Consider the following 144,179-nt stretch of genomic DNA (forward strand, 5'->3'; position numbering starts at 1 on the left):
GTTTTGCAACCTTTCTTCTCTGCCGTCCATGTCCAGGGAGATTAGCTACAGTGTCATGAGCTGTAAACTTCTTGATTATGTTGCTCACCATGGGCAAAGGAACATTAAGGTCTCTGGAGAAGGGTTTGTAACCTTGAGATTGTTGATATTTTTCAACAATTTTGGTTGTCAAGTCCACAGAAAGCTCTCTTCTTCTCTTTCTGTTCTCCATGCTTAGTGTAGCACTCATAGACGCACAATGCAAATATTGAGTCAACTTCTCCCTTTTCATCTGGTTTTAGGTGTGATTTTCATATTGCCCACACCTGTTACTTGTCACAGTTGAGTTTGAAAGAGCATCTCATGCTTGAAACAAAGTTGTTACCCACAATATTGGAAGTTGCCAACAGTTTTGTCCAGTCCATTTTTGGAGTTTTGTTTGAAATGATGTCCAATTTGCCTTTTGTTTTCTAGTTTTGTTTTTTTGTTGTCATAACACACACAAAAGAAGTTAACATGTGTGTATGACAAAAGATGTATAATTACAATAATTTTTTAGGAGAAATACTTCTCTTTTTTATGGGACAATTTCAAGGGTGCCAACACTTTTGGAAATGACAGTATCTTTTGAAAGCTTATCAGGTATTGCTCAGTATGCTATTGCTGTGTCCACATGTTGTATTGTCATCTTTCTAGCCATGATTTTGTAGAATTTTTAGAATTAATGGAAACAATGGTGTTTAGTGAATAATAGCAAAGTACAGTATAATAATATGTGTATAATAATAGACTACAAGAAGCTTTGAAAGCAATGTCATGAATTACTACTATACTAAAACAAATTGCACACTTTCATACCATACCTAATTTGTGACCTCCTCAAAACGCATTACATGAGGGTTGGTTTAGTATGTCTCACCAATATAGTGATTCCACTTATGGGATAGTTCCAGCAGGAGCCGGACTGTCTTCATATATATATATATATATATATATATATATATATACATAATATACATATGTATATATATATATATATATATATATATATATATATATATATATATATATATATATATATATATATAAAAACACACACACGTATATGTATGTATATATATATATATATATATATATATATATATATATATAATATTGGTGCTATATGCTCTTTGTCTGCAGTTACCACTTTTCTTGATTTATCAAGCAACCATATTCATACCTCAACAGCCACCTATTGACACCTGTATTTCTAAATGAGAGAATAAATCTGATATTATTTTCTAAGGATAAAAGTCAAGCAATTATCCCAGTACTGTACAAATTCAATATAAACTATTTACTTTAAAAGCCACATTGCAGCATGCTTTTGTTCATCTTATTCCACCGAGCATAAAAATATATTCATATGTACACATATTAGGAGAAAAATGAATATAGCTTGACTATAGTTCCCATTTTACATTCCTTTTTACTGATGTATAGTTTCAGCCAAGATAAAAACTAAGCAAATCCACTTTGAATTCTATTATATGTGGTCTATGGCAGCAGGAGAAACAAATCTTACCTGCTCTCATCACTAGTTCACCTTTTTAATTAGCTGGCTTGGTTCAACGTCATCATGGCGGGTTGACACATATGGTGTTGCCCTAGGTCGGCTAATCAAAAGAAAATCCAGGGATGATGGCAGGTAAGAGAGGTGGTTCTTCTGCTCTTGTGAAATGGCTGTAGACTACTGATATCACCCATGGAATGGAAGGTGAAAATCATTTCGTACTAACTATAATCAGGAGATAATAAAAAAAAAGGTAATTGCAATCTCAGATAAGTAACAACACATTACAGATTACACAATTTAATTATTTATTTAACAATATCGAGGCCAAAATGCAGAAGCAGTGTGTGAAAAATTAAGTAAACCCTTATTGCTTACATAGTTATTAAGAGAATAAGTCGCAGCCAGGTGCAGCTAATGAAATACCCTTTATTCTATAGCAAGTGTGAAGACCTCTTTAAAAGCAGAATTATGGCAGTTTGCTGTTATAAATCATTAACACAAGGTCAAGAAATAAAGGGCAATGATCAGAGAAAATGATAAAACCCAAAAGCAATAGCTCAGACTCTAAAGGCCTCAGCATGTTAAATGTTCAAATTCATGACAGTATATTTAGAAAAACACTAAACAGTTATGACTTGTTTAGAATATACTTTGCACTGACAAGGGACAAGCACCCCAAAACACTGTGTCTGCAAATTGGGATTCTGATCTGGCATATATATCCTAACTCATATGCAAAGGATTGTTAAAAATCCACATTTCACTTTTAGGATCGCTACTTCCAATAGGTGGCGCTGCGCTAGAGTTTGTCTCCATTCCTGGAGAGACAATTTGAATATTTCCCAGAGGGGCGTGGCAGCTATAAGTCCCCTTACTGGCAGCCAGACTGGCTTGCAAAGTCTCCTTAAGGGCTGCTTCTCACTTGCGAGTTTCTCGCAGTAGAGCAATGCGAGAAAATCTCGCATTGGAATCGGACACATGTTAGTGAATGATTCAGCTCTCATCTGCGATTTTTTTCTCAGTCCGAATCGGACTGAGAAAAAAATCGCAGCATGCTGCTTTTTTGCGAGTTTCTACTGCGAGTTTCTCCAATGCAAGTCTATGGGAGCGTGTAAAAAATCGGAGGTCACGGGACGGCACTCACACCATCCTAGTGACATCCGATTTTCTAAATACATTTCTCGCATGTTTCCTAAAACACTGGAAACGAGCAATGTCTCCCAATGTCTGTCAATCACTATTCTCTGTCAGTCGGTCTCTCCCTCTCGGTCTCTATTCTCTCTCTGTTGGTCCGTCACTATCTCTGTCCCTCTCTCACAGTCTGTCGGTCATTTTCCTCTCCTCTCTCATACTCACCGTTCCCCGATCCTCGGCGCGGCGCTGCACGGCTTTCTCACTGCTGCGGCGGCTTTTACTATTTTGAAAAAGCCGGCCGCTCATTAAACAATCTCGTATTCCCTGCTTTCCCCGCCCACAGGCGCCTATGATTGGTTGCAGTGAGACACGCCCCCACGCTGAGTGACAGGTGTCTCACTGCACCCAATCACAGCAGCCGGTGGGCGGGTCTATACTGTGCAGTGAAATAAATAATTAAATAATTAAAAAAAATGGCGTGCGGCCCTCCCCAATTTTAATACCAGCCAGATAAAGCCATACGGCTGAAGGCTGGTATTCTCAGGATGGGGAGCTCCACGTTATGGGGAGCCCCCCAGCCTAACAATATCAGCCAGCAGCCGCCCAGAATTGCCGCATACATTATATGCGACAGTTCTGGGACTGTACCCGGCTCTTCCCGATTTGCCCTGGTGCGTTGGCAAATCGGGGTAATAAGGAGTTAATGGCAGCCCATAGCTACCACTAAATCCTAGATTAATCATGTCAGGTGTCTATGAGACACCCTCCATGATTAATGTGTAAATTACAGTAAATAAACACACACACATGAAAAAATCCTTTATTAGAAATAAAAAACACAAACACATTCCCTCATCACCAATTTAATAAGCCCCGACAAAGCCCTCCATATCCGGCGTAATCCACGGACCTCCAGCGTCGCTTCCAGCATGAAGGTGACAGGAGCTGCAGAAGACACCGCCGCTCCAGTCACCTCCAAGCAGCAACTGAGGTGAGTAGCGCGATCGGTTGAGCTGTCACTGAGGTTACCCGCTGTCACTGTTGGAGGATCCAGCGGTGGCCGCGATTAACCTCAGTGACAGCTCAGCTAATCGCGCGGCTGTCTTCAGTTGCTGCTTGGAGGTGACCGGAGCGGCGGTGTCTGCTGCAGCTCCTGTCACCTTCATGCTGGAAGCGACGCTGGAGGTCCGGGGATTACGCCGGACATGAAGGGCTTTTTGGGGCTTATTAAATTGGTAATGAGGGAATGTGTTTGTGTTTTTTATTTCTAATAAAGGATTTTTTCATGTGTGTGTGTTTATTTACTGTAATTTACAGATTAATCATGGAGGGTGTCTCATAGACGCCTGACATGATTAATCTAGGATTTAGTGGCAGCTATGGGCTGCCATTAACTCCTTATTACCCCGATTTGCCAATGCACCAGGGCAAATCGGGAAGAGCCGGGTACAGTCCCAGAACTGTCGCATATAATGTATGCGGCAATTCTGGGCGGCTGCTGGCTGATATTGTTAGGCTGGGGGGCTCCCCATAACGTGGAGCTCCCCATCCTGAGAATACCAGCCTTCAGCCGTATGGCTTTATCTGGCTGGTATTAAAATTGGGGAGGGCCGCACGCCATTTTTTTTAATTATTTAATTATTTATTTCACTGCACAGTATAGACCCGCCCACCGGCTGCTGTGATTGGGTGCAGTGAGACACCTGTCACTCAGCGTGGGGGCGTGTCTCACTGCAACCAATCATAGGCGCCTGTGGGCAGGGAAAGCAGGGAATACGAGATTGTTTAATGAGCGGCCGGCTTTTTCAAAATAGTAAAAGCCGCCGGAGCAGTGTGAATGCCGTGCAGCGCGGCGCCGGGGATCGGTGAGTATGAGAGAGGGCTGCTAACTTCAGTCACTCGGGGGATTAGTGGTCAGCGGTGAGCCCTTCACTGGTGACCGCTAATCAGGACGCGGCACAGACAGAGCCGCAGCATGACAATGAAGTCGGGGGAAGTTAATACGAGTTAATTCTGATTGTGCGGCTCTGTCTGTGTCTGCTGTCAGCGGCCATGTAGCAGCGCTGAATGGCAGATGACATAGTAAAAAATACGCATTACACACACATTACACACGCATTATACACGCATTACACATGCTAGTAAAATCATTAATTTATTCAGAAATAGCATTGCACTTGCGTTGCACTTGCACCTAACGTGAACTAAAATCAGCCGAGTTTTTTTCAGCCCAGTCGGACCGATTTTACTCGCATAGATGTGTTTCCACCCTAAGGAGAATAGTGTTCCCTCGTGGTCCCCACAAAGCTTCTCATGAGCCAGATCAGGCACCCCATACTTTGCACTGACGAGGGGCAAGCACCCCGAAACACCATGTCTGCAAATTGGGATTCTGATCTGGCATATATATCCTAACTCATATGCAAAGGATTGTTAAAAATCCACATTTGACTTTTAGGATCGCTACATCCAATAGGTGGCGCTGCGCTAGAGTTTGTCTCCATTCCTGGAAAGATAATTTGACTTGTTAAAAAGTATTTCCAAAAGAAAGCCTCCTCTTTCCAAAAAAGTAATGGGAGCATGGCTAAAGATTTTTGGAACAATGTTATCTGGACATACAAGACTAAAGAGGAGATGTGTGGCCATAATGCCCTGCATCACATTTGGAAGCACAGTATAACAGCATAAAAACGATATACTACTTATCAAATGCGGCGGTGGATGGGTGATGATTCACGCTTGTTTTGCAGCCACATAATTTGGGAACCTCACAGTCATTTTGTCGACCATGAACTAATCAGTGTAGTAAATTAGCGAAGATTCGAATTTGAGGTCTCCTATCCAAAAATCTAAATAACTAAAAAAGAAAAGAGTTTAGGTGTTACAATTGCACAGAACTAACCCAAATTGAAATGCTGTGGCAGGAGCCTAGGAGAGGTGAGCATAGATAAATGCCCACAAAACTAAATGAACATACCTGACATTGTACATAAGAGTGAGCGAAAATTCCTCCAGAACTATGTCAGAGACTGATATAGTCTTACAGAAAACAATTTCTTCAAGTTATTGCACTTAAAGGTGATTCTACAAACGATTTATAGGGCGTACTTACATTTTTCACACACTGCTTCCGTATTTTGGCCTAATTGTTAAATAATTAAGGACACTGTATAATTTGTAAGGTTGTATTTACCTAATTTTAAGACCTTCTAAAGATTGGTTGATTTTTTTATTTCGTCCTGATATGTACAACCACAGAATTCAAAGAGGGTGTACTATCAATGTATCAGTAAACCATATTGCATGTGTGCCATTAAAAAGGATCAATCAGCAGTCTGCGTTTCCTTCCATTAAACAATCTTGAACACATTTGCTTAAAGGCCTGAGTTTTCTTACACTTTTTTTACCCGTAAAAAATGCAGAAATAAATTAGCAAATGGACACTACTCTTCTTCTGGACAACAGGTTGTGTCTGACACTGACCTTGGCAGCACTAAATACAGTATCAGAACTAAGTATATTGGTAAGGGCTCGCTTACACTGGCATATAACATGGATGAGGGCTGTGACTGATGTTTTATTGGATATCACTCACTCCAATGTTATACTATGGGGCAGGGCCGATCAGCGCTTTTTTAACATACCGGTTAAACATGAGAAAAAAAGAGTAGCATGCTGCAATATGCAGTACAAATCGGGTGGCACACACCTATTCAAGACTATGGGTGTGTGGAAATCATTAAACTGCACATGGATGACGTCCGAGTGCAGTCCGATTTCTGCGGACTCACAGAATGGAGAATATGGAGGGATGTTGTTTTCCATCTTCTCCTCGCCTGCGCTACGATTCTCTCATGAATCGGATCACACTATGCTGAGACTCTGATCAGTGTTTGAGTGAAGTGTCCTTAACAAAATCGATCACAGAGAGAATCCATGCTTGTCGGACCTCGGCCTTAATGAACAATCTGCAAATGCATAGTATGGACAATAATACAACAGAAATATGTGTGAAAATCATCATGTGAAATACATTGATTAGTATTTACCAGATCTTTAAAATGTCTTGATTATGAAAATATCAAGAATATTGATTGTTAATTCAAAGGGAACCCGTCAGGTAATTTATGTGTTCTAACCTAGTAGCAGGGTGATGTGCGGCCTAGTATCCCCTTCCTACCCATCCCTGTGTTGTAATAATGTGTAATATGAATGTATAAAAATATGTTTCATTACTTATGTGTACCCTATGTAAATGAGCAGGGGCTCTAGCCCCATGGCCGTCGCTAAGCCCTGTGGGCGTGATACCATGGATTTACTTGAACGACGTCAAAGTCAGCTCCTGGAGATCCCACTCATGCGCACTTCAATTCCCGCAGCCTTGTTATCCGTGTGCTTGCTTCTCGTTTTCAGACTCGCCCTGCGCATGCTCAGAAGCCTCCTGCGGTTCCGGTCACACGTTGTGCGCGTCTCAAGAGGAGAAGCAAGCACCGGCTGACAAACAAGGCTGCGGGAATGGTAAGTGTGCATATGTGGGATGTCAAGAGAGCGACAGGGTGTTGCTCATGCAAATCCATGGTATCACGCCCACAGGGGCGTGATACCACCGAAAACATGCAAACGCCCACAGGACGATGCGACGACCATGGGGCTAGAGCCCCTGCTCATTTACATAGGGTACATGTAAATAGTAAAATATATTTTTATACATGCACATTACACACTATTACAACACAGGGATGGGTAGGAAGGGGTTACTAGGCCACACATCACCCTGTTACTAGGTTAGAACACATAAATTACCTGACAGGTTCCCTTTAAGAATGCCAAGCATGTATACTTTTTGCTGCACAATCCATTTAACATTCAAGTGGACCAAACGCGCCACAAGGGGGAGCAACACGCTCACATATGAATACAAATCCCAACCATGGAGATTCTGAAAGCTTATTGCACCCGCGGTGCTGCATGCAGTAATCATTCTGTATATCAAGATAATGGTGATCAGAAATATAATTTATCCTATTCTTTGTTATGTTGTAGTATATAATAATCCGAGCAAACCCCTGATCTTTTCATGTAGTTTATATATATTAATTTATTTTGTGTATACCGTTTAAAGACTAGAAAGCGCCTGTCACAGGGCCTGCTGCGCGTGCTTATAGTGTGGTATATTAATGCCCCCATAGCATTTCTGTGCCAGAAGCAAACACAGTACAAAGATAGAACAAAGAGTGGCAGGGCACGGCGGCACAACAGGGCCTAAGGCATCACTCTTCATTTCTCTCACCTAGAAGCAAAACTAATTCATAGCTGAAAATTCATCTATCAGCGCACGCAAGAGTTTCTTAATTTGGTTGTTAATGACAAAAGGACATTGCACACCTTATAAATATGCATGGAGAAGGAGCTTTGGTTTATAATTTATTCAGTCCTATATACTGCGTCTCCTGTATTTGCAATAGACTTCTATGTGAAATATCTGATTAATTCTGATAATAACAATGTCAGAATAATTAGAAAAAAAGTTAGCTTTACTATATTTAGATACTATGTCTAATGCCAATTAACACCATCAGCATTTGTGATATCAGCCACGCAGGCCTCAGTTTAGCATACTAATTAATGGATGGGATTTGTCAGTGCTGGTGACTTGTCTTCCATGAGTTTAAGCTGCTGTATTTGGATTAGAACCAGGTTCTTTGCCGTAAAGTTGTCTCTTCTGTTCCTCTTGTAGGGACTGTAACATATTGAGTCTGAATTGCAGCCTCTGGGTCCATTCTTCTCGTAATCTGAAATAAAGCAAGACATACACAATTCACATCTCACCATGGTACTTTGCTGGGATTTTAAAGGGAACCTGTCACCTAGAATATGCGTTCTGACCTATCAGCAAACGCATGTGTGCCCTAATTACACCTCCCTACCCATCCCTGTGTTATAAAATTGTATAATATGAAAGTAATAAAAAATGTTTTATTACCTTCATATTTCCTATGTAAATAGCAGGGAATATGGTCACAGGGGCGGCGCCTTGCCCTGCATACTTTCTGTGGTATTACGCCCCTGTTGGCGTGATACCATGGAGCCACATGAGCGACGTCACCGTCCCTCATTCTATCCTGTGCGTGTTTATACTTATCATTGCGGCAGGCTTCTCTTCTGGGTTTTCCTTGTCAGTTTCGGACGCGCACTGCGCATGCACAGTGCGCGTCTGAAGCCAGCGCGTGAACACACGGAAACGAAGCCTGCCACAATGCACGCAGGATAGAATGAGCGATGGGGACATTGCTCATGTGGCTCCATGGTATCACACCCACAGGGGCGTAATACCACGGAAAGTATGCAGGGCCAGGCGCCGCCCCTGTGACCATATTCCCTGCTATTTACATAGGAAATATGAAGGTAATAAAACATTTTTTATTACTTTCATATTATACAATTTTATAACACAGGGATGGGTAGGGAGGTGTAATAGGGCACACATGCGTCTGCTGATAGGTCAGAATGCATATTTTAAGTGACAGGTTCCGTTTAACAAACATTACCTTCTGAGCTCAGCATTCTTTTAAAAAACAAATTTGTTCAAATCCATGTTAAGGAAAGATGGACCGCTAACGCACTGAGGCAGCTGCCAGTTAAAGGGAATCTGTCTGCAAATTTTTCCTATGTAATCTGAGACCAGCATGCTGTAAGTGCTAAGCACCTGATTCCAGTGATCTGTCATTTATTTGACTGCTTGGTATAGTTTTGATAATATAGTCTTTTCTCAGCTGTAGATGTAGCAGTGGTCAGAATGCTGAACCCTGTATAACCGTGCCCTCACCACTAATTGGCAAGTTCCTGTGTACACTGTACATTAGCAGGAAGCTGCCAATCAGTGGTGGGGCGGGGTTACACAAATTAGCCTGACTGGTTTACACAAGAGACCTAGTTCTCTTGTGATAATCTCCTGATAAAACAAGCCTATTGAGACTACATAGCCTATTAAGTGACACATTCCTGGAATCAGGGACTCTGCACATTCATCATGTTGCAGCAAAGGTAAAAGAGGGAGAGAGAGAAACCGAGTTTAATGATGCTGCTTTCTTGTAAGTGTTTACCCAATTCCAGATCAGGATTAAATGCTACACTGCTCAGTGTTGGTGTATAATATCCTCTATGCTGATGATTCTTCTGAGATAGTGCTACATACGAGTTTAGCAGGAACCTGTGATGTCTTATACTGTATGTGGGAGACATCATAGAAGCTTTTATTGACTAACTAGTAGAAAAAGCATGTAGCGGACAGAAATAATGTAACACAGACAGACACATACAGACAGACACATACAGACACACACACACACACACACACACACAAACACAGACATACAAACTCACAGACACACATACAGACACACATACACCACACAGACACACATATACACAGACACACACACAGATATACATACACAGACATACACAGACACACAGACACAAACACACACTCAAACACACACACACAAACACATAGACAGACATACTTACATACACATACACAGACACACACACACACATACTCACACACACACACACACACACATGCACAGACACAAATGCAGACACAGACATATACAGACACAAAGACCTACACAAACACACACACACAGACACACATACAAAGACACACACACACACACACTAATATACAGACACAGACATACACGCACAGATGCAAACACACAGACACACAGAACCGTGCACACAGAACCGTGCACACAGAACCGTGCACACAGAGATACAGACACACACACACACACACACACACACACACACCAGTTTAAAATTATAAATATGACAGAAAATACTATAACAAGATTAAATTACAGTAGGTTGGATTAGGAATTTTTCAAAAATTGACAAAACTTTAGATGAAACTCACTAATAAAAGTATTTTTTCTCTATTTGGTGCTTTACAATGATTCAGCATTTAGTGAAAATCCATCAGCAAACCCAGAATACACAGTTCTAGAGCCAGGCCAGAATATTACCAAAGCAGGAATTTATGTTGTCTGAAGCATCTGCCTGGTCACACGTCACTATTCTGTCCACTCACATTAGATTACTAACCCCCAAAAGATATAAAAGAAGCATTTTTTCCAGAATCTGCTAATCCTGCCTAAATAGGTGTTCTGTAGTGTAAGTGAAATAAAATACTTACTGATCTCCATCTTACCCAATTTCCAGCACCGCTCTAATCCTCTTCTAACATGTGATTGAAATTCTGTCTCGCCAGCTCACACTGTGGTCTATGTGTGACCCAAAAGTCATTTTTACAATATGAGAATATAGAGCGTCAGAAAGAGGCTCTGTGGCGCCCCAGGACCTGGTCGCCACAACAGCATTGCCCTCCCAAAGGGTTAATGCTGAGCCTGGAGGTAATTGGGAGATCTATTGGCCAGTAAGTGTAACACCAACCGCAGTTCTCCCTCCGGCCAGCAGGGGGAGCTCTGAACCTGGAACTTCAGGGAGCATTCCTTAAGTCTGGCTGGAAGGAGGAAGTGGTAGTTAGTCTGGAGACAGGAGTGAAAGAGTGCAGACGCAGAGTAGTGCTGCCTTGTGAAACTGGGGCCTAGAGCTTGGATAGCTTGGCCCAGGGAAGCAAGGGGAGCAGAGAGGCACAGCAGAGACTCGGACATTGGAGTCTGTAGTTGCCAGGGCATAAAATCCATCCCTGGTAGCTGAATCCGGAGGGCAGGAGAGCTGCAAGCCCCCTGTCCCAGAAGTAATCTGAAGGTACAGCTGCATTCCAAGGGCCTGGTGTGGGCTCCAGCAGAGAAGCACCAGAGAGGGCCTGCGCAGTCTACCACACAGAAAAGGGGACGAACAACAAGTCCCAGCAGCAAGAGGGCAATTGCAAACCCAAAGTGCAGTGTCCTAAAACAGCAGAGAAAGATTAAGGAGTAGGCCTCATACTCAACTGGCCAAAGATCACCCCAGGCACTTCCAGGCCGGCCGGACCATCTTTACCATCTGTGACGGTCTCCCTGGACTAAGTTTCTGCCGAGTAAAAGAGGAGAAGGTAAAGAGACTACTGTTTGTGCCTGTTTCTTTCATTGCTTGTCGGCCCTGCACCGTGTTAGTCACACAGCACCATAGACTTCCACAAGCACCAACTGTGCCCCGGGCATTGCTCCACCTGTGGGGAGCAGTACTACCATAGCTGCTATATCATCATCCCGGAGGCCTCACACAGCAGCGGCGGCTTAATAGCCGCATACCACAGGTGGCGTCACGAACACAACCATTAACAAGCAAGCCACATATTCTACTGACACCCACCAGGGCCACGGAGCCGGGCCCAGCCACCACTGACTACCACCGGACTAGTCCGGCCCGGCACCGGGTGTCCCATAGCCCTGGGGTGGGCGAGTCAACTTTGGCGTCACGAACAGGATTTCGTGCCCGGTCACACCGGGTACTGTGCGCCTGAAGACTGTGTACTGGTTGTAAATTGCCGCCGCCATTAGCCGCGCCGAGCGCAGGAAGAAGGGGGGCGTGCCTGACAAAGAGCGCGAAGGGAGCGCGCCATCAGAGCAGAGCGCTGTTAACCCCGCGCGACCCAGAGGAAAATTTGAAAAGTGAACGGAGCCTGGTAAGGTTCACTAAGGGGGAGGAAGATGTCCGACTCCGAGGGAGAGCAGGTGGCTGCCATCGCCCAAGGCGCCGCAGCACCGACCGAAGTAGTCCCAGTCGCCGTCGCCCCAGCCCCCACTGTAGCGCTGGTAATGCCGATCACCATGCCGTACATACCGGGAGCAGAATGGCTGCCGCAGTACTCCGGGGAGTCCCATACCTTGAGTGACTTCAGAGAAAGCCTGCACAGCTTGTTCCGGGTGTATCCTCTGACTGAGAGCCAGAAGGTGGGCATAGTAATGGGACAGCTAGCCGGCGCAGCCCAGCGTGAAGCGAAGTCCTGGCCTGATACAGATAAAGGGACAGCAGCCCAGATACTGGCCAAGCTAAAGAGTACTTTTGACACCCGCACCGCAGCAGAGATAAAGATGAGATTCTTTGGGTGCAAGCAGCGGGCCACAGACAGCATAAGGGACTATGCCTTAAACTTGCAGGAGGCCCTGAAAGCAGTTAAACAGGTGGATCCAGAGAGTGTACGTGAAGAAGACAAACTCCTAACTGAGCAGTTCATAGAGGGGCTCCTGTCAGATGCCCACAGGACCCAGCTGCGTATCCTGGTCCTGCAGAACCCTGCTCTGGACTTTGCCAAGTTTAAGGACCAGGCCATCAGGGTACTGAGAGAATCTACACCGAATGACCCAGTACCCCTCCGGCCTCTTGCTATCACGTACCCCGGGGTGGTGCCTGCAACATGAGCCACTGCAGGGGCTGAGGCGCAGTCCCTGGATAAGGATCCCACTGCAGAGCTCAGACAGCAGTTCCAGGAGCTGACCAAGACTGTGGCTGCCCTTGCCAAGACCGTGCAGTCTCTACAAATGACCCCCTCGCCTGCAAAAATCGAGTTGGCCTCCAGCCCAGATGACGTCCCATGGATGCGACAGAGGAGGGTTCCGCCGACCCGAGGCAGAGACACAGACCGGTATGATTCAACAGGACAACCGATCTGCCGCCACTGCAACCAGGCGGGCCACATTGCACGACGCTGTCCTTTAAACGGGCTGAGCCTGGGGCCAGGAGCCAACCCCCAGGTGTAAGGAAGCCCGGCTCAAACCCCAGCCGCAGCAAGTACGTGGGAGGACGACCGGTCCTTCCCATTGTGCTGGATGGGATCCCTTTGAATGCCCTCCTGGATACGGGGTCCCAGGTAACAACCATCCCCCACAAACTGTACAAAAGATATTGGGCTGATTCAGACATTGACCATGGTCCAGATGATGATTTAACAATTGTGGCCAGTAATGGTCAGCCCTTACCTCAAATTGGGTACAAAGAAGTAACCATTAAAGTGGGGCGGGTGGAATTGCCATGTCAGGGGATGATAATTGTAGATATTGATCGCAAAGAATCTGACCCACTGCTAACCCTTGGTACAAATGTGATAGAAAATTGTATTGCCGAAGTGATAATTTTGTTGCAACAGGCGTCTGAAACTGCCAGCTCCGGGCAGCAGCGTGTCCTACAGAGGGAGATCAGAGCCCTGATGAGGAGGCAGCAGGTAGAGCTAGCCAGAGGAGAAATTGGCAGTGTGAGGGTAAGTGACCCCCTCCCCATTGTAATACCCCCAAGAAGTGAAATGTTGATATGGTGTCGGGCAGCAATAGGCCTCAAGGGTCAGGATTACCATGCCTTGGTAGAACCGGTGTATTCAGACAGTAGGCCTGGAGTCCTGATAGCCAGAGGGGTAGCGGACGTCCGGAAGGGGAGAGTGCCCGTCCGTGTCTTGAATTGTGGGGAGAAGGAGGCCAAATTGCCCCGGTACGCCACTGTAGCAAAACTGTACACTGTCAGCAACAATACCATTAAAGCAGTGGAACCCTTGATCCCGTCCGACCAGGCGGAAGACAATGGCTCCAAGGGGCAGCCGGAAGACTGGTGCCAAAAATTACATGTAGGCACCGACTCCACCCCCTCGCACCAAAAGCATGGGGTTTACCGGGTGGTACAGGAGTACGAGCGGGTCTTCAGAAAACACCCCCTAGATTTTGGGCAGGTGAAAGGGGTTAAACATCAAATCCCCACGGGTGATCATCATCCCATTAAAGAGAGATACCGCCCTGTACCCCCCGCACAGTATCAGTGTGCCAAGGAAATGTTACGGGAAATGAAGGAGGCTGGGGTTATCAGAGATAGTTGTAGCCCCTGGGCAGCTCCACTAGTGCTCGTAAAGAAAAAAGATGGTACGATGAGAATGTGTGTAGATTACAGGCAAATTAACCGCATTACACATAAAGATGCTTATCCACTGCCCAGAATAGAGGAGTCACTAACAGCCTTAAAGTCAGCTAACTATTTCTCCACCTTGGATCTCACCAGTGGGTATTGGCAGGTTCCCGTGGCAGAGGCGGACAAGGAGAAGACTGCATTCACGACACCAATGGGCCTCTGTGAGTTCAATTGTATGCCATTCGGGCTCTGTAACGCCCCAGGGACATTCCAAAGGTTGATGGAGTGCTGCTTGGGCCACCACAACTTTGAAACCGTGCTGTTGTACCTGGATGACGTCATAGTCTACTCCAAGACTTATGAGGACCACCTGAAGCACTTAGCAGAAGTGTTTGAGTCCTTGTCGAAATATGGCCTGAAGATCAAGCCGTCCAAATGTCACCTCTTGAAGCCAAAGGTACAGTACCTGGGTCATGTGGTCAGCGCAGAAGGTGTGGCACCTGATCCGGAGAAAGTCACTGTAATCAAGGACTGGCCAAGACCCACCACAGTGAAGGAGGTGCGGCAGTTCCTTGGACTGGTGGGCTACTACCGAAGGTTCATTGATGGTTTCACCAAGATAGCAGCGCCCCTTCAAGATCTCCTGGTGGGCCAGCCAAAGCAGGCTAAGAAGCAGAGCCCTCCATTTGAATGGAGCAGCCAACTGGAAACATCCTTTGTCCGGCTGAAAGGGGCTCTCACGGGAGAAGAAATTCTGGCCTACCCTGACTACAGCCAACAGTTTGTACTGTATACAGACGCCAGCAACGTGGGCCTGGGAGCAGTTCTGTCCCAGGTACAGGGAGGCAGAGAGAGGGTGATAGCGTACGCCAGTAGGAAGCTTCGGCCCACAGAAAGGAATCCAGAAAACTACAGTTCCTTCAAGCTGGAGTTCCTCGCTATTGTTTGGGCAGTGACTGAACGCTTCAAGCACTATCTGGCATCGGCCAAGTTCACCATCTTCACGGACAACAATCCGTTGACACACCTGGCAACAGCCAAGTTAGGTGCGATGGAACAGCGATGGATGGCCCGGCTGTCTAACTTTGACTTTACCATCAAGTATCGGGCTGGCAAGAAGAATAACAATGCTGATGCGCTGTCCAGAATGCCTCACTTACCCGAGTCTGGAGAAGACATGGATGAACTCGAAGAGATAGAGTTACCGGCTTTCCATCACCAAGGTGTCTCCCAGTGTGAGCATGCGGTGGGAGTGAAGCGCTCAAGCCAGCACGAGGTCTCGGTCAACCCATTACTCCACCATAATTGGGAAGAAACACAGAACGGTGACCCGGCCGTGCGATTGGTCAAAGAGAAGCTAGCGCAAGCTGAGACCCATCTTGGCCCAGACGCTCCAGAGGAAGCCCAGCAGCTGTGGAAGGAGAGGGGACGACTGTTCACCTACCAAGGCAAGCTCTGCAAGAGATATGTCAACTGGCGAACAAATGAACTTGTCTGGCAGATAGTGGTTCCGCAGAGGGATGCTCCAATGGTCCTAGCAGCGTATCATGATAACGCAGGACACTTCGGGTGGAAGAAGTTGGAGGCCCTACTCCGTGATCGGTTCTATTGGGTGCACATGAGAAAGATGATCGAGAAGTGGTGCCGAGACTGTGGCCCGTGTAACCTGAGGCGGAAGGATGATGCCAGCCAAAGGTCTCCCCTACAGCCAATTGTCACGAAGCAGCCCCTGGAGTTGGTGGCCCTGGACCACGTGAAGTTAACACCAAGCCGGTCAGGCTATGTGTACGCCCTCACCATTGTGGACCATTACTCTCGTTTCCTGGTAGTAGTGCCTGTGAAGGACCAGACAGCCAGGACAGCAGCTAGAGCGTTCCAGGCATCCTTTTGTCGACCTCACGGCTATCCGGAAAGGGTACTGACTGATCAGGGTCCTGCATTCGAGGCTGAAGTGTTCCAAGAGTTCTGTAACATGTACGGTTGTAAGAAAATCCGAACCACACCGTACCACCCCCAAACCAATGGACTGTGCGAGAAAATGAACCATGTGGTTATTGATATGCTGAAGACCCTACCGCTGGAGGAAAGGAACCAATGGCCAGAAAAGTTGCCCGATCTGGTAGACCTGTACAACCATATCCCAGTGAATTCGACCAACTGCAGCCCCGCTTACCTGATGCGAGCCAGACCTGGCAAGTTGCCTGTAGACTTTGAGATGGGGACTGTGTCGCCCGAGGCGGTTCAAGAAATAGAAGATTGGGATACAGAACGGCAGCAGCGGTACCGTAAGGTCCAGGAGTGCGTAGAGAGGAGCCTGTCTCAAGCAAGAACGAGACAAGAGCAGCATTACAATCAAACCGCCCCAGCAACTCCCTTAGCACCTGGAGAACAAGTCCTCAAGAAGAAACGGAGGACGCATAAATTGGATGATCAGTGGGAAAACGAGCCCTACGTTGGGGGTTTGAACGCGGCGGGTCCCCCATGGAGCAGTGTAATGGACACCCGGCAGGGAGCCACACTGGACTCTTATAGTAATGTTTAAGTTTGTAACGTTAAAGTATTTGCGCCTCCCATAATGGGATGAAATGTTCTAACTTGTCATGTTTGTTTCTACAGTCCGGGAGTACTGAATTTAACTAAGGGGGAGTGTGGCGCCCCAGGACCTGGTCGCCACAACAGCATTGCCCTCCCAAAGGGTTAATGCTGAGCCTGGAGGTAATTGGGAGATCTATTGGCCAGTAAGTGTAACACCAACCGCAGTTCTCCCTCCGGCCAGCAGGGGGAGCTCTGAACCTGGAACTTCAGGGAGCATTCCTTAAGTCTGGCTGGAAGGAGGAAGTGGTAGTTAGTCTGGAGACAGGAGTGAAAGAGTGCAGACGCAGAGTAGTGCTGCCTTGTGAAACTGGGGCCTAGAGCTTGGATAGCTTGGCCCAGGGAAGCAAGGGGAGCAGAGAGGCACAGCAGAGACTCGGACATCGGAGTCTGTAGTTGCCAGGGCATAAAATCCATCCCTGGTAGCTGAATCCGGAGGGCAGGAGAGCTGCAAGCCCCCTGTCCCAGAAGTAATCTGAAGGTACAGCTGCATTCCAAGGGCCTGGTGTGGGCTCCAGCAGAGAAGCACCAGAGAGGGCCTGCGCAGTCTACCACACAGAAAAGGGGACGAACAACAAGTCCCAGCAGCAAGAGGGCAATTGCAAACCCAAAGTGCAGTGTCCTAAAACAGCAGAGAAAGATTAAGGAGTAGGCCTCATACTCAACTGGCCAAAGATCACCCCAGGCACTTCCAGGCCGGCCGGACCATCTTTACCATCTGTGACGGTCTCCCTGGACTAAGTTTCTGCCGAGTAAAAGAGGAGAAGGTAAAGAGACTACTGTTTGTGCCTGTTTCTTTCATTGCTTGTCGGCCCTGCACCGTGTTAGTCACACAGCACCATAGACTTCCACAAGCACCAACTGTGCCCCGGGCATTGCTCCACCTGTGGGGAGCAGTACTACCATAGCTGCTATATCATCATCCCGGAGGCCTCACACAGCAGCGGCGGCTTAATAGCCGCATACCACAGGTGGCGTCACGAACACAACCATTAACAAGCAAGCCACATATTCTACTGACACCCACCAGGGCCACGGAGCCGGGCTCAGCCACCACTGACTACCACCGGACTAGTCCGGCCCGGCACCGGGTGTCCCATAGCCCTGGGGTGGGCGAGTCAGCTCCATAGACTTAAACTGTAAAAGCAGCATCAGTTTGAGCTGGCAAGGCAGAATTTTAAATCACATGTGTTATAAGAGGATCAGAGCATTGCTGGAAATCGGGGGATATGGCGTTCAGTTAGTATTTTATTTCAAATATTTGAAAAAAACTAACCCGCACATCCAGCAAGTGTGTATAGGTGCCAGCCGAAAAAAACATAGAAAATATATACAGCTGCACACTATAAAAAGCCAACAATGTATAAAGGGAACTTTGGTACTGCATTACTGCTATAAGAATATATGAAAAAAATAGATATTTGATTTATGTATTGGCCAATGCATGTAAGCCTTGAAACCAACGGCAAGGTAATCTCTGTAATCCAGGAACCAAACCTAAATGCCACTATCTAGGTTAAAAACATCCGTGTTTGGGCAAATGTCACTATTTGGACTACAAGCCTCCATGTATGGGCAGCTAGACTCTTGATATAAAGGTTATGCACACAGCCAGGTTATAGGGCGGAGTGCTCTTTCTGACTGAGCACTCCGCCCTAAGACCTGGCTGTGTTCATAACCTTTATAGCAGGAGTCTAGCTGTCCATACATGGAGGTTTGTAGTCCAAATAGTGGCATTTTCCCAGACACGGATGTTTTTAACCTAAATAGTGGCATTTAGGTTAGGTTCTGTCACGCTTCCCGGTCCCCTTGTCCCGTTCTCCGGTCCCCGTGGCCCGCTTCCCGCTCCCCGGCGGCGTCCCCTGCTCACCACTCCGGTCCCGGTCTCCTCGTCCCCGCCTGCAGCCTCCACGCGTCCAGCTCCCCGCTCCCGGCGCTCCTCTGCGAGGTGGGACTCCCAGCCGGGCGCTCCTGCCTCCTCCTCACCGCTTCCTGGACTGGCTTCTGGCACACGGGCCTCGCGCATGCGCATTAGGGCGCGCGCGCGGTCATTGACCCTTTCTTAAAGGGCTAGCACCCAGAAACAGGATATTGCATAGAAAGGTACAGGGTATATAAGGTTTCTCATTCCTGGTGGGCGGGGCCTGTTCTACGTGTTTAGTAAGCTAGTGTTCAGGTCCCCTATTGCTTTGCCTTGTACCTTGCCTGCATTAACCCTGTCCTGTCTCGTAGAGCCTGTCCTGCCACGCCAGCCGCTCCGAACCACGCTCATCCCTATACCCTGACGGTGACTTCGGCGGATGTTCCACCATCTCTACAGCTCCGCCAGTCTCCAGTCCCTGGCTCCGTTTGGTGACCCGTCCCATCGCTCAGCAAGTCCCGGATCCCGCCGGACCTTACCACCTGGCCCCGGACTCTGAGCCTCGTCACCCGGACCACCGTCCAGAACTCCATCCACCTTTCCTGCTCCCATACGGACTGTCCGACTACCAATAGTGCTTCGGCTGCCGTGCACCCAGACCCTCTGGCGGGGTGACCTGCCTGGCTGCCTCCTCAAGGGAAACCGGTGTACGGTCCAGAGATTCCACCACCCGGACGTTACAGGTTCCCAGATTACAGAGATTACCTTGCCGTTGGTTCTGGTCCTACATGCATTGGCCAATACATAAGCTAAATATCTCTTTTTTCATATATTCTTATAGCAGTAATGCAGTACCAAAGTTCCCTTTATACATTGTTGGCTTTTTACAGTGTGCATTTTCTAGTATTTTATTTCACTTACACTCACACCTATTTAGACAGGTTCATGAAATAAAACCTTTTTGCAAGTGCTTCTTCAACTGCAACTTTAACAACTGCTGTCTTCTTTCTATATTCATTTGCAGCAGTGATCAGTACTTTTCAGGTGAACTATGACAGCATGACATTGAATTACAGTGAACACTCTCTTATCAAACGGCGCTCGGAGAGAATGGATGAAATGACCACGTCTCGTTGATTGAAGAGCAATTCTTGTCACCAAGCTTTGCATTTAAATAAATTAGGTAACCGGATACTATGTGTGAGAATTGGCTGCAGCTTGAAGTGTAGCATAACACTAATACATATTACCTATTACAAGACTTGCTGTCAGCAGAATCATCCGTATGTGAAGCTCGCAGAAGGCTCGCACAAATGGATATCATGTATCATCAGCTAACTATGTTTCCCTTGTTTGCTAATGACGATGAGATGTGAAAACACAAGTGGCAAAATTGGGACCAAGGGATCACAACCATAGGTCAGGCGGTCACACTGGTACAGACGTAGCATATATATATTCTGTACACGAGACATTTACACTTACATACTGTATACATGCTCTATAAATAATTTTTTTTCATTTTTCTTAATTAACCACAAGCCGTCTACCATCATGTATGGCCTCCACTGCCGCTATAAATAATATCACACATGTAGACTAAATAAAACTGTACTGACAGATGGTGTTCTTTCACACACGGTAGACTTGTTCTGATAGAAATGTGCTATATTTAGGGGAGTGTTTGATAAAAAGATGGAAAAATGCAATGTAATGCGGGAGGGAGAATGCCTCACGTGAAAGAACACTGACAGTGAGACTAATACATGGAAGGTAGAGGGATGAATGGGGAAATAGTAAAGGCTCCTTCACCGGGGATAAAGTCATCCTACAAATGTTTGTCTCTTAGTTCATATTTAAGACCGAAGTTTTAATCCTTATGATTATGCACTTAGCTTGATGACAGATAATATTAATTTTATGATGCGTGAACATTAACGTGAAATTAATTTTAAGAATTAAGATGGCAAGGCCCTAGAGCTTTCTAGCAAAAGGCAAGCTGCTTACTAGGCAATTTTGGTTTAGATTAGATGGCAATAAACTGATGGATCCCCAGGCCGAACCTATATCTTTCTGCCACGTCTCTTTTACCTTTAGAAAGCCTCCTATTTAGGACATTGACAGAATGTAAGAGCATGGTGTCCTATGCCTCATCACATTACCAGCATAAAGGTCAAGAATTATTTTATGAGGAGCAACGAGAACCCAGGACAACCACATATAGATTCTGACACCTGCCTTTTTGGAACTTAATGGGAACCTGTCATGTAAAAATACGCTATTTACCTGTAGATGTGGGTTAATATAGTGAGCGGCGGCACTGACTGCCTTCCGGCTCATCAGTGTGGAGCCGGTGTCAATCAATGCCGGTGTGGGATTACAGTTGCTCACTACAAATTGGGTGGTGATTGAACCTGCTCTGGCTGCATATCTATGACTGAAAGCTAGAGGCTGCTGGGAGGAATAAAGCTCGCTTCCTCCAGGTAGCCAAAGTTTCAGTACAGTGGCCGAACAGCACAAGAACGCTATTAGATTGCAGATTAACCCTACATCTGCAGATTAATAGTGTTTTTTACATTCTAGGTTCCCTTTAAAAGGGTTCTTAGTTTTGGATAATCCATTCTTGATAAAATGGTATCTTGCAGTCGAGACACTGAGATTGGCCATAATTCTGTTAATAACTGTTACATTTCCTTACTGCTCCACTTCAGGAAAAAATATTCATTAAATAGATTTGCTAACTTGAGGAACTCATTTAATGTGGGGAAGACGTACGGAAAAATGCAATACCGGGTTTTTCCAAAAATAAGACACTTTTTTTTTCCCCCAAAAAAGTGCTAGGGCTTATTTTTGGGTAGGTCTTATTCTTGGGGAAACAAAGTATTGTGTAGGTTTATCCCCTAAAAAAGCAGATCCCCCTTCTCAGGAGAATCATACTTACCAGACCCCGGACATCTGCGTGGTTCTCAGGTCTTCCTACGATCTTCGATGGGCGCTCCCAGCAAGTATGCTCCACAGCGCTCCACCCCTCCTTCTGGCCGACACTCATGTACATCAGATTGCACACACACTCATACTCATACACATACACACATTGGGTCACACACACAATCACACTTCAGATCACACACACTCACTCAGCCACCACATCCGGCGATACCAATTGCTTAATGCTGAAAATTCCTGCTAGGACTTATTTTTAGGGGAGGGCTTATTTTTGTTAAAACATGGTAGTTTCTGCTGTTTAGCTTTGAAAACATTTGGATCTCTTTTTCTGTTGGGTTTATATGAGGGTACATAGGTGCCCAGCAAAGGAAACATATAATGGCCCGCTAAATGCGTGTGTGCTTTTCAGACAGCATTGCCATATTCCAAGTTCATATGTTTGTAGACTGACACACAAATAATCAGAGAGGCATAAGAGGTTTAGATAAAGTAATATTAAATTGCAGATGACAGATATCTCTAGTCATTTTCCATAACCACTTTTCAATATCAAATGCACTAAACTAAAGATAGCCAACAGTAGATTTTATTGAAGAGGCCATCTGGTTTAGGAAACTAATTTCAAAGGGTCTCTACACCGCAATTGTGCCGCCCCCGTGCCTGGAGCTGGCGCTCCTCGAATCCGGGCCTTCAGGGGTGGTGGCTCGAGGGTCTCTGGACCCGGGGGTCTCGCAGACACGCCGAATAAATGGGGGGACGTAGATGTACGGGCTAGGCCGTAGTAAGTTCATGACACCACCTACGGTGTGTGGTGAGGTGGGACACCACCGCTGCTGTTATGGGGCACTCGGGGGAGATGTTGTGCAGCAAGTTGTTAACCCCTCCGTGGGCAGGGATGGTGGCCCCGAGGTCCGGTGGCTCGCTGCAGGGGATGGCGACCGCAGGGGGTGCTGGTGTACTCACTGTTAGTAAAACACACAAGTCTCTGATAAACCAAGGTGATGGTGGCCAGTGCCGTGGCCAGTTGAGTTCGGGTCCCCCATTCGGCTGGTGGTCTCTAGCCTTTTACTGCACTGCTTTGTGTAAGGTGGACTTTCCTAGTGTGAAACTCAGGAGTCCGCTCCTGGCTGGTTGTTGCCTAAAGAGCCATGCCCGCAGACGCTGGCCCTTGGGATCTATGGGCCCTGGCAGTGACCTCTTATCCCTAATCGGTGGGCTGTTGTCTTCTATGAGGGACTTTGGGTGGGACAGGACCTCTAGTCCTGGCCTCAATCGGTGAATTAACCAGTCCGCTTGGTTCCGGTTTCTGGCTTTAGGGTCCGAGTACCCCCCTTTGTGCTACGGTTCCCGGGTTGGTTCCCCGTATCGGTACCGGCGGGCTACAACCCTGTCCCAGTCCACCTCAGTTCTGCAGAGCCGTCTTCCCATCTCCTGCTGACGGAGACCACCGTCCGCCTCCTAGCCAGTGGCACCAGGGCTCCTACCCTGGTACCGTTCAACTTGAACTTCCTTGCTGGAGCTACACTTAGCTCCAGCCCACACTCCTCTCTAAACTGAACTCCAAACTATTTCTGCTGTTTTTCCCACCCCGAGCTGTCTAGACCCCTGGGTGGGCGTGTCCCAACTGCCTGGTCACGCGCACTGTTGTATCTGTCTTTCCCTAAGGGGGCTGACTAGGGTTTCTGGTTGGCTGTGTTTTTCCTAGTGAGGGAACGGTGTAATGCGGGGGCCTAACTGTGACTACCTGGTTTTGCCAAGGCATCACACAATACACACAATTGGCCAATTAGAGGTCGGCAATTGAAGTCAATGTTGGCATATGATGTTGGCGTCGCATGCCAGTGACATCAAGCTTTAACATAGCAGGTATGCTGATGTCAGCTGCTGGCCCCTGTGCTGGCTACAGAGGAGGATGCCAGAAATTGTGAGAAGGCTTAGTAGAATGCTTTTTTTTTTTAAAATATGTCAAAGAACAGTGGCAGAAGGGGGACATTTATACCAGGAATGAACCCAGGATGGGAGACATATATACGAGGATGGAACACAATTTTGGAAAGGTGTCAACAAATTTGCCCAGACCATTTTTGGAGTTTTATGTGAAATTATGTTCAATTTGCCTTTTTTTCTATGTGTAACAAAACATGTGCAATTGCAATAATTTTCTGGGATAAATACTTCATTTTATGGAACAATTTCAAGGGTGTCAACACTGAGGTTTATCTTGTGCTCTATTTGAGTCAAAGCTCCCCTGATGAGTCCACCAACGGCACGCGTAGGAAGATCCAGGATCACGTCTACTGCGGATCATTATTGAGGGGTATTGTGTATCTGTCTAACATGGCTCCCCCTTGCAGATCCTGCATCCTTCATCTTTGAACCACCTCACCAGGTCTTAGCTCTATTACCGGTGAGATTGTTCCTATTTATGATTGACGCCTCTTTCTGTGTTGTTTGGTCTGGCAACTCTTTTTAGTGATATTGATTGTCATATATCTCAACATTATTTATGAGTTTGCCTGAATTTGAGTATACAGAGGTTAAAATTATACACAGTAGTGAAGCTAGCTAGTGATGAGCGAGCATGCTTGTAACTACTCGGTACTCGCACGAGTATCGCTGTACTCGGGCTGCTCGGCGGGGACCGAGTAATCTCGCGATACTCGTGCTGTACTCGTGGTCTTCATTTCTGCATGTTGGCGCTCTTTTGAGAGCCAGCCCTCATGCAGGGATTGGCTGGCAGACCACTGCAATGCCACAGCCCTGTTAGTTGTGGAATTGCAGTGATTAGCCGGCCTGCACAGCGTGACCAAGCCTTTATACCGGCCGGCGCGCTGTGCTCTGCTCACAGCTATCCAGACAGTCAGTGCAGGGAGAGTGTCGCTGATTCAGGGAAAGCTTTGCGGCCCTTTATAGCTTTTTCAGTTGCAGGGCTGCAAACAGTGTGACCAAAAGTCCTTCTCAGGACTATTCTAGTTGTATACAGGCAGGCAGGGTATAGCCAGCTCGGAGTACAGTAGCAGAGTCCTTCTCAGGACTATTGTTGCTATATACAGGCAGGGTATAGCCAGGTCGGAATACAGGCTAGTGACCAGAAGAGTCCTTGTCAGGACTATTGTAGCAGTATACAGGCAGGCAGGCAGGCAGGCAGGGTATATAGCCATTCCTAGTGGTGACCGTATACCAGCCTTCATCATATCTGGGGCTGGTGTACACAGTCTAAGGCCTCTGCCACACTCACGTGTAAAAAACGTACGTTTGGTGTAGTCCGTTTTTTGTGTCCGTGTTCCGTATTTGCAGTCCGTTTTTCCCCTCCGTGTGGTGTCCGTATGCATATCGTGTGTCATACGTGTGTACGTGTGTGCGTTTTCCTGTGCGTGAAATACGTCAGTGTGTGTTCCGTGTGCAGTCCGTTTTTTGTGCGTGTTTCACATGTTTCACACATTGAGATAATGGTGATTACTTGGAATTAAATGACACATAGGTGTATGTGATTAGGACATAAATATAAGTTAACTATAAACTGTTTCCTGCTTGTATTATGCCTTGGAGCACCTATGTGTTGAGACAAAATTGTCGCAATGCCATTATCCACGGAGGCCTTAGTGTTTTTATGTTGGATTATATCTCGTCGTTTTGGCGTTCGACGCCACATGTTGCAATATGATAATGTAAGAAGAACCAGATTGTGGGTGCATCCACTAATGATGATGCGGCCTATGCATGGTCATTTCCATACTTTATTTTTTGAGTTACGGAATTTCCCAGATAAGTTTTTTTCATACTGCCGGTTGTCAGTTGAGAGTTTTGATTACTTACTAAATATTTTACGACCTCATTTGCAACATCAGGACACTTGGATGCGGCTTTCCATTTCCCCAGAGGAGAGATTTATGGTGACTCTGAGGTATTATATTTGTTATTTTTGTAATTTGTGTAAATGTGTTATTTTTCACATTGAAATGTGTAATTGATCTTTATTGATCTAATCTCATTTTTGATTCAATGTTTCTGTTTTCTTATGATTGTTTTAATTTAAAAAAACATAGTGTTAATTGTAAATCATTGTTTGTCTTGTTTTCATAGATTCTTGGCGACTGGTCAATCTTTTAGTGCTTTACATTTTGATTTTTTGTTGGGTCGATCAACCATTGCCGTTATAGTACGTCACACATGCGACATGATATGGCAACATTTAAAAGAAGAAATGATGCCTCAGCCAAACAGAGAAGATTGGTTGAAAATCTCTAAGGGCTTCAAGGACTCTGTTGACTTTCCTAACTGCATAGGAGCTTTGGATGGCAAGCATTTCAGAGTTAAAAAGCCACCAAACTCTGGGTCACGTTATTTCAATTTTCATAAGTTTTTTTCCGTTGTTATTTTGGCATTGGTTGACACAGAATACCGTTTTATTTATGCAGACATTGGGGCCTATGGTAGTGCCTCAGATGCCCGTATTTTCCGTTCATCAAGATTAGCCCAACGCCTGCAAGAAAATTCATTATTGATCCCCCCTCCAGTTGCCCTACCTGGTACATCTGGACCGTTGGCACCATATGTGATGGTAGCAGATGCAGGATTTGCATTATCCAAACATGTTATGCGACCATATCCAAGGAGATCCATTGATGACAGGAAACAGTACTTTAATAATCGGCTAACTAAAGCAAGACGTTATGTGGAGTGTGCATTTGGTATTTTAGCTAACAAATGGCGCATTTATCAGACAACGATTCAGTTGCAGCCAACCTTTGTCACATCTGTACTCAAGGCTACCATAGTGCTTCACAATTACTGTCGGATACATGAAGGAGGAACTTATGTGGATGATGAATTTCAGATAAACCATGTTGTTAATCCCACAGGTGAACCTATGTCTCATAATTCCGTGACATCTGGTTTACAAATTAGAAATTTATTTACTGATTACTTTAATTGTTTTGATGATACTAATAATAGTGATGATTGTTAAGATTGTGATGGTTTTTTGTTGATAAAAATATAAATTTTTTTTATTATAGGAACTTGGTTAAATTTTCTCAACATCTAAGAGCTTAAATCGAACTAGTATTAAAGGGCAAATGCGTTAATCATAAACTGACATTTCTGTTAGCAACATGGTTTTCTGAATGTTGTATGTATGTGTATGTACATTTCTGTGTTACTATCACGTTTTAGGAAACTTATTTTAAACTTACAACATTAATAATGTTAATCGTCTATTGAAAAAATGCAATATTATTAATAAATATCAATAATAAACATGTTTCTTTTCTTCAAAAACAGAATCTTTTATTAAGAATAAGCATATTAATCCATAAAGTAAGGATGTTATTTTTTCACATCCACATTAAAAATGTACATATTGTTCATCTTGTGTTAAATTTTTCTAAATGTAAATTTTGATGGTATTCTTCATAACATACAAAATATACTTTACATACAAGAGTAATAGTAAAGAAAATGTGTGCATTGCTTACAATGTTGAAAAATGTCGGGCAATTAAGTTGCTATCATGTTGGACATTGACATAGACCAAAAAATTGTAAACTGTGTTTTCAGAATATTAGAACTAATCTAACCATCAAATTGGTTGGGTAAAAATGTGTTCATAAAATTACAAAAATAAAGGCCATAAAACATATATGTGATCCGTCACTAAGTATAATCACACATGTTTTTTAAATCTTTTCAACTCAGAGTTTGCACATTTTTGGAAATCCCTCTTTTTTAACATTTTGACACATTCATCAGATTTGTTGTTTGATTGTTAAGATTAACAAAAATGTGCATCACAAGTCAACAAGATCTTCTAGTGAAGTAACCTGAGTGTTGCTGAGTATGTTGTTTTGTGTGGCCTCAGAAATGGTATTTTCAGGAATGGAAGCAGTTGTTTGCTGAACAACATTCCTATTACTAGCTACAGTAGTGTGTGGAACAGTCTGTTGCATGCTGGTTTGTCCCAACACATTGCCTGTGGTTGAGTACACCTGTGGATCTACATGGGTAATTGGGTATTGTGTGTGTGTATGTTGTTGACCTTGAGGATAGTTGACTGATGTTTGTAAGTGTGGTGTAGGTAACATAGTTGAGATTGGATAATGAGGCATCATGAATGATTGTGGGTATGTTGAACCTGGAAACAAATTAGGTAAACCACCAATATTTGTGGGTTGAGTAAAGTAACTAGTAGTTTGAGTTGGTTGTAAATTCATATAGTTCATGGGTTGCTGTGAGGTAGCACTTTGTACAGTGCTTAAGGCACCAGTATTGGTTGCAACATACCCTTGTCTAATTGGTGTTGGGAATAACGTACTTGAAGCAATTGAAGGTTGTCCAGATTGTTGTAATAGTGGATTATTGACTATTACAGTTGCCATTGTTGTTTGTGTTGAAATTGTATTTTGATTGTCTGTTGTGTTTGGGACTGTATGTTGTTGCATAATGGTACGCCAATTTTCTATGGCCTCATACACTCTCACTGGTTCCTGTTCTGCCTGACTAGCTGACAGTAGGGTAAGCCTAGCAGCTCTTACACGTTCCTGCCTATCTGAAGGAATTTTGGTTAAGCTAGTAGATAAAGACCGACAAAAACGCTCGGCATCTGTTTCTGGAATTAAAGTGTTCATTATGTGAATAATGCGTGTGTCAATTATTTCCGGTAAGGATCTCATTTCCTCAGGTCTGCGGATTCTTCTTGCACGTAGAGGTTGTGGTGCAAAACGTGGAAGTACATTTGTTTGTGTTGATTGTGTAGCTGGTGTGGTTGTTTGTTGCGTTGATGAGCCTTGGGTGTTGGTTTGTGCACTCTCTGTCCCACCCTCATGTGATTCATTTGCTGCATCTTGTTGAGTCTCAGGAATTTCAATGTCTTCTCTGGCAGGTTCTTGTTCTGATGCTGAGGTGGCTGTAGCAGAGGGACCTGCTGTTGGTTCATCATCTGATTCGTCAAGATTATCCTCCGTTCTATAAGAAATGAAAAAACATATTACAATCTTAACATTTATCTTTGTCCAATTATCTTCAGGGGGTTTTTTTTTTTTAAAAAAAAAACAAAAACTTACTGTGTAACTTCTAAGATGGGTGCTAGGAAGCTTATTTGTTCATAATAAATATATCTGCGTTTGCGGCCTTGGCTGGATGAGGATGGTATAGGGTTGTACTCCCTTCGGTACTGATCACGGGCTGAACGCCAACGCCTTTTTACCAAGTCAACTGTGGAAAATAAAATAATATGTCACTTGCAACATTCTCCATAAATCTGCACACATTAATTTAAATAATGTTTGCGAAATGTAATATACAATTTAACACAATTATGTTGGTCAAATACTTTGGATTAAATATAATTTATTTAGATATTCTTCATTCAAAAACATGTTTAGACATTCACACATAACCAAATAATATTTCTGAATAATTATATTTTAAGTAATTGTCATCTATATTTAAATTATAATTTGGTGTTTTTGCAATGACATTTGGCTATCAATTACTAGAAATATTATTTGATACATGTAGGTAATGATATTGACATGTCATTTTAAACAATTTTATTTAAAAAAAAAAAAAATACAAGATTTTCAATTGTGATACTAAATTTAGACTAATACAACAGGGAATTTAAAAACACATGACAGTTTAATCAGTTAATTAAGTAAATTCATGAAGAATTCCAAGTCAGATTACAAATTTAAGTATACTTTGATTTTTGACACTTATGAAAGTTTGGTGATACTATGAAAAAATTGTACAGGAACTCAATATATTGAGTAGTACATATACCAATTCTTCTCATAGGATTTTACACTAAAAGACAACATAACTATGCCAAAACAATCACAGTTTGAAAGTATGAAAAAATCCAAATATAGATATTAAATAAATAACTATAAAAAAATACAACAACTTACCATATTTAGCACGCTTTGCAGGAGAACATCTAGACCATGCATTATTGGGGTACACTTCCTCAGCTACTTGATTCCAATGGCGCTCAACTGTCAGTCGGTCATGGTAACCATCTACACGTGTATCCCATAATGGTGGGTGAGTCTCGACAGCTGTTATAAGTTTCTCCGTGTCCACCCGTGGTGCCATTATTATATTTCGAAGACGAAAGTTTGCTCAAAATAGATCTTGCAATACACAGAACTACAACTTCTTGCTTGCTCACTCCTTCTGCAAATGCACAGTTAGTTTTGTGCAAAAAAATATGTTAGCTACGCCACCTGAAAGTATTTCAGAGTGTAACAAACTTTCTAATTAAAACACGGACACGGACCACACGGATAGCATACGGAGGCCATCCGTATCACGTACGTGTAAACACGGACCCATAGGATTTAATGGATCCGTGAGGACGTGATGCCGGTGGAAAACGGACATGTCAGCGCTTTTTCGACACGCTCAAACGTACGCACGGAACGGACACACGCTCCGTGCGCAAACACTGACGTGAGGCTTTTTAGATTAAAAATAGTATGTCAACATCAGCACGTGTCTCCGGTACGTGCAAAAAATGCCAAAAACGTACCGGAGGCACGGATGTGTGGCGCAGGCCTAAAACAGTCCAGATAGTGTCAGACTTCTCAGTAATTGTCGCTCCTAAAAACCAGTTAGGTTCTTATTGCGTCCGTGCTTGCATTTAAAAACAGCATGTGTGTGGCAGTCGGTGGCAGGGTACAGGTGCGCGTTTTGCACAAACTATTATATAACGCACAAGTCTAGTGTATAATACACGTCAGTCAGCAGTGTCTGATAGTGTCAGACTTCTCAGTAATTGTCGCTCCTAAAAACCAGTTAGGTTCTTATTGCGTCCGTGCTTGCATTTAAAAACAGCACGTGTGTGGCAGTCGGTGGCAGCGTACAGGTGCGCGTTTTGCACAAACTATTATATAACGCACAAGTCTAGTGTATAATACATGTCAGTCAGCAGTGTCTGATAGTGTCAGACTTCTCAGTAATTGTCGCTCCTAAAAACCAGTTAGGTTCTTATTGCGTCCGTGCTTGCATTTAAAAACAGCACGTGTGTGTCTGTCGGTGGCAGCGTACAGGTGCGCGTTTTGCACAAACTATTATATAACGCACATGTCTAGTGTATAATACACGTCAGTCAGCAGTGTCTGATAGTGTCAGACTTCTCAGTAATTGTCGCTCCTAAAAACCAGTTAGGTTCTTATTGCGTCCGTGCTTGCATTTAAAAACAGCACGTGTGTGTCTGTCGGTGGCAGCGTACAGGTGCGCGTTTTGCACAAACTATTATATAACGCACAAGTCTAGTGTATAATACACGTCAGTCAGCAGTGTCTGATAGTGTCAGACTTCTCAGTAATTGTCGCTCCTAAAAACCAGTTAGGTTCTTATTGCGTCCGTGCTTGCATTTAAAAACAGCACGTGTGTGGCAGTCGGTGGCAGCGTACAGGTGCGCGTTTTGCACAAACTATTATATAACGCACAAGTCTAGTGTATAATGCACGTCAGTCAGCAGTGGCTGATAGTGTCAGACTTCTCAGTAATTGTCGCTCCTAAAAACCAGTTAGGTTCTTATTGCGTCCGTGCTTGCATTTAAAAACAGCACGTGTGTGTCTGTCGGTGGCAGCGTACAGGTGCGCGTTTTGCACAAACTATTATATAACGCACAAGTCTAGTGTATAATACACGTCAGTCAGCAGTGTCTGATAGTGTCAGACTTCTCAGTAATTGTCGCTCCTAAAAACCAGTTAGGTTCTTATTGCGTCCGTGCTTGCATTTAAAAACAGCACGTGTGTGTCTGTCGGTGGCAGCGTACAGGTGCGCGTTTTGCACAAACTATTATATAACGCACAAGTCTAGTGTATAATACACGTCAGTCAGCAGTGTCTGATAGTGTCAGACTTCTCAGTAATTGTCGCTCCTAAAAACCAGTTAGGTTCTTATTGCGTCCGTGCTTGCATTTAAAAACAGCACGTGTGTGTCTGTCGGTGGCAGCGTACAGGTGCGCGTTTTGCACAAACTATTATATAACGCACAAGTCTAGTGTATAATACACGTCAGTCAGCAGTGTCTGATAGTGTCAGACTTCTCAGTAATTGTCGCTCCTAAAAACCAGTTAGGTTCTTATTGCGTCCGTGCTTGCATTTAAGAACAGCACGTGTGTGTCTGTCGGTGGCAGCGTACAGGTGCGTGTTTTGCACAAACTATTATATAACGCACAAGTCTAGTGTATAATACACGTCAGTCAGCAGTGTCTGATAGTGTCAGACTTCTCAGTAATTGTCGCTCCTAAAAACCAGTTAGGTTCTTATTGCGTCCGTGCTTGCATTTAAAAACAGCATGTGTGTGGCAGTCGGTGGCAGCGTCAGGCTCCATATTGTCCCTGGATAGAGACGTGCATGATGGCCTGTAAACATGAAGTGCCCATTGTAAGGAAGTGGGTCTATTGTAGTATAGCCCTTAGGCAGGGCAGCCAAAAATTTGGAGGCTCCACATTGTCCCTGGATAGAGATGTGCATGAGGGCCTCAAAACATTGTTCCCATTGCAAAGGAGCGGGTCTCCTGTCGTTGTAATGCCCATTCAGAAAGAATGGGCGAAAAAATTTACCACTGGGGGTATACCTGAAACAACGGCTTAACTATTGTAACGGTCACCATGATGGCGTATGAGGAGAAGGAGGAGCAGTCCAGCGATTAGCCAAAGTCCAGAAGTGTGTTACCATGGGTGAGTGGAGGTACATGGCAAATTCCCGTTACAAACTTTAAATTCCGCTGTAATTTGCTGTTGGTGTGTGTGGTGAAGTCTGGCCAAATCCAACCCTTGTTCATCTTGATCAGAGTCAGCCTGTCAGCATTTACAGTTGACAGGCGGGTGCGTTTATCTGTAATGATTCCACCTGCGGCACTAAAAACACGCTCTGACAAAACGCTAGCGGCAGGGCAGGCCAGGACTTCCAAGGCGTAGAGAGCCAATTCATGCCACATGTCCAGCTTGGATACACATTAATTGTAAGGCACAGAGGAATGTCGGAGTACAGTTGTTTGATCTGCAAGGTACTCCTTGAGCATCTGGCCAAACTTAGGATTTCTTGTGGCACTACCCCTCACCTCAGGGGCTGTGGTATGTGAGGGGCTGAGAAAACTGTCCCACATCTTAAAGACTGTTCCCCTACCTCTGGCGGATTGGACTTGTGCCCCTCTCGGCTGTACGCCTTGGTTGTCCACTGATTCCTGACCTATGCCGCTAGCGTTTTGTGAGGGGAATGCTTTGCCTACTTCCGTGACTATGGCCTTCTGGAACTGCTGCATTTTGCCTGACCTCTCCGCCTCGGGAATAAGAGACATAAAGTTCTCCTTTTAGCGTGGGTCTAACAGTGTTACCAACCAGTAATGATTGTCGGCCAAGATGTTCTTAACGCGAGGGTCACGAGACAGGCAGCTTACCATAAAGTCAGCCATGTGTGCCAGACTCTTAACAGCCATCACTTCAGTATCCTGACCAACACGATGACTGAACATGCTGTCCTCCTCCTCCTCCTCATCATCTACCCTGTCCTCTGGCCAGCCACGCTGAACCGAGGATATGACTGCATGTCATATCCTCAATTTGGCCAGAGAGTTGCTTCATGTCTTCATCCTCCTCCTCGTCATAGTCCTCCACTGCACGTTGTGATGAGACGAGGCTGGGCTGTGTGTTATCATCACCCACACCCACTACTGTTTCTTGCTCAAACTCATCGCGCTCCGCCTGCAATGCATCATGGTTGTTTTTTGAGCAGAGACCATTTTAGAAGGCAGAGAAGCGGTATGGTGACGCTAATAATGTCGTCATCGCCGCTCACCATCTTGGTGGAGTCCTCAAAGTTTTGGCGGATGGTGCATAGGTCGGACATCCATCTCCACTCCTCAGGTGTTATGTGTGGAGTTTGACCCATTTCCCGACGGCTTAGGTGATGCAGGTACTCAACAACTGCCCTCTTCTGCTCACATATCCTGACCAACTTGTGCAGAGTTGAATTCCAACGCGTGGGGACATCACACACCAGTCTGTGTGCCGGAAGATGCAAACGGCGTCTTAAGCCGGCAAGGCCGGCTGAAGCAGTAGGTGACTTTCGAAAATGTGCAGACAGGCGGCGAACTTTTACCAGCAGATCAGACAGCTCTGAGTATGACTTTAGAAACCGCTGAACCACGAGGTTGAGCACATGGGCCACGCATGGAACATGTGTCAGCTGGCCTCGCCTCAAAGCCGCCACCAGGTTCCGGCCATTGTCACACACGACCTTTCCTGGCTTTAGGTTCAGAGTTGTGAGCCAGTGATCTGCCTGCTGTTTCAGAGCTGTCCACACCTCTTCTGCATTGTGGGGTTTGTCACCTATGCAGATTAGCTTCAGCACTGCCTGTTGCCGCTTCGCCGAGGCAGTACTGCAGTGCTTCTGTGTCGCCCTGGACAAGCCAGGGGCCACAGAGCACAACACTTAAACACCCCACACTCCCTGCAGGCATATCATAGTCAAAACACAAAATCCTTGTTGCCTTCCCCAGGGGCTGTTGTCCACACCAGGGTGTGGAGCCAGGCGGTTGGTCTCCACCCACCGAGGAGGAGGGAAAACACAGGCAGTGAGAGTTAAGCTAAGGAAGTGGAAGGAGGAAAGTAGTAGAGAGGAGAAAAGTGACAGCAAAGAGCCTGAAGTTGGTCCGGGTGTGTGGCCCGGACAGGACAGCAAGGTTGGCAGGATGTGGTGACCGTCTGCAGTGGAGGCCGATTGGAGTCTGCCGTAAGGACCGTGGACGGGTGGTGACCCGGCCGTACCGGACCGGTATACAAAGAGAAGCCAGCACCATTGGCAGAGGACTTTCGGATCCCGGCAAGGCTTGGTGTCGCCGTGAATTTGCCAAATCCGTTAGTGAAGGGAACCTCAGGGTTTCCAAACAGCCAAGTCCAGATAGAAGGCAACCGTACAACCGTGAAGGGGAGACACCGCCACCGCCAAGGGCAACCGTCTCCCAGTGCCAGCGCCTGTGGGCAAAAGGGGCTCCTCCGGCCCATATCCAGGTCAGGGAGCGGGTTACCGTTGGGAAACCATCACTACCAACACTTAACTTAGGTGCAGGGAGAGACAGTCATCACTAACCTGCAGGGAGGAACAACCGCAGCCGTCCGAGTGACCCGTCCATCCAGCCACTTGTTTTACCGTGAACTGTGTCATCATCATTGGGCTGAGTGAGTACCTCCGTGCCGTGCGTCACAGCGCTGCCCCTGCGACCCTGCACCTCATCAGGCCCCGCAACCCGCCTGTCATCCATCTGTACCCCATCACCAGGCCCCGGGACAACCAACCCCCCTACCCACGGAGGGGAGAAATAACAACAAAGCTGCTCCCTGTCACAGGCTCCCGGGATCCCCGTCCAGAGCAGCGGTGGTGTCCACACAATCACCACAACCGTGGGTGGCGTCACGGACAATATCCCCAAAACCCAAACCACCCCTTTTCACTCACGGGCGAGTAGCGCCGCTCGAGTCCCCGGGATCCGGCCATCGCTCGAGCCAACGAGCAGCAGCAGCCGTAGAGCAGCGTCAGCCGGACCCGAGCAGTGGGAGAGCGCACCGTCCCCTCCTCCGCCCGCGACACTTCCAGCTTGGGACTGGAAGAGTGTGTGTGAAACCCTGACTGAGGTAGGGCCTGCAAAACTTGGTGTGTGAAGGACGTGTTCCGTCCCTCACTCAGACTGGGTCCCAGCTTGCACAATATTAACCCAGTGTGACGTCAACGAGATGTAGCGGCCTTGCCCACATGCACTTGTCCACGTGTCTGTGGTTAGGTGGACTTTGGCTGAAACAGCGTTGTTCAGGGCACGTGTGATGTTTTGTGACACGTGGTTATGCAATGCGGGGACGGCACACCGGGAGAAATAGTGGCGGCTGTGGACCGAGTAACATGGGACAGCTGCCACCATCAGGTCGCGGAATGCTTCTGTCTCAACCAGCCTAAAAGGCAACATTTCCAGCGCAAGCAGTCGCGAAATGTTAGCATTTAGAACTGTGGCATATGGGGTGTTGGCAGTGTATTTGCGCCTGCGTTCAAAGGTTTGCTGAATGGATAACTGAACGCTGCGCTGGGACAAGGACGTGCTTGATGATGGTGTTCTTTCTGCGTAGGCAACTGCAGGTGCAGGAGTGGAGGAGGCTTGTTCGCAGGCAGCATGGACAGGGGATTGGCTCGCATGCACAACCAGCGAAGACGTAGCAGTGACATCAGCAAGCACTGCTCCTCAACTCTGTTGTACTTCCCACAAAGTCGGGTGCTTGGCTGACATGTGCCTGATCATGCTGGTGGTGATCAGGCTGCTAGTTTTGGTACCCCTGCTGATGCTGGCATGGCAGGTGTTGCAAATGGCCTTTTTAGAATCATCTGGAGCCAACTTAAAAAACTGCCAGTGTCAGAGTTCCGGGTTTTCCAGTTTTCTTTTGAAAGAGCTTGCCCTTAGTTAACATGGAGTTTTCTGTTCTGTTGCCCTACTTCCTGTCCATCTGTTTAAAGGCCGCCCCTAAAGCTTAGTCCAGTGCCTGAGTATACTGCTTCCTGTGTGCTCCTGCCCTGCTGCTTTTGGTTCCTGATTGTTATTCGGATCCTCTTGGAAAACAACCGACACCGACTCTGGATTTCATCTGGTATCATCTAGCTGTGCCCGGACTCCGTTTGCCGTCTTTGGTCGGCACTTCTGCCCGGTTCCTTCCGTTTAATACCACTCTGGACTCACATCACGTACGGACATTTTTGGACTTACCTATTGCCCTTTTGTGTCCCGGCTGCTGCGCATTTAGGGCTTCTGGGGTGATTGCCAGACAGTCCCTGTATAGGGGTTCGCTCTTGGTGGTCTCCCTGGGGGAGTCCGGTGCGCGGTCCCGGGAATTCCCTTTCGCTCCGTCCCTGGAAGGTATTTCCTGTATTTATGTATTTATGTTCTACTGTGTTTTTGTTCCGTTTATGTACATATTTGCTGGTTGCATATTATAAACGTCTTGCACCAAGAACTCGTCTCTGGTTGTCATTGCCCTAACGCAATCGAAATCCTCAATACATACAATAGTATTACAGCCAGACTCGGGAAGACCTAACATTTGTACAGGCACCTTGTGTCGTGTTGTTCCGGGGAACAGTTGCCTGACGTCTGCCTGGAGCCACCACTCTGCTTCTTACTGCCTGTTGGGATGCTACGCCTCCCTCCCCCTGTGCACTGCTGTCCTCGCTCTGCATATCCTCCTGCCAGGTTGGGTCAGTTACTGGATCATCCACCACGTCGTCTTCCTCTTCCGCACCCTGCTCCTCCTCCTGACTTCCTGACAATTGTGTCTCATCATCGTCCACCCCTTGTTGAGACACGTTGCCAACTTCGTGAGAACGTGGCTGCTCAAATATTTGGGCATCTGTACATACAATCTCGTCATGGCCCACTTCAACAGGAGCTGGCGAGAGGCCAGAATTTGTGAATGGAAACGTGAACGAACAGCTCTTCCAAGTGTCCAAGTGTGGGATCAATAATGTCCGTGGACGTGTACTCGGCCTGGTGGTAGGAAGGAGGATCAGGTTCTGAAATGTGCGGTGCAGTATCACGGCTACTGACACTTGACCGTGTGGAAGACAGAGTGTTTGTGGTGGTGCCAATCTGACCGGAAGCATTATCCGCTATCCAACTAACAACCTGTTGACACTGGTCTTGGTTCAAGAGCGGTGTACTGCTGCGGTCCCCAAGAATTTGGGACAGGACGTGCGAGCGACTAGATGTGGCCCTTTGTTGTGGCGAAATTAGAGCTTGCACACAACCTCGGTCTCTGCCTGCACCACCATCACGTCCACTTCCTTGTTCGTTGACAACGCCCTTGCGCATTTTGCAATGCTGTGCTGATGTGTATTCACTAGACTTGTGCGTTATATCCAAGTTTTTGCAAAACTCACACAAATGCAGCGGAAAGCTGCCACCAACAGGCACACACGTGCGGTTTTTAAATGCAAGCACGGAGGCACTAAGAACCTAACAGGTCTCTATCCAGGGACAACGTGGAGCCTCCCAATTTTTGGCTGCCCTGCCTAAGGGCTATACTACAATAGACCCACTTCCTTCCAATGGGCACTTCAGGTTTACAGGCCCTCATGCACGTCTCTATCCAGGGACAACGTGGAGCCTCCCAATTTTTGGCTGCCCTGCCTAAGGGCTATACTACAATAGACCCACTTCCTTCCAATGGGCACTTCAGGTTTACAGGCCATCATGCACGTCTCTATCCAGGGACAATGTGGAGCCTCCCAATTTTTGGCTGCCCTGCCTAAGGGCTATACTACAATAGACCCACTTCCTTACAATGGGCACTTCAGGTTTACAGGCCCTCATGCACGTCTGTATGCAGGGGCATTGGTGAACCTCACAATTTTGGACTGCCCTGGCAAAGGAAAATACTACAAAGACTCACTTCCTCAAAATGGGCACATTAGACTCAAGAGGCCTTCATGTACGTCTCTTCTCAGGGACATCGGAGTGCCACACAATGTTTTCACGTAAAATCTTTCATGTATTAATCTCAAAAAGTAACATACACCAGCTCTATCTCACTATTGGGTATGTGCCCTTAACATTTCTGCCATGAAAAATCATTTTGGGGTCATTTTGGAAGGTTTTCTGGTGAGTCCGTAAAAATGGCGTGAAACGCGGACAAAATTGTTCACAGCTGTGACTTTTGAGTGATAAATGCTTCAAGGGGTCTTCCCCATGCTGTTGCCATGTCATTTGAGCACTCTTCTGAGACTTTTGTGACATTTTTAGGGTTTCTACATGCTGCCGGGGGGTCATTTCACAAAAATACTCGGGTCTCCCATAGGATAACATTGGGCTCGTTGCTCGGGCCGAGTACACGAGTATCTTGGGAGGCTCGGCCCGAGCTTCGAGCACCCGAGCTTTTTAGTACTCGCTCATCACTAAAGCTAGCATTTTTTTGAAATATGATCAGTCTATTGAGAATATTGTGGTTCATATTTCAATGCTATACTCCTGTTTTTTTTACCCCAATACAGAGGTCAAAACCGTACACAGTAGTGGAGCTAGCATTTGTTTGATTACCTGCTTATTGAGAATATTGTGGTTCATATTGAATACAGTTCCCCTGTGTCACTTTACTCCACCTCTTTATGGACATCACTAAAGGAACCATGTTTTAGGTTCATCCATATATACTCTTAGGGGGGTTCTTTCTATGTAGAATTTGGTTGCCTAATTGTGTCTTTTGTGTCCTCTAATACACTTTATTGTGGGGTTGTCCTTTTAAGTAAATTATTAAAGGTTATGTTTTATTTTTACCCAGATAATTACAATCCCTTTATAGGATTAAAAATGCTATGAGGGTCCAGACATCTGATCAACATGCAGGCCTAGGTCCAAATCTTGCAATGGGCTAATTGGACTCTAGATACACCACTTGTCCCAGCAATAGAACACCATGTGATCACCTCTTTAAGAACACTTCAAACTAAAAGGATTTGTAAAATGTGGACAACTCCTTTATCTGTAACTTGAGAGATTCTCTTGAATTAAATAAAAAATTAGAGGAACAATAAGGAGAATTTTGTATTTAAAAGGATATGTCACCAGATAGGAGACTTTTTTTTTATTGGTAATTTTTCTGGTCTTTGCCAATGGGCAAATTGGGAAATAATGCAGAGCACCCGAAATACACACCCCGAGAATCCTATGTGCCACTTCTCTTTGGTAAAAACAAGAAAAATTAGCTCTAAATAAAAAGGTTGCTATCGCTCAAACTGTATAGATTTTTTTACAACAACAACAACAAAAAAAACAATACACAGGGGAACAGCAGGAATAAGATAAGGAAAAAAGTGGCCATTGTAAAAGGGGTTTTCTGGCTTCTAAAGACCAATCTCACCAGGGGCAGTTTGTTTTTATGAACAAAGAAACTTTTCTTACCCTCCACAAGTCCAGCGTTAAGTCTCCACCTGCTCCTGGTATCTGTTATTGTCTGCAGTGCTAGCTAGAGATGAGCCACCACCCTAGTGTTCGAGTTCTGTTCGTTGAACAGTGGGTGTGTTTGTCAAACATTCAAACACTTTTGAACACCTTTGAACACCATTGAAAACAATGGCAGTATGTCATTGTCTGACAGAGGAAGTTCCTCCCTTGTCATGATAGTTACCCGATACACATCCTGTAGCGGCGAACTACGTGTATCGGGTAACCATCGCGACGAGGGAAGAACTTTTCCCTTCTTTCAGAGGCTACTCAAAGGCAGTGCGCTGGCCAATCAGAGGCAAGCGGTTCCTGCCTTTGATGTCAGCGCGCTGGCAGCGGAAGGTCCGGGGCATTGGTCGCATGGTTACCCGATACACATCCTGTACCGACAAACTGTAAGTCCCAGGAGGCCGGCAATGGAACGGAAGGTAAGGTGAGCATAATATGTGTGTGTGCGTGTATGTTTGTGTATGTTTGTGTGTGTTTGTGTGTGTTTGTGTGTATTTGTACGTGTTTGTGTGTGTTTGTGCATGTGTGGAATGGCACAATAGGGGACCAGGATGGGACATTTAACAAGTTGTGGAACGAATTGTCTGCATTACAATGATTTCCTATGGGAAATCTTGCTTTGCTGAACCAGTAACTTGGTTAACAAGCACACTCCCAGAACGGATTGTTCTCATTAACCAAGGTTCCACTGTATTAACATTGAATGACAGTACTACTGTGAAAAGCCAGTTATACTTTTGGTGATTGAACCGTTATCGAACATAACCTCGAACTGTCGAACTTGAAGCTAATTGTTCGCGTTCGTCGAATGACTCGAACATCGCCTAAAACAGGTTGAATTTGAGATTGGCGAACAGTTCGATTCGATCCCCGCTCATCTCTAGTGCTAACATGATGTCATCAGCGCTGTAGCTAATTTAATGAGCATAGTGGCTTGTGCTGTCTACTGAACTCATCGATTCGTTTCAGGGCTGTCAATGTAACACCAACACTACAGAATTACCAGACAACTTGAGCAGCAGCTGAGACACAGTGCTTAGGGGCAGCGGTTTTCTGAAAATGGCAAGCCCCTTTAAATGGATTGGCATGTGTAAGATGTTATTTCTTGCAGAAGCAGACATATGAGAAATATAAGAACACTATCCCTTGCTAACTTAATGGGATAACTTTCTAACTCATTGATTAATATACAAATATGAAACAATTTTGAAAGTAAAACTGTTCCCAAGCAGAGCAGTCACTTTTACTTCCATTTGTCTTAAATGTATCATAATAATTTTGATTTGTCAGATGGAGCAGGTTTAATTGCCATCATCAATATGTATATAGGAAAAAATGTCTTTCAGCTTTGAAGACGGGGCGGAAAGTTCACTCATCAATCAAGGAAATCAATTTTCTTTATCAATGAGAAGTTATTTCATTTCATAAATCTTGTCGTATGGGCAATTTCTGTTTGGCTGATGTGGTTGGAGCACATACCTTCAGGGGGTATGCATCTGAACATTTGTTAACTGCTACATAAGCTCATTTTCAATATCTTGCAAAGCAATCGTGTTTTGTGACTAGCCAGCAATAAACTGGAGTATAATTTTTAATGATGCTTAATAGAATATAAAACATCTTTATTTCAATAAGAACGTTTTGCTCAAACATAAATTTTCATTTAAAACTCATCACGGTAGTTCACATGGTAAAACCACATAATACACAACCCAAGTTAAATAAGCTCTTTCTCAAAAGCACCAAAAGAGGTTTAAAGGGGTTGTCCACTATTTGAAGAACACCTCCTCAATCCCAATGTTTTCCTACAGTAAAATAACACTAATGGGTGCTTTACACGCTGCGACATCACTAGCGATAACCAGCGATGTCGTGCGCGATAGCACCCGCTCCCGTCGCTCGTGAGACAATTGGTGATCGCTGCCGCAGCGTCACACGCACATACCTTGTCAGCGACATTGCTATGACCGCCGAACAATCCCTCCAAGAGGGAGCAGCGTTCAGCGTCATAGCGACGTCACTGCGGCATCACTAAGCCAATAGCAGAGGAGGGGCAGAGATGAGTGGCCGAACATGCCTCCCACCCCTTCCTTCCTCATTGCCGGTGGGCGCAGGTAAAAAGATGTTCGTCGTTCCTGCGGTGTTACACATAGCGATCTGTGATGCCACAGGAACGATGAACAACATCGTACCTGCAGCAGCAACGATATTAAGGAAATGAACGACGTGTCAACGAGCAACGATCTTTCACGTTTTTGCGATCCTTGATCATTGCTCATTGGTGTCACACGCTGCGATGTCGCTAACGGCGCCGGATGTGCGTCACTAATGACGTGACCCCGACGATATATCGGTAGCGATGTCGCAGCGTGTAAAGCACCCTTTATACTCACCTCTGGTGCTAATGCTGTTCCACTGGTGTCAGCACTGGCTCTCCCGAGGATTGTGTGACATTGGTACGTCACATGATCCCTCAAGTCAATAAGTTCTGGTTTCACCTTCCCTACTATGGACATAATTGACATGCGGAGGAAGTGAAAGCAGCGGGTCTCACACATTTCTGATTTGTCTGAAGGAGCAGACAGTGAAGCCAGCACTATTTGGTCACAGGGATCGTGTGATATAACAATGTCACATGATCCCCAGGAGAGCCAGTGCTGACACCAATGGAACAGCATTGGCACCAGAGGTGAGTATGTGTTATTATTTTACTGTGACGAAACATATTGACGGAGAAGGGGTTGTCTGAAACATCCCCTTAAACAATGTAGCGTGAGTCTTGGGTGACACTTCTTTTCCGGCAGTACTTTGAGTTTAAAGCGTTACTGTAATTAGGTGGATTTTTAGAAGAAGCTGTTGTGTATGTATATGAAGAATAATAATAATTCTGACAATTACATGTCTTTCAACCTGAATTTTGACAATTTTTTCCCTGCATATGCACAATCTCTAATTTCCAGTTGTCTCTGAGCCAGAGGGTAGAGAGACAACTATTACTAAGTCTCCCATATACTGTAGAATGAGACATGAGACATTACAGCTCCGCTTTGTCTATGTAGCACATGGTCAAAAACAGCTGCTCAGAGAAAATTACATAACAGTCTCTTAGTTGCATAACTGAACCATCACATTCGTGAAATAAACACTTAGGCTATGTTCATACATTGCTTATTTGCTGCTTTTATTCTGCAGGCATAATCTGCTCTCTTGGCAGTAAAAAACTGTTTACAAAAAGCAGGTTTTGCTGATTTTTTGCTGAGCATTTTTGGTGTAATTTTAGTGTAGATTTTATGTGTCATTTGTCTACAGCATATGTTTAATAAACTAGTCTCATTCATCAAAAAAAGGAGCAGAAATACAGTATTTTTATACTTTCTTATGGTGAAAAAATGCTGCAAAAATGCTACAAAAACAGTAAAAATTAACATATTGCAGTTTTCAAAAAAGCTGCAGTTTTCCAACCCAGTTAGGAAAAAAAGCAATTGTTCATTAAATTTCCAATATTTCACATCTTTTGCTTGGATTGTAAAATGCAGCTTTTATTTTGGATAAAAAACACATAATGAAAATGTAATAAAAAGGTGTGAAAATTGCCTTAGTAGGGAAATAGACACTTGCAAGGAAGCAGTAGCGCAAGTCTCTGCTTCTCTCTCGCTCTACTGCCCTCCTCTTTTCTCTCTCTATGGTCACCTGTCCTGCAGTGAGTTGGCTGTCCTTCTTGATTTGAACAAATTGAGTTTTAGCTGTAATTTAACTAAATGATGAGTTCAGGAGACAAGAGAAGGTAAATTGGCTCACAAGATGGGGGAAAAACAAATTTATTTGATAAAAAGTATTACAAAATTTACCGTATTTTTCGGATTATAAGATGCACTTTTCCTCCCAAAAAGTTGGGAGGCAAATTAGGGGTGTGTCTTAAAAATCTGAATATTGCTTACTGGGAAGTGGAGAATTGTCAAGGAAAGTAGAGAATCAACGGCACATACCATCCGATTTCCAGAAAAATATATTCTTTTATTGGTTCCAAAGGTGCATATAAAAGGCAAGAGGGGAGCTGGGTGCGGATCTCCTTAGGACCAGCCAGGTGCCGGATGGTGCGTGCAAGCGGCTGCCTCTCTGTCCTGGTGTCCGGCTGCCTCTCTGTGCCTGCCGGTTACCGGCTGCCTATCTATGAAGGTGGGTGGCCGGCCTGCTGGGTGCTACTCTGTGTGGGTGGCTGGCTGTGTATACTGCGGTGGCTGTGCTGGCAGCGGAAGCTGCCATGGTTGTGCATCAGGTGTCCCAGATGGTCTGTCCACAGTCCGGACTTCAAATGATGGCGCGTGGAGTCAGCGTGTGCGCAGATAGCGCTCTTGTATGAGAGCTCCATCTGCGCACGTGCCGCTCCGGGCGCCATTTCTTTGAAGCCTGGACTGCCGACAGAGCATCTGGGACACTCGCCGCACCGGCCTGCTCCACCACACAACCACTGCAGCTTCTGCTGCAAGCACTGACCCGCATCCACCGCCGCCAGCACTGATCCGCTGCCGCCACTGCTAGCACTGACCCACTAATGCCAGAACAGACCCACCGCCACTGCCAGCACAGACTCACTGCTGCTGCTGCCAGCACTGACCCGCCACCGCCAGAACAGACCCACCGCCACTGCCAGCACAGACCTGCCAACACTGCCAGCACAGACCCGCCACTGCTGCAAGCATAGCCTTTGCCTCCTGTGACCCTGCTCCACCACTGCTGCCACCCCCATTTGGTAAGACTACACTGGAGTAAAAGACGGATTCCATTTTTTTTTTACATTTTTTTATCTCTAAATTTGGGGTGCATCTTATGATCTGGTCCATCTTATAAAATGAAAAATACAATATATTTCATACTTATGAACCTTCCAGTGCCTACATCAGCAAATTTCATCTGTAGCCATAAACTACTTGCACACAACCCTTTCTTAAATGTAAGAGTCCCCTGAGTAAAATAAGAAAAAGCTTATATCAATGTCATGTAAGTGTTTAGAGGTCCGGTACCTATTTCACTGGAACAACAGTGGTGTGGGGGGTGAATATAAGCTTTACTTAGTTTAGTTCTCTAATCAGGATTTAAGAAGGGGTTGTCCAACTGGTGGACAACCCCTTTAAATTGAGCTTCTCAGAGTTCATTCCCTCACCTCTTCAAGTTTTTCATGTCTTCCTGAGTGAAGAAGCCTCTCATAATAGCTGTTTTTAATGGGAGCTTTTAAGCATATTCAGCAGGTATAGACAATTTGCTAACTCTTCCAGGAGTCTGGGAGTTCCTCATTTATTTGGATAACCCATTATGTGCTCTAGGAAAGTATGCAAAAAAGCCATATTTGCTTATACTATTGATTTATACAAAGTTTGATGAAACAACAGTGACCATTTATTTTTAGGCATCTACAATTGGTTGCTAGGGAAATAGCCTAGCAACCACAGTGTTACAATAGGTTGTCAGACATAGTATACCTAGTAGCTAATCTACATCAGATTACTTAGGTTTTTAGCTCAAGTAGAGAAATACTTTATAGAAATAAATGGGCTCCTGAGAAGTGTCTAAGTTCTCAGGGGTTAGCTCCTCAAACATCAGCCTTACATTTTTGCCACCAAGAGGGTGGGTGACTTGTCCCCTTGGCAATCAGATATAAACAATGCTCTCTTAGCAAGAGAATGAAAGCAGATAGAAAAAGCAAGTCAATTACAAACTTGCTTATTTTGTTACTAACTAGTGATACCAATTGAGCAAAATGAAATTAACGCTTATTTTTATTGATTTTATTGGAATAATCATAGGTTTATAATTGTAATTGATTATTCACTTACTTGGAAAGTGCACTCTTATGTCTTCTTGCATCCTCAATTTGATGATCCATTGTTTGTTTTTCAATTTTCTTTTCCCAAAAGTTTTTTAATCCATCAGCATCATGGGCCAAAATCTGTCTGCGACTTAAAATAGTTTTCCCCTCCATTTTCTACAAAGAAAAACCAAAGAATCATTTACTATTCCAGAACCCAATATCACATATCAAATAATTTTTTGGTATGGGTCACACATGGCAGACGTGGCAGAATTGTATTTGATTGTTACAGTAAATACACCTAAAGTTATATAGGGTTTATAATAATCTATGTACATATAGTATTAGGCAGAAATATATAAAGGAAAGGTACCAGCACGGCAATATGAAAAAGTCTAAAGGACTCGATCAAACAGTCACCAGCTGTCAGCAGATATGGAGGGTGAGTCAACATATGCATGCATGGGTTAATAAATCCACCCATGGATGGGTTATTAAAAGATTAATTTCACTGAATGTGCTGCCTCACTCTCTATAACTGTATTTGGTGGAATGATTTTAAGCAAACCTCAAATCAGACAAGTCGATGGTGAAATGATTCATATTTTATATATTTTTGTGACTATGAAAAATGGGATCCAGCAGCAGATAAACATTGTCTTCAAAGGGCTCAGACTCGTTTTAATCATTAGAACAAGCAATTTTTGTTGACTGATTTCGTGCAGTGTCCCAATACTGCCGTAGCTGGTCCCATCTTGACACACCGGAAATGCTACTCAGCAAATCACAAGCTGTTTAAGTGGTTGTAAACCATTTTGACAACCCCTTCATAAAGCACCACTCAAGTGTTGGTATGTTTTTCAGCGCTGGAGTGACGCTTTAAATCTAAGCCCTCTGCGCCCAGTCATATACTCACCTTCCGTTGACTTCACTTTTACTGATGCCGCTCCAGTTCCACTACTTCATTTTGTGAGAGTAACTTCTGACTGGCCAAAATTCAGAAGTTACGTCGTAAGATCTCAATGCATCTCTACGAGAACCAGAATGAGACTCTCATAGAGATGTGTTAAAGCGTGACCTCAAGTGTGCTCCATTAACACAGGAGCGTACTGACAATTCACAAATCACCGGAGCCCAATGGAGTGTCAGTGAATGATAAGCCCCTTCTGACAGCTTCATCTTCTATGAGACTGGGTTCACGGGACTTTTATTTAAAGCACCATTCCAGCAGTGCAGTTAAAAAAAATGCTTAAGTGATGCTTTAAATGCTATAGTGTGAAATAACAAAATGTTGTACTCAAATTCCAAACTGGGGTAATTCCAGTGATGTTGGCGATAAGTATGACTATAATGTTTGTTTTTTAATGGGGGACTACAGCATTAATAGCTTTTTCTATCAGTTGAAATGGAACCTGAAAATGGAGACCTGTATAAAACACGTGAGCATTTGATTGAGATCTGGGATTGGTATAATAGTATCTACCTGCTATTTTTTATAACAGATGAAATTATTTTTTATCCACTGCACATCCCTTTTAAACTCATGCAAAAAAAGGAAGGACCTGTGGCTCTGTGTTGTGCATTACCAAAGTTGCTTTCATTTCTTTTCTGTCCCATTGATCCTCTAATATTTTGAGCTCTTGCTACTGTCATGCATCTGGATTTGAACCCTTGAGCCTGTGCTTTGTGGTCGGCTTCACTGTCCACCAGACCACAGTAGATTCACCTTTTAGTTTATCCATGCTGTGGTTTTGTTAGGGAAACAGGTTTATTCATATACTCGTTTGTCTACCCAATCACTTTTCGGGTGTGGCTTCAAATAACTTCCTCCTGCTGGTATTTCCTGCAGATGATATTCTCATTTTTAAAGTCCAGCCATATTGTTGTTAGTTTCTGTGCCAGTCCGCGTGATACCAGCTCGGATATTTCTCTCTGCTGTTTTTGTTCTCCATCCTGCATCTATCTTGTTTGTTGTCAGTAAGTAGGTGGCATATTCTTTACTAATATGCAGCTTCTCTGACATTTTTTTTATTTTGTTGTTTGTCTTACTCTGGGATCACGTTAGCAAACCTTTCCTTCAGTAAGTAATTTGCACTCTGTTCTGCTCTCTGATTCCTTATGAGAAATGTGAAGTGCTTGATGGCCAATCAGGCAGCATAGGCCCGAGTTGCCATTGTTTAGCCTGCGAGGAGGACTTTTCAAACTCCAGCAGGAACCACTAAGGACTGCTTGTTTGGGATATCCAGTACAGGAACTGGCAGGGTCCTTTGCAGTTTTTAGTGTGTCACCTTTACCCTTTTGTGAGATGTGCGAACATAACAGCTACAAACAGGTATCAATTTCCGCCCTGTAGCCTTTAACAGGTATAAACAGCAGCTCAGATTGCAGTCATTGTGGTGAACTGAGTCTTTTTATTATAGCTGGGTGCTGAGAATAAAACGAGGGGATATTTACAGAGTAGTTTGCTGTTACAAAATTTCAGGTATGTTCGCGAAGAGCACATAAAACAGTAACAAGGTACCGCGTGTGTAAAGTTTCACAGAAGGCCCATTTAAAACTTTTACTAGCTGATAAAGCTAAATTTACAAGCCAGAAATAGTAAAATAAAATGCAGCATTTTTTTTTAAAACTAGTCTAGGGAAGATGTATTTCAAGGGTGTCACATTAAGGTCAGGGTGTCTTGTAACTGTCAAACAAGGCTTGTAAAATTACAGCATTTTCTATTGCTAATGTTTGAAAAGTGCATGTTTACTTTCCTGGACTGACCTTTAAAAAATGCAGAAGGGTCTAATTAAAAAGAGTCGTTGTAGCTGTACATAACTTAATTGGACTAACTGGATGATTAATCTATTTTATGTGATGAAGCTCATGGTGACCTGCAGGAAAATGTCATTGTTAATAATTGTGATAGTTTACACTTAATTATTAGCTGTTGTAATTCTATACAGATTATGAGTAGACATAAACTATTGCCAATCCAATGGAAATAATGAAATCCCGCTCCACTTAACCTCCTCCCTGCAATTCATTGTGGAAAATAAACACGGAAATCAATTGTTTTGGGGATAACAATGGATTTGTAAAGTATGCCTCACACAGAAAATATTTACTAATGTTCCAGTCAAAAATGTTGTGCATTATATGTGATGACACATATGTTATTAATAATAATAATAATAATACAACCTATATCCCTTCCATGTATGTTTTCCGCAATGGGAAGCCAATGGATTGGTCAAATAAGATACAATCTGTCCAATTTCTATCTCCTAAAGATGGATTTGGTGAACAATTAAGTATTTGTGGCTACTTATAATTGTATAAAATATAGTGTATAACAGAAATCGTTCTGCTATTTTGTTTCTGAATGTACAGCCATGACCAAAAGTGTTGGCACCCTTGAAATTGTCCCAGAAAATTATTGCAATTACACATGTTTTTATTATACATATGTATTGGAAAAACACAAAAACAACTTGCAAAAAAAGGCAAATTGGACATATTTTCAAACATAACTCCACAATTGGCCCAAAAAAATTGTTGTCATCTTTCCAAAATTGTGGGTTAGAAACTTTGATTCAAGCATGTGACGCTCATTCAAACTCACCTGTAGCAATTAACAGGTTAGGGAAGTATGAAAATCACACCTGAGACCAGATAAAAAGTGGAGAAGCTGACACAAGCTTTCCATTGTGTCTGTGTGTGCCACACTAAGAACAGAAAGAGGAGAAGAGAAGTCTTTCTCTGGAGATCTTGATGTTCTTTTGTCTATGGTGCGCAAAATGATCAAGACATTTACAACCCATGCCACTGTAGCAAATCTCCCTGGTCGTGGATGGCAGAGAAGATTTGATGAAAAATCGCAACACAAGGTATTCTGGATGGTGGATACACAGCCCCAATCAAGTTCCAAATAAATTCAAGCTGTTCTGTAGGCTCAGGGTGCATCAGTGTCAGTGCAAACTATCCATCAACATTTGAATGACATGATTGCTATGGCAGGAGGCCCAAGAGGACCCCACTGCTGACACAGAGACATAAAAAAGCTAAACTGCAGTTTGCCAAAATGTATGTAAGTAAGCCAAAATCCTTCTGGAAAAGGGTCTTATGGACTGATGAGACAAAGATAGAGCTTTTTGGTAAAGCACATCATGCTACTGTTTACCGAAAACAGAGTGAGGCTAACAAAAACCCCCACAGTACTTACAGTCAAAGATGGTGGAGTTTCAACAATGTTTTAGGTTAATTTGCTGCCTCTGGCACTGGGTGGCTTGACTGTGTGAATTGCATCATGAAATCTGAAGATTACAAAGGATTTTGCTTTGCAATGTAGTACCCAGTGTCAGAAATCTGGGCTTACCTCTTAAGTCATGGGTCTTCAAGCAGGACAATGACCCAAACATACTTCACGGAGCTCCTAAAAATGAATATAAACAAAGGGCTGGAGAGTTTTAAAGTGGCCAGCAATGAGTCCGGATCTAAATCTCATTGAACACCTGTGGAGAAATATTAAAATTGCTTTTGGGAGAAGGCACCCTCCAAATATGAGAGACCTGGAGCAGTTTACAAAAGAAGAGTGATCCATAATTCCAGGTCAGAGGTGGAAAACGTTTGGTGATGGTTATAAGTAGCAAATAATTGTAGCTATTTATTTCCAATGGTGTAGAACCAAATATTAAGTAGAGGGTGCCAACATTTTTGTCCAAGCTATTATTGTAGTTTTGTATGATATTATGTCCAATTTGTCTTTTTTTTCTCTGTTGTTTTCGTGTTGCTCCAATACACACAAAATAAATAAAAGTGTATAACAAAACATGTGCGATTGCAATTATTTTCTGGGAGAAATACTTCATTTTCTGGAACAATTTCAAGGATGTCAACACTTTCACCCATGATTGTATTTCATATAGTAAGTGCGTATATGTTCTTAGTACATGTTAATATCTACAGTATTTGTGTATGTGTTCAGATATATACAGTCATTGCCAAACGTTTTGTGACCTACACAAGTTTTGGTTTTCACAAAATTTTCTGCTTCATTTTTATAGTGGTAATTTGCAATAACTCTAGATTGTGATAAAGAGTAATCAAATGAATTACAAAGCCATTACTTAACATGAAAATTAACTGAATCTCATAAGTCCCATTTCAACTGAATTTCAGCCGTGCCACAAAATAACCTGTTTACATCATTTCACTGATCTTCACATCCGGAGAAAATGTTAATGAAGGCAATCAGCTGATATCACTCTATGTCGCTGATTGAATTATAAGAACAGACTGGTGGCTTTAAGATGGGACTGGTGCTTAAGATCATTGTCTTTCATGGTTTCCCCACAAGCAAACATATGCAGTCATCATTGCTTTGTATCAAAAGAGTTTTACAAGAAATTGTATTGCGGCTTATAAGTTTACGCTTAAATTAAATATTTATAAGAGCATTAAGAGCTTCAAAAAAAGCAATTCAGTTGCTGTCAAGAAGGCTTCAAGGTACCCAAGAAAGCCCCGCAAGGGCTAAGACAGTCTTCTAAAGAGGACTCAGATGTGGGATTGGTTCAACACTGGTGCAGAGCTTGCTCAGGAATAGCAGCAGGTTCGTGTCAGTTCATCTGCATTCATAGTGAGGCAAGAGCTTTTCGAGGCTGGCCTGGTGTCAAGAAGGGCAGCAGAGAAGCTACTTCTTTCCAAGAAAATACATCAAGGACAAACTGACATTCTGCAGGAAGTACAGGGAATTGACTTCAGAGGGCTATGCTAAAGTTTGTTTCTGTGATGGAGACACTTTAGACTATTTGGAACATCTGGAAGAATGCTGTTTGAAAAAGAATAGATGGGCATTACCATGAGACCTGTGTTTACGCCAATAGTAAAGCATCCTGAGACCTTTTTCGTCTATTGGAGTGTGCTCACTCACAATTTTGCCTTAAAACACTGCCATGAATAAAGAAAGGGATCTAAACATCCCCCTATAGCAACTTCTCCTAACGATCCAGGAACAATTTGGTGCCAAAAAAAATGCTTTCTCCAGTATGAAAGAGCGCTATGTCATATAGCAGAAGTGACAATTAAGTGGCTTGGTGAACAACACATTGAAGTTTTGGATCCATGGCCAGGACACTTCCCAGATCCTAATCCCATTTAGAACTAATGGTCAATCCTCGAAAAACAGGTGGACAAACAAAAAACAGATACTCCAAACTCTAAAAAATGCATTGTCACCTGTTAGAATTTGGTCCACAAGCTGATATTCAGCATGCCAGGGCACATTGCAAAAGTTTTGAAGATTATTTTCAATCCTGTAAATATTGAGTCTTTCAAGACACTTGATGTATTTATCAATAAAAGTTTAAAAACCTCTTAAAATGCTGATAATTGTACTTCAGTAACATCGGACTAAAACATATAAAAACACTGAAGCAGCAAACTTTGTGAAACAAAAACTTATGTCAGTCTCAAAACTTTGACTGTACTGAATTTACTATTAATAATTATAATTTGTATTTACTGTACTTCTGCTCATAGTATGCACCTACCTGTCGGTAGTAACATGAATAACTGAGAAACCATAGTGTTTTGAGTCAATAAAACACAAAGTTTCATTAATTATAATAAAAAGACAATTTAGACATATACAAAAACAAAAAAGGGATGTGGTGAGATCAACATAAATCTGCACAAATTCTATTCTTCATCTAATAAGTATGATACATGCTCCGTAGACACCTTCTTCTAAATTCCATTTGTAAGAAATATTAGGAGACTACTACCAGCCCAGTCAGAGACATGATATTAAAAGAACATACTTAATAAAGTGCTATGTGCAGTACCTAATGCCAGAATGGAGCTTCAAGTTAGGACCCCCGACGCAGGTTTTGCATGTGGAATCACGGCTTACTCATGCGGATAATTGGTAGTAACAGTATGTGTACTGGAAGGTATATATAAATAGTGTACGTACTTAATAAAGACAACAAACTTAACAACACCCTAGATGGTAGAAAAAGAGAATAAAAAGTTATACTATGAAAGTTCTACCCCTTTCACAAAATGTGAGTTTTGTCCCTGGAGTGACTTTTCAGTGCCTCAACCTGGATAGATATGAATACTTTTGCATGGGGTTTGCAGTACATGACATCATCCTTTTTTGGACAGGGACATGCCTGAGATATTCCAGTTTACTTCCCAAAACTCTGGACAGTCTGACTACTATGCTAGTCTAGCACCCGCACTTACTATAAACAGTGATGTAGTAGAGTCTCATGTGATTATTTTTCAGTACCAATTTGCTGCCCATCTATATATATCTGTCACAAATAGTATATACTCCAAGTAAATTTAAAAAAAAATACACAAAAAAAAATCATATTTACAATGTACTGTATAATATTTACAGATGAACATAAAGATACACACTAGCCCTGGTCAGGCATTTTCTTGTCACGGTCACAATGTTGCGGAGGTCTAGTTGCAAGAGGCACCCAGGATGCCTGATCCAACGGCCACAGAGAACCGAAGTGGACTCAGAATAGGATCATAATATTATATATGTATTTCAATACAATGAGTATTCACTCTCACTAATAATTGATAGTAACGCAATTAGCTTTATAAAATGATTTAAAACCAACATACTACATACATACTTTATTATACTCATTGCATCCATATTCCCAAATGAGACAACCACTTGTAATCTTATCAGTCTTTAGGAAAATGAACTGGGCATATTTCATATTTTTTATCAGTCATTTGTCATTGAGTCATCGAGTAAGCATGAAATCTATTTGACATCCTGAGACAAGCTGTGAGTGATGTATTAGTTAATTCACTGTACCGGATGTTAACATGAAGGGTTTGGATATACTGTAGATGAATGTATAAGATCATTTGCATGGCTCTGATTGATCGGCACATTTATGGGACATTTTGAAAGGATCATATGCTGATCAATCAAACATCAGATTTGATGATAAATGATACAATATTAAATTATACAAAACAGTACAACACTAACTGCCTAATATCAGACATTTAGAGAAAAATGGAGATAAAAAGTCAACGACTCTCAAAGTGTTGTGAGCATATAATTTATCATATCACAATGTATGAAGAATATGGTAAACATATAATATATTTAGCATATAACATGAAAATATCAATAATAATAATATAAATTAGATCCAGTGGAAAAACAAATTAATTAAAATATTGAATATTAAAAAATAAATAAAACTAATCTGTATAAATCACTCACTGCGGGACTCTTGCAAATAAATGAGTTGATGTTACAGCCAATTAATCACAATGTGAATGGAGAAAAGCATGCATAATTATTGTTGATAAATGCTATTGCCGTGGGAGATACTATATAGCACTGGTGGAGTGTACGGTAATATACCGGTATCTCTCGTGTGATTAGCTCACAGTTGGTGTAAAGCAGTAGTGAGAAAAAGAGTAGCCTATGCTTTCCGTGTGGATTTAATAACTTACAATTTGTAATTTTACTTTATGTTATGTGGAAAAAACCTCATCACAGTCCAGCACATTTTCACTCTGTGAAATCAGTGGGCATGGCTCTCTGCAAAGAAGTGTTGTTTGTAGTTCCAGCATATAAACTTCATTTGGAGACGCCACAACCTATAATGTACCATGAAGATGCTGCATCCTCTAGTTTCACAGTTTCAGGCAAAATTAGAGATTGTTTGGACAACCATGGTGCATGGTCTTGGTCATGGTCATGGTCTAGGAAAGTACAGTGTGCGGCGTACAGGTGACACCTCTGTCTAGCCTGGCTAATCAGAACCCAAGCCTGATATCCCAGAGGATAAGAAAATTCAATCTACAGCCAGAGAGCACTGACCTGGACAGTGGACCAGGGTTGCATGAAGTGATCTGCTCATTTCTAGACAGAATTGTTGAAAAAGCAATTGAATGAATAATATACATATAGTAGATCACTTTGCATAACCCCAGTCCATGGCTGGATAAGGTTCGTTAGAAAAAGTACTTCCAAACAAGTTTCAAAGTGTACTTTCACCCCTTCCTCTATGGCATGTCATATGTATATATAAAAAAATATTGTGATTAATTTATTCGTGTAATGTTTCTGCTTGCCTTAATCTCGTCAGCTTTTTATATATTATTGTCGTTCTGTAAAAATATTATTTTGCTATATTTTTTTTATTTCTTACAAAATTTTAATTATTTGTTTCAGAAATATTTTTGATGTAATATAACAGTATAATCGGACATTAGGAAACCAGAGTACCAGAAGAAATACTGTGCAAATATGGGGGAAACATACAAGCTCATTGCTCTTGCTCAAACTGTCTGGCAGACACAATAATAAGATGACTCAAGAACAATTAACAGTAAATATTAGTACTTGTAGGTAAAAGTCAAAACAGGATAATTGGAAAAATGAAAAGAAGTGGTAAAAAGTAGAAATGAGTGAATCAATGCACAGGAACCTGGTCAGTGGCCACACCAGATTCCGTTGTCACGGGATGGAAGCCTTCCGAAACATCTCCTACCTGCCAGCATCCGAGATGGCTCTTCTGATCAGCAGGTTAAGCGGGCTTTACACGCTGCAACATCGTTAGCCGATGCTAGCGATGGCGAGCATGATAGCACCCACCCCTATGGTTATGCCGATATGTGAAGATCGCTGCCGTAGTGAACATTATTGCTACGGCAGCATCACACGTACTTACCTGCTCGGCGACGTCGCTGTGACCGGCGAACCACCTCCTTTCTAAGGGGGCGGTTCGCTCGGCATCACAGCGACGTCACTAAGCGCCCGCCCAATCAAAGCGGAGGGGCGTAGATGAGCGGGATGAACATCCCGCCCACCTTCTTTCTTCCTCATTGCTGGCATGTGGCAGGTAAGGAGAGGTTCCTCGGTCCTGTGGCGTCACACGTAGCGATGTGTGCTGCCACAGGAACAAGGATCAACTTCACCCAAGCGACAGCAGCGATAATTGGGAGTTGACCCCCATGTCAACGAGGAGCGATTTTGGACGTTTTTGCAATGAGTCACACACAATGAGATCACTCCAGCGGCCGGATGTGCGTCATAAAATCCGTGACCCCAACAAGATCGCTGTAGTGATCTCGTAGCGTGTAAAGCCACCCTTAGTCTACAAACCAGATTCATGGAATGACCCTCTGGCCTCCTTGGGAAATTGAAATGGCCATTGGACCAGGATCCTTCAAATTTACTTGCTCATCTCTAGTACACAATGGATGTAGCATGATGCTAGTACCGCTAGAAGTCCCTCTTAGCTAAATGTCAGCTTTACACCTTAACATATATGCTGTACTAGGAATTGCTGCCACTAAATGTCACAAAGTAAATAAGATTTATAAAAAAAAATAATTGCTAGAACACTTCATTATAACATGTAATACATTAAAACTTTTATTCAAAGGCTGAACATTAAATCACATAATAAAATATATTAAACAAATTGACCGGTGCTCTATTTACAGTCACAAATGCTTAAACAATATGTACACACTGACTCATTGCTTTTCTATCACATCTTGACAATATGCGTATCTTTGGATCTGATGAGGCAAGCTAGTATTAAAAGAGACAAGTAGTGTGGAAATCAGTAAAATCCCAAAGCACACCTGTTTGCGTGCACTCACACGGAACTAGTGCCCATAGTAAAGCCACTCAGTATAAAGTACAATACCCTATTTATGGCTTATATAAAGCACTGTATGATGCCTCCCTATACAATACTCCTCCACACAGTTTCAAAGATGCCTCTCCCAAATACAGTTGGATTGCCCAAGAGTGCCCCCCACATGGTATGATGTCTCCACCATGCATTCCGTCACACAGTATAATGCCCCCAGTGCCCCCACCAGTATGAGGACTTATAGTGCCCTTACACAATACGATGCTCATACAGATTATGATTTCCAAATCAGTGCCGCAATCATATGGTAGTATAATGCCCACAAAGTACCCCAACAAATGTTGATTCCTACACATACCACCTTATGACCCCACAATACCTTCTACAGGACAATGCACCAAAAATGCTCTCTATACAGTGTGCTACCTCCTCCACAGTTTCTCTCCATTATGATGACCCTAGAGTGCCTACACAGTGGTTATCTCAAACAGTATGATTCTTCCCAGTGCCCCATACACAGTATAATGACTGCACAGCGCACTGCTACAAAGTGCAGGGCCGTGTCCCACTCCCTGCCAGCACTTTAACAGTGACAGTGCCGACATGAAGGTGCGTGCTGCCCCGCATTTCCTGGAGGGCATTTTTAGTGTTAAAGTGCTGGGGCGTATCCCACTCCCCGCCTGCACTTTAATAGTGACAATGCCGGCATAAAAGTGCGGGCTAATCCGCATGGTATTGTTAATGTTGAAGACCTGGTTGGGAGCGGGACACGGCCTCACACTTTAACAGTGGCAGTAGCGGCATGGAGGTGTGGGCTGCCCTGCCCTCCCTGGATGGCATTGAAGGGCTGGCGGGTGCAGGACGCGGCCCCGCACTTTAACACTGACAATGCTGGCCAGGGAGTGCGGGGCAGCCTGCACCTCCATACCAGCACTGCCACTGTTAAAGTACTGGCGTGGTGCAGGACAGAGTGCTTCAGGTCACCAGAGGTCATACCGTGGGAACTTGGGTATGATCTCCGATGAGCTTAGTGACATCACTGCTGCCAGACAGGTCCTTCTTATCAGTGTTTCTTGGAGCCTGGAGAGATCAAATATGTTTTTGGTCTCTCCAGGCTCAGATGTAGCAGAGCCAGGACCGTCGTGGGACCTAGTGAGGATTACGTTGGACCTGGGTGTTTTGGGGTTAATAAAAAGTGATGAAAGAGAGTGGTTTTGTATTTTATTCCAAATAAAGAATTTTTCTCAGTGTATGTGTAATTCTTTTTCTTATAGGATTAGTGACCACTCCCCACCACTCCCCATCACTAATTCTTGGCTTGATGACAGCTGTGCGCTGTTATTAACCCCTCATTACACCAATTGCCACTGTATCAGGGCAATCGGGATGAATCAGGTAAAGTTCTGGGACTCTCATCTAATTGATGCGGCAATTCCAGCCGGCTGATGGTTGATATTTTTAGGCTGCGAGGCTCCCAATAACGTGGGTCGCCCCTGCCTGAGAATATCAACCCACAGCTGTGAGGCTTTATCTTGGCTGGGTATCAAAATTGGGGGGACCACAGGCTGTTTTTTTGTAATTATTTATTTTACTGTATGATATAGACCCACCCACTCACCCACCTGCGGCTGTGATTGGTTGCAGTCAGACAGCAGTCACTCAGTGTGGCGGCATGTCTGATGGCAACCACTCACAAATGGGTGAAGCAGTGAATATGTATGAGCCAAATGAGTGGGTGCAGTAAAAATGTATGAGCCTAATGAGTGGGTAGGGAAGGAAAATGAGAGGCAGTGGGAGCAGTGTGAAAGCCATGCTGCACCGGTGATTGGTGAATATGAAGCACTTGGAGAGAGACGCTGGCAATGTAATGTGTGCAAAAGCTCCTTTGACGCTGCATGGTCAGCCAATTACAGTAATGCCGTAACCAAGATGGTTGCAGCATTACTGTGATTGGTTAAGAAGGCCAGCATGTTTAGTGGCTACAAATCAGGTGCCAAACCTGCTGGCTGGGACATCCGAATATAGCGAGTTGAATACACCATTACTCGCTATATAACGAATATACTGAATACCGCACTATTCTGCGAATAGTGAATGGTGACAAATACACATAACTAGTTTCCTGCACTGCAAAATATTTCAACTGAATGTGGGTCCAAGGATTCAGCTGAAAGCAGCGGGCCCCCAGAACTGGGTCGGGCTGCAGTTTTAACATTCAGTTATTCCGAACCAAAGAGAACTGGCTGAATCCCACCCCTGCTTATAGGCTGCCACACACAGTCAGTAATGTTTATTCAATGTTTTATGAGTCCCTTTCAACATGACTGCAGCATCCCCTCGCTTGTATGCAAACTACAATAGTCCCTCCACATTGGCTGAATAATACCATGTGCTGAGAGAGGTGCAAGGCATAATGGGAATCTTCTCCAATGTGTAAAATAGCAGCAAACATTTTAGGTGATTTTTGTGCATCAAATCGCAAATTGTTTTAAGAATTCACTGAAAACGACAAATTTAAACTTTGACACTAATTTGATTTGCATTAATCAATTTATTTTTCTTTATTTCCTATGATAAATAGAGATGAGCGGACCAGTGAATGTTTGGGTGTGCAAGATTTGGCAGGACTTTTGTTAAAGGTTTGGTTCGGAACTTAGACTTGACCCTAACTTCCCCCCGGACCTCGACTCCCATATAAAGCGGGCGTTACACGCTACAATATATCTTACGAGATGTCGGCGGGGTCACGTCGTAAGTGACGCACATCCAGCATCGTTAGTGACGTAGTTGTGTGTGACACCTACGTGCGACCCTGATTGTTAGCAAAAACGTTGATCGCATAAACGTTGTTCATTTTCTAAATATTGTTTGTCTTGTTGAATGAAACCGGTATATTGCAATGTTTGACACCCTACCAACGACGAGCCTCAACGTTCTTATGTACGTCATATGCGACGCGGGCATGTCTCTCCACGTCATGCCTCACGCCCACCGCTATGCTATGATTGGTGGTACCAACTGCGTAATGAATTGTCCTTCGTGCTTTATAAGGCGTACGCAACTCGTGTAATGTTAATCATTTATCCCTGTCGGCGGTCCAGTATATCTAACGAGATATTCATCGATGTGGCATCATATAGAATAAGCACGTGTGACGGCTCAGAGACGACCTATGTATGATCTCTGCAGATCGTATATATGACCTGGGCGTGTCGCATTGCAAATGAGATCGCATATGAAATTGTAGCGTGTAAAGCAACCTTTAGTCAATGAAGACCAGAATTTTTGTGCTATAAAATGGCTATAAACTGGTCATATTAAGAGCTAGGGGGCTGTAAAAGGAATCAAAATTAGGGCAATTGCAGTGCAAAACAAAAATCAGCTATCAGCTTTACCTTGGTTAGTTATGATAAACAGAGGGGATGCCATGCCATATCAGGGTGGGAAGGTCCATGGTTATTTGGCCCCTCCAAACTTAAAAACAGCAGTCTGAATCCACCCCAGAAGTGGCGCATCCATTAGATGCACCAATTCTGGCTCTTTGCCCGGCTCTTCCCAATTGCACAGGTGCGGTGGCAATCCGGGTAATATTTTTGTGATTGATGCCAGCTGTGAATTGACAGCTGGTATCAAGCCCAGAGGTTAGTAATGGATAGGTAATTATTAAACAATCCCATTACTAACCCAGTAAGTATAGAGTTAAAACATATACACACACACAAAAAAAAGTTTATTTGAATAAAGACTCCCTCACACATCCTCATTTACTAATTTATTGAATACAAAAATCCTCAATGTTCCAACATAATCCAATCGGGGCATAAACATTCTCTGACACAACCTCATTTGCAAGTTTATTAATTAAAAAGAGATATTGAAAGTTCCGATGTAATTCCATGGAGTAATGTTCCATAATGGCCATCAATTCCTATAAAGCAAAGTTGTGGACAATGCTGGTCAACGGCAGCCTGGAATTTCTAATGAGTGGTAACATCAGTGACTCAGTGACATCACTGCTCATAAGATATTCCATGCCTACTACTGTCCAGGAGTAACCTATGCAGCTGTGTTCTGAGAATATTCTCAGAACGAGGCTCCATAGGTTAATCCCAGTCAGTGGCAGCCAGGAATTTCTCATGAGCGATCACGTTAATGAGTTACTGATCTCACAACTCATGAGAAATTCCACGCTGCTGCTAACTGGCAGAAATCTATGGTGCCTCGTTCTGAGAACGTTTTTAGAATGCAGCTCCCAAAGAACCGATGGGTATCATGAGACATTTCTGTCTGAAACCTCCAGGATTTATTCTGATGTAATAAATTGTTGAACTAGGGTATGTTGGGGAGTCTTTATTCAAGTACATTTTTTCCCTGTGTCTGTGTTCTTTTAACTCTATACTTGCCGGGTTAGTAATGGAGGTGCCTGAAAGACTCCTCCCCACTACTAACTCCTGAGCTTGATGTCACCTGTTAATGCACAGCTGACATCAACCCCACAAGTGTTACACCAATTACCACTGCATAATGGCAATCAGAAAGAGCAAGGTAAAGCACTAGAATTGGCAGATCTAATGGATGCACCACTTTTTTCGGGCAACTACAGCCTGCTATTTTTTTGCTTGAAGGGGACCAATAACCATAGCCTTTCCCACCTTTATAATACCTCCCCCAGTTGTGTGCTTTACCTTGGATGGTTAAAAAAACTATGTGGGCTCTGCCCTATTTTTGATAACCAGTCAAGGTAAAGCAGACAGCTGGAGGCTTGTATATCAAGCTAGGGGGCATATACTGTAGTTATTTGGCCCCTCCCAACCTAAAAATGGCAGCCTGCAGCTGCTCCAGAAGTGGTGTATGCATTAGCTGTGGCAATTCTGATGCTTTTCCCAGCTCTTCCCGATTGCCCTGGTACGATGGCAATCAGAGTAATACTTTTTGGGTTGATGTCTGCTGTAAATTGAAAGCTGACATCAAGCTTAGGGGTTAGTCATGGATAGGTATCTATCAGACACCTCCAATACTGAACCAGTAAGTATAGAGTAAAAAAACTTACACACTGTAAAAAAAACGTTTTTTTGACTAAACACTCACCCACACATCCTCGTTTGCCAATTTATTGAATTAAAAAAATCCTTGACGTTCCAACAAAATCCAATTGATGAATAAACAGTCCCCCACTGTTCACCAATTTATTACTTAAAAATAAATCCTAGAAGTTCCGACGTAACCCAATGGAGTAATGTTCCAAGATGCCCATCGATTCCCATGGAGCTGCCTTCTGGGAATATTCTGAGAACGAGGCTGCATAGGTCATCCCCGGTCAGTGGTACATATGGAATTTCTTACTAGCGGTAATGTCACTGAGATATTAATGTCACTGCATGTGAGAGATTCTGGGTCTGCCACTGATCGAATGAAGCTCTATATCGATGGACTTCATAGGACAATAATCTTTGGATTATGTCAGAACTTTGAAGATATATTTTAAAGTAATAAATTGGTGAACGAGGGAGTATAGGGGAGTCTTCATTTTTTTTCCTGTGTTTTTTTTTAACTCTATACTTGCGGGGTTAGTAATGAGGATCTGTCATAGACGCCTCTCCAATACTAACACCTGAGCTTGATACCAGCTGTCAATTCACAGCTGACATCAACCCCAAAAGTATTACCCAAATTGTCAGCGCACAAGGGCAATCTGGAACCGTAGGCAAAGCCCCAAAATTGGTGCATCTGATAGAAGTACACCTTTTATGGGCAGCTGCAGGCTGCTTTTTTTAGACTGGGAAGGGCCAAATAACCACAGGCCTTCCCAGCCTGGTAGTACCAACCTCCAGCTGTATGCTTTACCTTGGCTGGTAAAATAGCCTTTTAATAAACTATTAGCATACAAACAGTGCCCGAACTCCGAACTGGGATATAGACTTTTTTTTTTTTTTAAAGTTCATGTGGGAGTCCGAGAACCGGACACCCGCTGTTCGGTTGAAACCCTAAACTTTACAGCTCAAGTTCACTCATCTCTCGTGATGAACCACTAGGGTGAAAATTTGGGGGGATGTTCTCATCTATCAGCACAAAATAACTCAGAGACCGTTCTTTGTCTTTACAATTTTTTTCTCATCTTGAAGTTCTTTTACAGACCCAGTAATATCCATGTTGCTCTACTATAAAGGGGTTAACACATCAACTTATTGTACTGGGACACTCCTCAATCAGAGTGTCTATGGGGGAACATTTCTCCTTGTAAAAAGTGCCAAGCCGCTGTAAGGAGACTTATAGTCTCTACTCTGAACTTCAAGAACCACTCCAGAGTTTTATTTTTTTTATTTTACCAATGGAGTGGTGCTTTACAACTAAAGGCCGCTTTACACGCTGCAATATCATGACCAATATCGCTAGCGAGCGTACCCGCCCCCATCGGTTGTGCGACATGGGCAAATCGCTGCCCGTGGCGCACAACATCGCGCTGACCTGTCACGCTACTTACCTGCCTAGCGGCGTCGCTGTGACCAGCGAACTACCTCCTTTCTAAGGGGGCGGTTTGTTCAGCATCACAGCAACATCACAGCAGCGTCACAGAACCGCCACCCAATAGAAGCGGAGGGGAGGAGATGAGTGGGACGTAACATCCCGCCCACCTCCTTCCTTCCTCATTGCTGGCGGGATACAGGTAAGGTGAGGTTCCTCGTTCCTGCGGTGTCACACATAGCGATGTGTGCTGCCGCAGCAACGAGCAACTACATCGTTAGCTGCGGGAGCAGCGATAATCGAGAATAGGGGGGCATTTCACCGATGAGCAATTGTGAACATTTTTGCGACGATTCAGAATCGCTCATAGGTGTCACACGCAACGACATCGCTAAAGCGGCCGGATGTGCATCACAAATTCCGTGACCCCAACGAGATCGCTTGAGCAATGTCGCAGCGTGTAAAGTGGCCTTTAGTCCAATACTCCCTGTCTAATACTAACCCTCCGACGTCTTCATCTGTTATCCACATTGCTTAGGTCGGTGTTCTCCAGTTGTGACCTGCCAGGAATTCCAGTGTTTCATGGAGCGAGGCAGAAGTTACAACTCAATGCAAGTCTATTATAGCCTCATTTTGGCTCTCATAGACTTGCATTGAGTGCTTGTGATGTAACTATTGTCTTCCAGTCAGTCAGAAGTTATGGCACAGAGGGACCAGAGCAATGTTGAAAAAATATGAAGATGCTGGATCTCTATAAGGTCAGGAGCAGAGTACTTATATTTAAAGCATAAAAAGCATGTAGAGGTGCAAATAAGTCACTGGAGGGGTGCTTTAAATATGTAACTAGCCTCTTGAATGGGTGGCATTAAGCTGGTGTCACACTAAGCGACAGCGACAACGACGTCGCTGTTACGTCACCATTTTCGGTGACGTAACAGCGACCTTGTAAGTCGCTGTTATGATCGCTGCTTAGCTGTCAAACACAGCAGAAGCAGCGATCATAACGTCGCTGTGCTACATGTGCAGAGAGCAGGGAGCCGCGCTTAGCGCTGGCTCCTTGCTCTCCTAGGTACAGTACACATCGGGTTAATTAACCCGATGTGTGCTGCAGCTACATGTCACAGTGCAGAGAGCAAGGAGCCGCGCGCACTGCTTAGCGCTGGCTCCTTGCTCTCCTTGCTACAGTATACATCGGGTTAATTACCCGATGCATACTGCAGCCACATGTCACAGTGCAGGAGCCGGCACTGGCAGCAAGAGCGGAGGCTGGTAACCAGCGTAAACATCGGGTAACCAGGGAAAGGTCTTCCCTTGGTTACCCGATGTTTACGCTGGTTACAGCTTACCGCAGCTGCCAGTGCCGGCTCCTGATCGCTTCATTTCGTCGCTCTCTCGCTGTCACACACAGCGATGTGTGTGTCACAGCGGGAGAGTGACGACCAAAAAATGAAGCTGGACATTCAGCAACGACCGGCGACCTCACAGCAGGGGCCAGGTCGTTGCTGGATGTCACACACAGCGACAGCGACGGGACGTCGCTGCAACATCACAGAAAATGGTGACGTAGCAGCGACGTCGTTGTCGTCGTCGTTATGTGTGACACCAGCTTTAGAGTCCAAGTCATTTTCCTCTATGAGTAGACTATTTGCATATTCAAACATGGCGGACTCGAATATTAAAGAATATCTACAAGTACAACTTTCTAGAAAACAACCATTTTTCTTTATGATCATGCAATCTTATCTACGTCTGGAGAATAAAACGTGGAAACAAAAAAGAAAAACAAAGCTCTTAAGTCCCTTTATATTATTAACAAGCGTCAACAACTTTTAAACTAAGCAAGTTTTAGAAATGTCACTTGTACGACACTTTAGAGCCTCTAAACAACACTAATCATCTATCTAACTTTGATAATGTCAGCATTTATGTCTCAAGTCTCTATGCAGCTAATTCATATTACCTTACAGTAGATGTACACTACGCAGCTAACTTTAATATTAGCTGTAATAAAATAAATCATGTAATGTGAGGCGGAAGATCCTTATAATGCATTGTCTATCTGCATACTTGCCCAGGTTTGATTAAGAGGTTACTGAATGCTCTGAAATCAGAAATATAATAGGAGCGTAGAAAGATCATGTTGTGTGATTTAATTTGCTTTCCTGACTCCACGATATAAAAGGCTGTGTACTGCAAAACAAAAGGGCTGTGAAATTGATTGGTTATCCGTCAGAGCTGTGAATATAAAGCAATATGCCCTTTCTCCTAACAGCCTCTACTGCAACATTACCCAGTACTAATAGGGCCGCCAGTGCTTTTAATGACCTAGCAAGCAAACGCTGAGCCAAGGTTGTTGAAAATGTTACCATAAAAGATCACATCCCTAAGCCTAACTGTATACAACCTACAATGTAGAGTATTCTATAAAACGTCTAGAAATGTGCCTTCTGTGACATGGTAGCCGGGGAGTCGTGCATCCTGAGCTCATTAAATGGTCCCATGTAAATCATCCCTAGGTTTGTCGCCAGTTGTCTGGTCAGTTAACTGTAAATATACATTACATTTTTACGGTCGCTGACTTGGCCAAATCAAGTTTGTTTATAGCATTTACTCCTATTTTCTTTCACTTCTTAAGTAATGATTTTTTTGACTAAAGTCCTTCAAGTTGAAATGTTAGCTCTAAACAAACTCATATATCTTTGATGAGTGAAATCTATGGGTAAAATGCCTTGTTTAATGTTCCTTCTATTCAGTTTTTGAGTTTTTTCTTTAATACATACCCTTGAATAGGTTATAGCCATTTAGGGGTACTTTGCACACTACGACATCGCAGGTGCGATGTCGGTGGGGTCAAATCGAAAGTGACGCACAGCCACCGTTGCTGTCGACATCGGAGTATGTGAATCCTTTTTACCACGATTAACGAGCGCAAAAGCATCAAAATCGTATGATCGGTGTAGCATCGGTCATTTCCATAATTTCGGAAGGACCGATGTTACGATGTTGTTCCTCGTTCCTGCGGCAGCACACATCGCTGTGTGTGAAGCTGCAGGAGCAAGGAACATCACTTTACCTGCGTCCCGGCTGCAATGAGGAAGGAAGGAGGTGGGCGGGATGTTTACATCCCGCTCATCTCCGCCCCCCTGCTTCTATTGGCCGCCTGCCGTGTAACGTTGCTGTGACGCCGCACGACCCGCCCTCTTAGGAAGGAGGCGGTTCGCCGGCCAGAGTGACGTTGCAGGGCAGGTAAGTGCATGTAAAGCTGCCGTAGCGATAATGTTTGCTACGGCAGCTATCACAAGATATCGCAGCTGCAACGGGGGCAGGGACTATCGCACTCGCCATCGCTACCATCGGCTTGCGATGTTGTAGTGTGCAAAGTACTCCTTTGATTGGTTTTCCCTAGAGCTTCTAGACAGAACATAAAACATAATTTTTCAACAAAGCCAAAAGTCTTACAACAAAGAAGCCTCCTGTAGTATTTGAATGCGTATCCTGTGGCTAAGCACTTATCATCAGGTGCTGGACCACTCCAGCTGGTGATTGATTGACAGCTGGTTCAGCTTAATACAGCGGGAAGCCAGTTAATAAATATGACTTCAGTAGTGACGCCTCATTGAAAAAGCAAACTGGAAAAAAAGGAACTGGTCTGTCGATGTGACGTCATAGAACCAAGGGGAATCAATGCTAGTGGCTGTCCATGACCACTTTGAGGTGGGAGAGATCATGATAGGTCAGAACAGGTAGGTAATTATCAACTATCTGTCAAAAAGTGCATAGACACATAGGGGCAAAAAAAAGTCCTGGATAACCTCTCAAAGTCTAGTGAACTTTAATGCCAAATACAAATGTGGATAACTAGTAACCCATGTTAGTTAAAAAAATTTGAAATTGAAACTAACATACTGTACAATAATAAACATTTTAGGACATGTTCTAGCTTTTGGGGTGTTATCTCTCTTATTTCCTTTGTATGTATTGGAACAACATGAATAAACAGTGTGCAACATAATCAAGAAGTTGACAACCCATGGCACTGTAGCTAATCTCCCTGGACATGAATGGGAGAGAACAATTGATGAAAGGTTGCAACTCAGGATAGTCCAGATGGTGGATAGGCAGCCCCAATCAAGTTTGAAAGAAATTCAAGCTGTCCTGCAGGCTCACGATGCATCAATGTCAGTGTGGACTGTCAACATTTTAATGAATTTAATCGCTGTTGCAGGAGACTCAGGAGGTCCCAACTGCTGACACAGAGACATAAAAAGCTAGACTACAGTTTGCCAAAACATATCTGAGGAAGCCAAAATCCTTCTATGAAAAGGACTTGTGGATAGATAAGACCAAAATAGATCTTTTTGGTAAAACACATCATGCTACTGTTTACTGAAAATCGAATGAGGCCTACAAAGAAACGAACACAGTACCTATAGTCAAATATGGTAGAAGGTCAAAGATGTTTTGGGGTTGTTTGGGTGCCTTGACTGTGTGCAAGTCATCTTGAAATCTGAAGATTACCAATGGATTTTAAATCACAATATAGTGCCCAGTGCCAGAAAGCTGGGTTTGCGTCCTAGGTCATGGGTCTTCCAGCAGGACAATGACCCCAAACATATTTCAAAAAGCACCCAGAAATGGATGGAAACAAAGTGCTGGAGAGTCCTAAAATGGCCAGCAATGAGTCCGGACCTAAATCCCACTAAACACCTTTGGAGAAATCTTAAAATTGCTTTTGCGAGAAGGCACCCTTCACATATGAGAGACTTGGAGGAGTCTGCAATAGAAAAGTGGTCAAAAATTCCAGTTGAAAGTTGTAAGAAACTTGTTGTTGGTTATAGGAGCGATTAATTGCAGTTATGTATTCTAAAGGGTGTGCAACCAAATATTAATTTGACAGTGCCAACTTTTTTGTATGGCCGGTTTTTTGAGTTTTGTGTGAAATTATGTCCAATTTGCCTTTATTGCTGTTTTTTTTTGGTTTGTCCTAATACACACAAAGGAAATAAACGTGTATAACATAAATATGTAATTGCAATCATTTTCTGGTAGAAATATTTCATTTTCTGACATAATTTCAAGAGCACCAACACTTTCAGCCATTACTTTACATCATAGAGCACTAATTAGTTAAAAGGTTGAAGAATCTCTACTAGTTGGCACTAATTAATTAGTTTTCTTTCTATCCAAGAGAGAGATATTTTGCATGTTTTTCTCTTTGAGCATTACTAATAAGGCTCTACACGCATCTGGTCTCCTTCCAGAGGTTGTCCGAACTTAAGATATTGATCAATGCCAGATCGGTTGGATTATGACATCCGGCACGGCTATAATTCACCCCAACCCCATCTGTTCCCCACATATGGCACCCACACTGTTCAACAGAGCAAATAAAGTCATTTATTCAGCCACTATAATATATTACAAAATCCTGTAACAAGTCACAGCCACACCTGCCCTTCTATATAAGCTATATGGCAAACTGAATTTAAATTCTGTATAAGAGAAAACTGCTGAAAATTCAGTTTTTTAATTTATATAAGTGGCTCCAAATTCAGACCTTCACTTTAATAGGTTCCAAAAAATAACTGAGAACTGATACTGTTGCCTATTCTGGCTGCAGTAAAGAGTTAAATACCTAACAACCATCCGTTCCTATTATGTAATGTTTGGATTCATTCTCTCTTGGGTGGTAATGAGCATGAATTCCAGACTCTGGTCCTTGGTGGTTTGAATTATGTGATACCCTTACAGTAGTCCAAAGTGTTAATTACCAGCTTAGGGATATTTCTAGACTCACAGAGTAAGATTTAACATCTGATCCATTTGCATCTGCCACTGGGAAACTATAATTCTTATAAAACTAGCAAGCACTAATGAATACAATACATATTTTTACCAAGATTTATCACTCACTAATCCTGCACAGAGCAAATCTTTTTTACGGGATCATTTATATAAACATGCATGTCCTGACCTTTCATTATTTTATTGCAAGTATTTAGAAATCTACTAATAGTAATAAATATGCAGAATTCCTTCAAGATGTGGTGTTGAATACACACAGCTAGAATAAAAATCAGGGCGACTTTATGATGCTGAAGATCCCAGCTATCATGGAAAGAATCGCAGTCAGACATTGTGGGAGATGTAACTGTTTTACAACAATCATTGTCTTCATCATCGCAACGTGGAGGATTAGGGTGCGCTCACAGGAGTGTTGAAATCGGACAAGTGCAATCTGACCAATGTTAATCGATGAGGGAGAGCAGTTGGTCAGCTTTTCATCCAGATTCTGGAAGCGAGAAGAGTCGTAACATGCTGCGACTTTCTGCGAGAGCCATATCACTCGCACCCATTCAAGTGAATGGGTGCGAGAGATACAGTACATCAGACTACACTCAGCTGTTATCTCCCAGTGCAGTGCGATATATGCACAGGCTGACAATCCAGGAGATGGGGGGGATTAACCCCTCCCTCTCCTCCTCAGCGCCCACCCTCAGCTTTGCAGCTGTGACCCAATCGCAAGATCGGGTCACAGTCGCATGACACTCGGCTCATGCTCGCAGCAGAGCCTTAGTCGGGGGTCATTAGCATATCGCATCCAATGCTCGCGCATTGGATGCCATACGCTCATGTGAGTCCAGCCTAATAGGAATGAACTGATGCACAACATAAACAGAGGTCATACAGGGGCTACATACACATGAACAAACTATTACAGTTAACACAGCACCATCTGCTTTGTCCTCAAAATAGTCCTACAACATAAGTCTGCAGCTGTTGTATACTTCAACAGCATACAATATATTAGATATACAAAAAGTATCAACCAGCCTGGCTGCTGGTACCCCCATTAGAAAGAATGTCCAGTGGGTCTTTATAAGATCTTGAAAATCTGAGTACGTCTGACAAAGAAAAAAAAATAAATAATGGGCCCAAATCATTATTTTTATTGAGTTTTAGTGTTTTGAGCCTTTTTTCAGAATTTGGGTTTTTTTAGTTTATTTTACATGTGTTTGCCGGTTATGTAAAAAATATAAAAATGAGCACTCGTCACTAAACGCCAAGATCAATAAAGCAGTATAAGCCAGGGCTAGGTAAATAGAGTAGCAGTGATGTTCAATTAATAGAAATGGAACAAATGTAATAGGGAAAAAGAAGAAATTATTGCATTCAATTCTTCCTTAATTTAAAAAACAAGTGCATTGATGGAAGAGGTGTAGGACTGGGTAACAGCTGTTTCACGTTCACTCATGCTTCATCTGAGGCTCATTTGGCCATTTTTTATCACATGTATTACTTTGAAGAATTTGGTACAAAAAATAACAAATGTCACAAAACAACAACAAAAATAAAAATAAAAAATGCAAATGATAAATCAGGCTCTATGTCTGTCAGTGTCTGTACTTAGTCTCCATCTGTTTCCAGCTCACAAAGATCCATAAATAAGAACCTTTGATCGATATTTCACCAAATAAATCATTATATTTTAGTGTAATTAATCTGCGAGGGTTACAGTAGTTAGACTGCACAGATTGGACCCTAATGACATATCCTAGCACAATGCCAGCGATGTCTGTCCTGAGATAACTCTTTAAGACAATCTTGCTTTTACATCCTTTTTATAGAAGTAACGGTAATAAGAAAACCTGCACATTTACAAGGAATGGTTTAATTGTGTTCTAATCACCTTCTTAAACTTTTGTAAGGAAGTAACATTTCTGAGGTCTATTAAGCTCTGATCACACATCGTAGTGTCTGGATAAACAGCACAGTGTGTAGATAATGAAGTTAGGGCTCTATATGGGTTGACTTTTACCTCTTTAATTTTAAGTCTGGCATACAAGGCATCAGAAGCCATAGTGTGAAACTGAAGAAAGTTTTATACCAAGATTAACTTGGAGTATAATACATGCATAGGTTTATATGTCCTCTTCGATGTTTACCAGGCACAACACCCTACTTTTAGCAGCAGCTGTGCCTGGTATTACAGTTCAGTCCCAATTACTTGAATGGGATTAATCAGCAATGTAATACCGGGCATAGTTGCTACTAAAAGAGCTGTGCTTAGTAAACAAAGGGCGATGCCGGGCGGCACCCCCCCCTCCTAACAACTGATGTTGAAAGCTGGACCCCAACCAATTTGATAGGTCATATTTAAAGGTCATTTTAACAGCTTTAAATGTTTTTTAACAGGATTGCAATGTCGAGTTCCTCACTTGGTTTAATGGAATTATGGAGGGCTGTAACAAATACAGGAAAGGTACAGCAGGACCACTTGCCATCATCTCTCATTACCCTCAACTGGCAAATCCTCAATTGAGGTATTACATGGCACCCACTCAGGTGAGTAGGTCAACTGTGTAATACCGAGACAGCTAGAGTCTTCTAGAGAAAGTCTAGACATGTCCGCATTGGTTAATAAAGATGAATCCCAAGCAAGTATCTCTCCTCTATTACATCCTAAAACCCAACTTGAGAAACAACTTTAATAACAAACCTTAAATAGTAGCAGTCATTTTACATTTTGCATTTCAAAATCAATGTAAATAGGATTTAAATGTCCCCCATGCCCTCCCATCCACCAACATTTATATATTTATTATTAAATACTCAGCCTAAGGAGCCCTTTATACTGCCTACACTTATTGAAAAAAGTTCTTTATAAAGTCCTTTTTCATATGTAACTAGGCCCTTTGACTAGTCATTGAAGCATTAGTTTCCCTAGACTAGACGGCCTTCTCCACATGTTATCACGCCCCTATGGGCATGATGACATGATTTACAGAGCCGTCAACACCAGCTTTCTCCAAATCCTGAGCATCATTGTGCCTCTGAAGCTGGGTGCACACTTTTCCGCTTCAGAGAAGCACTGCGCATGTCTGCAAGAGAAGAAAATGGCAGTTTCACTTCCAGACATGTGCAGTGGACCTCTTTGAAACCAGGAAGAGTACATCCGGCTCAAGAGGCACAATGATATTAATGAAGGAAGCCGCATTCATGCTCAGGATTTGCAGACAGCTGGCGATAATGTCAGCTCTATGCAGATCGTGTTATCACACCCACAGGGGTGTGACAACATGCGGAGAGGGTCGACTAGGCTGTGGAACTAATGTCCCATCGACTGGTCAAAGGGCTCTGCTGAATACTCTGAGTGCTCTGAAGTGTGCAGTCTCCAAAGCTGCAACCATATTTACCAAATGCCTCGTACACACGGTGAGTATTTGGGGTGTTTTTACCTCAGTGTTTGTAGTCAAAACCAGGAGTGGAACAATAAGAGAAAAGTATAGGAGACACACGGGCACCACTTCTGCATTTACTTAATTTTTTTTGTGGAGTTGTAGTTTTGAGTGACACCATTCATTTTGATATTGCCTGTACTGGAAAACAGAAAATGCTGTGAACTTGTGAAAAAATAGTTATAATGGAGTACATTCTATGATAAAAACATCATTGCGATTACATTGATACCAAACTTGCTTAGATTTTTGTCAGTTAAGAGCAGAAAAAAATTCAAAAGATTGCAAAAAAAAAATATTTTGTGTTGCCATTTTCCAAGCCCCATCACATTTTTTTTCTGATGATGCACAACTTTGGAAAGTCTGACTGCCGGTCTTATCTTGCCGTACTAACCCAAACCCATAACCCACCTTTTCCTGCTTCTTAACCTAAAATAAAACAAAAAGACTGCATGACATTGGATGAAAAAAGGCTACAGCAGCCCAATTTATTAACACCAAAATAATCAATAACATTTTATCCAGAAATATAGTAACAATTCCATAAAACATAACCACCAGCAAAGGAGGGGGGGGTGGCAAGTGAAGAGTCCCATTGTACATGATTGTAACACCAGCTCCACCATGTGCCCTTAGCCGCACCACACCGGCTCGAGGACACCCAGCCGAGTGTTGCCCAACCACTGTCCTGCTGAGACCCAGCCCAGCAGGGACTCACATAAACATGTCCCGCTATGATCCAGTACAGCAGGGACCCACCTTAACCAAATATACCATTGCACCACCAAGGGTAATCTGTTCCTGCACTGGGTTCCCCCCGCCACTCTTTGTGCAATCCACCGACTTCAAATACCCCCCTCCTTTCCGCCGACTGCTGCAACAATGTCAATCCTCTTCATCTCTCCATGTCGATCTCCAGAAATCTAGATTTAGATCAGACTTTTATCGATGCAGTGCTGCTAAATATGTTTTTTTTTATTTTATTTCTTTATATTTGATGTAAGGAAAGGAAGGTAATTTGAATTTTTATATTTTTAATAATATTCTTAAAACGTTTTGTATAATTTTTACTCTATTTTTTTTCCCCTTGAACCAGTGATTGTTAAACTATATGCTGCCAGTATTGCAGTATAGAGTTCGGCTGGGCTTCAAAGGAGTACGAAGCTGGGAACAAAATGAGCCTTCAGCAGGACCCTGGCTGCCATGGTATCCCCTAGGTGTTATGGGATCAAGTCATAGGGGAAAAAATAGTCCCATAGAAATGCCGCTGTGAAAGACTAACAAAGGGGTTTAAATGGTTAATAACAGAAATTAGAGTTCAGCTCCTGCTGCTGCCGTAAGACAGAGTTGCAAGTTATATAGTGTATCCAGCATCAGTTCAGTTCCTAAATCCTCTACACAAACGGGGATCCTTGTAATCACATACATGTATAGGATGTTATGTTAGGCCACCTTCACAGTATTTGGTGAGATTTTTACCTCAGTATTTGTAGCCAAAACCAGGAGTGGAACAATCAGAGGAAAAGTAGAATAAAAACATATCAAAAAATGCAGAAGTGGTGCACATTTCTATTTAACTTTTCCCCTGGGTTTCACTTAAGCCCACTTTACACGTTGCAATTAGTTGTACAATCGCATTTGCGATGTGACACGCCCAGGTTGCATACGGGATCTTATGAGATTTCACGTTGGTCGTTCATTTGCTGTCACACGTGCGTTAGTAGTCTATGTTAAATTGGTCAATTTTGTGTGCGATCCTTTAGATCATGTGTTCTGTGACGTATGCATTGAGCACCTTTTTTTTTTTTTTTTTTTTTTTTTTTTCTTTATTGACTTGCCAAGCGTGTGTAATGTGTAGGGATGCGTTTTTACTATGTCATCTGCCATTCAGCTCTGCTACATGGCCGCTGACAGCAGCCACAGACAGCCATGTAGCAGAGCTGAATGGCAGATGACAGCAGACACAGAAAGAGCCGCACTGTCAGAATGAACTCGGGTGAACTTCACCCGACTTCATTGTCATGCTGCGGCTCTGTCTGTGTCGCGCCCTGATTAGCGGTCACCGGTGAAGACTCACCGGTGAGCGCTAATCTCCTAAGTTACTGAAGTTAGCAGCCCTCTCTCATACTCACCAATCCCCGATCCCCGGCGCTGCACGGCATTCACACTGCTCCGGCGGCTTTTACTGTTTTGAAAAAGCCGGCCGCCCATTAAACAATTTCGTATTCGCTGCTTTCCCCGCCCACCGGCGCCTATGATTGGTTACAGTGAGACACGCCCCCACTCTGAGTGACAGGTGTCACACTGCACCCAATCACAGCAGCCGGTGGGCGTGTCTATACTGTGTAGTGAAATAAATAATTAAATAATTAAAAAAAACGGCGTGCGGTTCCCCCCAATTTTAAAACCAGCCAGATAAAGCCATACGGCTGAAGGCTGGTATTCTCAGGATGGGGAGCTCCACGTTATGGGGAGCCCCCCAGCCTAACAATATCAGCTAACAGCCGCCCAGAATTGCCGCATACATTATATGCGACAGTTCTGGGACTGTACCCGGCTCTTCCCGATTTGCCCTGGTGCGTTGGCAAATCGGGGCAATAAGGAGTTATTGGCAGCCCATAGCTGCCAATAAGTCCTAGATTAATCATGTCAGGCGTCTATGAGACACCCTCCATGATTAATCTGTAAATTACAGTAAATAAACACACACACCCGAAAAAATCCTTTATTAGAAATAAAAAACACAAACATATACCCTGGTTCACCACTTTAATCAGCCCAAAAAGCCCTCCATGTCCGGCGTAATCCAGGATGCTCCAGCGTCGCTTCCAGCGCTGCTGCATGGAGGTGACCGGAGCTGCAGAAGACACCGCCGCTGCGGTCACCTCCACGCAGGTAATGAAGACAGCCGCGCGATCAGCTGCTGTCACTGAGGTTATCCGCTGTCACTGGATCCAGCGGTGGCCGCGGGTAACCTCAGTGACAGCTCAGCTGATCGCGCTACTCACCGCCGCTCCTATCACCTCCACGCAGCAACTGAGGTGAGTAGCGCGATCAGCTGAGCTGTCACTGAGGTTACTCGCGGCCACCGCTGGATCCAGTGACAGCGGATAACCTCAGTGACAGCAGCTGATCGCGCGGCTGTCTTCATTACCTGCGTGGAGGTGACCGGAGCGGCGGTGTCTTCTGCAGCTCCGGTCACCTCCATGCAGCAGCGCTGGAAGCGACGCTGGAGCATCCTGGATTACGCCGGACATGGAGGGCTTTTTGGGGCTGATTAAAGTGGTGAACCAGGGTATATGTGTGTGTTTTTTATTTCTAATAAAGGATTTTTTCGGGCGTGTGTGTGTTTATTTACTGTAATTTACAGATTAATCATGGAGGGTGTCTCATAGACGCCTGACATGATTAATCTAGGACTTATTGGCAGCTATGGGCTGCCAATAACTCCTTATTACCCCGATTTGCCAACGCACCAGGGCAAATCGGGAAGAGCCGGGTACAGTCCCAGAACTGTCGCATATAATGTATGCGGCAATTCTGGGCGGCTGTTGGCTGATATTGTTAGGCTGGGGGGCTCCCCATAACGTGGAGCTCCCCATCCTGAGAATACCAGCCTTCAGCCGTATGGCTTTATCTGGCTGGTTTTAAAATTGGGGGGAACCGCACGCCGTTTTTTTAATTATTTAATTATTTATTTCACTACACAGTATAGACACGCCCACCGGCTGCTGTGATTGGGTGCAGTGTGACACCTGTCACTCAGAGTGGGGGCGTGTCTCACTGTAACCAATCATAGGCGCCGGTGGGCGGGGAAAGCAGGGAATACGAAATTGTTTAATGGGCGGCCGGCTTTTTCAAAACAGTAAAAGCCGCCGGAGCAGTGTGAATGCCGTGCAGCGCCGGGGATCGGGGATCGGTGAGTATATGAGAGAGGGGGATAGACTGACATGGACAGAGAGTGAGGGACAGAGATAGTGACGGACTGACAGAGATTAGTGAATGACAGACATTGTGAGGCGCTTCAGAACGCAGCTTTTCAGCTGCGCTCTGAAGCGGACCTTTTTTAAGCTGCGGTGCAGAGCGCACACCTGCGCACATAGCATCAGACACCAAAATCGTATGAGGGATGTCACACGTTACAATTGACTAGGTTCGTGCAACAAAACGCTCAATTCTAGAGAATGATACGATGTGTTTGCGATCAACGGTTTTGCGTTCAATCCTGATCGCAAGTAGATGTCACACGCAGATACCTCACAAACGATGCCGGATGTGCGTCACTTACAACTTGACCCCAACGACGGATTGTGAGATATATTGAAGCGTGTAAAGTGGGCTTTACAAATACTGAGGTAAAAAATTCAACCAAATACTGAAAGGAGTTATGATGTGTAATGAACTAATGATCAATGTTTTCTGGTATTATAGCTATTACTAGAATGACCAAAGGGCTATTTTTGATTTTAAGAAATATGTAATAATAATAATAATAATAATAATAATAATATAAGACAGTGAATTTTAACCCTATTGGTTGTCTACTTTTCTACATAAATACTAAAGATGGCTCATGCATTTGTGCTAATCTTACAAGTATATAACAATTTTAGGGTCATTTCATTAAATGGGCTGTTCCCCACTTGGACCACTTGTTCGCCCCCAAAAAGAAATAAGCCTATGCTCACCTCCAGTGCCGGCATGGTTCTAGAGATGTCGAAAGCAGCGTTCCTGGGTCCCATGTGACATTGATATGACATACGAGCCCTGTGACCAATCAGCAATGGAATTCTTCTCCCCGCCTTTGTATATTTGAGCAGGAAGTCAGTGCAGCGCTCACATCCTGCACAAATGTCCAAAGACTGGGAGACAGATGTCAGGCGCTGATTGGTCATGGGGCTCGCGTGTCATAACAATGTCACATGGGACCCGGGAACATGGTTCTAGACATCACTGGAACTACGACCTCGCCACAAGTGAGTACAGGCTTATTTATTTTTACGGGGGTGAACAAGGGGAATGAGTAGGGGTTATCCAAGTTGTGGACAACCCTTTTAAGGCTGGAATTGAACACATGAGTATAATTCACCAAATTCATTAAGAGGTACTTACCACTTAATGAATTCGGTACACCATTACTATGGTGACAACCTCTGTGTGATTCCAGTCCTAAATGTGCTCAGTTTCAATGAATATGTCACGCTGCGACTCCTCCCCAGCCTGCTTTGACAAAGCTATCCAAATTTGGAAGGAAAATGGAAAAAAAGAAAATTACAACATTTTTCTTCAACTCTGCATCATGCAAAAAATGTCGACTTTTCAATGTGGTTTACACCACAAAATTGATGTAAATACTTTGATGAATTGGGTCTCTTATTTGGTAAAATTTGTAGTGTGTGGGTGCAGCACAAAATGACACAGACAGAATATTCTAGCTGCAAAGTACTGTCAGGCAGCTAATGTCAGGTCAGACGTGGCATACACAGTAAAGGGTTTTTCTGCAGGATGATATGTCACTCGCTGACATTGGGAGTTGACATTTTACTTATTTTTCAGTTTAGGTATTATCTATACCACAAACCTGTCGCACTTGTTGGAACATTGATTGAATAAGCTGCTATGAACTTTACTGCAGCGTTCTACGGCATGCCCAGTACTGGAATACTGGTTTGATGACTGTACACTAATATATAGAACGTGTACCAAATGTATGAGCTATGTCTGCTACTTGCACAATTGCACAAAATTGTAAAATAAAATGCCAATGTGCACATTGTGACAGTATTCATTTATATGTATCTAGAAGAATTTTGATTTTCTTATCAATGTAGTCTTCTTCTATCCTTCCTAAAACCATCGAGCTACAATGAGGTAATCACTAAACAAAAGCCGTGATCCATTGAGACCATCATTTTGTATGCCAGTGTAATGAAGGGAGAGCTGGAGTAAGGTGTGCACATTCATTAACAGGCGTAATGAAATCAACGCAACTTTCAACTGCTGACTGGTGTAAAAATATAAAAAGTTGCAAAAGTTTATGGCATACCAAGCAGTTCTACACCAGAAAACTGTCTGCTACTCTAACATGTATATGGGGAGAGTTAGGAGACTAGGATGGAAAGGTTGGTTTTCAATCCAATTTTCAAAAAACCTTAGTACTGTCTCTAAATGAGAAGAAACATACAGGCTCAACTACTCGGACTAATGGTCCATATAGGTGAGATAATTTCAGCCCATTAATGACTACTGATCATATCTATACAACCTGATTGTCAGTTGTTCGCCAACAAAAACTAAATTGGAACGAAAGATTGCTGATAAGTAATACGGTAATTAACCCTATTACAGAATGCATTCAAATTACTTTTCTAGCTTAAAAGGGAACCAACCAGCAGGATTTTCCCATATAAAATAAAGGCAGTACCATACTGGCGCTAGCATGGTGAATACAATAATACCTTCAGTTTAGAGATTGTATGTTTGATTGCAGAAAAAAAACACTCAGAAATGAGTCAATTGATTGAGTAGCATGTGCAGAGGAGAGGTGTGCAGAGGTGCATGGCTTGTGATTCGGATCCTCCATATATATTCCTCCACTGCGTTCTTCTGGATTGTCCCTTTTCATTATATAAATTTATCGCCATGCCGCTGTTGGCAGCATGTGCATATTGTTATTGTGATGTTGTTTTCATTAAAATGGCGCTGGAGTCAGCACGTGTGTACTGTGATCTCCAGCGCCATTTTATTGAAGAAGACCATAAGCAGCAGAGGTGCGTGTGCAGATGAAAAATTAGATTTAATCTGCGCATACACCAGTGCAGCTCATATTCATCTCCACAGTGTCTTCAATAAAAAGGCGCCAGAGATCACAGTACACACATGGCTGACTTCGAAGCCATTTTCATGAACAGAACATCACAATAGCAATGTGCATGTGTCACTAACAGCGGCAATGGCGGCACTGTGCAAAATGTAAATAAAGAAAAATCCAAGAGGGCGCAGGAGGAGGAATATATACAGAGGATTCACCCAAAAAGGCCCGCCCCACTGCACATGCCCCTCAACCAATGCACTCATTTCTGGACCTTTGAGAATGTTTATTTCTGCAATCAAACATCCAATCTGGAAACTGAAGGTATGATTTGATTAACCATGCTAGTGCCAACATGGTACTGCCTTTACACCGTGTGCAGAATTATTAGGCAAATAAGTATTTTGATCACATGATACTTTTAATACATGTTGACTACTCCAAGCTGTATAAGCTTGAGAACCAACTACCAATTAAGTAAATCAGGAGATGTGCATCTCTGTAATGAGGAGGGGTGTGGTGTAATGACATCAACATCCTATAGAAGGCGTGCTTAATTATTAGGCAACTTCCTTTCCTTTGGCAAAATGGGTCAGAAGAGAGATTTGACGGGCTCTGAAAAGTCCAAAATTGTGAGATGTCTTGCATAGGTATGCAGCAGTCTTGAAATGGCCAAACTTTCGAAGCGTGAACACTGAACAATCAAGCGTTTCATGGCAAATAGCCAACAGGGTTGCAAAAAGCGTGTTGGGAAAAAAAGGCGCAAAATAGCTGCCCATGAATTGAGGAAAATCAAGCGTGAAGCTGCCAAGATGCCATTTGCCACCACTTTGGCCATATTTCAGAGCTGCAACGTTACTGGAGTATCAAAAAGCACAAGGTGTGCCATACTTAGGGACATGGCCAACGTAAGGAAGGCTGAAAAACGACCACCTTTGAACCAGAAACATAAGATAAAACGTCAATACTGGGCCAAGAAATATCTTAAGACTGATTTTTCAAAGGTTTCATGGACTGATGAAATGAGAGTGACTCTTGAAGGGGCAGATGGATGGGCCAGATGCTGATCAGTAAAGAGCAGAGAGCTCCATTCCGACTCATACCCCAGCAAGGTGGAGGTGGGGTACTGGTATGGGCTGGTATCATCAAAGATGAACTTGTGGGACCTTCTCGGGTTGAGGATGGAGTGAAGCTCAACTCCCAGACCTACTGCCAGTTTCTGGAAGACAACTTCTTCAAGCAGTGGGACAGGAAGAAGTCGGTATCGTTCAAGAAAAACATGATTTTCATGCAGGATAATGCTCCATCACATGCATCCAACTACTCCACAGCATGGCTGGCCAGTAAAGGTCTAAAAGATGAAAAAATAATGACATGGCCCCCTTGTTCACCTGATCTAAACCCCATAGAGCAGACGTCCCCAACCTTTTTTGCACCAGGGACCGGCTTTAAGCAAGACCAGTTTTCCATGGCCCGGTGGGACATGGGCGGCGCTTTAGTCATATGGGGGCGGGGTTAGGGAGGGGTGGAGCTTAGTGAATACTTATAATTACTACATTATAGCACTGCTATATGCACCAGACAGCGCTGTATGGGGAGGATGCTGGCAAGACCTCAGTGTACAGCGCTGCTAAGTAGCATCTCTGTACATTGAGCGTCAGTGTATACAGCACTGCTGCTTAGCAGCGCTACAAACTGAACACCGGTACCGGGAGCCGCGTCAATGAGGCCAGTCTGCTGCCCCGCCCTGGCATGCCCCACATAACATGTTCTGCCGGGGGCGAGTCAGTGAGGAGAGCCTGCCGCCCCACCCCATCAAGTACATACCATGCTGTGCTGGAGGGCCGCGTCACTAAGACCCGCCCGATGCCCCACCCCATCCCGTGCAACAGGTATCATGCTGTTTTGTGGAGGGCTGCGTCACAAAGACCCGCCCGATGCCCCGCCCCATCCTGCATAATGTTCTCTGCCGGGAGCTGCGCGCTGTCACGGCTACGGCAGAGAACATTATCAATCCACACAGAGTGTGCTCTGATCAGACGCAGGGCCACAGAGCTAGCTGTCAGCGGCACCGTGGACCGGCTGAAAACCCCCAACGGCCCTGTCCTGGTCCGCGGACCGGCGGTTGGGGACCTCTGCCATAGAGAACCCATGGTCCCTCATAAAATGTGAGATCTACAGGGAGGAAAAACAGTACCCCTCTCGGAACAGTGTCTGGGAGGCTGTGGTGGCTGCTGCACACAATGTTGATCGTAAACAGATCAAGCAACTGACAGAATCTATGAATGGTAGGCTGTTGAGTGTCATCATAAAGAAAGGTGGCTATATTGGTCACTAATTTTTGGGGTTTTGTTTTTGCATGTCAGAAATGTTTATTTCTAAATTTTGTGCAGTTATATTGGTTTACCTGGTGAAAATAAACAAGTGAGATGGAAATATATCTGGTTTTTATTAAGTTGCCTAATAAGTCTGCACTGTAATAGTTACCTGCACAAGCAGATATCCTCCTAAGATAGCCAAATCTAAAAAAAAACCACTCCAACTTCCAAAAATATTAAGCTTTGATATTTTTGAGTCTTTTGGGTTGATTGAGATCATAGTTGTTGATCAATAATAAAAAAAATCCTCTAAAATACAACTTGCCTAATAATTCTGCACACGGTGTATTTTATGTGGGAAAATCCTGCTGGTTGGTTGCCTTTAAAAATGTTCACTTCCATCCAATGTAGGTCCTTGAAACAGCTGGTTAGAAGAGGTGACAGGTGTCAAACTCCCACCAATCTGACTTGATGACTTTTAATAAAGAAAGGCCATCAATATGCCAATAGTAGACAACCAGACTAAAATGAATCTTAAAATGCAACATAGAATTGCTTAGAAAGGTAGGAGTATAGTTATTGGACAACTGAGGCATATGACCTAAGAGCTGAATGCCTGGATGGCATCATCAAGTCACTAGGCTTTGGCAGGTATACACAGCTGAAGGAACAAAATAAAGCTTTTGTATAGGATGAAAGAAAGCCAAGCTGTGAGTTCTGCCTCGCTCACCTACATGCGGTGGTAGACAACTTTTCTAGCATACGTTTGTATACAGAATGTCAGTCGTGCTATGTGTGAGGTAAGCAGTAGTGATGAGCGAGTACTAAAATGCTCGGGAGCTCGAGGCTCGGGCCGAGCATCTCAAAATACTCGTGTACTCGGCCCGAGCACCGAGCCCAATGTTATCCTATGGGAGACCCGAGTATTATTCTGAAATGACCCCCGGCAGCATGTAGAAACCATAAAACTGTAAATTACAAAAAAAAACGTGCGTGTGTGTGTGTAAGCGTGCATATATATATACACGCGGAGTGGAGTGCGGGAGGGGCCGTAGCCGAGCGGGGAAGTGTCGGGCTAAAGGCACGGTCACGCTGTGCGGGCCGGCCAATCACTGCAATTCCACAAGTAACAGGGCTGTGGCATTGCAGTGGTCTGCCAGCCAATCCCTGCATAAGGAATGGCTGTAAAAAGAGCGCCAACATGAAGACCACGAGTACAGCACGAGTATCGCGAGATTACTCGGTCCCCGCCGAGTAGCCCGAGTACATTGATACTCGTGCGAGTACCGAGTAGTAACAAGCATACTCGCTCATCACTAGTAAGCAGGACTCACAAACTTCCTCGATGATCTCTCCCAGTTTTTATACAGCATTTTTATACTTTGGCTTTTCATCTCCCCTCTTTGCTATTGTGGCCACAAGTAGGGAAACACAGGAGACCAAAAACTGACAAAAAAGATAAAATTCACATTATGATAATAGCTTAGGCACTAAATTACTAAATCACTGCACTATATTATACACCAACAGCCAATCAAAGGCTTGCAGCTGCCGTTGACATACTAGTTGGCAGCACACAGCAGTGATATCATATGCTGCATGGCTCATGCACAATGAAATAATTTGCCAACTTCTGCACCAGCTATAGAAGAGGACACATCACTTCGTGGGAGTGGTGGAAGGCCAGAAGGATTATTATTTATTTTTAACATTTTTTTGAGAAGAGCAGCAGAAGAGGGACAATATTACTGGATACTATACTACACCGTGTGCAGAATTATTACACAAGTTGAATTTTAGAGGATTTTTTTTATAATTGATCAAAAGCTATGATCTCAATCAACCCAAAAGACTCATATATCAAAGCTTAATATTTTTGGAAGTTGGAGTGTTTTTTTTTTTATTTCGCTATCTTAGGCCTTCAACACACTCACGTGAAAATCACGCACGTGCCGAGACACACGTATTTCCCCTGCGTGTTGCATGCAGGTAAGTATGTGTCTCTGGTACGTGCGGGCCACGTGTGTTCTCCGCAAGCTATCCGTGATAACATATGGAGAACAGGTTATTTACATACTCACGTAGTCCGCGCTGCTGTCCGTGGTGCTGATCTTCGGTCTCCAGCCCTCCCGTCTCCCCGCTGCTGCTGCTTCCGGACGCAGTGAAGTGAATATTAAATGAGAATAATGAGCGGCGGTCGGCAGAAAGTGACAGCAGCGGCAGAGACAGGATGGCTGGAGAAGGTGAGTTAAGGTTTTTTTTTTTTTTTCTCTGACACGTGTGTTTTCTCCAGCACGTGTCACACAGGACCGCATCCACACTACACCCGTGTGGTACGGGTGCGGGCCGTGTGACACCCGTGCTACCGGAGAAAACACTGACATGTCAGCATGTAGAAAAACGCACACACGTACAAACGAACACGGACACACGTTCCGTGTGGTTTTACGTGTGTGTGCCTGCTACAATAGGGCAGCATTGCTGAACGTGTCTCCGTGCCACCGGTACGTGCAAAAAATGGCAAACACGTCCCGGCGGCACAGATGTGTGTCGGAGGCCTTAGGAGGATATCTGTTTTTGCAGATAATTATTACTGATTACTGTGCAGAATTATTAGGCAACTTAATAAAAACCAAATATATTCCCATCTCACTTGCTTATTTTCACCAGGAAAAACCAATATAACTCCACAAAATTTAGAAATAAACATTTCTGACATGCAAAAATTAAACCCCCAAAAAGTTAGTGACCAATATAGCCACCTTTCTTTATGATGACACTCAGCAGCCTACCATCCATAGATTCTGTCAGTTGCTTGATCTGTTTACCATCTACATTGCGTGCAGCAGCCACCACAGCCTCCCAGACACTGTTCCGAGAGGTGTACTGTTTTCCCTCCCTGTAGATCTCACATTTTATGAGGGACCACATGTTCTCTATGGGGTTCAGATTAGGTGAACAAGGGCCCATGTCATTATTTTTTCATCCTTTAGACCTTCACTCGCCAGCCACGCTGTGGAGTAGTTGGATGCATGTGATGGAGCATTGTCCTGCATGAAAATCATGTTTTTCTTGAACGATACCGACTTCTTCCTGTACCACTGCTTGAAGAAAATGTCTTCCAGAAACTAGCAGTAGGTCTGGAAGTTGAGCTTCACTCCATCCTCAACCCGAAAAGGTCCCACAACTTCATCTTTGATGATACCAGCCCATACCAGTACCCCACCTCTACCTTGCTGGCGTCTGAGTCGGAGTGGAGCTCTCTGCTCTTTACTGATCCAGCCTCTGGCCCATCCATCTGGCCCATCAAGAGTCACTCTCATTTCATCAGTCCATAAAACCTTTGAAAAATCAGTCTTAAGATATTTCTTCGCCCAGTCTTGACTTTTTATCTTTTGTTTCTTGTTCAAAGGTGGTCGTTTTTCAGCCTTCCTTACCTTGGCCATGTCCCTGAGTATGGCACACCTTGTGCTTTTTGATACTCCAGTAATGTTGCAGCTCTGAAATATGGCCAAACTGGTGGCAAATGGCATCTTGGCAGCTTCACGCTTGATTTTCCTCAATTCATGGGCAGTTATTTTGCGCCTTTTTTGCTCAACACGCTTCTTGCGACCCTTTTGGCTATTTGCCATGAAATGCTTGATTGTTCAGTGATCACGCTTCGAAAGTTTGGCAGTTTCAAGACTGCTGCATACCTATGCAAGACATCTCACAATTTTGGACTCTTCAGAGCCTGTTGAATCTCTCTTCTGACCCATTTTGCCAAAGGAAAGGAAGTTGCCTAATAATTAAGCACACCTTATATAGGGTGTTGATGTCATTACACCACACCCTCCTCATTACAGAGATGCACATCACCTGATTTACTTGATTGGTAGTTGGCTCTAAAGTCTATACAGCTTGAAGTAGGACAACATGTATAAAAATTATCCTGTGATCAAAATAGTCATTTGCCTGATAATTCTGCAGACAGTGTAGGAGAGGGAGATATTAATCCACAAAGGGGCACATGATAGAGGACATTATTAGAGGGAAAAATAATAAAGAAAAGATAGCCACACTTGACCTGGTGTCAGGTCCTAAATAGTGATGAGCGAGTATGCTTGTTACTACTCGGTACTCGCACGAGTATCACTGTGCTCGGGCTACTCGGCGGGTACCGAGTAATTTCGCGATACTCGTGCTGTACTCATGGTCTTCATCCCTGCATGTTGGCGCTCTTTTGAGAGCCAGCCCTCATGCAGGGATTGGCTGGCAGACCACTGCAATGCCACAGCCCTTTTAGTTGTGGAATTGCAGTGACTGGCCAGCCTGCACAGCGTGACCGAGCCTTTATACCGGCGGGCGTGCTGTGCTCTGCTCACAGCCATCTCATATTCCCTGCTTTCCCCGCCCACAGGCGCCTATGATTGGTTGCAGTGAGACACACCCCCACGCTGAGTGACAGGTGTCTCACTGTACCCAATCACAGCAGCCGGTGGGCGTGTATATACTGTGCAGTAAAATAAATAATTAAAAAAAACGGCGTGCGGTCCCCCCAATTTTAATACCAGCCAGATAAAGCCATACGGCTGAAGGCTGGTATTCTCAGGATGGGGAACTCCACGTTATGGGGAGCCCCCCACCCTAACAATATCAGTCAGCAGCCGCCCAGAATTGCTGCATACATTATATGCGACAGTTCTGGGACTGTACCCGGCTCTTCCCGATTTACCCTAGTGCGTTGGCAAATCGGGGTAATAAGGAGTTAATGGCAGCCCATAGCTGCCACTAAATCCTAGATTAATCATGTCAGGCGTCTCCCCGAGATTCCTTCCATGATTAATCTGTAAATTACAGTTAAAAAACACACACACACGAAAAATCCTTTATTAGAAATAAAAAGCAATAACAAAGTCCCTCATCACCAATTTATTAACCCCGACAAAGCCCTCCATGTCCGGCGTAATCCACGGACCTCCAGCATCGCGTCCAGCTCTGCTGCATGGAGGTGACAGGAGCAGCAGAATACACCGCCGCTCCGGTCAGCTTCACACAGCAACTGAGGTGAGTAGCGCGATCAGCTGCTGTCAGTCAGGTAACTCACGGCCACCGCTGGATCCAGCGGTGGCCGCGATTTACCTTAGTGACAGCTCAGCTGATCGCTATACTCACCTCAGTTGCTGCGTGGAGCTTACCGGAGCGGCGGTAAGTAGCGCGATCAGCTGAGCTGTCACTGAGGTTACCCGCAGCCACCGCTGCATCCACCGCTGGATCCAGGTAACCTCAGTGACAGCTCAGCTGATCGCGATACTCACCTCATTTGTTGCGTGGAGCTGACCGGAGCGGCGGTGAGTAGCGCGATCAGCTGAGCTGTCACTGAGGTTACCCGCGGCCACCGCTGCATCCACCGCTGGATCCAGGTAACCTCAGTGACAGCTCATCTGATCACGCGGCTGTCTTCAGTTGCTGTGTGAAGCTGACAGGAGCGGCGGTGTATTCTGCAGCTCCTGTCACCTTCATGCAGCACAGCTGGATGCGACGCTGGAGGACTGTGGAGTACGCCGGACATGGAGGGTTTGTCGGGGTTAATAAATTGGTGATGAGGGACTTTGTTAGTGTTTTTTTATTTCTAATAAAGGATTTTTCGGGTGTGTGTGTTTTTTAACTGTAGTTTACAGATTAATCATGGAAGGAATCTCGGGGAGACGCCTGACATGATTAATCTAGGATTTAGTGGCAGCTATGGGCTGCCATTAACTCCTTATTACCCCGATTTGCCAACGCACTAGGGTAAATCGGGAAGAGCCGGGTACAGTCCCAGAACTGTCGCATATAATGTATGAGGCAATTCTGGGCGGCTGCTGACTGATATTGTTAGGCTGGAGAGCTCCCCATAACGTGGAGCTCCCCATCCTGAGAATACCAGCCTTCAGCCGTATGGCTTTATCTAACTGGTATTAAAATTGGGGGGGACCGCACACCGTTTTTTTTTAATTATTTAATTATTTATTTCACTGCACAGTATACACACACCCACCGGCTGCTGTGTTTGGGTGCAGTGAGACACCTGTCACTCAGCGTGGGGGCGTGTCTCACTGTAACCAATCATAGGCGCCGAAAAGCAGGAAAGCAGGGAATACGAGATTGTTTAATGAGCGGCCGGCTTTTTCAAAAGAGGAAAAGCCGCCGGAGTTTAGTGAACAGCTGTGCAGCGCCGCACCGGGGATCGGGGAACGGTAAGTAAGAGAGAGGGGGGAGACTGACCGACAGACTGTGAGAGGGGGACAGACAAGACAGAGAGAGACAGACAGAGCGAGACCGACCGACGGGAGATAGAATGAAAAAAAAAATGACCGACATCGCTAGTAAAAAGCACAAAATGTGCGTTTTGGACATCGGAGTGCCACACAATGTTTTACGTAAAATCTTTCATGTATTATTCTCAAAAAGTAACATACACCAGCTCTATCTCACTATTGGGTATGTGCCCTTAACATTTCCGCCATGAAAATTCATTTTGGTGTCATTTTGGAAGGTTTTCTGGTGAGTCCGTAAAAATGGCGTAAAACTCGGACAAAATTGTTCACAGCTGTGACTTTTGAGTGATAAATGCTTCAAGGGGTCTTCCCCATGCTGTGGCCATGTCATCTGAGCACTCTTCTGAGACTTTTGTGACATTTTTAGGGTTTCTACATGCTGCCGGGGGTCATTTTAGAAAAATACTCGGGTCTCCCATAGGATAACATTGGGCTCGGTGCTCGGGCCGAGTACACGAGTATCTTGGGATGCTCGGCCCGAGCCTCGAGCACCCGAGCTTTTTAGTACTTGCTCATCACTAGACCTAAACTATCTTGTTAATATGAGCTGATGCAAATGACCTACAGTATATTCTCTATCTAGCAAAAAATAGATTTGCAGTGAATAGATTTGCACAAATCTCAAACCTGGAAAGCTTGTAATTACTCAGAAAATACATGTGGGGGAAAAGAGAGAGAGAAAGGACCCCAAAAGGACATAAAAGCTTATACTTTATAGGAGAGATAGTGGATCCCACATAAGAGCTTACACTCTACAGGAGAGAGGGAGAGAGAATAAGAGAGAAAAAGGACCTAACATTTCAGAAGAAAGAGAGGACCCTGCTGATCATAAGAGCTTACACTCTACAGGAGAGAGAACGCCACTGATCATAGGAGCTTACATTCTATAGGCGAGAGAGGGAGAGAAGGAGAGAGGTAGAGGACCCCACTAACCATAAGAGCTTATGCTCTACAGGAGAAAAAGAGGGAGAGAACCCCACTGACCATAAGAGCTTACATTCTACAGAAGATAGAGAGGGACAGGACTCCACTGACCATAAGAGCTAACACTCTACAGGAGAGAGAGATGGAGAGAGGGAGAGGACCCCACTGACCATAAGAGCTTACACTCTACAGGAGGGAGATAGGGATAGGACCCCACTGACAATAAGAGCTTGCACTCTACAGAAAAGAGAGAGGGAGAGATTGAGAGGACCCCACTGACCATAAGAGCTTACGCTCTACAGAAGAGGGAGACTAACCCATTGGCTTTGGAGATGAAAAATGACTGTCCTGTACAAACTGTGCTCCATTGGGAATTGCTGTTCTGTGATGGCCCAGGTCCTGACCACCACTGTACAAGGTGTGAATCCGTGAGATGTCATATCTGCTGGGTTTTATGGGAAGGTCCATGCAGCAGCACAAAATGACATATTAGCCTATACTCTAATTCTTCAGTAATGTGGGATATGGCACAGGGCAAGGTTTTATTTTGAGAACTGCGAATTTCAGGATATTTATCTCAAACTCGATCCTCTGCGGATTGATCGACTTCTCTCTTATAATACACACTGTCATATACTAATTTGATTTCATGCTTAGCAAAAACTTTTAGAAAAAAAATAATTCTAAGAACATTCAAGGATAATTAACTATGTCTTTATGCAACAACTGTATTAAGACAACCATGTAAAATAGCAGCATGTACGCAATTTAATTGTCACTTCATTTGTCATCATTGAAGTATTGGACTTTACATAATTAAAACAACATGTAAACATAAAGATCATAGAAGACAGCATGACGGATGTTGGCTGAGAAAGTAAATTACATCTTAAGTAATTATAGGTTTATTGCTTTTACAGTAGAAAGTGCAGTATAGGTGCACAAGACATTTATTATAATATAGGGAGAATGTCATTGCAAGGCGAAAGGATAAAAAACAACATTTGCACCAATATATCAATATACACTAGAAATAGAAACAATATACCATAGGGGTAAGAGATGCATAAATAATCATAACAATAATCTTGTAACTAAACACAATGTTCTTACTGTTGCGCTGTTTGCCTTGCAGGCTGGGAAATACAGTAGATGTGGATGGATGATGTGTGTCCGCTCGTGATGTGTCCTAGCTATATGTCTTAGCAGAGATCATGTGGGAGTGACCTCATGTGTCACCTCTGTCTTCACTGTTTGAGTGACAGACACTATTTTAAAGGCACAGACAAGTCCAATTTCATTCAGGACAGGAGTAGCTAATACTTCCTCTGGCTGTTACAGGACTGGCAGCCTTTTGGAACAGCTGACCAAAATGTTTCAGGAGTTTCTCATGTCCGGAAAGTTAAAATGACAGTTCAGACGACAATCTGTACAGTCACCTTACATGAAGACCATAAATCATCCAGTGAACAAGCTGCTATTGATATCTAACTAAATACTTTTTTAATGTTAATATTAGGTAAAGAATAGATATATTTTGTAAAAATGCTGTAACAATCTCAGAACTGAAATCAATCCATTTACAAGTAGAAGTATTCTGAAAAAAGGTGTCATTATTCTGATTAGTGGTGCTCAGCTCTCCTGCAGAGCCTATGCTGGGCCTCATATTTTCCTCCTGTGAACTCGTTGTTCCCAGTGGAATCCTGTGTGGTGTGGGAGAGGCCTGTTCATTGGAGCCTTGTTGTGGGTGATTGCTCTGCTTTATCGGGGAGCTATTTGACCCGGAACACCACCAGGGAAAGTTCCTGTTTGGCAGTGCACGTCTCTGGTTCCTGTAAGTGACTGACCTGATCTTGTCCCACTACCTAGTTCCTCGTACCTCTTCCCACCTCCTCCCCTACTCTGACTTGACTCCCTGCCTCCCAGACCTTCGGCTAGTTTCCTGACTCTGGCTCTGCTCTCTCCTATGTACCCGACGTGTCCTTTTGGCTACTCCGCTCTCTTCCTGGCACTTGAACCGACTTCGTAGTTCATGACCCTCGGCTTGCACATTGAGTTTGACTTTTCTCTCTCCCTCTGTTACTGATGTGATTTTGTGACGCCCTGGCGAAACCAGGTAGTTACACAGTTTAGGCCCCCGCACAACACCGTTCCCACAGAGGGTTAATGCAGCTGACCTGAAACCCTAGTCACCCCCTCAGGGAGGGACAGACACACCAGTGGGCGGGACCAGGCGGAAAGGAAATGTCAACCCAGGGGTCTGGAGAGCCCAGGGCGGGAAAACAGAGAGATCAGTTTGAGGTTCAAGTTGAGAGGAGTTAGGAGGAGAAGCTGACAGGTGTCAGGGTCGGAGCCCTGACACATTGGCTAGGTGGCAGACGGTGGTCACCGCCAGCAGGAGACGGGAAGACAGCTCGGCAGATCCGAGGTGGACCGGGGCAGGGTTGTAGCCCGCCGATACTGACACCGGAGAACGGTCCCGGAAACCATGCACAAAGGGGGTACTCAGACCCTGAAGCCAGGACCGGCACCGCCGGCATAGCTAATTAACCAATTGAGGGCAGGATTCCAGGTCCTGTCCCCACCTAAAGGCCGCTTTACACGCTGCGATATCATTACCGATATCAGGATTTATAGAATAAGGGGGCACCTTTCCCCTATTGGGATCACCATCAGCAAAATTGGGGCAAATTAAGACAGGAGAAAAAGAGTTGCTGTATATAGGGATCAACCAATGCGTTTTTGTTCAATTCAAAAAAATATTTTATTGGTACAAAAATTTGTGCATACATAGAATCCACACAAGACAGTGAAAGGGTTAAAAACATTTAAAATATTTTTAATTAACGAACACCCCAATACATGGTTCCATGTCAGGAACCTGACACCGAAATTCCAAATACAACTATACTAGATGTACCATACAATAATAAATCCAGGTGGGATACAGATCATAAATGTCATCAGTTACTGCAATCATATACCCAATAGTACATACAAGTATAGCATACTATCTGACACCACCATTGTTAAATACAATGTAATAATTATAGACCACCAGCAGGACAAAAAAAGACCTTATATAAAGGAAATCAGCGTACAACAGACATCGATTTAAGTTAGGTAAAACACTAGTTAACCAAAGGCGTCCGAGATGAAACACCAGGTTATATTACCACCTGCTGAGGTCCAGATTTAAAGCAGTGCAAGGTTCCAGGATCGGTGTGGGTATGGGGTGTTGCCCCACGCGTATCGCCACAGAGAATGTGGCTTCCTCAAGGGCCAAAAAATAAAATGTACCGTTACCGATATCGCTAGCGTGCGTACCCGCCTCCATGGGTTGTGCCACACGGGCACATCACTGCCCGTGGTGCACAACATCGCTCAGACCCATCACACTACTTACCTGCCTAGCGACGTTGCTGTGACCGGCGAACCGCCTCCTTTCTAAGGGGGTGGTTTGTTCGGCATCACAGCGACATCACTAAGCGGGCGCCCAATAGAAGTGGAGGGGCGGAGATGAGCGGGACGTAACATCCCGCCCACCTCCTTCCTTCCTCATTGCCGGCGGCCGCAGGTAAGGTGAGGTTCCTCATTCCTGCGGTGTCACACATAGCGATGTGTGCTGCCGCAGGAACGACGAACTACATGTACCGGCAGCAGCAACGATAATTGAGAATGGGGGGCATGTCACCGATTAGCGATTTTGCACATTTTTGCGATGATGCAAAATCGCTCATAGGTGTCACACGCAACAACATCGCTAAAGCGGCCGGATGTGCGTCACAAATTCCGTGACCCCAACGAGAACGCTTGAGCAATGTCGTAGCGTGTAAAGCGGCCTTAAGTCCCAAAAAGTAGACAACCACCCACAGAGAGGGATAGGGCATCCGCCAGAGCCCAATAGATCCCACGGGTCAGCATCTGACGGGCACGGCTCCCAACCATAGGACCGGGAACGGACTCCTGCGTTACACACCGGGAAGACTACACAAGAAAACGCAAAGTGCAGAGGAAAGGGGTAGTGACCATCAGCCCGGGTGACGGACCAGATACACCCGTCTGCGGCAGCCGGCCACCATCACCTTGGTTTACCAAAAGACTTGTGTAATTGATTCAACAGTGAATAACTTTCCCGGTCTGACCGGGTGCGCCGGCCCCCTTGCCGTTATCATCCCCTGCACAGATATATTGGGCCCTCCCTGCCCACGGAGGGGTTAACATCCAGCTGCCAGCTCATCGCCCCTGGGAGCCCCACAACAGCAGCGGTGGTGCTACACCTCACCACACACCGTGGGTCGCGTCACAGACAGTTTTCAACAACCCCCATACCACTGGTCCACCCTTAGGTATCAGTCAAAACCTTTAATAAAAGCTGAAGAAACTCAATTTTGTCCTAGAGAAATTTGGATTAAAACCTAGAGAACAGCTGAAAAAATCTTCAGTGGTAAGGTTTTCTCTGTAACACTGTGATATCTATATATGCCTCTCCTCACTATTTCTTTTGTCTATATGAATTAAATGTGTTATGATATACTATATACACCCCTGATGAACCTCCGGTGTAGGAGGAGAAATGCGTCGGGTGAAAAATATTTAATGAAATGTAATCAGGAGTTTTGCAAATAATGTCAGATAAACACGTTGTGACCTTGAGGACAATTCTGTCTGGGGCAAATAGACTCTGGGCATTCCCAATTTCCTTATTTTGGACCTATGGGAATCTCAGGGTGTAGACACGCCTAGACTAAATTTTCCAACCATTTATATTAATAGGTTGATTGGCACAGTGATATATTGAACCCGGCTGGGGGATATCACTGGTCTTTCTGCTATATGATCGTTCTAGGTCTATTATATTGTTTATTGTATTTGGCTGCTTGTTGACTATTTTGTCTATGTATATCCTATAGGAATTGTATGTATTTTTTATAAAAAATTTTTTTTTCGTACAATAAAGAATTGATATTTTAGAAAGTAATTTTTTCTGTGAAATATTGGCTCTATTTACGAGCCGGGCCTGGAGGCCGAGATCTTTGTATGCCAGAGAGATGTGGCCCCCATCTACCTACAGGCCAACCAGACCGAGACCTGGAGCCCGGAGAGCTGGTCTCTTATAACCGGCACTTCGGGGAGACGGGGTGGTTCGCCCTCGATGTGAGAAGGTGGTCGACCGCTGATGAGCAGCTGCACCCCCACCCCTCTCTGCCATCTTCAAGCCAAGATTAAGTTAGCGGTTCCTGGCTACCCAAAGTTAAAGTTAACCTTCCCCCATTGACAAGTTTACTGTTTAAAACATGGACCATGGCTTTGGACTGTAAAGTCAACCCAAAAACTTTTGGGCCTTGTAAATACACCCCGACCACCTTTGTTGTCCCATAGCAGTCTCTGGAGAGGCTGATTGGAGGAAGGGCCTGCGGTAGAGTCGGCCGAGGCCCAGTCACCACCAAAACCGGTGACTACCCTCCAGGCCAGGGGTCCCCTGGACGTGGGGCCCTTGAGATAGACTGCCGAGTAAGGAACTTTTTACCCGGCCCATGTGGGCATCACCCGGACCCGTTCCTGGACTTGGGAAAAGGGGTGCCAACCAGTTCTTAGAGGTGGCACCAGGGTCAGGTTTGTTTGGTGGGCGCAGCAAGAAGATGGTCCGGTCCATCCCGTTATGTTTACATATGCAACGTTTAAGAAATGTGCCTCCCGTAAGGGAAGAAAATGTATATATGTTATTATAATGTTACCCTGTTTTTACCTTTTTCACAGTTCCGGTTAAACTATATGGTGGTGGTCGGACAGCCCGTGGATGGTCTGTATTAAAACAAGGGGGAATATGATGCTATGGCGAAACCAGGTAGTCACACAGTTTAGGCCCCCGCACAACACCGCTCCCACACAGGGTTAAAGCAGCCGACCTGAAACCCTAGTCACCCCCTCAGGAAGGGACAGACACACCAGTGGGCGGGACCAGGCAGAAAGGAAACGCCCACCCAGGGGTCTGGAGAGCCCGGGGCGGGAAAACAGAGAGATCACTTTGAGGTTCAAGTTGAGAGGAGTTAGAAGGAGAAGCTGACAGGTGTCAGGGTCGGAGCCCTGACACATTGGCTAGGTGGCAGACGGTGGTCACCGCCAGCAGGAGACAGAAAGACGGCTCAGCAGATCTGAGGTGGATCGGGGCAGGCTTGTAGCCTGCCGGTACCGACACCGGAGGTACTCGGACCCTGAAGCCAGGACCGGCACTGACGGCCTAGCTAATTAACTGATTGAGGGCAGGATTCCAGGTCATGTCCCAACCTAAGTCCCGAAAAGTAGACAACCATCCACAGAGAGGGATAGGGCATCCGCCAAAGCCCGGTAGATCCCACGGGTCAGCTTATGACGGGCACGGCTCCCAACCATAGGACCGGGAGCGGACTCCTGCGTTACACACCGGGAAGTCTACACAAGAAAACACAAAGTGCAGAGGAAAGGGGTAGTGACCATCAGCCCGGGTGTGGAACCAGATACACCCGTCTGCGGCAGCCGGCCACCATCACCTTGGTTTACCAAAAGACTTGTGTGATTGATTCAACAGTGAGTAACTTTCCCGGTCTGACTGGGTGCGCTGGCCCCCCTGCCGTTATCATCCCCTGCACAGAGACATTGGGCTCCGGGGCATCCATCCCTGCCCATGGAGGGGTTAACATCCAGCTGCCAGCCCATCGCCCCTGGGAGCCTCACAACAGCAGCGGTGGTGCTACACCTCACCACACACCGTGGGTGGCATCACAGACAGTTTTCAACAACCTCCGTACAAATACGCCCCCTTTTTATTCAAAGTGTCCGCGTGACCCCAGGTCCGGTAGAGTCCCTCGAGCCATACCACAGTTCCGGAACCGAGCAGCACGGCTGCTGGCACGGGGGCGGCACAATCTCCTAGCTTCTGACCCCTGGCTCATTCGACTACCCCTCAGATCTCCTCCACTAGTGTGTCTAGCGACTCCTAGTGGTTTTGCATCTCTTTACACATGGGTGTTTGGCATCACAAAAGGTTTAGATTCCACTGGGATGATTCCTTTAACTGTTCTAATGTTTAAGAAGAGTTAGTAAAGTTAAAGGAACTAATCACCAGAATTTTTGTATATAACCTAAAGCCAGTGCTACACTGGCACTATCAGGATGTGTTTATACATACCTTTAGTGGTCAGCTTGGATGTACAGGTTTTGAAATCCAAGAAAGTAAAGTTTATAAAATCAGCAGCTTCATGAGTAACCGCAGCTGAGGATCTAATAATATCGCGGGGAGTATTCATAGTTATCCCCTCCCCATGTTAGAATTAGCATAAGTATTATACAATTGACCTAATAGGACCTAAGATGAGGTCATACCCTTTTGACAGGAAGGAGCGAGGCCTAAGCCAACAAAGCTGATACCGGAAAGCAACATTTTTCTGTTGGCTGAGGGCCCGCCCCTTCTGGTCACATGGATCATATGACCTCACCACAGGTCTTGCTAGTTCGATTGTATAATGCTTATGCTAATTCCAATAGAGGGAGGGGATAAGTATGAATACCCCCCAGATATTATCTGATCATCAGCTGCTGTCACTCAAGCAGCTGCTGATTTTATAAACTTTACTTTCTTGGATTTCAAAACCTAAACATCCGAGCTGACCACTATACGTATGTAAAGAATCAGCATGATAGCACCAGTATAGCACTGGATTTAGGTTATATACAAAAATCCTGGTGATTGGTTCCCTTTAAATATGAGTATGTGTTGACAAGCAATTTAAATGTGCCATCTGGAGGAAAAGTATTTTAGTGTATGAGACACAGTTTTATAATGATTTTTTTGGAGCTGATGTGCTTAAAAAAATGCCTGAAAAAAAAAATCGCTTCAAAAACACTTGGAAGACATTTCCCATTCATTTCACTGTCAATCCTCTTTTCTGTTCATATGTTCAATGGCATGAACAGTTTTTTCAAATTCTGGTTTTGAAAAATGCCAGATGGGAAAAACAACAGAAAGTGAATGTCACTTCCTTGAAGTGGCTCGTGATAGAATCAGCTCCAAAATAAGCACTGTACAATCAAAAGGTTGTAAAAACTGCATCAGGAAAAAAGTTCTCCTTAGAGCCAACAAAAACTTTTCAGAAACAGTTCAGGAAATTAAAAATTCTCCCTGACTATTGTACCTCCCCGGGGCTCGGCCGGCTGCCGAGCCGCTCGGATCTGTGCTCGTCGGTGGGTGGCTCAAGCTCTCCACGGACCCGGGGGTCACGTCGCTGTGAAAAGGGGGTTGGCGCTACACGTAGGGACTTCGGTGGGGAGATTCACGACCGGAGCCGAGGTGGTTTGTAGGGGATTTAAGTTTGTGACGCCTACCACGGTTTGTGGTGAATGGATGGACACCACCGCTGCCGTTGACTAGGCTCCCGGGGACGGTGTTGCGTAGCTTGGTGTTGACCCCCTCCGTGGGTAGGGGGATGATGGTCCCGGGGGCCCGAGGGAGGTGCTGAGGCGCGGGGATGGATGCGTGCTGGGGTGTCGGTGCGGTGCGGTGCGCGGCCCGAAGTCACTGGTGTACTCACTATGATAAACACGCTGGAGTCTCTGGCAAACCAAACAAGATGGTGAACGGTGCCCGCAGCTGGCTGCAGTTTCCCCTTAACAGGTTGGTGGTTTACGCCTTTCTCCTGCACCACTCTTGTGTAAAAGTCATGACTCCTATTCCTGAGCAATGGTAGTCCGCTCCCAGGCTTGTTATGTGTCGGGAGAGCCCTCTTTGCCCGCAGACGCTGTCCCCTCGGGTCTCTATGCCTGGGCGGTGGCTTTACCCCTATGGTTGGGCTGTTGTCTTCAGTCAGGTCTTATGTGGGAAAGGTCCTAAAGTCCAGTCCGCAATCAGTTGATTTGACGCAGCCCAGTTGTTTCTAGACCTCGTACTGGGTCTGAGTACCCCTCCTGGTGCTCCGGTTTCCAATCGGCTCCCCGGATCGGTACCGGCGGGCCACCGCCCGTCCCCGGTCCCTACGGTTACACTAGCTGTAATCCAAGCTCCTGAAGATGGCCACCACCGTCTGCCTCCTTGCCAGAGGTGACTGGGCTCCAACCCAGACACCTGGTTTAGACTGTTGGCAGGCCTGAGCACAGGTCTGCCCTTGAACTTGACTCACTTCACTCCTCTGTCAAAGCTCAACTCTAACTCCCTGTTTTCCCGCCTCCGTGCCTGTGAACTCCTTAGTGGGCGGAGCCAACTGGCTGGCTCCGCCCCCCTGGTGTGAACATCAAACCCGGAGGGAGGTGACAAGGGTTTTGTAGTTTGGCTGCTGTCACCTTACTAAGGGGGAGGGGGTTGTGTGTGCATGGGACTACCTGGGACGACCTGGCTAGTCCAGGGCGTCACACTATGTAAACAGAATGTCTTTTAAACTTGTCACGGGGTGACAGGAGATAGCAGGGAATCGGGACTCCTAGACTGACCCTAAGGGGTACTTTGCACACTACGACATCGCAAATCAAATCGAAAGTGATGCACATCCGCCGTCGTTGTCGACATCGGAGTATGTGAATCCTTTTTACTATGATTAATGAGCGCAAAAGTGTCGAAATTGTATGATCGGTGTAGCGTCGGGCATTTCCATAATGTCGCTGTAGCGACAGGTACGATGTTGTTCCACATCGCTGTGTATGAAGCTGCAGGAGCGAGGAACATCTCCTTACCTGCGTTCCGGCTGCAATGAGGAAGAAAGAAGGTGGGCGGGATGTTTACGTCCCGCTCATCTCCGCCCCTCTGCTTCTATTGGCCGCCTGCCGTGTGACGTCGCTGTGACGCTGCACAACACGCCCCCTTAGAAAGGAGGTAGCGACGTCGCAGGGCAGGTAAGTACATGTGAAGCTGCCGTAGCGATAATTTTCGCTACGGCAGCTATCACAAGATATCGCATGTGCGACGGGGGCGGGGGACTATTGCGCTCGGCATCGCTACAATCGGCTTGCGATGTCGTATTGTGCAAAGTACCCCTTAGGCTAGGAGGCCCTACTTGTCTCTACTCTCAGAGATACATCTAATGGTGAAGATGTCTGGATTGCTTTCCTTATCTAGCTCCTGGCCAGCTCTGATCTAATACGCCCTCTCCTTCACCCCAGGGAAGGACTGGTGAACCCATAGATATGGGCGAATGAGGAAACCAAAACTCAATCACACAGCACACACACAGATATTAGACAATACGTATATCAGGAGTAGGCCTCTTCTCCACTAGCGTTTTTTTAATCACAGCAATACTGAGCTCAAAATGTGAGTCGAGTATCCTGCGTGTGTCCTGCGTGTGATCTGCGTACGGTGTGTGTTTTTTTTCCTCACATAGCATCCGTATGACATGTGAGCGTCATGCGGGTGCTATGTGAGTTTTTAGGTAAGCAGCGTCAGACTGGCTACGGGAGAAATCTCCTGTAAAACTAGTCCTGGCGGTTACCTGCACTCAGCTCCAGAGCTGTAATCTGAGCTCCAGCGTCTGCCTGATCTGTCTGCAGTTGTGCTGACCTGACCAGCAGTCGCCGGGGAATCAATCACTCGGTGCTCACTGTTCAGGCTGCACTCTGGAGCTCAGGTGACAGCTCCGGGGTTCAGTGCATGTAACCGCGGCCAGGACTGGTTTTACAGGAGATTCCTCCGGTAGCCAGTCTGACCCGGTATGCAAGTGTCAGGATCCGTGTGACATGCGCATGCCACCCGGATTCTGACTTGCATGAGGGTGACAGAGCTGAGAATCGCATCAAATCGCAGCATGCTGCGATTTCAAGGAGAGCCCGTGCAGAGTCTGGAAAAAAAGGGGAAATGGAGACAGCCTCATAGGAAACCATTTGCAAGATTGCAAACCGTTTCTCAATGCGAGGGAATTTGCAGGACAAAAACGCTAGTGGAGAAGAGGCCATAAATAAAGAGTAGGAAGGAAATAACCAGGTAATGAGAGGATTTCCACTGCACACCAAGTAGCACACAGTAAATCGCCAGCAACAGGAACACAACAGCACACAGACTGGGTTAGCGAAAGCTATAGTTAGCATGGGAAGACAGATTCCTCCATCTAAAATAACGGGAAGTACCTGTGATAGATCTCCCACAACATGTGATCAAAAAGTAACCAGCAGGTTTGCAGAAATTAACTCCTGCTAGTCTGATCACTAATGAGCACACATATGTTTGATGCCCAAGCCTGCCTGTGCAACTCAGAAGCACCAAAGAAAGCATAGTGTGGAGTGTCAGAGTCTGTAGTCTGAACAGCGTCTTATGCTGCCATGACACCGCAGGTTTAGAGCCAAACACCGTGTGACAAAACTCATGCAAGCCCAACATGTTTTCAAAGCTGAAAATGTGTCAGGGAACGCTGGAGTTTTTTATTTTTTAATGTTATTTTCAGTAAATTTTTTCACTCCTTTAAATAATGAAGAAACTACTAGCATTTGTTTTTAAAACAAAAACAATGGAAAAAGGCAACAAAAACATCTGGTCATCTTTTGGGCATTCTCATTTACTTTCATTGTAAAGTACACAGCATAAAAGTGGAAAGTGCTGGAAGAATGGGCATGTAACTTCTTTTAATTAGTTACCATTTTTAGAAATCTGAAGTGGATAAAAGACATTCATATGTAGGGATGAGCGGTCCTGTGAAAACTTGGGTTCACGAGGTTCTGTCAGACTTCAGGTAAAAGTTTGGTTTGGGACCTGGACTTGACCTTAACTTCACGACAGACCCGAACCCCATATAAGTCAGTGTGGACCCAAACTTTAGTGCTGTAAAAATGGTCGTAGTAAAGAAATGGGAAAGGAAATGTGTACTGAGGAAATCATATAGTCCTTTATTAAAAGCTGTTATAGTATCGGCCATTACTAACTCTTGTGGTAGGGCATTCCACAGTCTGACTGCTCTAACTGTAAAGAACCTTTTCCTATTTAGCTACCGTAATCACTTTTCTTCCACTCAGAGTGAGTGCCCCGGTCCTTAGTATTGTCTTTTGAAGTAGTGAGTCATGTGCCAGTCCTCCACAATGACCACATACTGTATATACAGTGGGTATGGAAAGTATTCAGACCCCTTTAAATTTTCACTCTGTTTCATTGCAGCCATTTGGTAAATTAAAAAAAAGTTCATTTTTTTCTCATTAATGTACACTCTGCACCACATCTTGACAGAAAAAAAACAGAAACGTAGAAATATTTGCAATTTTTTTAAACAAGAAAAACTGAAATATCACATGGTCATAAGTATTCAGACCCTTTGTTCATACAGTCATATTTAAGTCACATGCTGTCCATTTCCTTGTGATCCTCCTTGAGATAATTCTACTCCTTCATTGGAGTCCAGCTGTGTTTAATTAAACTGATCGGACTTGATTTGGAAAGGCACACACCTGTCTATATAAGACCTCACAGCTCACAGTGCATGCCACACCATATGAGAATCATGAGGTCAAAGGAACTGCCCAAGGAGCTCAGAGACAGAATTGTGGCAAGGCACAGATCTGGCCAAGGTTACAAAAGAATTTTTGCAGTACTCAACATCTCTAAGAGCACAGTGGCCTCTAAAAGTCTTAAATGGAAGAAGTTTGGGACCACCAGAACTCTTCCTAGACCTGGCCATCCAGCTAAACAGCAATCATGGTAGAAGAGCCTTGGTGAGAGAGGTAAATAAGAACCCAAAGATCACTGTGGCTGAGCTCCAGAGATGCAGTTGGGAGATGGGAGAAAGTACCACAATGTCAATCAAATATCACTGCAGCCCTCCACCAGTCGGGCCTTTATGGCAGAGTGGCCAGATGGAAGCCTCTCCTCAGTGCAAGACATATAAAAGCCCGCATTTGCAAAAAAACACATAAAGGACTCCCAGACTATGAGAAATAAAATTCTGAGGTCTGATGAGATGAAGATAGAACTTTTTGGTGATAATTCTAAGTGGTATGTTTGAAGAAAACCAGATACCTCATCACAGTGAAACATGGTAGTGGAAGCATCATGCCAGGGGGGTATTTTTCAACAACAGGGACAGGACGAATGGTTGTAATTGAAGGAAAGATGAATGTGCCCAAGTACAGAGATATCCTGTAAGAAATTCTCTTCCAGAGTGCTCTTGACCTCAGACTTGGCCGAAGGTTCACCTTCCAACAAGACAATGACCCTAAGCACACAGCTAAAATAACAAAGGAATGGCTTCAGAAATACTCTGTGACCATTCTTGACTGGCACAGCCAGTGCCCTAACCTAAACACAATTGAGCATCTCTGGAGAGACCTGAAAATGTCTGTCCGCCCACGTTCACCATCCAACCTAACGGAACTGGAGTGGATCTACAAAGAAGAATGGCATAGGAAATACACAACAAATATATCAAATGGATGTGAACAGGTGCCAGCTAAGAACTTAAAAATTCATGAGCTGCATTCACAAGATTAAGGCAGAGGCATTTCTAGAGGGGCTGGTGGGACATCTGCCCCGGGCGCAGGTGTCGGGGGGGGGCGCTGTCGGGTTGACTGATGCAGCGCTCTTGAGTCTCCCCGGCGGCCAGGGCCGGCGACAGAACCCATCAGCAAGGGTGGTGATGTAAGCTGCAGCCCCCCGGCCGAGTTCCGGGGACCACAGCGCTCATGCCGGCAGCCGCGCTTTCCAGTATACAGGCTCTTAAATGCACACCTGCACGCAGCTTTCACTGCTGTGCGCAGGGTCTAAGTTTGTATGTGGGCGGAGCTAGCACGCAGTGTCCACTGTGCTCCCATCCAACAGAGGAAGGTAGATGCTGGAATGTACAGGCATGAGGTGTACCGCCCCTGCAGCAGTCGGACTGCTTGGATCCAGGGTTGCTGTGGCTCGAGGGTCTCCGGACCCGGGGGCTTGCGGGTACTCGAAAATAAAAGGGGACTATTTACAGGGGATTAGTGTTTGTGACACCACCCGTGGTTCGCGGTAAGGGGAGTACCGCCGCTGCCGATGGGAGTACCTGGGGAGAAGGAGTGGAGCAGCCAGATGACGTTCCCTCCACGGGTAGGGGAGGACCCGGGACTCTGGATTGTGGAGGTGTAGGGAAGCGTAGTGCAGACTATGCAGCAGGCAGGACGCAGGGGGGGAGCAGCGTACTCACTCAAGCCATGTGGATGTTGGTGCGACCATTAAGTAGACTCTGACACAGGAGTAAACCAAGTCTCTGGGTGCCGCTGCCACTCTGGGGAGCTCGTCCGGGAATCCGTCCCTGTTGGTATTGCAAATGGTCCTGGGCCTGTGTCCATGCACTTATGTTTAGACGTTTCTGAGTGACCCCTCAGCCTGAAGCTGTCGGGGTTCCGCTCCCTATAATTAAATAGAGGAGCTGTGCTCTCAATGGCTGACACTTGGGATTTCAGTGGACAGCATAAGCTGGAAAGCCCTATCCCCCTCGTTGTGTTGGTGCCTTCGATCTCTGAGCTCTTGGGGAAAGTTCATAAAGAGATTATCCTCCACGGGTTAATTATCAGGTTGCGTGAAGCTACTCACTGATCTAGGGTTCTGTACCCTGCCGTGCTCGGTACCGGTCCGGTTACTAGATTTTCCGGTGCCGACCGTTCTCCAAAACTAAGTCTGGGCACCCTTTTCCAGTACCCTGTGACCGAGTCTCTGACTCCTCCGGTCCCAGACCACCGTCTGCGACCTAACCAAAGTCTCCCAGGCAGCTACAACTCCCCCAGCTCCTCACTCTCTGGGCTACTACTCGACTGACTATGTCCCTCCCACCAGTCTGCCTGACCCCTAGGCGGGTGGCACTTTCCAGCTAGACCACCCACTGATGTGCCTGACAGGGTGTGGTGTGAGGTGTGGCTAGGATTTGAATGCTGATGGAAGCAATACCAATAGTTAGGATCCCAGAACCATGGAGGGTGAGTTCTGCACTATAAGGAAAAGGAGTGCAGTTCCCTGTGACACCCTGATAAGATCAGGGACGTCACACTTCCAGGTATGACTTAATTTGTCATGAACCTGGTCACGCCCATTAACCTGGAAGCAGCCCATACATTCTAGGCTCAACCAACAGATGAAGACAGGTACCGAAGCATCCACATCCCGCCGAGCTGTATGTCCTGTCCCCCCTCCCCTAGCCCAATGCTCTATACCATAGAGCTGTATCTCCCCCCACCCCAGTGCTGTATACCCACAGAACTTTCTATCCCCCCACCCCAGTGCTGTATACTCCCAGTACTGTCTATCCCCCCCACACCAGTGCTATATACCCTGCAGAAATGTCTGTCCCACCCACCCCAGTGCTATATACCCTCAGAACTGTCTATCCCCCACCCCAGTGCTGTATACCCCCTGAGCTTGTCTATCCCCCCTACCCCAGTGCTATATACACCCAGAACTGTCTATCCCCTGACCCCAGTGCTGTATACCCCTCAGAACTGTCTATCCCCCCACCCCAGTGCTATATACCCCCAGAACTGCCGGTCCTCTGACCCCAGTGCTATATACCCCAGAACTGCTGTTCCTCTGACCCCAGTGCTATATACCCCCAGAACTGTCTGTCATCTGATCCCAGTGGTATATACCCCCAAAACTGCCTGTTCCCTGACCCCAGTGCTATATATCCCCATAACTGTCTGTTCCCTGACCCAGTGCTGTATACCTCCAGAACTGTCAATCCCCCCCACCCCAGTCCTGTATACCCCCAGGACTGTCTATCCCCTGACCCCAGTGCTGTAAATGTAGCACCCCTGAGACCCTCAGGGCACTACAGGGAACTGCATCCTCTTGGGGATGCAGGAGCTACCCCCTGGGACCTGGAGTATGAGTGCCTTTTCCACCAATACACAATCTAAATCCTAGTTCTCCTCTCCACACTAGGCATAGAGGGTTAACCATGTAAGGGGATGGTTGCCATGGGAAGGAGTCCCTGGGTGTAGCCAGCTTTGTGGGAGGGGTCAGTCAGTCAGTAGTGAGGAGACAATCGAGTAGCACACAGGAGAGGTTGTGCGGATGTGCCTGAGCTAAGTCCGTGTAACTGTGACCCAGGAGGCACAGGAGAGAGGTCACCAGGACGGGTACCGAGATACTGCTGGGACCGGAGCACGCACAGGGCCCTAGGTCAAGTGCAAGTTTTAGACTGTTTGGGAAATACCTGCCCAGGGAGGACACCTTCATTGACTTCACCGAACCAAATAATCTGGGGGAATCAGCAGTAAACTGGAATCGGGGTTCGGACACTTACCCCCCCACCGGGTCCGCACTGCCCGCCGTACGGAGAATGAGACTGTACCCCACAAGGGACAGTCGGGGTCCCCAAACGCTCCACGCTATGGAGACTCAATCTACAGAGAGTGCTGGGGACAGAGCAACCTAGGTCACTACATTGGCACTGGTCCTCCGCGGACCTGAACCAGCAACCCTGGGGTCCACAATGAGTAGAGACTGTTAAAGACAACCTGGTGTGGTCTCCATTATTGCAAGACTACATCTCCCAGGCACAGCCCTACCTGCGGAAGGCCTACCACCACAGCTGCTACTACCACCAGTCCAGGGAGTACCTACATTAAGCAGCGGCGGTTCTCCATCCCTAACCGCAACCCGCAGGTGACGTTACATGACAAAAACTCTTATCTCCCCTATTAATACCCCCCATTAACAAAAGGGGCCCAGAGCATGGGACCGGGCAACAACCGCCAGAGTGACATTCCCATTTGTTTACCGTCGAGTACGCCCTTCTCTGGGCGCTACATATACCCCCATAACTGTCTATCCCACCACCCCAGTGCTGTATACCCCCAGAACCATCTGTCCCCTGATCCAAATGCTGTATACCTACCAGAACTGTCTGTTCCCCCCACCCCAGTGCTATATCATACCTCCCAACCGTCCCGGATACAGCGGGACAGCCCCGATTTTATACTCCAGTCCCTTTCTCACGCCCGGGAGCTCTGTAATCCCACAGTGTAGTGAGAGGCAGCTGCCACGTCCCCGCACTCTGCCAACCACGCCTCCTCCGGATGCAGGCCACAATCTCTGGATGCCTTCCATGGCATCTATGCTGCTGGGCACGCCCCTTTGCTGTCATCCACGCTCCCCTCTGAATGCTGCACACATAGACTCCTCGGGATACCTTGCTTGTCCCCTCCTGCTGCTCGCTCTATGCTGGCCATGCCCCCTTTGCTTGCCTCTTCTGCCCAGGATCCTCACGTGTGACTGGCTCTCCACAGCGGCTGCTTCGTTTGTTCTGCAACTGAGGTAAGAGCAGCAGCAGGGAGAGAGCAGTTTGCCTACAGGAGGGGGGAGCAGTGTGAGTGCAGGAGGACAGAGCAGAGTGAGTGCAGGAGGGGGGAGCAGTGTGCCTACAGGAGGGGGGAGCAGAGTGAGTGCAGGAGGACACTCTCCCACTCTCACCGCTGACATCAGAGAATCCTGACAATGTGCAGTGTGAGAACTCAGAAGTCTACAGTCACATAGAGTGACATAGAGTGACTGAAGATTTTTATTAGTGATGAGCGAGTATGCTTGTTACTACTCGGTACTCGCACGAGTATCACTGTACTCGGGCTACTCGGCGGGGACCGAGTAATCTCGCGATACTCGTGCTGTACTCGTGGTCTTCATCCCTGCATGTTGGCGCTCTTTTGAGAGCCAGCCCTCATGCAGGGATTGGCTGGCAGACCACTGCAATGCCACAGCCCTGTTAGTTGTGGAATTGCAGTGATTGGCCGGCCCGCACAGCGTGACCGAGCCTTTATACCGGCGGGCGCGCTGTGCTCTGCTCACAGCCATCCAGAGGGTCAGTGCAGGGAGAGGGTCGCTGCTTCAGGGAAAGGTTTGCGGCCCTTTATAGTTAGTTCCGGAGCAGGGCTGCAAACAGTGTGACCAGAAGTCCTTCTCAGGACTATTATAGTTGTATACAGGCAGGCAGGGAATAGCCAGGTCGGAGTACAGTAGCAGAGTCCTTCTCAGGACTATTGTTGCTATATACAGGCAGGGTATAGCCAGGTCGGAATACAGGCTAGTGACCAGAAGAGTCCTTGTCAGGACTATTGTAGCAGTATACAGGCAGGCAGGCAGGCAGGCAGTGTATATAGCCATTCCTAGTGGTGACCGTATACCAGCCTTCATCATATCTGGGGCTGGTGTACACAGTCTAAAACAGTCCAGATAGTGTCAGACTTCTCAGTAATTTTTTCTCCTAAAAACCTGTTAGGTTCTTAGTGCGTCTGTGCTTGCATTTAAAAACCGCACGTGTGTGCCTGTCGGTGGCAGCGTACAGGTGCACTTGTGTGCGTTTTTCACAAACTATTATATAACGCACAAGTCTAGTGTATAATACACGTCAGTCAGCAGTGGCTGATAGTGTCAGACTTCTCAGTAATTGTCGCTCCTAAAAACCTGTTAGGTTCTTATTGCGTCCGTGCTTGCATTTAAAAACCGCACGTGTGTGCCTGTCGGTGGCAGCGTACAGGTGCACGTTTTGCACAACCTATTATATAACGCACAAGTCTAGTGAATAATACACGTCAGTCAGCAGTGTCTGATAGTGTCAGACTTCTCAGTAATTGTCGCTCCTAAAAACCTGTTAGGTTCTTAGTGCGTCCGTGCTTGCATTTAAAAACCGCACGTGTGTGCCTGTCGGTGGCAGCGTACAGGTGCACTTGTGTGCGTTTTTCACAAACTATTATATAACGCACAAGTATAGTGTATAATACACGTCAGTCAGCAGTGGCTGATAGTGTCAGACTTCTCAGTAATTGTCGCTCCTAAAAACCTGTTAGGTTCTTATTGCGTCCGTGCTTGCATTTAAAAACCGCACGTGTGTGCCTGTCGGTGGCAGCGTACAGGTGCACGTTTTGCACAACCTATTATATAACGCACAAGTCTAGTGAATAATACACGTCAGTCAGCAGTGTCTGATAGTGTCAGACTTCTCAGTAATTGTCGCTCCTAAAAACCTGTTAGGTTCTTAGTGCGTCCGTGCTTGCATTTAAAAACCGCACGTGTGTGGCAGTCGGTGGCAGTGTCAGGCTCCATATTGTCCCTGGATAGAGACGTGCATGATGGCCTGTAAACCTGAAGTGCCCATTGTAAGGAAGTGGGTCTATTGTAGTATAGCCCTTAGGCAGGGCAGCCAAAAATTTGGAGGCTCCACATTGTCCCTGGATAGAGATGTGCATGAGGGCCTCAAAACATTGTTCCCATTGCAAAGGAGCGGGTCTCCTGTCATTGTAATGCCCATTCTGAAAGAATGGGAGAAAAAATTTACCACTGGGGGTATACCTGAAACAACGGCCTAACTATTGTAACGGTCATCATGGTGGCGCATGAGGAGGAGGAGGAGCAGTCCAGCGATTAGCCAAAGTCCAGAAGTGTGTTACCATGGGTGAGTGGAGGTACATGGCAAATTCCCGTTACAAACTTTAAATTCCGCTGTCATTTGCTGGTGGTGTGGTGAAGTCTGGCCCAATCCAACGCTTGTTCATCTTGATCAGAGTCAGCCTGTCAGCATTTTCAGTTGACAGGTGGGTGCGTTTATCTGTAATGATTCCACCTGCGGCACTAAAAACACGCTCTGACAAAACGCTAGCGGCAGGGCAGGCCAAGACTTCCAAGGCGTAGAGAGCCAATTCATGCCACGTGTCCAGCTTGGATACCCATTAATTGTAAGGCACAGAGGAATGTCGGAGTACAGTTGTTTGATCTGCAAGGTACTCCTTGAGCATCTGGGCAAACTTAGGATTTCTTGTGGCACTACCCCGCACCTCAGGGGCTGTGGTATGTGAGGGGCTGAGAAAACTGTCCCACATCTTAAAGACTGTTCCCCTACCTCTGGCGGATTGGACTTGTGCCCCTCTCGGCTGTATGCCTTGGTTGTCCACTGATTCCTGACCTATGCCGCTAGCGTTTTGTGAGGGGAATGCTTTGCCTACTTCCGTCACTATGGCCTTCTGGAACTGCTGCATTTTGCCTGACCTCTCCGCCTCGGGAATAAGAGACATAAAGTTCTCCTTTTAGCGTGGGTCTAACAGTGTTACCAAAGAGTAATGATTGTCGGCCAAGATGTTCTTAACGCGAGGGTCACGAGACAGGCAGCTTACCATAAAGTCAGCCATGTGTGCCAGACTCTTAACAGCCATCACTTCAGTATCCTGACCAACACGATGACTGAACATGCTGTCCTCCTCCTCCTCCTCCTCCTCATCATCTACCCTGTCCTCTGGCCAGCCACGCTGAACCGAGGATCTGACTGCATGTCATATCCTCAATTTGGCCAGAGAGTTGCTCCATGTCTTCATCCTCCTCCTCGTCATAGTCCTCCACTGCACGTTGTGATGAGACGAGGCTGGTCTGTGTGTTATCACCCACACCCACTACTGTTTCTTGCTCAAACTCATCGCGCTCCGCCTGCAATGCATCATTGTTGTTTTTTGAGCAGAGACCATTTTAGAAGGCAGAGAAGCGGTATGGTGACGCTAATAATGTCGTCATCGCCGCTCACCATCTTGGTGGAATCCTCAAAGTTTTGGCGGATGGTACATAGGTCGGACATCCATCTCCACTCCTCAGGTGTTATGTGTGGAGTTTGACCCATTTCCCGACGGCTTAGGTGATGCAGGTACTCAACAACTGCCCTCTTCTGCTCACATATCCTGACCAACATGTGCAGAGTTGAATTCCAACGCGTGGGGACATCACACACCAGTCTGTGAGCCGGAAGATGCAAATGGCGCTGAAAGCCGGCAAGGCCGGCTGAAGCAGTAGGTGACTTTCGAAAATGTGCAGACAGGCGGCGAACGTTTACCAGCAGATCAGACAGCTCTGGGTATGACTTTCGAAACCGCTGAACCACGAGGTTGAGCACATGGGCCACGCATGGAACATGTGTCAGCTGGCCTCGCCTCAAAGCCGCCACCAGGTTCCGGCCATTGTCACACACAACCTTTCCTGGCTTTAGGTTTAGAGGTGTGAGCCAGTGATCTGCCTGCTGTTTCAGAGCTGTCCACACCTCTTCTGCATTGTGGGGTTTGTCACCTATGCAGATTAGCTTCAGCACAGCCTGATGCCGCTTCGCCGAGGCAGTGCTGCAGTGCTTCTGTGTCGCCCTGGACAAGCCAGGGGCCACAGAGCACAACACTTACACACCCCACACTCCCTGCAGGCATATCATAGTCAAAACACAAAATCCTTGTTGCCTTCCCCAGGGGCTGTTGTCCACACCAGGGGGTGGAGCCAGGCGGTTGGTCTCCACCCACCAAGGAGGAGGGAAAACACAGGCAGTGAGAGTTAAGCTAAGGAAGTGGAAGGAGGAAAGTAGTAGAGAGGAGAAAAGTGACAGCAAAGAGCCTGAAGTTGGTCCGGGTGTGTGGCCCGGACAGGACAGCAAGGTTAGCAGGATGTGGTGACCGTCTGCAGTGGAGGCCGATTGGAGTCTGCCGTAAGGACCGTGGACGGGTGGTGACCCGGCCGTACCGGACCGGTATACAAAGAGAAGCCAGCACCATTGGCAGGGGCCTTTCGGATCCCGGCAAGGCTTGGTGTCGCCGTGAATTTGCCAAATCCGTTAGTGAAGGGGACCTCAGGGTTTCCAAACAGCCAAGTCACGATAGAAGGCAACCATCCAACCGTGAAGGGGAGACACCGCCACCGCCAAGGGCAACCGTCTCCCAGGGCCAGTGCCTGTGGGCAAAAGGGGCTCCTCCGGCCCATATTCAGGTCGGGGAGCGGGTTACCGGTGGGAAACCATCACTACCAACACTGAACTTAGGTGCAGGGAGAGACAGTCATCACTAACCTGCAGGGAGGAACAACCGCAGCCGTCCGAGGGACCCGTCCATCCAGCCACTTGTTTTACCGTGAACTGTGTCATCATCATTGGGCTGAGTGAGTACCTCCGTGCCGTGCGGCACAGCGCTGCCCCTGCGACCCTGCACCTCATCAGGCCCCGCAACCCGCCTGTCATCCATCTCTACCCCATCACCGGGCCCCGGGACAACTAACCCCCCTACCCACGGAGGGGAGAAATAACAACAAAGCTGCTCCCTGTCACAGGCTCCCGGGATCCCCGTCCAGAGCAGCGGTGGTGTCCACACAATCACCACAACCGTGGGTGGCGTCACGGACAATATCCCCAAAACCCAAACGACCCCTTTTCACTCACGGGCGATGAGCGCCGCTCGAGTCCCCGGGATCCGGCCATCGCTCGAGCCACCGAGCAGCAGCAGCCGTAGAGCAGCGGCAGCCGGACCTGAGCAGTGGGAGAGCGCAGCGTCCCCTCCTCCGCCCGCGACACTTCCAGCTTGGGACTGGTGTGGAGGGTAAAGTGGATGAGGATGCGCAGGAGGAGGAGGAGGCTAAGGAGCATGACATTCCGGAGCTGTAAAGTGTGGGTGAAACCCTGACTGAGGTAGGGCCTGCAAAACTTGGTGTGTGAAGGACGTGTTCCGTCCCTCGCTAAGACTGGGTCCCAGCTTCCACAATATTAACCCAGTGTGACGTCAACGAGATGTAGCGGCCTTGCCCACATGCACTTGTCCACGTGTCTGTGGTTAGGTGGACTTTGACTGAAACAGCGTTGTTCAGGGCACGTGTGATGTTTTGAGACTCGTGGTTATGCAATGCGGGGACGGCACACCGGGAGAAATAGTGGCGGCTGGGGACCGAGTAACGTGGGACAGCTGCCACCATCAGGTTGCGGAATGCTTCTGTCTCAACCAGCCTAAAAGGCAACATTTCCAGCGCAAGCAGTCGCGAAATGTTAGCATTTAGAAGTGTGGCATGTGGGGCGTTGGCAGTGTATTTGCGCCTGCGTTCAAAGGTTTGCTGAATGGATAACTGAACGCTGCGCTGGGACAAGGACGTGCTTGATGATGGTGTTATTTCTGCGTGGGCAACTGCAGGTGCAGGGCCGGAGGAGGCTTGTTCGCGGGCAGCATGGACAGGGGATTGGCTCGCATGCACAACAAGCGAAGACGTAGCAGTGACATCAGCAAGCACTGCTCCTCGACTCTGTTGTACATCCCACAAAGTCGGGTGCTTGGCTGACATGTGCCTGATCATGCTGGTGGTGGTCAGGCTGCTAGTTTTGGTACCCCTGCTGATGCTGGCACGGCAGGTGTTGCAAATGGCCTTTTTAGAATCATCTGGAGCCAACTTAAAAAACTGCCAGACTCGGGAAGACCTAACATTTGTACAGGCACCTTGTGTCGTGTTGTTCCGGGGAACAGTTGCCTGACGTCTGCCTGGGGCCACCACCCTGCTTCTTACTGCCTGTTGGGATGCTACGCCTCCCTCCCCCTGTGCACTGCTGTCCTCGCTCTGCATATCCTCCTGCCAGGTTGGGTCAGTTACTGGATCATCCACGACGTCGTCTTCCTCTTCCGCACCCTGCTCCTCCTGACTTCCTGACAATTGTGTCTCATCATCGTCCACCCCTTGTTGAGACACGTTGCCAACTTCGTGAGAACGTGGCTGCTGAAATATTTGGGCATCTGTACATACAATCTCGTCATGGCCCACTTCAACAGGAGCTGGCGAGAGGCCAGAATGTGTGAATGGAAACGTGAACGAACAGCTCTTCCGAGTGTCCAAGTGTGGGATCAGTAATGTCCGTGGACGTGTACTCGGCCTGGTGGTAGGAAGGAGGATCAGGTTCTGAAATGTGCGGTGCAGTATCACGGTTACTGACACTTGACCGTGTGGAAGACAGAGTGTTTGTGGTGGTGCCAATCTGACTGGAAGCATTATCCGCTATCCAACTAACAACCTGTTGACACTGGTCTTGGTTCAAGAGCGGTGTACTGCTGCGGTCCCCAAGAATTTGGGACAGGACGTGCGAGCGAGTAGATGTGGCCCTTTGTTGTGGCGAAATTAGAGCTTGCACACGACCTCGGTCTCTGCCTGCACCACCATCACGTCCACTTCCTTGTTTGTTGACAACGCCCTTGCGCATTTTGCAATGCTGTGCTGATGTGTATTCACTAGACTTGTGCGTTATATCCAAGTTTTTGAAAAAACGCACACAAGTGCAGCGGAAAGCTGCCACCAACAGGCACACACGTGCGGTTTTTAAATGCAAGCACGGAGGCACTAAGAACCTAACAGGTCTCTATCCAGGGACAACGTGGAGCCTCCCAATTTTTGGCTGCCCTGCCTAAGGGCTATACTACAATAGACCCACTTCCTTACAATGGGCACTTCAGGTTTACAGGCCATCATGCACGTCTCTATCCAGGGACAACGTGGAGCCTCCCAATTTTTGGCTGCCCTGCCTAAGGGCTATACTACAATAGACCCACTTCCTTACAATGGGCACTTCAGGTTTACAGGCCATCATGCACGTCTCTATCCAGGGACAACGTGGAGCCTCCCAATTTTTGGCTGCCCTGCCTAAGGGCTATACTACAATAGACCCACTTCCTTACAATGGGCACTTCAAGTTTACAGGCCATCATGCACGTCTCTATCCAGGGACAACGTGGAGCCTCCCAATTTTTGGCTGCCCTGCCTAAGGGCTATACAACAATAGACCCACTTCCTTACAATGGGCACTTCAGGTTTACAGGCCATCATGCACGTCTCTATCCAGGGACAACGTGGAGCCTCCCAATTTTTGGCTGCCCTGCCTAAGGGCTATACTACAATAGACCCACTTCCTTACAATGGGCACTTCTGGTTTACAGGCCATCATGCACGTCTCTATCCAGGGACAACGTGGAGCCTCCCAATTTTTGGCTGCCCTGCCTAAGGGCTATACTACAATAGACCCACTTCCTTACAATGGGCACTTCAGGTTTACAGGCCATCATGCACGTCTCTATCCAGGGACAACGTGGAGCCTCCCAATTTTTGGCTGCCCTGCCAAAGGGCTATACTACAATAGACCCACTTCCTTACAATGGGCACTTCAGGTTTACAGGCCCTCATGCACGTCTCTATCCAGGGACAACGTGGAGCCTCCCAATTTTTGGCTGCCCTGCCAAAGGGCTATACTACAATAGACCCACTTCCTTACAATGGGCACTTTAGGTTTACAGGCCCTCATGCACGTCTCTATCCATGGACAACGTGGAGCCTCCCAATTTTTGGCTGCCCTGCCTAAGGGCTATACTACAATAGACCCACTTCCTTACAATGGGCACTTCAGGTTTACAGGCCATCATGCACGTCTCTATCCAGGGACATCGTGGAGCCTCCCAATTTTTGGCTGCCCTGCCTAAGGGCTATACTACAATATACCCACTTCCTTACAATGGGCACTTCAGGTTTACAGGCCATCATGCACGTCTCTATTCAGGGACAACGTGGAGCCTCCCAATTTTTGGCTGCCCTGCCAAAGGGCTATACTACAATAGACCCACTTCCTTACAATAGGCACTTCAGGTTTACAGGCCCTCATGCACGTCTGTATGCAGGGGCATTGGTGAACCTCACAATTTTGGACTGCCCTGGCAATGGAAAATACTACAAAGACTCACTTCCTCAAAATGGGCACATTAGACTCAGAGGCCTTTATGTACGTCTCTTCTCAAGGACATCGGAGTGCCAGACAATGTTTTACGTAAAATCTTTCATGTATTAATCTCAAAAAGTAACATACATTAGCTCTATCTCACTATTGGGTATGTGCCCTTAACATTTCCGCCATGAAAATTCATTTTGGTGTCATTTTGGAAGGTTTTCTGGTGAGTCCGTAAAAATGGCGTAAAACGCGGACAAAATTGTTCACAGCTGTGACTTTTCAGTGATAAATGCTTCAAGGGGTCTTCCCCATGCTGTTGCCATGTCATTTGAGCACTCTTCTGAGACTTTTGTGCCATTTTTAGGGTTTCTACATGCTGCCGGGGGTCATTTCACAAAAATACTCGGGTCTCCCATAGGATAACATTGGGCTCGGTGCTCGGGCCGAGTACACGAGTATCTTGGGATGCTCGGCCCGAGCCTCGAGCACCCGAGCTTTTTAGTACTCGCTCATCACTAATTTTTAGCTCAAACCTGGACAAACCCTTTACTCATAAAATTAAACAGTGTAGCCCAATCCTAACAGTGTGTAATATACTTTGTGCCAGGATTCAGCTCTGCTTCTGGTTCCAGCAATCACCACATGGCCTCTCCACTCATGTGTGATTTTCATACTTGCATGTGACAACTGGCTTTTCTTCCTATGTTTCTCTTTGAACATCGAGAGAATTATTAAGAGCAGCTCATCATCATGTGACTAAATGGGCAAATCACATATACATAATTAGTCACATGGGGGGGGCTCCAAATTGAATTCTTGCCCCGGGTGCTGGAAAGCCTAGATACACCTCTGATTAAGGAATAGACTAGGAGCAGCTCCAGAAAAAGCAGAAAATAGTGTATGGTAAGTATAGTACTAGAGGTATGAAACATGTATTAGTGATACAATTCTGAAGGTGAAATAAAAAGAAAAAAAAACAAACACGCTGTAGTGGTGCTTTAAATAACACAAATGCCGTGTGTTTGCAGCAGCTACTTTAATCTCCCACCCCCACTTACCCTACATATAATGTGCTCTAATGAGTGGTAATAGGTTATCATGGCAGGCCTGGGTCTACTAAAGACTAACATGACTACCACCTTAGCAAGCATGCAAGCTATGTATGACGATAATTACACTGACCAGTGAGGCCACACTGGGGCACAACCATAAAAGTAAGGCTGTATTGACAGGGTTTGGGGCGAGAAATCATGTGATTAAGAGAGTTTGGGCACAGAAAGGGTTAACTAATTATGTCAAGGTAAGGGAGGCATCATTATGGGGTTGGATTTTGCTTACAGGAAGAGTAAGCAAAAAAGGCGTAAAGGGGGACATCCATCCCATAGGGTCATTCATTTTAGTCATGACCCAGCTAGAAATTGCCCACTCTCCCTTCTTTTCTTTTGTTGATTTTGGTGGCAACTAGTTGGTAGGATAGGCTTCATTTTTTAGTTCTGGAGCAGATGGAAGTGGGTCTAGGAGTAGAAATGTGTTGCTTTTGTCCAAATTTTTCTGTCATAGCAGAAAAAGGTCCTCGAAATTGGTGGATGTGGTTATTCCTGGTGGGTGGGGAGGAGCCCACAAGGTTTAGGACCCCTAAAGGGGAATTCAATTAAGTGGCGGCAAGTAAGAGAACTCCCGAGTGAAGGGCTGAAAAGAGCCCATAGGAAATAGGATTAAGGTAACATAGCCAGGTTGGCTAACAGGTACCTCTGAGCTGGTGCTTAATCAGCTAGAGGTAAAATTCAGCCTGAGTTCAAGTTTCTATATTATCTGTAACAGGTTTATGCATATACATATATCCAGGATGGGTAACACCGTATATACCAGAATGAGGACATACATATGTCGCGGGCGGAGGAGGGGACGCTGCGCTCTCCCACTGCTCGGGTCCGGCTGCTGCTGCTGCTGCAGCTCGGTGGCTCGAGCGATGGGCCGGATCCCGGGGACTCGAGCGGCGCTCCTCGCCCGTAAGTGAAAAGGGGTGGTTTGGTTTTAGGGAATATTGTCCGTGACGCCACCCACGGTTGTGGTGATTGTGTGGACACCACCGCTGCTCTGGACGGGGATCCCGGGAGCGGTGACAGGGAGCAGCTTTGTTGTTAGTTCTCCCCTCTGTGGGTAGGGGGTTGGTTGTCCCGGGGCCCGGTGATGGGGTAGGGATTGATGACAGGCGGGTTGCGGGGCCTGATGAGGTGCAGGGACGCAGGGGCAGCGCTGTGCCGCACGGCACGGAGGTACTCACTCAGCCCAATGATGAGGACACAGTTCATGGTAAACAAGTGGCTGGATGGACGGGTCCCTCGGACGGCTGCGGTGTTGTTCTCCCGGCAGGTTAGCGGTGACTGTCTTTTCCCTGCACCTACGCTGTCTGTACGGTTTCGATGGGTTCCCACCGGTAACCCACTCCCAAACTTGGATGTGAGCCGGAGGAGCCCCTTTTGCCTGCAGGCGCTGGCCCTGAGAAACGGTTGCCTTGGCGGTGGCGGTGTCTCTCTCACTAGGTTGGACTGTTGCCTTCTATCGGGACTTGACTGTTTGGGAACCCAGGAGGTCCCCTTCACTAACGGATTCGGCAAATTCACGGCGACTCCTAGCCTTGCCGGGGTCCGAAAGGCCCCTGCCACTGGTGCTGGCTTCTCTTTGTGTACCGGTCCGGTACCGCCGGGCCACCACCCATCCACGGTCCTTACGGTAGACTCCAATCGGCCACTCCTGCAGACGGTCACCACCGTCTGCCAACCTTACTGTCTCGCCCGGGCCACACACCCGGACGCTGTCAGTCAGTTGCTCCACTACTACACTTTCCTCCTTCCACTTTCACTGCAAACTCTAAACTGTCTGTTTTTCCCGCCTCCAGGACTGTGAACTCCTCGGTGGGCGGGACCAACCGCCTGGCCCACCCCCTGGTGTGGACATCAGCCCCTGGAGGAGGGCAACAAGGGTTTTGTGTCTGACCTTGATGTGCCTGCTGGGAGTGTGGGATGTTGTGGTGTTGTTCTCTGTGGCCCCTGGCTTGTCCAGGGCGACACACATACCTGCATGGGCCCAGGATGATGACATATATACCTGGATGGGCCACATATATACCAGGATAGGCCCAGGAGGAGAACATATATATGAGGATGGAAACAGAAATATCATGATGGGCCTAGGATGAGAACATATTTACCAGTACGATGAACAGTATATACCAGGATGGGGTCAGGATTCTGACATATTTACAAGGATGGGGACATATGTACCAGGATGGGGAACATATATACCAAGGTGTATCCAGGATGAGGACATTTATACCAGGATGGGCCCAGGATGAGGCACATATATACCAGGATGGAGGAGAGTATGTACCAGGATAAGAAGCATATATACCAGAATGGGGAACAGCATATACCAGGCTACATATATAGGAAGGGGGGCCATATACTCCAGGATTAGGTCTAGGATGGGGGACATATGTACCAGGATAAGAAACATATTCCAGGATGGGGACAAAAATACGAGGATGGAGGACACATTAGTATAAGATGGGGGACATTACTATATAATGAAAAGGGGGGGGATAAATTTGTATCCAGGATTTAGAATGCTACAAGGTCCCATACATCTGACCGATAAAGGGAGGCCCAACTTTGCATATGGGGTCATCATACATTAGTTGCACCACTGGCAGGAAGTATCAAAAATGAAATATCTTTATTTAAAACATGAATGAAATTGAATTTAAAAAAAGACAAAAAAAATTCGATAACAAAAAAAAACACAAGTAACCTAATTAACTAGAAAATCTGCAACAACTGCAACAACAAAAACTAATTGTAGTGGGAACCTACCCTTAAGGCCCCATTACATGTAACGACATTGCTAACGAGATGTCGTTGAAGTCACGGAATTCGTGACGCACATCCGGCCTCGTTAACGACGTTGTTGCGTGTAACACGTACGAGCGACCGCTAACTATGCAAAATACTCACCAAATCGTTGATTGTTGACACGTCGTCCATTTCCCTAAAATCGTTGCTGATGCTGGACGCAGGTTGTTCGTCGTTCCTGAGGCAGCACACATCGCTATGTGTGACACCCCGGGAACAACGAACAACACCGTACCTGCGTCCTCCAGCAATGAAGTGGGCGTGACTTTCATGTGGCTGCACTCCGCCCTTTCGCTTTGATTGGACGCCTGCCGTGTGACGTCACTGTGATGCCGCATGAACTCCCCCTTAGAAAAGAGGCTGCTCGCTGACCACAGCGACGTCGTAAGGAAGGTAAGTATGTGTGATGGGTACTAGCAATTTTGTACCCCACGGGCAGCGATTTTCCTGTGACGCACAAACGACGGGGGCGGGTGCTTTTGTGCCACCCCCGTGCCAGCAGCCGCCGCTGCTTGGATCCGAACCTCCTAAGAGGGGTGGCTCGAGGGTCTCCGGACCCGGGGGTCTCGCGGGCATGCCGAATAAATGGGGGGGACGTAAATGTACGCGCTAGGCTATATTAAGTTCATGATGCCACCCACGGTGTGTGGTGAGCTGGAACATCACCGCTGCTGTTATGGGGCACCCGGGGGAGATGTAGTGGCAGCTAGATGTTAACCCCTCCGTGGGTAGTGATGGCTGCCCGGGACCCAGTTTCTTCGTGCAGGGTATAGCGATGGCAAGGGGATGTTTGATTACTCACAGTCAATGAATCACTCGAGTCTTTGGTAAACCAAGGTGCTGGTGGCCGGCGCCGCGGCCGGTTGCATTCGGATCCCCCACCCGGGCTGGTGGTCTCTATCCTTTTCCTCTGCACTGACTTTGTGTAAGATGGACTTCCTAGTCTGGAACTCAGGAGTCCGCTCCCGGCTTGATGTGGCCTAAGGAGCCGTGCCCACAGACGCTGGCCCATGGGATCTATGGGCCCTGGCGGTGACCTCCTATCCCTATCGGTGGGCTGTTGTCTTCTATGAGGGAATTTGGGTGGGACAGGACCTCTAGTTCTGGCCTCAATCGGTCACTTAACCAGGCCGCTGGTTTCCGGTCCTGGCTTCAGGGTCCGAGTACCCCCCTTTGTGCTTCGGTTTCCGTGTCGGTTCCCCGTGTCGGTACCAGCGGGCTACAACCCTGTCCTGAACTACCATCTGCCACCAAGCCAAAGGCACCAGGGCTCCTACCCTGGCACCGTTCAACTTGAAACTCCTCTGCGGAGCTACACCTAGCTCCAGCCCACACTCCTCTCAACTCGAACTACAAACTGGACTGCTTGTTTTCCTGCCCCGGGCTGTCTAGACCCCTGGGTGGGCGTGTCCAACCGCCTGGTCCCGTCCACTGGTGTGTCTATCTTTCCCTAAGGGGGGTGACTAGGGTTTCAGGTCAGCTGTGTGTTTCCTAAGTGAGGGAAGGGTGTTGTGCAGGGGCCTACCTGTGAATACCTGGTTTTGCCAGGGCATCACACTTTGACGAGCGACATCGCTAGCGATGTCGCTGCATGTAAAGCCCCCTTTAGGGCTCATTCAGACTTCTGATTTTTGCATATTCAAGAAATAAGGACTGATTTTTCAGACAAGACTTTGATTAGTTTGACTACAGTGTGATCTGAGCGTCATCAGTTTTTCTCGTAAGTGAAAAAAAAATTAAAAAAGTTTCTCCACCTTCTCCATTCTGACAGTCCATAAAATTCGGACCATACCTGGATGTCATCTGAGTGAGGTCTAATTTTTTCACAGATCCATAGACTTGCATTGCCGACTTGGATCAAAACTGGACATGTCTCCTTGAGCATGGACATGTGAGTGGCTCCATAGACTATCACAGGTATGAGAACTGTCCGTCAAAACCCTGTATAGCACTCGTACACAAAAATAAGATGTCAGAATGAATCCTTTTACAGGGTTAAAATGCTGATTAGCTTGTGGACCCAAACTCTCTATAAACACGTAGAGGTCATGCTGGCTCTAGGAGCTAAATAATTTATCTGACAAGCTGTAACATGTAATCAATAAATATAATATTTGTGATTGTCTGGACAGAGTAAACTTCATGCTGTATTATGTAGCGACTGATGCTACTTACAATTCTACTGGTGAGTCGGACAAGTAAACTGATAGAAATATCATTTCATTCTCTCCAGCATTTGCTGTGGCAGGACATAGTGAAATGCTGAAGGAGCTGATGAAGCCGGCCAGGTGAAAATGCTTTTCCAAGTTGTTTTCTGAATGCAGCCTATTACAGGAATTTTTTCGCTCACCTTCAATGTCAAAGTTGGCAGAAAAATCAAAATTTCATTTCAAACTTTTTTTGTGTTAGACTATGATTTCCAGAAGAAACAATACAGCCAGTAACATAATTGCTCAAACATACAGAAAGCATTATTTGTCTGGTAAAATAAAGTAAAACGTTAACTGTTTTGCTGGAAAAAAAATGACAATAAATCCGAACAGCATGGGGTACATGACATTTAAAGAAGTGGTTCACCCCTTTTCATTATTTTCTAGATCGATATTATGTTGAGAAACAATGTTTCTCGCAAATACTTTGCAGTGGCAATAGCGCCTGTGAGGGGCGCTATTGCACTCCGCTCTTCAACATCGCCTGACCCCGGGGCTCCTTGACCTCGGGGATCCGGTGATGTCATGTCAACTTCCTGCTCACCTGACATCACTGAGGCCAGCCCCAGTCTCTATGAGTCACTGGGCTATGAATGGTGTTTCACCACTTGTCCCAGCCCACGTGTCTCCTGCTTGCTGCGCTCTGCAGTGAGGGAGGAGGGAGCAGGGAGATGCTGCACTGTGACGCTGGGCTGTGATGAGCGGTGAAACACCGCCCACCGCCCAGTGACTCAAGGAGATTGGGGCCGGCCGCGGTGATGTCAGGTGAACAGGAAGTTGTTGTGACATCACCGGATCCCCGAGGTCATGGAGCCCGGGGTCAAGCGATGGGGAAGAGCGGACCACAAAAGCGCCTCTCACAGGCACTATTGCCAACGCAAGGTATTTGAGAGAAACCTTGTTTGTCAACATAATATCGATCTAGCAAATAATAAAAAGGGGTAAACCACCCCTTTAAGCTTCTAAATGTGCTCCATAGCTATTGGAAGCATAAAAGGTAGTAGTCACATCAGGGTGTTTGTGGTGGAGGAGGTTAAAGGGTCCTCTGCCACAAAAGACCACTATTATCTATTACACAAAGTAGAGAACAGGATCACTGTCACCAGGTATCACAATAAATATTGTGTACATCATTAAATCTTTTGGACTTGATGAATCCGGTGTACTTACTTTTAAAAATCTTTATTGGACTAGCTGAATAGTCCTTTGTAAAAGTTTCCCTACCTAATGATAAGAAGAGCATTTCATAAGACCAGCTTACTTTAATAAACTTTCAAAATAAGTACATTAGCGTCTTTAGGTCTAAGAGATCTATATACTATTGTATACAGCTTGTATTGTGAAATCTGGTGACAGATCACTTTTAATTTTCTGACTCCAATAAGTATTATAATCTGACATGACAGCACACACTGAATTCCCATGAAGGTCAATAGTGTACAATATTCAACACATGCTCAACACTGGAGCTAATGAAACCTGTGTGATCTTCACTAATTACACCAGCACCAGTTGGCCCCACTACAGCTCCCTGGTCAGAGCTCCTGTTTTTTTTCTATTGCTCTTTTAATTAGTAGGATGGGTATTGTCTATCTATTATTATGTTTTATTTTTAACAAACACCATGGAGCTTGTGTAATTCTTCATGTTATTCTCATACATACTGAAGTAGCTATTGAACTTGTTCTACGCCCGGGTGTCGATGACTTAGTGGAACTTTGTGGGTGGAGTCTTTTATCTATTCCTCCCCTGCCTGATTTCCTCCCCTTTATTTAAATTTTGTGCTGTGGCTGACGCCATCATACCTATGGCGGGCGTGTGCATATTTCTATGTTTACGTTGTAGTTGAATTTTTCAATTGAATGGTGACAGATTCAGTGCATGAGCATACCCCAACTCCGACGTCTTTTTATTGAAGACACTATGTCGGCAAATGTCATCTGAAACAAACTGGTGACTGGTAATATTCAGAGACAGAATCTTCAATAATATGGAGCCAGAGTTGGAGGCATGTGCTGACTCCGACGCAATTTTACTGGAAAATTCAACTATGAGTACAACGTGAACATAGCACTGTGTGCACGCACCAACCAAACAGTTCGATCTTGGCTTGGGACAGAAGTACACTTTCAGTATTATTATTATTATTATTATTATTATTATTATTATTATTAGTGAATATAGTGAATGAATGACTGAATGAATATATATCTATATACGTGTATTGACAGATAACAGAGCAGCAGTGTGCAGTGGTCAGCACTGGTGACGTCAGTGAATTGGCTGCATGTGTGTGTGTATTGGCAGATAGCAGCAACATGTAGTGCTCGACGCAGGTGACATCAGTGAATTGGCTGTGTGTGTATTGGCAGATAACAGAGCGCAGCAGCGTGCGGTGGTTGGTGCAGGTGACGTCAGTGAATTGGCCACATGTGTGGGAGAGTGTATGTGTATTGGCACCTGCCCAGCCGCCCCTGTTAGCCCGCATATGTGCAACACAGATGTTAGAACTATGAAAAAGCACCGGGGAAATGATAAAAGCTCAAAAATGAAAAAAATGCTCCAGGAGAAAAAACGCTAGTGTTTCTTGAAATGTATTTTCACATTTTACTTTGGTTTGTGCCTTTAACGCTGCAGATTTAGTGCAGAAATTTTCTGCATGAAATCTGTACCTTCTATCGGAAAAACACACCAAAAAATGCACGAGTTTCAGTGCGTTTTGGGTTGTTTTTTTTGTGTGTTTTTTAATGAAGTCAATCAGTGGAAGGGCTGCAAAATGCAGGAAACAATGCACCAACAATTAACATGCTGCACCAAATTTGCAAGTAAAAAATAAGCAACGCGCGCACAGCACTTCAGAATTCTCATTCACTTTGCTGGCAAAAAGGAAAGACATGCAGATTTGGGTCACAAACTACAACAAAACTGCACCAAAAATAGTACTGTGTGCACACAGTCTAATAGTGGTGTTTTTCTATTAGTTGCTAAGGTTCACCCCACTGTGGCATCACTTCAGAGAATACCATGTAGGCTGTTTCCATTGAAAAGAAACCGTGGCACTTCTACAATTGGTGGTTCGCAAGTTGGATCCCAACTCGTAGTATGAAGTCAATAATATTTTGCACTCAAATAGTATGAAGTAAAACTCAAAAATTTTATTTGCAATCCAAGATTAGAGATGAAATTAGACCTTCATCAGTTCTGATTGCCAGGAGAAATTTGTGAGAGGAACGCTGGAGTGCAACATCCACCGCTTACTAGTAAGTGGATTGCCATGAGATATCTGTGAGAGGAGTGTGGCATCCACTACTTACTAGTAAGCGGATTGCCAGGTAAAGGCCCCATCACACACAGAGATAAATCTTTGGCAGATCTGGGGTTGCAGTGAAATCATGGACATTTTGTTCCATTTGTACACAGCCACAAACCTGGCACTGATTGTCCACAATTTCACTGCAACCACAGATCTGCCACAGATTTATCTCTGTGTGTGACAGGGCCTTAACATCTGTGAGAGGAGCGCTGGAGTGCAGCATCCACCACTTACTAATAAGCAGATTTCCAAGAGACATGTGTGAAAGGAGCGCTGGAGTGCAACATCCACCACTTACTCAAAAGCAAATTGTCAGGAGACTTCTATGAGAAAAGCGCTGGAGTGTAGCATTCACCGCTTACTAGTAAGAGGATTGCAATGAGACTTCTATGAGAGAAGCGATGGAATGCGGCATCCACCGCTTACCAGTAAGAGGATTGCAAGGAGACATCTTTGAAAGGACCGCTGAAGAGTGGCATCCACTGCTTACTAGTAAGTGGATTGCTGGGAGACTTCTGAGAGAGGAGCGATGGAGTGTGGCATCCACCACTTACTAGTAAACAGATTGCCAGAAGAGATCTGCGAGAGGAGCACTGAAGTAAGCGATTGATGTTGCATTTTAGTGTTCCTCTCGGAGATGCCTCCTGACAATCTGTACTGATGAAGGTCTAATTTCGACAAAAACGTCTAGAATCTGGGATTGCATATGCAAATTTGGAGTTTTTCTTCATACCATTGAAGTGGCAAGTATTATTGACTGAAGTTTCCAATGAGTCTTAGCTGTCCAATCAGATTCCAGTATAGATCTGACATCAGAACAGGGGCGTGACTGTGTTTTGAAATGACCGGCATGGAGGTGGCGCCATCTGCTATAATGTGTACACAGGATGCACCTTTAGCGTCTTGGATCTATGTCTAGGATGTTTGTTATTACGACGCAGTCTACCTAATGCCATGAATCGTATGGCAATTTATAAATATCTGTGATCATGTGTTAAGAATATGAGCCATAGTATAGACTGAATGATCTTGATTTCTGATAAGGTCAATTAACAAGGAGAATACTGTTTTGACTGAATAAGTTTTAGTCTGAGTGACATGAGTATAGGGAATACTACAACTATAGGGATATCTAGGCTGGAACCCATTTAAATATACTATAAAGGGGATCTATGATACTTATACCACTCTTGGGCAAAAGATAGCAGTGCAAATATTGAGGGATTTCTGTGAAAATGAATAATTAAAGAGTTAATATTATCCTAATATTATTGGCATTAACACGACATGATCTGATATAAAAAAAATGGATGTGGTGATATATCCTTCCAGACAATATGGGAGATCTAATAGTGCTCTTGAGAGCTTTTTTACGCTACACCCTTTGTTGAATATGGATACACACAAGTTGTTTTTAGGGGTTTTGTATAACTGTATCAAAGTAATAATATTGCTAATGTTGTTTATAATAGTCTCCTGATGAGTTTCCTTAATTTGAGGCGACGAAACGCGTAGAGACTCATTATTAGTATTTGAGGTTTATTATGGGGTGGAAATTATTTAAGCCATAATAATATGATATATAGAGACTGAGGGTTTTGTATATTTGCATTTTCTGTGTCTATTAGTCATTTTTGGAATATACGGTGTTCTGTCAAGATTTGAAACATGTGCGTGCACTTTATATAGTATGGTTTTCTATGTGTGATTGGTCGTTTACAATATTAATAAAGTTTACGCTTTATGGTTAATGTTCAATCAGAGCAGCCAGTGTCAGACTATGTAGGAACATATCCCATTGGAAAGAGTCATAGTGTATTTATTCATACATTTGCAAGAGGATATACAGAGAACCGCTGAGATATAAGAAAAGATGTTCTTGGATTGGTATTCCACGGGTGATACATTTATCTATTAAATAGTGAAGTCAGAGCAAGGGAGATGTCTTATTCAAATGAAAGTTTAGATATCCATAAATTATCCTCTATCCACTGTGTAAGTGATAATTCACTGGTCAACGCAATTTTTCTGGCTAAAGGTTTTAAAACATATTTTAAGTCAATTTTGTCTTCTGATTACGAAGATGAACTCCGTTTTTGGCTATCAAATCAGGATTTCGAGATCTTTTCAATTTTTGATGAAAATTACTCATATCGAATGTTTTATGATAAAAACACATGATTTTAGGTACTACATTTTGTATATTTTTAATCAAGGAATAACAAAGATTACAAAGTCTATGTACAGCAAATCAAATATACTTAAAGAATTAAGCACAAAATATAAAAACACATATATATGGCACACAGATGAATGGAGAATGGCAGTTATTTGAACTTTCTTTTCTTGGCTGATCTGTGATGTACAGCTTCTGGGTTGTCTCTCATTAAGCTCCAGCAATAGTCAGCCATCATATGTGAGTCCCAACGACCTTGATACCGTTCGTCCATTGTTTTAATGTCCTGATGAAAACGCTCCCCTTGTTCCTCACTCACATCCCCAAGGATCTCTGGAAAAAAGTCCAAATGGCTGTGTAAATAGTGAATCGATACTCCTTCTACATCCAAGATTTCGCAGACTCATTAGTAGCTCTTCTACAATCTCTTCATAGTTGTCTGCTTTCTTATTCCCTAGAAAATTCTGCACCACATTACAAAATGCATTCCAAACTCTTTCTTCTGTCTCATTCATTGATGTGAGAAAATTTGGGTCTCTCATAAGTGTTTTTATTTGAGGTCCATCAAATATTCCAGCCTTTTTCTTCTCTTCACTAAGACCAGGAAACATTGAACACCCCCCACACCTTAGGTATTGATTCACAAACAGAAAACAGAAAAACAGCAGGATAAAAACAATAAATATCAAAATTCATTGAAAATCTCATTGAATTAAACAGTACCTGCACACGACTGTTGTGTACGTTGAAAACTGTTTGTTTACTTTCTTATCATAACAAATGGGAATTACGCATGTTCAATGAAAATAAAGATATTCTCACATTTATTGGGAGACTAAATGAAAACTAAATTTACCTTAGTGAACTGTATAAACCGGCACTTTTGATACACTACTTATATTTTTCATGGAATTCCTGAAAATGGGATGTATACCTATAGCGCAAAAATGTGATGTGATAGAGAAATTATAAGATCAGATTTGAATTCAGCACCCTCAAATTAGTCTAAAACTATTCTTAAAATCCATGCTAGAATTATTTTTTTTTTGTAGACCAGTGAATTGTTAAATCAATATTGAGCTCACTGCTGGGATCATCACCATTTTGCGAGAATGGAGAACTTGCACCCTCCATTCTTCTCAGGTTCTCTCTGGCCACAAGACGTAGGCCGCGAGAAGTTTAATAGAACGGTTAGTCATGAATATATAAGTCTATGAAACTGAAGATAAGAACATAGCTGAGATCATTGCTGTGCTTGTGCTAATTGATCCAAAGAAATTAGAATGGAGCCACAATGCAGATGCAGGCAAAGCCATTCCAATCAACCACTGGTGGACACAGACAGAAAAGGCCTCCTCTGAATGGACAGTATATGGGCCCTTTGAAGTCCAATAAGTCAACATAATGTACAATTCTACTTGCTTTGGAGGCAGAAATGGGCACCTGTACCTCGTGGGCCCCTGCACAGGTTGCACCAATGATATGTCTGCCCCTGCTTTCAACTCTTTCTGGGGCCTAGGAAGAGCCAGGGACTCAACTACACATTAATTCATTAAAAAGTGGAAATGTAACTGACCCCCAAAGCACTTTTAGTCTTCATCAGAAATTCGTTTTTTTCATATGAGAAGATAAACAGTTGTTTTTCATTGTATTGGATTGAATTTTAATCTTTTTTTGGCCATCTGCCTGTTTTTACCATCCATTTTCGTATTATGCAAAAAAAAATAAATTCTAAACATTCGTCACATATGGGCATGTATGTTATAGAAAGTTGAATAAAATGATACTTTGATATGTGCACTCTGATGTGTTATTGCAGAGAAATCCTTATTTTTTTTAGCATGTAAATGAGCTGTTAAGATCTACTGTATGGGCGAGACTCCCTGAGAATCTGCCTCTAAAGTGTATTTCAAATGAAAGGAATTGTTAGCAGTGTGTAAGATAATTTAGATCAGGAGAGAAGACTGTCAGTTATTACATGTCTTATGCTGGTAATTAGAGATGAGCCACCCCCCTAGAGTTCGAGTTCGGTTCGTCGAACGGAGGACAAGTTTGTCGAACGTTCGATGAACCAACTCGAACTCCATTGAAAATAATGGCAGGCAAACACAAACACATACAAACACATAGAAAACACTTTCAAAGGTGTCCAAAAGGTGGCAAACAACTCCCAAGACACCACAAAAACATGGGAAAGTGACAAGGACATATACTCATGCGAAAACAAAAGAGCTGGATGAGTAAAAAAAGGAGGAGATGCAGATAAAAGCATGTCATGCCCTTCTAAAATCATGTAAAACACAGCAAGGGGACTCCAAGCAGAGTCTCCCGTTTGTCCAAAAATTTGGCCACACACACCACTTCAGTGGCATCACTTGTGCCCCAGTTGCAAACTGGACATGTTGATTTGCATCAAGGACATTCAAAAATATGGCTGCCTAACTGTCCCCAAAGTGACACCGGGGTTGCAAAGTCCTTGCTGAACCATGATTTGTTCATCTTGGATCATTTTTAAAAACACAGCAAGGGGACTCCAAGCAGAGTCTCCCTATTTTCCAAAACTTGGGCCACACACACCACTTCAGTGGCATCACTTGTGCCTCAGTTTCAAACTGGATATGTTGATTTGCATCAAGCACATTCAAAAATACGCCAGCCTTTACTCTCCCCAGGATGACACCGGGGTAGCAAAGTCCTTGCTGATTCATGACTTGTTCATCTTGATGAACGTTAGTCTGTCCACATTGTCACTGGACAGATGCGTTCGCTTATCTGTCAGCTCACACCCAGCAGCACTGAAGACACGTTCTTCAGACAACGCTGGCTGCGGGACACGACAAGATCTCCAAGGCGTAAGTGGCGAGCTCAGGTCATTTTTCAAGATTGGAAGCCCAAAATGAGCAAGGCTCCAGTTGCACAGTCATATCATCGATGTTCATTTGGGGATACTCCTCCATCATCCTCTCCTGCCGTTGGCTTCTTCTCTCTTGTGGCCTTGCAAAGGATGGTCTAAAAATATTATGAAACGATTCCATAAAATTGCTGTTACCACTAGATACGGTGTTGCTGGTACGGTTTGACTGATGCTGACGAGACAGTCCAATGCTTGGCAAGTTACAACTGGGAGATTCACTCTGTGCACCACTGGTGTTTGGTGGAAAAGCCGAGCTAAGATTGCATAACATCTTCTGCTGATACTCCTGCATATATGCGTCCCTTTCTATGGCTGAAATTATTTCGCCAAATTTGGACTTGTACCAGGGATCTAAGAGTGTGGCAACCCAGTAGTCATCATTACTTCTAATTCGGACAATCCGAGGGGCATGCTGTAGGTAGTGCAGCAAGAAGGCGCTCATGTGTCTTGCACATCCATGCAGACCAAGTCCTTGCTGTGTTTGTGGCGGCGAGGTGATAACCGTGCTTCTTTCCTCTGAGATCTCCCCCCAACCTCGAACAACCGAAATTTGACCAAAGTCTCCCTCATCTGCTGAGGCTTCCATGCCCATCACCAGTTCGTCCTCCATTTCTTCCTGGGCTCCTGCACCTTCCTCAACAGTTTGGCTGCTACCATGCACCCTTGTTAATCCCACTCCCCCACTGTCCCATGCCTGCCGCCTTGGTGATGCTGAACATCTGGACCTTGCAGATGTTGGTATCCCTTCTGCATATGAATCCTCCTGTACTTCCTCCCCTTCCTCTTTTCCCACCCCCTGACTCCGAATAGTGTTTAGAGTGTGCTCCAGCATGTAAATGACTGGAATTGTTATGCTGATAATGGCATTGTCAGCGCTAAACATATTCGTCGCCATGTCGAAACTGTGCAGAAGGGTGCATAGGTCCTTGATCTGAGACCACTTTATCAGCGTGATCTGCCCCACCTCTGCATCTCGTTGGCCCAGGCTATACATCATAGCGTATTGCACCAGGGCTCAGTGGTCTTGCCACAGTCGCTGCAACATGTGGAGAGTCCAATTCCAGCGTGTCACCACATCGCATTTCAGGCGGTGAACCGGCAGGCCATAAGACTTCTGGAGTGATGAAAGTCAGCCAGCTGCGCCGGTTGAACGGCAGAAGTTAGCAGAGAGCGCCTGTGCCCTTTGCAGAAGCCAATCTAGGCCGGGATAGTGGGTTAAAAATTGCTGGACAACAAGGTTCAACACGTGAGCCATACAAGGCACGTGTGTCACATTGCCCCTGCGAAGGGCCGCACCCAGGTTTGCAGCATTGTCGTACATGGCCTTCCCTGGCTGCAGGTTGAGTGGAGACAACCATTTACTAAACTCGCTCTCCAGAGCTGACCACAGGCATTTCAACGTAAAGACCACCTGATGCCGTTGAGCTCTGCTGCCAGCAAAGTAAGGAGGTGTGCGGGATTCCTTGTGCGCAGTTACAACGCGGGTGGCCTGACCAGACAGGCTTTGGGCGGAGGTTGAGGACCCAGACGAGGTTGAGGAGGCAGAAGCAGTGGAGGAACTTCGACATACAGAGGATTGACGCACAACTCGTCTGGGGACGGCAAGACTTGTACAGCAGACCCTTCTCAATCTCTCACCATAGTTACCCAGTGCCCAGTCAGCGACATGTCCATGCTTACTGGTCCAAGTATCGGTGGTGAAATGCACCTTGTCACACACAGAGTTTCTCAAGGAAGCGGTGATGTTGTGTGCGACATGCTGGTGTAGTGCAGGCACACCTTTCTTGGAGAAGTAGTGGCGATTGGTCATCTGGTACTGGGGAACAGCGACGGACGTAAGGTCTCGAAAATCCTCTGTGTCCACCAGGCGGAAAGGCAGCATTTCTGTAGCCAACAGCTTGCAGAGGGTGAAAGTCAACCTCTTAGCTTTGTCATGGCTAGGAGGAAATGGTCTTTTAATTGTCCACATCTGAGGGACCAAGATCTGGCTGCTGTGCGCAGATGGCGTTGAGTATGGTGTCCCAGGTAAACTGCTGGTCTGTGAAGAAAGTGCAGGCGGAGACATGATGTTTCCTTCATCCAAAGTTGGTGCTCTCGATGTGTGAGAGAGCTCTACACCAGCACCTGTTTCCCCTCCCAAAACAACTCACAACCTGCCATTCAAATTGCCTGTTGCTGTTAAAGAGGTGAAAGGTCTGCGTCGAAAAACATGTGTGACAGCTGTCCCCACAGTCATAGAGGATGAAGAGCACGCGGATGCAGTTGAAGGGGAAGACGGTGGTTGGCCCGCTCCGCTAGGCCACATTGTAGTACAGTGAGCTTCCCACTGGGACTTATGCTTGTTATTCATGTGACGGTTCATGAACGAAGTAGACAAACTAGTGAGTTTTTGGCCTCTACTTACAGATTGGCGACAAATCTTACAGATCACATGAGTTGGGTGATCCTTTGCGATGTCAACAAAGGACCAGGCTGGCAACTATTAGAGCCCATGCGACCTGCAAAGCCACCCCGACTTGTGCTCAGAGGCAGACTTGTGGCTGAGGATGCAGTTGTTGACGTGCTTCCAGTACTCCGTCTTTGTCCAGTAAGGCGAAAGCTAACTTCGTCGTCAGTCGCATCCTCCTCTACCGCCTCTGCTGACCTCCTCGAGTGCCTGACTGTGGGTTGACAGTAAGTGGGATCTACAATCTCATCAACAACCTGTGTGTTTGCACTCCCCTTGCCCTCAGACCTAACCTCTTCCTGCCCTGACTGAATAGTAAAGTTGTCATTCTGTCACGCTCCCCGGGTCCCCTGTCCAGCTCCCCGGCTCCCCTGCCACGCTCCCCGGCTTCCCTGGCTTGCTCCCCGGCTCCTCTGTCCGGCGTCATCCGCTCCACAGCCTCCAGGCCTCCTCACCTAGGATCCCCAGGCGTCCCGGTCCCCGCTCCCAGCGTCCGCTGTCAGCTTCGCTCCAGCCCGGCTCCCCTGCCTCCTGTTCGCCGCTCCCTGCCCTGGCTTCTGGCACCCGGGCCTCGCGCATGCGCATTAGGGCGCGCACGCGGTCATTGACCCTTTCTTAAAGGGCCAGCGTCCACAGACAGGATATTGAACACACAGGTACAGGGTATAAAGGGGTTTAATGTCCAAGTGGGCGGGGCCTGTTCTTCGTGTTTCCTAAGCTAGGAGTCAGGTCTCCTTGTCTCTGTGATATACTCACCTCTCTCTCTTCTAGAGCCGCTCCTGCCTCGCCATCCGGTCCTGCCGATTCCCGAACCCCACACGCTGACTATCTGCCATCCCGTCAGTCCGTACCATCTTTGATCCCTGTGGTGACCCGTCCTCTCGCTCCATCAGTTCCGGACTCTGCCTGACAACATCTTGGCCTCCGAACCTGAGCTCCGTCACCCGGACTACCATCTGTGACTCCGTGGTCCCAGGGACTTCTACATTCCACTATTTTGCACGGACTATCCTGCTACCTGTAGTGCTCCGGCTACCGGACCCCTTGCCTTCAGTGAGGAGTTCGGCCCAGTGGATCCACCTCCTGGGTCTGCCCGTCCACCTGGCCCTAACAGTAAGAACAGGCCATGGATCCCGCCGAAGCACTAGCGGCCTTGCAGGAGGAACTCACACGCCAGCGTGAGACCCAGACCCGCATGCTGAACTTTATGTCTTCTGTGGACGCCCGCGTGAACACGCTACAAGCGTCGGTTACATCTTCGGCATCTCGAGCTTCCACTGGACAATCCACGGCCCCAGCTCCCGTGGCAGCCTCCTCGGATGCTTCCAGGCTTCGTCTGGCCCCACCACCCCGGTACGCCGGAGATCCCAAGACCTGCAGGGGATTCATAAACCAATGCTCCCTCCATTTCAAGCAGCTTCCGCATTTGTTTGCTTCCGACCAAGCCAAGGTCGCGTTCATGATGTCCCATCTAGAGGGTGAGGCACTGGCGTGGATGAACCCCTTGTGGGAGAAGGAGGACCCTGTGACCACTAACATCCAGGAGTTCCTGCAGGCATTTCGTGGCACCTTTGATGAGCCCGGACGCGCCTCCGCGTCTGCCTCATCTCTCCTCCGGTTACGTCAGGGGACTCTGACGGTGGGTCAATATGCCATCCGTTTTCGCACCTTGGCTTCGGAACTCGGGTGGAACAATGAGGCTCTAACCGCCGCCTTCTGGGAAGGTCTCTCGGGTCGAATTAAAGATGAGCTGGCTGGTCATGACGTGCCGTCCACCCTGGATGCCCTGATTGCCCTAGCAACTCGAGTGGACATTCGCTTTCAGGAACGATCCAAAGAGGTGTCCCGTGAGAGACGTCCGATACGGCATTCCTCTCCTCCGCAGAAGCCCGCCGTACTTCAGTCAACGGCATCTGGTGTCTCCGTCCACGAGCCCATGCAGATCGACCGTTTGCGGCAGTCTGAACAACGCCGAGCAGAACGACTCGCCAAGGGCCTCTGCTTCTACTGCAGAGAGGGCACACACCTTCTACGCTCCTGTCCAGAGAGGCCGTGAAACTCCAAAGCCTAAGGTTGGTAGGAGAGGCCACCCTAGGTGCTGGGACTCTCTCAGACCCGGTTACGTGGACTGTTCAAGTGACAACGGGAGAGACGCGGTTCACGGCCGAGGCGTACCTCGATTCCGGGGCAGCAGGCAATTTCATCCAGCAGGCCACGGTGGACAAGTACCAGGTGCCTGTTACTCCACTCGACAAACCCCTCGTGATTGCCTCTGTGGATGGGAGACCCCTCTCTGACACCATCTCGTGGATCACCAAGCCGGTGGAACTGCGTATCGGTGCCCTGCACACCGAGAACATCGCTCTCTACGTCCTCCCACACATGTCCCATCAAATCCTGCTGGGACTCCCCTGGTTACGGACACACGAACCGTCAGTCAGCTGGGGCACTGGTGAAATCACCCGATGGGGCTCCTCTTGCCACGAGAACTGTCTGAAGACCATACAACCCATCCGACGACCTCCGGTTCCAGAGTCCCTACCAGGACTGCCCTCGGCCTATTGGTCCTTCGCGGACGTCTTTGATAAAAAGGAATCCGAGGTACTTCCGCCACATCGTCCTTACGATTGTGCCATCGACCTGCTCCCGGGAACTACACCACCTCGAGGTCGGATATATCCGCTGTCTCCTGCCGAAACAAGGGCCATGTCTACCTACATCACAGAGAACCTGGCAAGGGGATTCATTCGGAGATCCTCCTCTCCTGCTGGAGCAGGCTTCTTCTTCGTTAAGAAGAAAGAAGGCGACCTACGCCCATGCATAGACTACCGGGGATTGAACCAAATCACCGTGAAAAATAAGTACCCCCTGCCGCTCATCCCTGAATTGTTTGATCGGCTTAGAGGAGCTCGTGTGTTCACCAAGTTGGATCTTCGGGGTGCCTACAACCTGGTCCGCATCCGCTCAGGGGACGAATGGAAGACCGCGTTCAATACTCGCGATGGGCACTATGAATACTGTGTGATGCCCTTCGGCCTGTGTAATGCACCAGCAGTCTTTCAGGAATTGGTGAACGACGTGTTCCGAGACCTTCTCTACGTCTGTGTGGTGGTGTATCTTGATGACATCCTGGTCTTTTCTCCGGACCTCCAGACCCACAGAGAGAACGTGCAGCTGGTACTACAAAGACTGAGGGAGAATCGTCTGTACGCCAAGTACGAGAAATGTGTCTTCGAACAGTCTTCTCTTCCCTTCCTGGGTTACGTAATCTCCGATACCGGCCTGCAGATGGATCCGGAGAAGGTCTCTTCCATTCTCAACTGGCCCCCTCCTTCTGGACTGAAGGCAATCCAACGCTTTCTGGGATTCGCAAACTATTACCGTCAGTTCATCCCTCACTTCTCTGCTCTGACTGCACCTCTCTCCACCTTGACCAAGAAGGGGGCTAATCCAAAGGACTGGTCACCTGCGGCCGACGCCGCGTTTGGCTCCCTGAAGCGGGCATTTGCTTCCTCCCCTGTGCTCCACCGTCCGGAGTTAAACCGACAGTTCACCTTGGAGGTGGATGCCTCCTCCTCGGGAGCCGGAGCAGTGCTCATGCAGAAGTCCTCCTCCGGGAAGATGGTTACTTGCGGTTTCTTCTCCAAGAGCTTCTCTGCGCCTGAACGCAACTACACCATCGGTGACCGAGAGCTATTGGCAGTCAAACTGGCTCTGGAGGAATGGCGCTACCTTCTGGAGGGAGCAGTGTACCCCGTGATCATTTACACGGACCACAAGAACCTGGAATACCTGCGGTCTGCTCAGCGACTGAACCCACAGCAAGCCAGGTGGTCCTTGTTCTTTGCCAGGTTCGATTTCCAGCTCCATTTCCGACCCGCGGACAAGAATGTACGCGCAGATGCCTTGTCCAGGTCATTCATGCCCATGGAGCAGGAGGAGGAGACATCCCAGCCCATCATCTGCCCTAGTAAAATCATTCCGGTGGCTCCTGTCACCCTGGCCCAGATACCGCCCGGGAAGACCTATGTCTCTGAAACCGACAGACAAAAAGTGTTGCACTGGGGCCATGCCTCGAAAACAGCCGGCCATGCTGGTCAGAAGAGAACATGGAGTACAATTGTACGTCACTACTGGTGGCCATCCCTTCGCACAGACGTCGCTTCTTTTGTCTCAGCCTGCTCCTCTTGTGCCAGGAATAAGACGCCCAAACATCTGCCATATGGCCGTCTTCTGCCTCTGCCTATACCCTCTGTTCCGTGGCAACACATTGCAATGGACTTTATTACGGACTTGCCCCTGTCCTCCGGACACACAGTCATATGGGTCGTGGTGGATCGGTTCTCCAAAATGGCTCATTTCGTCCCTATGGCAGGACTGCCCTCAGCCCAGGAACTCGCTGACGCCTACATACAGCACATCTTCCGGTTGCACGGCTTTCCATCACACATTGTGTCCGACAGAGGAACTCAGTTTACCTCCCGCTTCTGGAGGGCCCTCTGCATACATCTGGGAGTGACTCTGGACTTTTCTTCAGCCTACCATCCTCAGTCGAATGGCCAAGTGGAACGAGTCAATCAGATCTTGACCTCCTTCTTACGTCACTACGTCAACGCCCATCACGACGACTGGTCCACGCTTCTTCCTTGGGCTGAATTCTCCCATAACCACCACGTCAGTGAGTCCTCCTCCAGCTCCCCCTTCCATGTCGTTTACGGACTTCAGCCTTCCGTCCCATTACCTGTATCCTCTTCCTCGGATGTCCCTGCTGCTGATGCTGTAGCACGTGACTTTGCAACAATTTGGGACTCTTTCAAGACGTCCCTTGGACGTGTTTCCCTTCGGATGAAGAGACACGCAGACAAGAGGCGTCTGGATCCCCCGTGTTTCTCTCCAGGAGATCTGGTCTGGCTTGCCTCCAAGTATGTCCGATTGAAGCTACCATCTTACAAGCTGGGTCCTCGCTACATCGGGCCGTTTAAAGTCCTCAGCAAAATAAATGAGGTCTCCTACAAGCTGCAGCTCCCGGCCACGATGAGGATACCCAACTCCTTCCACGTCTCCCTGTTCAAGCCGGTTGTCCTTGGTCCCTTCTCCGCTGCTGCCAGTTCGGCTCCTCCTCCTATTGCCGATGACGACATCTATGCGGTAAGGGATATCGTGGCCATGAAAACCGTACGGGGCCGGCAGTTCTTCTTGGTGGACTGGGCAGGGTATGGTCCTGAGGATAGGTCCTGGGAACCCCGGGAGAATGTGGGTACTCCTCTGATACGTGCCTTCCTGTCCCGCTTGCGGGGAAATGGGCGTGGGGGGGGTACTGTCACGCTCCCCGGGTCCCCTGTCCAGCTCCCCGGCTCCCCTGCCACGCTCCCCGGCTTCCCTGGCTCGCTCCCCGGCTCCTCTGTCCGGTGTCCCCCGCTCCACAGCCTCCAGGCCTCCTCACCTAGGATCCCCAGGCGTCCCGGTCCCCGCTCTCAGCGTCCGCTGTCAGCTTCGCTCCAGCCCGGCTCCCCTGCCTCCTGTTCGCCGCTCCCTGCCCTGGCTTCTGGCACCCGGGCCTCGCGCATGCGCATTAGGGCGCGCGCGCGGTCATTGACCCTTTCTTAAAGGGCCAGCGTCCACAGACAGGATATTGAACACACAGGTACAGGGTATAAAGGGGTTTAATATCCAAGTGGGCGGGGCCTGTTCTTCGTGTTTCCTAAGCTAGGAGTAGGGTCTCCTTGTCTCTGTGATATACTCACCTCTCTCTCTTCTAGAGCCGCTCCTGCCTCGCCATCCGGTCCTGCCGATTCCCGAACCCCACACGCTGACTATCTGCCATCCCGTCAGTCCCTACCATCTTTGATCCCTGTGGTGACCCGTCCTCTCGCTCCATCAGTTCCGGACTCTGCCTGACAACATCTTGGCCTCCGAACCTGAGCTCCGTCACCCGGACTACCATCTGTGACTCTGTGGTCCCAGGGACTTCTACATTCCACTATTTTGCACGGACTATCCTGCTACCTGTAGTGCTCCGGCTACCGGACCCCTTGCCTTCAGTGAGGAGTTCGGCCCAGTGGATCCACCTCCTGGGTCTGCCCGTCCACCTGGCCCTAACACATTCCAATCAGATATCTGAGTCTCATCGTCATCAGTATGTTCCTCATTGTCTCCACCAAGAGGTGTTATGGGTGCTTTATGCGCTGCAACATCGCTAGCGATCTCGTTAGCAATGTTACACGCCAGATCGCAGATAAGATTCGTCGAGATCGCATGTAGGTCATTTTTTTTAGCGCCGGTCACATGTGCGATCTCGGCAAATCGTATGTGTGATCTAGCGTGTTACAATCGCTAACGAGATTGCTAGCGATGTTGCAGCGTGTAAAGCACCCTTTACAGTTTGGGAATGAGGGTCTACATTATGCTCAGAAACTTGGTCATCAGGACCTGAATCTGACTCACAAAGCTTCTGGGCATCACTGCAGATCATTTCCTGGTCTGTACTCACTGTAGCTTCAGAGAAGACCTCTGATTTTCAGGCTATAGTGTGACTGAACAGCTCTGCAGAGTCACCCATCTCTGTTACAACATACTCTGCAGGGCGGGTGGAGACTTGAGAGCTGGTAGAAAGCAAGTGCGATTGGGGTGACAATTCAGAGGACTGTTGTTTTTTGGATGTTGAAGTTGAGGTGGAGGAGAGGCCACTTTTGGAGCACTTGAAATCCATTCAAGCATGTTCTTTTTTTGTGCATCATCTACCTTTGGTAGAGTTGTCCGGCTCCGTAAAAAAGGGAGCACATCAGATTGTCCACGGAAAGTAGTAGACATCTTAATTTTGCTGGAAGATGGCCTTTCTTCAGCAGATGTTACTGTAGCTTTACCACCTACTCCACAGGCACAAATTTTTTTCCCTTTCCAACACGCCTGTTCCCCTTTCCACCAACATCTGTCCTTTTGCCACTCATTTTGTTTGTGACCATATTGGACACTTAAAATGTCATAGCAAAAATGGAGAGGTGGTGTACAATGCAGAGGTGGTCTAGCTTTATTGACAGCTGAAGAACCAACACTGACTATCCCTGACAATGAAACTAGGCCCCAAAAATGGCAGCACTTTTGGCAATTATATTTGCGTAGCACAAATTTGATTATATCATGAGTCACAGTGACTCATACTATTACAGTGAAAAGCCAGCTAGTAACTAGCTACGCTTTTTAGTGATCGAACAGTTCTCGAACGTAACTCGAACTACCGGACTTTTAGCAAATCGTTAGAGTTCGTCGAACGACTCAAACACCCCCCAAAATCACTCGAACATGAAATTGGCGAACCGTTCGACTCGAACATCACTCGTCTTTTCTGGTAATGCCACCTTTCATTTCAAATAAGCTCTGGTGGCAAATTCACTGAGATCAATGTCCAGCCCATAGATCTTAACAGCTCATTTACATACTAAGAAAAATGTGGATTACTCTGCAATAAGCCGGCGTATTGCAGATATTAAGGTAACATTTTATTAGTGTCAGCATCGTTTGCAATTAAAATTGCGTAGCAAAAATGGGCAGGTGTGTAGAATGCACAAGTGCTGTAGGTAGCTGAACAGCAAAGGAAGCCTCACTTTCTATCCCTGCCAATGAAAAAATACACCAAGGAATTGCCTGAGCTGATGTACCAGACGCTGTTATATAAACCCCTGCACAGCGTTGGCACGGACCTGCCTAGCAACAATGGCTATGAACGGCTGTAATGCAGCTCTGAAAAGGCCTGAAATTACAAGTAGTCCCTAATGCCTAAAGCGCTGTGTAAATTGTACTTTATCTCTATAGCGCACACAGCAGCAGCAGCGGGAGCGGTGACTGTCACCCACCCGCAGCAGAGAGATAAAGGCGGCGATGGGGAAAATGGCCGTGTCTTGCACAGCCTTTGACACATACCCTTGCTTGTCTGGCAAAAATCGATTTTGCTGTGTGTGTGTCTGTGATTTACTGACAGCCTGGCCCGCCCCATTGTACGCACAGTTAGGGTAAAAAAAAATGGCGATAGCCATTCTTTCAGCACTCAGCAGCAGCACTGATCTAAACCCCGTCTCCCCTGCACACTATACGCTGAATTTTGATAATATCATGATTCACAGTGACTCACACTATTACAGTGAAAAGCCAGCTAGTAACTAGCTACGCTTTTTGGTGATCAAACCGTTCTTGAACGTAACTCGAACTACCAAACTTTTAGCAAATCGTTCGAGTTCGTTGAACGACTCAAACACCCCTCAAAATCACTCTAACATGAAATTGGCTAACCGTTCGACTTGAACATCGCTCATCTCTACTGGTAATGCCACCTTTCATTTCAAATAAGCTCTGGTGTCAAATTCTCTGAGATCAATGTCCAGCCCATAGATCTTAACAGCTCATTTACATACTAAGAAAAATGTGGATTACTCTGCAATAAGCAAGCGTATTGCAGATATTAAGGTATCATTTTATTCAATTGTCCATCACCTACATTATCATATAGACACCTTAGGAGGGTTGATTCTACTGAAAGTTTCCCTTTAACCAATAACAATCAGTCATTAATTGAATGACACACAGTTATGTGTCTTTTTCACTAACTCATTTTTTTAGTAAGCGAGTTTCATCTGCAAATCAGTAAAAATTGGACATGTCAGATTATGATCAAAATCACTATAGATGAGCAGAGCAGAAAAAATTTGGTAAGCGGAGAAGTAACTCTTCGCAATTTTAATATCTCTTTTTATCATGCGAGGTCTTTCCAAAACCTAGGGCATGATAACTGTAATTTGTAAAAAAAATAATCAAAATATTTATACTCATTTCACTGCTCACGAGCATGAGAAATCCCAGGCTGACCAGCAGTGACCTATGGAGCCTTGTTCTGAGAATGTTCTCAGAATAAAGTTCCATAGGAATTGATGGTCATCGTGAGACATTACTCCATTGCATTATATCAGAACTTCCAGGATATCTTTCAATAAATTGGTGAACGAGGGAGTAAAGCGGAGAGTTTGTTCGAAAAAACTTTTTTTTCTTGTGTGTGTGTGTGTGTGAGTTTTAACAGTATACTTAAAGGGTTTATAATAGGAGTGTCAGATAGATGCTTTTCCATTACTAACCCCTGGGTTTGATGTCAGCTAACATTAGCTCCAAAAGTATTAGGGGTACTTTGCAAACTACGACATCGCAAGCCGATGCTGCGATGCCGAGCGCGATAGTCCCCGCCCCCGTCGCAGCTGCGATAACATTGTGATAGCTGCCGTAGCGAATATTATCACTACGGATGCTTCACATGCACTCACCTGTCGTGCGACGTCGCTCTGGCCGGTGAACCACCTCCTTATTAAGGGGGCGGGTCGTGCGGCGTCACTGCGATGTCACACGGCAGGCGGCCAATAGGAGCGGAGGGGCGAAGATGAGCGGGATGTAAACATCCCGCCCACCTTCTTCCTTCCGCATTGCAGCCGGGACGCAGGTAAGGTGATGTTCCTCACTCCTGCGACTTCACACACAGCGATGTGTGCTGCCGCAGGAGCGAGGAACAACATCGGACCGTCGCGTCAGCATAATTATGGAATTCGCCGACGCTACACCGATGATACGATTACGACGATTTTGCGCTCGTTAATCGTATCATCTAGGATTTACACACTACAATGTCGAGAGCGACGCAGGAAGTGCGTCACTTTCAACATGACCCCACCGACATCGCACCTGCGATGTCGTAGTGTGCAAAGTACCCTTTACTCTGATTGTAACTGCTCTAGTGCAATCGGGATGAGCTGAGTAAAGTGTCAGACTTGGAAACATCTAATGGATGTGCCACCTTTTGGGTGGCTGCGGGCTGCTATTTTTAGGCTAGGAAGGGCCAAATAACTATGAACCTTCCCAGCCTGATAATACCAGCCCCCAGTTGTCTGCTTTACCTTGGCTGGCTATCAAAAAGAGGGGGAACTCCACACGGTTTTGTCATATTTTTCTTTTTTTTTCTTTATTGTTCACAGCTGCATACAGGCAACTTCCATATGCAATAAAGCTTATTGATTGACTGTGCTGCAGCCTTTTAACAAACTTTATTAGCATACAAGCAATACCTGAACTCCCAAATCAGACATGGACATTTTTTTAAAGTCCAAGTTCGGGTCCGAGATCTGGATACCCGGTGTCTAATATGAACCCAAACTTTACTGTGTGGGTTCACTTATCCCTAATTTTAACACATTTTTGTCATTACACATAGCTAAGCTACATAGCTAAATATTGCTGGAACATCAGGAGGCAATCTATGTATCTTGAGTATAATCCTTCAGCAAAGCTCTTGTATGCAACATTCATAAATGATCATGTGAAAGATATCAAATAATTCGAAGGATTTATAGTTCCAGGAAATAGTAATGATACTAAAATCATGACATTCAAGTGTATTACTTATAGACAAATTAAGATTTTGTAATTTTTTTCTACTATTTTTATCTGTTCCTTGTTTTTAGAGGGCCATAAGATTTAATTGCTGTGGACATGATAACTTCAATTACAATCACATAACATGGGCAAAAATATAGTTGTATAATACGGATAATGGTAATAATAATGTTACACATACTGGTATATGTATACTTATGAGGTAACATTAATAAAGCAATAACACAGTATTAGATGCTTTAATATCAGATATAAACAGGACAATAAAATTGTGTTAAGAAATGTTTCTCTAGAGATTATTATTTATTACATGACACATCGACCCCTGCTGGCTAGTTGGTTGACTGTGCTAGTGTTTCTGTATTTAACACTGGTCATTCAGCACTTTGCTGAGAAATTCTCTTGCCAGATGTGAACCTTGCTTTACTGGACAAATCATGAAATTCACATAACAGGTCCAGGACAGCAGTAGCTAAAATTCTTTTGTAGTGAATCATTGTCATTCACTACATATTTTTTTTTTTAGCATAGACACTACTGCAAACTTCTGAATAATAATTAATAAAGAGTTTGTTCAGAGCTGCACTATAATATTAAAGGGATTTTCTGGGCTTGGGCTAAGTATATGCAGTTATTCTATGGAATTGCAGATAGGCAAATACTGATAGTGTGCATTATGCACACTATCAAGATTCTCCTCAGTTACCAAGGTTACAAGCGGTCTTGTAGCTGTGTATACAGCTGTGTATATAATAGTTTATCATCCGCTTCCTTCAAAGTTCTATTGAGAGAAATGGATTTGATTTTAGTAGTTATGTGACAGTCAGTTTACAAATCCCATCTGGCGATAATGTAACTACTTGTTTGATATGGCAATTGAGAGGAATCCTGACAGTGTGTGTAAGGGTAAAGTCTAAAGTTAAGCGATGTTCGATTCGAACAGTTTGCCAATTTCAAATTCAAGTGATTTTGGGGGTTGTTCGAGTCGTTCGACGAACTCGAACTATTTGCTTCCAGTTCGGCAGTTCGAGTTACTGTTCGAGAACGGTTCAATCATCAAAAGTGTGGCTTTTCACAGTAAGGCTATGTGCGCACGTTGCGTATCTGCATGCATGCTGCATCCCCAGCACAATCCCTCTCTCTTTCCTACTCACCGATCACGGGTGCGGCGCTGCACGGCTGTCACAAAGTTCCGGCGGCTTTTCCTCTTTTGAGAATGGCTGCCACTCATTATTCAATCTGGTATTCCCTGCTTTCCCTGCCCACCGGTGCCCATGATTGGTTGCAGTCAGACACGCCCCCACGATGAGTGACAGCTCTCTCACTCCAACCAATCACAGCCGCTGGCAGGCGGGTCTATATCGTGCAGTAAAATAAATAAATAATAATAAAAAAAACACTGCGGTTCCCCCCAATTTTGATACCAGCCACGATAAAGCCACACGGCTGGAGGCTGGTATTGTCAGGATCGAGAGCGCCATGCTATGGGGAGCCCACCACCCTAACAATATCACCCAGCAGCCGCCCGGAATTGCCGCATCCATTAGATGTGACAGTCCCGGGACTCTACCCAGCTCATCCCGAATTACTCTAGTGTGGTGGCAATCGGAGCAATAAAGGGTTAATCATGACAGGCATCTCCCCGAGATACCTTCCATGATTAACCTGTAAGTGAAAGTAAATAAACACACACAAGGAAAAATCCTTTATTTGGAATAAAAGACAAAAAAACACCCTCTTTCACCATTTTATTAAAATCCCGAAATACCCCTCCAGGTCCGACGTAATCCACAGAGGTCCCACAACGCATCCAGCTCTGCTACATGAAGCTGACAGGGAGCGCCGTAGAACATGAGCGCTCTGTGTCAGATCCACGCAGCAGCTGAAGTGAGCCGTGCTGTCAGCAGGGACGTCACTGAGGTAATGCCTGTGTGTGTGGTGATGATGGGGGTTGTAGTGCCTGTGTGTGTGCGGTGATGAGTGCAGTAGTGCCGGTGTTTGCACTCCCATCCATCCCTACATCCCTCCCCCCATCCATTCATCTGTCCATCCATCCCTCCCACCATCCCTCCCTCCATCTCTCCATCCATTCATCCCTCCCTTCATCCCTCCCTCCATCCCTCCCTCTATCCCTCCATCCATCCCTCCATCCATCCCTCCATCCATCCCTCCATCCATCCCTCCATCCATCCCTCCATCCATCCCTCCATCCATCCCTCCCACCATCCAATCATCCCTCCCTCCATCCCTCCCTCCATCTCTCCATCCATTCATCCCTCCCTTCATCCCTCCCTCCATCTCTCCATCCATCCTTCTATCCCTCCATCCATCCCTCCATCCCTCCCTCCATCAACTCATCCCTCCCTCTATCTCTCCATCCATTCATGCCTCCCTTCATCCCTCCATCCCTCCATCTATTCCTCTATCCATCCATCCATCCATCCCTCCCTCTATCCCTCCATTCATCCCTCCATCCATCCTTCCATCCATCCCTCCATCCATTCATCTATCCCTCCATCCATCCCTCTCGCCATCCATCCATCCATCCATCCATCCCTCCATCCATCCTTGTAGCTGAATAATCTACTTCTAGATTCTCAAGTGCAATACAGAGGTCAAGATTAGAGATGAGCGATGTTCGAAGTTCGAGGTTCGCCAATTTCATGTTCAAGTGATTTTGCGGGGTGTTCGAGTCATTCGACAAACTCGAACGGTTTGGTAAAAGTTCGGTAGTTCAAGTTACGTTCGAGAACGGTTCGATCAACAAAAAGCGTAGCTAGTTACTAGCTGGCTTCTCACTGTAATAGTGTGAGTCACTGTAAATCATGATATTATCAAAACGTATAGTGTGCGGGGGGGATGGGGTTTAGATCAGTGCTGCTGCTGAGCGCTGAAAGAATGCCGATAGCCATTTTTTTTTTCTTTTTTCTAACCGCGCGTACAGTGG

At 45.8% G+C, this 144,179-nt stretch overlaps 2 protein-coding genes across 2 annotated transcripts; both read right to left on the reverse strand.

Moving 5' to 3' along the window:
• Window positions 1-8,082: 8,082 nt before the first annotated feature.
• LOC142296653 (protein FAM240B-like) lies at window positions 8,083-89,591 on the reverse strand. The gene is made up of 3 exons (XM_075340522.1): window positions 89,530-89,591; window positions 45,740-45,888; window positions 8,083-8,463 (listed from the first exon to the last, which is right to left on the reverse strand). The coding sequence occupies exons 2-3, from the start codon at window positions 45,883-45,885 to the stop codon at window positions 8,340-8,342; spliced, it is 270 nt and encodes an 89-aa protein (XP_075196637.1). The 5' UTR covers window positions 45,886-45,888; window positions 89,530-89,591; the 3' UTR covers window positions 8,083-8,339.
• Window positions 24,416-30,014, reverse strand: LOC142303400 (uncharacterized). Its single transcript, XM_075344723.1, has 4 exons — window positions 29,822-30,014; window positions 28,973-29,123; window positions 28,445-28,874; window positions 24,416-24,427 (listed from the first exon to the last, which is right to left on the reverse strand). The coding sequence occupies exons 1-4, from the start codon at window positions 30,006-30,008 to the stop codon at window positions 24,416-24,418; spliced, it is 780 nt and encodes a 259-aa protein (XP_075200838.1). The 5' UTR covers window positions 30,009-30,014.
• Window positions 89,592-144,179: the final 54,588 nt, after the last annotated feature.

Source organism: Anomaloglossus baeobatrachus, chromosome 1, assembly GCF_048569485.1.
Source record: "Anomaloglossus baeobatrachus isolate aAnoBae1 chromosome 1, aAnoBae1.hap1, whole genome shotgun sequence".
Lineage (NCBI taxonomy): Eukaryota > Metazoa > Chordata > Amphibia > Anura > Aromobatidae > Anomaloglossus > Anomaloglossus baeobatrachus.

What these genes read in the sequence shown, in the direction of transcription:
- LOC142303400 (XM_075344723.1), bottom strand. Translation starts at nt 30,008, where the DNA reads ATGGCACCACGGGTGGACACGGAGAAACTTATAACAGCTGTCGAGACT. An exon ending in TGCAAAGCGTGCTAAATATG is followed by an intron (nt 29,124 to 29,821) that starts GTAAGTTGTTGT and finishes TATTTTCCACAG; the next exon opens with TTGACTTGGTAAAAAGGCGT. An exon ending in CCCATCTTAGAAGTTACACA is followed by an intron (nt 28,875 to 28,972) that starts GTAAGTTTTTGT and finishes CATTTCTTATAG; the next exon opens with AACGGAGGATAATCTTGACG.
- LOC142296653 (XM_075340522.1), bottom strand. Translation starts at nt 45,885, where the DNA reads ATGGAGGGGAAAACTATTTTAAGTCGCAGACAGATTTTGGCCCATGAT. An exon ending in CATAAGAGTGCACTTTCCAA is followed by an intron (nt 8,464 to 45,739) that starts GTAAGTGAATAA and finishes GCTTTATTTCAG; the next exon opens with ATTACGAGAAGAATGGACCC.